The sequence below is a fragment of the Tachyglossus aculeatus genome, chromosome 2 (genome assembly GCF_015852505.1).
Source record: "Tachyglossus aculeatus isolate mTacAcu1 chromosome 2, mTacAcu1.pri, whole genome shotgun sequence".
Classification (NCBI taxonomy): Eukaryota; Metazoa; Chordata; class Mammalia; order Monotremata; family Tachyglossidae; genus Tachyglossus; species Tachyglossus aculeatus.
Window position 1 is genome coordinate 47435201 of NC_052067.1, and position 125442 is coordinate 47560642.

At 45.6% G+C, this 125442-nt stretch overlaps 1 protein-coding gene and 1 non-coding gene across 2 annotated transcripts; one reads left to right on the plus strand and one right to left on the minus strand.

Annotated features, from left to right (window-relative positions):
* Positions 1 to 3014: 3014 nt before the first annotated feature.
* Positions 3015 to 117661, minus strand: DPY19L1 (dpy-19 like C-mannosyltransferase 1). Its single transcript, XM_038761986.1, has 22 exons — positions 117316 to 117661; positions 84960 to 84984; positions 81103 to 81190; positions 80118 to 80255; positions 79039 to 79159; positions 78351 to 78444; positions 69662 to 69719; positions 56555 to 56646; positions 51968 to 52067; positions 45450 to 45527; positions 42527 to 42613; positions 33217 to 33276; positions 29344 to 29424; positions 26219 to 26320; positions 24188 to 24259; positions 24006 to 24055; positions 22743 to 22767; positions 18391 to 18510; positions 15453 to 15627; positions 14391 to 14490; positions 11619 to 11744; positions 3015 to 5586 (listed from the first exon to the last, which is right to left on the minus strand). The coding sequence occupies exons 1-22, from the start codon at positions 117659 to 117661 to the stop codon at positions 5430 to 5432; spliced, it is 2295 nt and encodes a 764-aa protein (XP_038617914.1). The 3' UTR covers positions 3015 to 5429.
* LOC119924673 lies at positions 111848 to 111978 on the plus strand. The gene has a single exon (XR_005449372.1). It is a non-coding gene; the product is annotated as a U6atac minor spliceosomal RNA (small nuclear RNA).
* Positions 117662 to 125442: the final 7781 nt, after the last annotated feature.

Sequence of the window (125442 nt, forward strand, 5' to 3'; positions counted from 1 at the left end):
ATTTGTAAAATAAAGATTCAATATATGTTCTCCGACTTAGACTGTGACTCTTATGAGGGATGGTGCCTGTGTCCAAACTGTTATATCTACCCCAGCGCTTAGTACAGTGCTTGACACATAATAGGCACTTAACAAATATTATTATTATTATCATCCTCCCCAATCATCTCTCAAGAGCTTGCCCTCACTGCTTTGAAAATCTACTTCCTCTATCTGGGCCTCTGGCCCCATTTCCTTCTAAAAGTACTCTCACCTAAAAATCCCCAACCTTTAACTATGCACGCTCTGAAGGCTCCTTCCCCCCTGCCTTCAAACATGATCCCGTTTTCCCCCATCCTAAAAAAGCCATCTCTGGATGCCACTGCATGTTCTTGGGCAAGTTGTCCTATCACTCTGCTCCCACTCTTGTCCACACTCCTGCTGTGCCTCTGTCTCTCGTTTTAACCCTCCACATCTGATTTCGGCCCGCTTGGCTCCATTGAAACCACTCTCCAACATAGTCCTCCTCCATCTCTTGGCTGCCTTGATGCCTTGGCCACTGCCTTCCCCTGGAAATGGCCATCTGGCCTTGACTTTAATGATCGACTTCTTCCTTGGTTTTCTTCTTACCTCTCTGACTGTTCCTTCTCTGTGTAGGGACTGACTAGTGATTTAAGTTAGGGGTAGAGGTGGATGACATGGGCTTCTGGAGAAGAGAAGGTGAGAACTGAAGTGAACGTGGCATTAGAGGGGAGTGGGAAGTCACCAATCACCGTGCTAAAACGATTTTTCTGACTTGGTAGGGAGGGGAGGGGAAGAAGGAGAAGGAGAAGGCGAGGTCTCCTCAAGAGAGCACTACAGGGGGCAAAGTATAGTCTAGAGAGAGCCTGGTTTTGTTGACAGTGAGGAAAAGCGGTAACTGGGGCAAAAATGAGTAGGGGTGAGTTTCTCCACGATGGAATGGGGGTTCTCAGGCTGTATTTAAGCAGGGTTGGAGGGTGGAGAGGCAGGAAAGGGGATGATGCAAGCTGTCAGGACAGGGTGGACGGAAGTAAGTTGATGGTAACATGACTCTCCCAACCAGTCAACACCCTGCCTCACTAGCTGGTTCCTGTTCTACCCCACGCCAGGCTAAACTCATACCTGCTCAACCTTTGCTCTTGTTCTCAAAATGCCCTCCACAGGATGCTGCCCCTGTGTCCTAATTCTGTTAGGATAAATAAAGTGGTGGGAACTTCAAGTTTGACAATGGCCCCATAACCCTCGAGGTTCGGCCCTCACCTCCAGCCTCCCTGGTGATTGTTTTAATGGTCCCAGGCTCTCATTAGCATATAGGGTCCAGTTTGGTCACTATTTTGAAACAGGAAATTAGTTCTCAGCCCACCTCCCTTGCAGAAGAGGGACAGAGTGTATTGGCCCGTCTCCCTTGAGGAAGCTGACTTGGTTTATCCCAGTGACTGACTGAAAACCACATACAATCTCAGGAGAAAAGTGCTTTCATGAGATGTCTGGTCTGATGGTCTGATGGGCTAGCCCCTGGAGTCCTGACCAGCCCCACCAATAATAACAACTGTGGCATTTGTTAAGCGCTTACTATGTGTCAGGCACTGTACTAAGCACTGGGGTGAATGCAAGCAAATCGGGTTGCACACAGTCCTTGTCCCACATGGGGCTCACAGTCTTAATCTCCATTTTACAGATGCCCAAGGTCAAGCGGCAGAGAAGTGGCGAATTTAGGATTGGATCCCATGTCCTGCTGAGTCCCAGGCTCTCTCCACTACGCCTTGCTGCCTCTCTTCCAAGCTACACACTAAGAAAACTGCTTCTTACGGTCAGCCAGGGATATCAGCCACAGGGCCCCATGTTTAAAGTGAAAACGCTTCTACAGGAGCCTGTTTAATAGTTGATTAAATCTGTTGTTCCTTAATGAAGCCAGGGTAGCGTATGGATGAATGAAACCAATAGTAACTTACCTGAAATTCTTGGCAAATATATCTGAGTAGCAACTGAACCCTTCAGACGACTGATAACAGCCAATCCCATTTAAGATCTTGATACTGGATTAGATCAACGTTCAGTGATCAAGCATTACAGAAAAATGTTCAATTCTTCTAAACTATGGTTCATGAGTGCTTACTATGGGCCAAGAACTGTACTAAGTGCTGAAGCGGATAAAAGATTAACAGATTGGACATAGTTCTTGCCCCACATGAGGCTGTCAGTCTAAATTAGAGGAGGAGGATTTAATCCCCATTTTACAGATAAGGAAATGAGGCACAGAGAAGTGAAATGACTTACCTAAGGTCACACAGCAGAGCCAGGATTAGAAGCCATGACCTTCTGTCTCTCGGCCCTTTGCTCTTTCTGCTAAGTCCCACTGCTTTGCAGAACCTTGTATCCATTAATACATTTTAAGAATCCATTTTTTCGATCTCATATCCAGGATATAGACCCAGTACACTGAAAGCCAACACTTCCCTGAGGCCATTTCTGAAGAAACATGACAGGTCCTTAAATGACAGGTTTGAATGGTAAACAGCATCTCCGTGGTCCCGAGCCACTGGCTGCAGAGTAACTAATAATCTTCTATGTGTTGACAGCAGCTGTAACAATGAAAGTGTTTCCATGTTTAAGTAACAGCACTGGCGTGTTATGTGCCAAGCACTGTAATAATAATAGTGGCATTTATTAAGCGCTTACTACATGCAAGGCACTGTTCTACTGAACTTGGATGGTATAGATATGGGATAATTCGATTGGAAATAGTCCCTGTTCCACACAGGACTCACAGTCTAAGTAGGAAGGAGGACAGGTATTTCATTCCCATTTTACAGATGAAAAACTGAGGCACAGAGAAGTTGTGATTGGCCCAAGGTCACACAGCAGGTCAAGTTGCAGAGCTGGATTTGGAACCCAGGTCCTCTGACTCCCAGCACCAGTCTCTATTCACTGGCCCACACTGCTTCCAGCCCACTCTGAGTCACCAGGTTCAGAAGCAAGGTGAGAGGGGGGAAAGAAAACTAGGAAAAATATACTAAAATTTCGGGCTCTTTTTATTTATTTAACCTACATAATACATGTAAACAACTGGCATAAAATCCATAAAAATACAGTACTTTTGTGCTGTGACACTTTATCCCTACTACATCTTCTCATAGTTGAATTTCATGACCATTTAAAAAAATACTCCTTCAAAGCTCAAGCCCTTTAATGGCCTAGTTTCCTTATTGTCCAAAATGTTGGTTTGTGGGGTGTTTTGGTAAATGTTAAGGTTCTATCTCCTCCCCACCCTGACAGTTAAGACAAAAAATATTCCGTAACACTGTCTGAGCATCATATGCTGGATAATACTGTACTGCTTCGATATGCTCTCCTAAAACGTATTTCTAGCTACCGCACCTGCTCCTGAAAGAAAGCCAAGGCTGAATGTGCAGTTTATACTTCTAGGGTGCGGTATCCAACCAGTTCAAAATGCAATTTAGAACTTGCTGGCTGAGTTAAATGCATCTGTTACAAACTTAATAATCTTCTCAATCACATTTCTAGACTACTTTTAAACATTTGCCAGTGCGTATAACAACGACATTGGCATTTTCATAGGTTTGCCCAGATGGGAAATTCTATTTAAGTGAATTAATTTCTGAAACGAAACCTTAGTATCAGCTATAAAGTGTTTAGAACCAACAACATTAGAAATCAGGAAATTAATACACCATCCATGTAAGGGCACAAATTTAAAAGCCTCTTCGGTGTGAATCAGGTGGTGGCTTGCTTTTAGATTTGAGCTGAATTTTCTAAGGTCATTTTTAAGGACTATCTGAAGTTGTGTTTTTTTGGTTACAGTTTATAAAAGTTAACCTCTCTAAAAAGAGGCCAAATAAAATAAGGCTTCAGAATAGGTTTTAAAAAATGGGGCTAAGGACAGGAGTGGAAAGAAGAGAAAAATTATTTCACATAAGACTACCTCCTCTTCTCTCTACCCAAACTATCGTCCTAGTCCTCAAATACGTAAGCATGGTTTAGCTCTCACCTCGTTAGAGAGCTACAGTTTAGTTTAAGAAGGGAAAGAAAATAATCGTGGGATAATTAGATAGAAAAAATATCATCTGGGGTCCAAGCTGTTGTGGTTGCATTCGGAAGTTAAAATGTAATTCAAACCAACTACATCCCTTTCCTCTTGTGTATTATGGATGAGACTGGTCAAAAATGCTTTTTACCATTCAAACTAATAAAGTTCCTGACTTGCCTGGAAGGCCTCCAGCATGTTGCCCCCACAAAAGCCTAACTTTCTTCAGTGACGAAAGATCCCCTTGGAAAACGTCCAGAAAGTAGACTTCCCAGAGAGCAGAGTCCGCCTCTTGAAGAATGGCCATGAAAACCGCCTCCCTAGTGCACTGGTTTCTCGGGTGCTTAGGAAAAGCCTACAGAACACCAAAAGGCCAGGGCATTTATGGACCACTTACACTAAGGCAGAGCCAGGCGTAGGGATTGAAGCGGGTGGAGATGTTTGGGGCTACACACCTTGCCCTGTAAGCAGCAAAGTCCCCCAAGGGGACTCTCCCTGCTGCATGGAGATGAGTTGACCTGGACAAGACGAGAGAGAGAGCGCTCCTGGCCGCTCCAGAAATGCTGTTCCCTAACCCCACCTTCGGACCAAGCCAACAATGGACCCAAAGCCTGTTGGGAAGAGATATCTGGGAAGTGGCACCACGGCAGAATGTGGGGAGGAACCCGGGGTACAGCACTGGTGGGGAGAGGGTGCTCTCTTCTCTAAGTGTTTTCGACACATACCACCCCATCCTACTTCCCCCGGCCCCAAAATGTTGGCTTACCTGAGTCGTAAACCTCTTGGGAACTTGGGTACCGCGTGGTACAGGAACAATATGGGGATGGGGAGGAATGTCAGGAATAATGCAGGGCAAAGATGTCTACATATCCCATCTTAGCCGGTGGCCCCCATCTCCTTCCCAACCCATATTTTAACCCAATTATAGAAGGCACCAACACATCTTGTGCCAGACAAGCACACTCTGGGACAGTGAGATGATCCCGAGGCTCAGAGGCAGGCCCAGAATGCCCCCCAAACAGGAAGCTGGCAGTTCCAGGAGGTGGTCCCAGGGGATTCCCAGAGTTGCCACTCCTTGGGTGAGGCCATTTTCCTCACCTGGCAATTTCATGTTTCCTCATCTTTTGGCCAAGGGTAGCTAACCAGCACCTGGTACACAGGTGACCACTTGAAGAGCACCTGGAATGAACACCTGATGGGAGACATAAGAGTAAGTACTTTGCACAAGTGAAAGACTTCCTTAAAAAGTGTTCCGTCTAGAAACGGTTTCCTCTAAAAAAAGTTTTAGGACTTGAAGGAAAACAATCAATTCATGAGTCCTTGGAATAAATGCTTCATCGCAGTTTTTACCAAAATTCTTCAGGCAGCAGAGATAAGCGGAGGATCAGCCTTTCGAGACTTCCAGGACTTTGTAAACGGTGTTCTGAAACACTGTAGTGAAGTGTGGCCGTGAATCTTTGACCAACAGGTTACAGAGTGGAGTTTTGCCGGCATTGGAAGGGTCTTCCACATCCCAGATTTCAGGCATACTGCATCCAGGCCTAAAGGAACGGGAGCAAATGTGAAACATCCCCCAAACCACACCCAGGCCCCACAAAAAGTGTCAAGTACAGAGCTTTGAACTCAGTCCCATTCCCAGGAGACCCAGTTCCTGCAGGCTAAGACTGTAAGGCAGAGTTTCCAAACATCAGGAAAATCCATATTTTCTTGGACAAAGGTGGAATGCTGCCCAGGTGATGCTTCCTAGACACACTTTGATACCTGCTCTTCTCAAAGAGCCCCACATGGGACAGGGACTGTGTCCAACCCAATTTGCTTGTAGCCAGCCCAGCACTTAGTACAGTGCCTGGCACATAGAAAGCGCTAAACAAATACCACGATTATTATTATCCTGGCCCCCTCCCACTCACCAAGGGTAAAATCTAGTAGCCATGCTGGTCCTAGGGCTAGAGCTTCACATAGCCCCCAGGCTGGAGAACATTAAAAGAATGTTCATATCCTTAGCCCTAGAAATACTATGTGGTAGTTCCTGAATGCAGATACACTAAGAAGAAGCAGTTCAGCGCTCAGTAACGTGGACGGCCAGCAGACTGGCTTCAGAAGCACGGTTGGTTGAAAACAGAGGCTGTGGACTTTGTCTAGTGACCATTCAGTACACAGAGAAACTGTAAATCCAAATTCAAGGCACAGCTTTGGACACTGTCCACTTCAATTACTCTCTGAGATTTTTATTGCCATGACTTCCCCAATCTGCCTGCAGACACGCTTAGTCTTTACGGATAGAGAATGAGTGGTTTTTAGAACAGCAAAATTTCTATATCAGTTCCTCCAAAATTGCTGAGCCAACTTCTTGGTCCACGACTGCAACATAAACCCCATTTTCTGGGCTGTCTCTGTAGGCAAAAACATGCAGTTTGAAAAGAATGAGAAACAGCATGTGCACTGAAGGTTGCTTCTATGCGGTTTCCAATCTTAGCAACATCCCCTTCCCTTCCTGGTACTTTAATTGCTGTTACCTCGCACTGAAAGTAATCGAAGCGGACAGTGCTCACAGCTGGGCTTTGAATTTGGTTTACGGTTTCTCTGTTGCGAATGAATAGTCTGCTTTCAGCCAACACCATTTCTGAAGCCAGTTTGCCGGACGTCCGTGTTACTGAGCACTAAACTGTCTCTCCTTTATGTGTCTGCATTCCGGGTAACCACAGGCAGCTTTCAAAATAGGTTGTATTGAGATCATCTACCTGCAGGGAGTCTAGCCGCACATCAGTCCTTTGGGGAAAAAAAGAGACTCCACCTCTTAGGGGTGGCTTGGAAAGGGGCTTTGCCCCATCAATCAATGGTATTTGAGTACTTAACTGTGTGCAGAGCACTGTACTAAGCATGTGGGAGAGTACAATACGGTTTGTAGGCAAGATCCCTGCCTCCAAGGAGCTTATATCCTACGGGGGCAGAGACGGAAATAGGGCAAGCTTGAGCTCACAGCCAGCCTGGGAAATGTTTTCATTGGCTGAGACTTCGCCCCCGGCCAGGGGCCTGAGCATCACAACGAGGCCAGGTCCTACCCATGGCACAGGGCATGGCTATCCGGCTGGGATTGGGAAAGGGTCATTCAGGTTGGCCCAGACAGGATGAAGGAGTGAGCCCACACCCACACAGAGTAATTTTAATGTCATACCTCAGATATCTGCTTGGAAACAGCGTGGCCCAATAATAATAATAATAATGATGGTATTTGTTAAGCACTTACTATGTGCAAAGCACTGTGCTAAGCGCAATGGAAGGGGCACAGGCCTGCGAGTCAAAGGACCTAGATTCTAATCCCAGCTTGTCTGTTGCGTGACCTTGGATAAGTTAACTTCTCTGTGTCTCCGTTAGTACAACTGTAAAATGGGGATTAAGACTGGGAGCCCTATGGGGGATGTGGACTATGTCGAATCTGATTACCTTGCATCTACCCAAATACTTAGCACAGTGCATGGCATATAGTAAGTGCTTAATACCACTAAAAAGAAAGCCACACAGTGGCTTCAGACGATGCTACTGACTGCAGCATATGGGAACACCTGCTCTTCTCGGCTGGCCTGAGCCCTGTAGGAATCCTCTTCCAGATGGGCTGCTGGAATTTCTGGGACAAAGGTACTGCCTCTCCTGCTGCTCTTTAGAGTGTCTGTGCCCCTGAAAGGCGGAGGCGGACGGGGGGCTAGGAGAAGATGAGCTCTCTCTGTGGGTCTCCCCTGCCCATCATTTACTCCCCCTAATCCAAGCCTGCTGTCCCTCATCCCCACAGACCATAACTCTATGAGAAACTGGTGGGTGGACCCATCTTGGTTCATTAGCTCTCTGAAAGGCGCGGCTGGCACACAACTGTAAAGATGCTCCCTCCAGGGACCAGCCCAGGGGGATGAGCATGCTTTGGTCATAGAGGCTCGGTCAGTTCAGGAGGTAGCTGTTAACCTTGGGGACATGCTCCATGTAGAAACCTTGCTTGGGTGAGTCGGCTACACCTAAGCCATTCGACTACTGACTGTCTTTACGAGCTCTGTATCTGGAATTTACTAGTTCATTCATTCAATCGTATTTATCGAGCACTTACTGTGTGCAAAGCATTCTACTAAGAGCTTGGGAGAATACAATAGAACAATAAACAGACATATTCCCTAACCACAACAAGCTTAATGTCTAGGGGAGAGGCAGACATCACTACAAATAAGTTACAGATATGGACATAAGTGCTGTGGGTCTTGGAGTGGGGAAGAACCATGGGAGCAAGTAAGGTCAACACGGAAGGGAGTGGGAGAAAAGGAAAGGAGGGGCTTAGTCTAGGAAGGCCTCATGGAGAAGTGCCTTCAAAAAGGTTTTGAAGTGGGGAAGAGTAATTATCTGTCAGATTTGAAAAGCGAGGGCATTCCTGGCCAGAGGCAGGACGTGAGCTAGGGGGTCAGCGGTGACATGGATGAGATCGAGGCACAGTGAGAAGGTTAGCTTTAGAGGAGCGAGGTGTGCAGGCTAGGTTGTAGAAGGAGAGTAGCAGAGTGAAGTATGGACTGGAGTGGGGCAAGACAGGAGGCTGGGAGGTCAGCAAGAAGGCTGATTCAGTAATCCACATGGGATAGGATGAGCAACTGCATTAACGTGACAGCAGTTTGGATGGAGAGAAAAGAGCGGATTTTAGCGATGTTGGGAAGGTGGGACCAACAGGATTTAGTGATGAATTGAATATATGGGTGGAATGAGAAAGAGGAGTCAAGGATAACACCAAAGTTATGGACTTGTGAGACAGAAAGGATGGATAGTGACGGGAAACAGCGGGAGGACAGGGTTTGGTTGGGAAGACAAGGAGTTCGGTTTTGGACATGTTAAGCTTGAGGTGATGGGAGGACACAGAGATAGAGATGTCTTGAAAGCAAGAGAAAATGCGAGACTGCAGAGAGGGAGTGAGATCAGGGCTGGAGATGGAGATTTGGGTATCATCCACATAGAGGTGACAGTGGAAGCCAAGGGAGCGAATGAGTTCTCCAAGGGAGTGGGTGTAGAAGGAGAGTAGAAGGGGACACAGACTGAACCTTGAGGGACATCCACAGTTAGACGGTTGGAGGTAGAGGAGGAGCCCACAGAGGAGACTGAAAATGAAAGGCCAGAGAGATAAGAGAAGAACCAGGAGAGGACAGAGTCAGTGAAGCCAAGGTTGGATAGCGTTTTCAGGAGAAGGGGGTGGTCCACCATGTCGAAGACAGCTGAGAGGTCGAGGAGGATTAGGATGGAGTAGAGGTCGTTGGATTTGGCAGAAGATGATCACTGGTGACCTTTGAGAGGGCAGCTCCTATGGAGTGAAGGGGACTGAAGCCAGATTGGAGGGAGTCAAGAAGAAAATTGGAGGAGAGAAATTTAAGACATCGAGTGTAGACAACTCACTCAAGGAGTTTGGAGAGGAAAGGTAGGAGGGAGATGGGGCCGTAACTGGAGGGAGCTATGGGGTCAAAGGAGGATTTTTTTTAGGATTGGGAAGCCACGGGCATGTTTGAAAGCAGTGGGGAAGAGGCCGTTGGGAAGCAAACAGTTGAAGATGGCTGCTAGTGACAGAAGGGGGGAGAAAGGGTGAGAGTTTTGATAAGGTGCGAAGGAATGGGGACAGATGCGCAGGTGGAAGGGGTGGCTTTTGAGAAGAGGCAGAAGATCTCCTCTGGAGATACTGATGGGAAGGATGGGAGAGTTCAAGTGACCTCATGGCTCAGGGCAGGAGGAGAAAGACTTTAATAAATTTAACTCCTGCTATTTGTTGGCAATAAAGAAGATAAGAGTAAAAACACTCTGCACACAGTGAGCACTCAAATACCATTGATCGATTGAAAAGATTAATGTGTATCTAAATCTGGAACATCAGATTTTTTTATCCTTGTTAATTTGAAACAGCAAGATGCAGGCTTATGATTTCCCCAGCAATTAACTTTCTTTTGGTGCTGGATGGCAGTTTGTTCCAAGAACCTAAAATAGAACCTTCTTTAGAAACACTTTATCATGACTGAATTGACAGAATGTCACAGTGCCTCTGCACTGAATATCCAGCTCAACATTTCTGTTTCCTGATATACTGGATGTAAAATCCTTTATGCACTGCAGAACCTTATGAAAAAAACCTCACATTTGAACTGTAAACTGAGGAAAAATAAAGCAGTATAAAAAATGAGCCCATCAACCTGGCGATTCCACCCTACCTCACAAGCCTGTTACCTTGGCATTATCCTCACCTCTCTTATTCAAGACACATATTCAATTCATCACCAAATCCTGTTGGTTCTACCTTCCCGACATCATTAAAATCCACCCTTTCCTTTCCAAGCTGCTACTGTGCTGATCCAAGCACTCGTCCCATCCTGCCTTCACTACTGCATCAGCTTCCTCGTTGACACCCCTGCCTCCTGTCTCTCCCGTCTTTATTTCACACAGCTACCCTGATCATTTTTCTAAAACATTCAGTCCATGTTTCTCCACTCTTCAAGAACCTTCAATAGTTGCCCATCCACCTGTCTCAAACTCCTTACCATCAGCTTTAAAGCATCAATCAGATCATCCCCTTCCGTCTTAACTCCCTGATCTCCTTCCCACAATGCTCACTTTGCTTCACTGATGCCAGCTTACTCACTGTACAACTATTTCATTCATCTCACTACCAATCCCTTGCTCACCATCACCCTCTGACCTGGTACTCCTTCCCCTGTCATATATGCCAGACCCCCACTCTCTCCACCTTCAAATCCTTATTCAACTCAAATCTCCTCCAAGAGGTTTTTCCCCTATTCCTCCTCCCTTCTATATCGCCTATGTGACTCAATCTCTACTCTTTAAGCCCTTGATATTCATCTGGCCCTCAACCCCACAGCATTTACATTCTTATCTAATCAATCAATCAATCAATCGTATTTATTGAGCGCTTACTGTGTGCAAAGCACTGTACTAAGTGCTTGGGAAGTACAAGTCGGCAACACATAGAGACAGTCCCTACCCAACAGTGGGCTCACAGTCTAGAAGGGGGAGACAGAGAACAAACCAAACATACTAACAAAATAAAATAAATAGAATAGATATGTACAAGATAAATAAATAAATAAAGTAATAAATATGTACAAACATATATACATATATACATATCTATTTATAATTTATTTATGTTAATGTTTGTCTCCCCCTCTAGACTGTAAGCTCCTTGTGGACAGGGAACGTGTCTACGAACTCTGTTATATGATGCTCTCCCAAGCCCTTATTACAGTGTTCTGCACAAAGTAAGCACTCAACAAATACCACTGTTTGATGGATGAGTTGATTTTTTCAGCAAAAATTGGATCTGTTTCTTGCTGCAGCTGGGAAACAAACCTCATTTGTTTCCCTGCAGTGCAGTGGAGTCGGCATAGGCAGCAGCAAGGAGCTGGCTTGGGAGGGGGCAGAGCCCTGGATTTCCTCTTGGACTTGAAGCATCCCCAGGGAAGGGGATTTCATCAGAATAGATCCCTGGCTGTCAGGATGGAACCCACTCAAGCCTGGCCAGGCCAATGCAAATACAGAATAACTGAGCACTCACTTGGTTCGCCTGACACACCAGGATTCTTCTAAAACGTAGTAATTCACGCCCAACGTTAACAACTTTTGCTTCACTTCTTGTGCAGGCTTTCTGCTGTACATGGAATAAACTATTTTCGTTCTAGCCCTTTCAAGAAAAAAAAAAAGAAAATCAAAAGATTTTCAAATGAATTCAGATTAAAGGCATGCAAAGTGGTGAAGAAAGGAGTGAATTAAGCCCAGCCTGGGGAGGTGAGGCAAGCAACTCAACTGAGTAACTTCTCTGTCCGGTGAAGGGCAGATATAAGTCCTGGAGTCCAGGTTTGGGGGATCATGGGCACTATAAGGGTGATGCCGTTGGCTAAACCTCCAGAGCAAAAAGCTATGCAGGAAGCTTTTTGCCAGCTTGTAGTTCCCAAGCGCTTAGTACAGTGCTCTGCACACGGTAAGCGCTCAATAAATACAATTGATTGATTGATTGAAGCAACCGGGCAGCCTCACCCTGTCCCTCTGAGTGGGAAAGGGGCAAGGGGAAACCAAGAAGGAGCTGCAACTCCTTACCCAATGACAGGGGAGCGCAAATTGCTCTCTGTCTTCTTCCTCTACACACGGGCCTGTGGCAGCCTGGAAGTGGGCCAGCCAAGCTGAGAAGGATAGGGAAGGAGACCGACACCCACCAACCCATTCAACCAAGTGAACTTCCATGGTCCCACCCCGACCTGGGCCATGTTCTCTCTCCTCTCTATCTCTCTCTCTCTAGAACAGACAAGAGATTTGGTAAACACATGCTGTACCACATGCCCCAGCCTTTCTACGTTCAGTTTCTCCTTCCAGCATTAACATGAGTGGAGTTTCCTCATATGGCCTGCAGAACCCCGCCTTCTCCTTCCCTTGCTAGTTCCGAAAAGCCGCTGGCTAGCGATAGTCTCATCCACACCACCCCCAATCTCCCTCCTTCCCACCTTCATCTCCCCACTGGAAGGAAGCCCGATAGCTAGGAAGTAGCTGTGCGGTGCTTTCACACATCACAAGGTCATCATGTGTTACTCGAGGAGGTATAAATTGCATTTCTGGCTCTCCATGCGCCGACTCCTATAAGGTTTCATCTTTTTAGGCTCTTCCGCACAAAAGGTTGCGGAGCCCAGCTTTGGATTCTATAAGAAAGTTGTCTCCATCCCTGCCATGTTAACCAGATGCCCAACAGCCCCTGCTCCGACTTGGGAAGACTTGGATACCAGCAGCAGGGTGAGCCCCTAATACCAGATCGTCGGAGACTATCATGCAGAAGAGAACCTGACAGTCACCCAACTCCACCATTGGCACCCCCATCACCTCTGCTCCGAACGATGGCAACCTGAGGCCTTCTTGACTTCAAAATGCTCTGAAGTGTTGGGGTACTTGCTATACAAATTTAAGGTAGGCAAAAGTCTTTGGGGAAAACAGCCGTCATGCAGCAAGGGAGTGAGAGAATCATCCTTGGGGTAAAATAAGACTGACAACCAGAAATGGACAAGATGACCTGATCATTTCAAAAAGATGGTCATAAAGGAACCGGGAGAACAGCAATTATGAAGAAGCCTTAGACTGTCTCTTGCAATGCTCACAACATTGTAGGTTGAAGAGGATTTCCCACAAAACTGGAAAAAAAGCCTAATTCCAGCTTCTCCATTCTTATATGTATCTTTCACCATGGCTATATGAAGCCTTTGGAATCAAACTGGACTTAGTACTCACTGTACTTCTCTTCCGGTAGAACTGTGCTTATACTTAAATCAGCTTGAAGAAAACTAAGAGAAGCAGCATGGCCTAGGGGAAAAAGCACAGCCTTGGGAGTCAGAGGACATGGATTCTAATCCCAGCTCTGTCACTTGACTGCTTTGTGACCTTGGGCAGGTCACTTCTCTGTGCCTCAGTTACCTCATCTGTAAAATGGAGATCAAGATTGTGAGCCCTACTTGGGCCAGAAACTGTGGCCCAATTACTTTGTACCTACCCCAGGCTTAGTATAGCGCCTGGCAAATACGAAGCAGAAAACAAGTACCACAACTAGTGTTTCATACCAAACTGTGACAATGGTGAAGCATTGTGGCTTAGCAGACAGGTCACAGGAGTGGAAGCCAGAGGACTTAACAAATGCCATTATTATTACTATTATTATTATTAAGATAAGGACTAAGAAACATAATTTAAGCCTAATTTTAGGGGTATGTATCACTTCTCAAACTGGCAAGTATCTTGTTCAAATATACCAGATGGTTCTGTGACGGATGAAATTGACCCTAAAACAAGAAAAGAATGCCAGCTCTTCAGCATCACATTTTACGTGATGGATTTATAATTGTGGTATTTAAGTAGTTACTATATGCTGGGGTAGGTACAACATAATCAGGTTGGTCACAGTCTCTGTGCCTCACAGGGCTCACAGTCTAAGTAGGAGTGAGAACAGGCCTCACTCCTGTTCTCCTGTACAAGCCTCACCATACAGATTAGGAAGGTTAGGTACAGAAAAGTTGTGACTTGCCCAAGGTCACACAGCTGACGAGCGGCGGAGCCGGGATTAGAACCCATGACCTCTGACTCCCAAGCCCGGGCTCTTTCCACTGAGCCACGCTGCTTCAATTGCTTCTTGCTTCTCAATTTAAAGTCTGGTTGAATCAACATCACCACAATGAGAAAGAGATGGACCAAAGGCATTCCGCTGCTTCCTGGACCACTTCCAGCTGAAATCCCCAAGCCAGAACTGGCAGTTTCAAAATAAGAACTAATTGTGTCCACCCAGAAATACCACACTGACCTCAGGCCTGCATCCTCGTAGTGCGGGTGGTTGACGATGGGTCGGTGAGCAGAGAGCTTCACGCTTGCCATGGTGGGCATGGCGCCTGCAAATACCGCATCTGGAAAACAGGGGCAATGCTTTACGAGAAAACGGAAGTGACCTCCTTTCTGTGTTTGAATCATTTCATTTAAAGCAAGGAATTCCATCTAGGACAGGAACTGTGTCCTGATTAACTCCTATCTGCCCCATTTCTTAGTAGGGCGCTTGGTACCGTTGTTAAGTGCTTAACAAATGACCACAACAATAATTCTTAGTAGTAGTAGTTTTCGATGAACTCTCTAGTATATTTAACCTTCTTGAGCAATAAGATAGGGAAAGAAACTCCACAGTCAGCATGGAGTAGTGGATAAGAGCATGGGACTGGGAGCCAGAAGGTCATGGGTTCTAATCCTGCCAATGCCCTCGCTGTGTGACCTTGGGCAAGTCACCTAAGTTCCCTAGGCCTCAGTTACCTCACCTGTAAAATGGGGATTGAGACTGTGAGCCCCATGTAGAACACGGACTTTGTCCCACCCAATTTGCTTATATTCATTCATTTTCATTCAATCGTATTTATTGAGCGCTTACTGTGTGCACAGCACTGTACTAAGCACTTGGGAAGTACCAATAGGCAACATATAGACATGGTCCCTACCCAACAATGGGCAGAGTACCTGGCTCATGTTATTATTATTATTATCATTATCAGGAAGGCCGGTCTTGGACTCTGGCAAAAGGTACGTTTGCAGAATTGTTTTGGAAAGTCTGGTTTTCTTGATGCTTTTAAATTGGGGGTAACCTGGATCCCAGATGATGGCTTAAGCTTAATAATTCAGCTCTTGCCGAACCCCACCTAACAATTGCTAGGGTAAGCAAAGTTCCTAAGAGGAAAGGGGTGGTGGGAATACTGTCCAGGAAGGGGCAAAAAGGGTCTCCATGGAAATAAGCACCTGCAGGTAGTGGCTGGAAGTAGGAAAGATCCTTTCAGCTCTAGGATTCAAAATGGGGTTTAGAAAACATAAAATGAGATACACATCTTACCTGGCTTGGTGTTAAATTTGATCCATTCTAAAAGCTCTTCTTGGGGCACGTTACTAAACTCCCCTATGATATTCCACTGGCTCTGGAGGTTTGTAGAACCTTGAATGGACATAACCGTCAGCATGGCCACCACAACTGTTGCAGGGGGCACCTTACACAAGAGCCATCCAAACAACTGGAATAAAGGAAATCATTCATTTATCACTCGGATGTGGAAAGCTGTGTGGACTAGTAGAAAAAGGAGTCTGGGAGTCAAAGGACCCAGGTTCTAATCCTCCCTGCTGTGTTAGGCAAGTCACTTCTCTATACCTCTGTTTCCTCATCTATAAAATGGGGATTCAACACCTATTCTCCCTCCTGACTGCAAGCCCCATGGGGGATCAGACTATCCTGTATTGACCCTAGCGCTTAGCTTAGTGCTGGGCATAAAGTAAGCCCTTAAATACCGCAGTTATTTTATAACTTGAAGTTGATAGGTTCAAAACCAATGGAAACACTTCCTCCCTCCACGAGTGGCCAACATCTGGATTCGGTTTCCAAGGGCATTGGGCCGGGAGAAAACCTCAACAGGTTCAAGATGGGTTTGGCTAAATTCATAGATGAGCGGTTAATCCGAGATTTTAGGAGGCTCCAAAAGGGGTTAGATAGATATCCTATGGCAGGCTGAGAATTGAGGGATTTTAGGTGGGAGATCCCTTGCCAATCAATCAAAAGTAGTTATTGAGCACTAACTGTAAATAGAGTGCTTGGGAGAGTATAATACAACAGAGTTGGAAGACGCTTTCCCTACCCACAACAGGCTCAGAGTCTAAAGGGGGACACAGACATCAATATAAATAAATTATGGTTATATACAAAAAGTGCTGAGGGCTGAGGGTGGGGTGAATATCAAGTTCCCAGAGGGTACAGATCACAAGGATGGACATCCAGAGGGGCTACTGTTCCTCCAAGAGCTCTTGGATATCGCTATTAATAATGATGGTAATTGGTATTTGTTGACCGCTTAACTATGTGCCAGGCACTGAACTAAGCGCTGTAAGACGGGGCCAGATATGGCACTGGTATGATCCAATATAGCATGATTTGGGTTTTTATGACTGGTGAACTGGGCAGAGGGAACCAGAAACAGAAGTGTAGCTTAAGTGAAGGGTCGAGGGAATGTTTCTGCCAGAGAACAGGGCTAAAATGACAGCGGGAGGGGTCTGAACCCAATGGGTGCAGCTTGGAGCAGAATCGGTGTATTATGGTAGTTAGAGCTGACCTAAACAAAAGGACACATGCGGCCTGTTGCTATGGAAGCGTTTTGAACCAAGAAAATCCCATTTGTCATGCTGACTAAATTTGGAGGTATGAGATCACTAACAGTTTTTCATTCTTTTCTTCCCACCTCCCTACCCTTAGAATAATAATTATGGTATTTACTAAGTCCTCACTATATGATAAGCATTAGGGTAGATACAAGGATATCAGACAGGACATGGTCCCTGCCCCACACAGGGCTCAAAATCTATCTTATGCTCATTTTCAGATGAGAAAACCGGGATCATGAGAAGTAAAGTAACTCGCCCAAGGTCACATGGCAGGCCTGGAACTAGAGAGCCCAACATTCCTGACTCCTAGCCCTTGTTTTATCAACTAGGCCTCTGGGCTTTGTTTCTGTGGCAGCTGCTGCCTTTCTCACTGGGAATGGGGAACTGGCTGAACCATAACTGGGCTCCATAAGAATTAGCATCACCCTAGGGGAGGAAACTCCTTGGCCAGGGAAAGCTCCTTAAAGGAGAGGTTTCTTCTACAAGAGAGTTCCTGGCCCGGTCACCGCCAAACAGCAGCTCACAGCTCCTGTCTCAGGTTGCAAGATTAACCTCACTGAGGAATCTCACTCCCTGCGCTCACTCCTGCCCCTATTCCAATCTGACATTCCAGCCAGCCTGGGTGCTGACAGTCCAAGGAACTTTTCTGCAAGAAAAGGTCCTTGGCACCATCAAGCTTCAAGAAGCAGTTTGTGGACGTTTTACAGCTGTGGGGGAAGGTGCCGTGGAATCAGTCAATCAGTGGTATTTACTGAGTGCTATTCGCAGAACACTATACTAAGCTCATGGGAGAGTACAATAAACAGAATTAACAGACAAGTTCCCTGCCCACAGGAGCTTACAGTCTAGGGGGGAAAATGCTTTCAAACCAGCATGCCCAAGTGAGGTTATCCCCCGCCCCCACCAACTATTTATACTAGGACTGGAACTAGAGTCCCTGACCAATTCAGTGTCCTTTCCTTCTAGAACATGACATGCTATTTCTGGATCAGACCAATGGTCCCATTCGTCCATATGTCTCTCCAACAGTGGTAACAAGATAATTAGAGGAATAGTGTGAGAGTTACTTTCTTCACCACTGGCTTTAAAGAGAGTCAGCTCTCTCCCTCCGACCTACTCTCGCTGCTCTCCTCCTCTACCACCAACCCATTCTCGCTACCTCACTCTTGTCTCTCTTGCCACCAATCCTCTGACCACATAATCCTTCGGGCCTGGAATTCCCTCCCCTTTCATGCCTGACGGTCTGCCACTCTCTCCGCCTTTAAAACCTTTCTAAAATCACAGCTCCTCCAAGAGACCAACCCATACCAAGACCTTTATTTCCCCTATCTGCCCTCCCCTCTGCGTCGAGTATGATCTTGGCTGTGTACCCACTAAGCACTTTGAGACCTCAGCCCCACAATACTTTTGAGCCCAACCAGGATAAAGAATGGTGTCCCTATGCCAGCATGCCCCTGCGGCTTCAGGCAGGATTATCCATAGGAATCCACACAGAAGCCCTTGACCAGCTGGGCCACCCCCCGGAGATGTCGGCTAACCCTTGCATCCCTCCTCTCCTACAAGGGACAGTAATGACCGGGCTGGCCCACCCCAGGCCGGGCTCTGCAGCCCCGGGAGTTTCGTCTTACCTGTCTCGAGCAGATCAAGGAAGCCATGAGACACATGTGTGGCGTCAGAAAGAGTTTCAGTCTCATTATTAAAATCCCAAGGGCAGTATATGCCAGCAGCTGCAACGCGTGATAAACCAGCTACAAGAACACAGAACGAAAACACGGCAAAACGGGAGTTTTCCCTTGGTTTTTTTTCAAACTGTCATCAGTATTTTCAAAACTGAGAGCTTTTAACATAGCAATATAGACCACTGATATCAAAAAGAATGTTATAAAATGAAGCATTTCTTTTTAGAGTACATAAAATCTACACTAGCATTTGAAGAGACAGAAGACACTAAAGGAGAAGCTTATGTTTTGTTATATGGAAGTGAGCTGAAACCAATAAATTTGTTTTCACAATGAAAAGATGAATAGTACAAACGATCTTAAGATAAGAAAAGAACCACATAAAATAACAATCTTTGGCATTAAAATTCAAGTGAAATTAAATATACTTGAAAGGCATAAAATATTCATGCTTAAAATAACCAATTAGGAAAACGGCCATTTTTTTGGATTATGGAAAGTATTTCCCGGGGGAAAAGCAAGAGCAATCTGCACTTTCACAAAGTAAAACGGTCCAAAATTGATTTTTCAAATATTTATGACAAATGCAGAGGTCTCAGAGATTTTAATGTATTTCAAAATCTTCAGCCACACTTTCATATTTATGGTATTAGATGTGATTAATCATAATTAGATAATTGGTGTTCTTAGAAGACTGATTTCTCTATTTAACTAATCACACTTTAGGTAAGACAAATCAGAAAGGGATGACGTTCGATTAAAAAGGTCACATCTAATAAACTTGTTCAAAACCCAGGAACTGCCACGGGGGAAAGCACAGGGAATATAAAGTCCTACCAGCACAGAGCCATACTGAGGTCAGTAAAAGGTAGAGAATTATTTTCCTAATCATTAAAATGGCATTTCCTAATTTTTGATGCCATTAGCCACTTTGCCCCCTCAGACCTTACCTGCATTCTCATGTACCTCCCTGCCAACTTCTTGCCACATTCTGTCTCTGGCCTGGAACGTCCTCCCTCTTTACATCCAACAGTGACTCTCCCCACCTTCTTGGTCTTACTGACGAAACATTTCCTCCAAAAGGCCTTCCCTGACTAAGCCCTCAATTCCTCTTCTCCCACTCCCTTCTGCATCACCCTTGCACTTGGACTTACACCCCTTATTCACCTCACCCTCAGCCCCAGAGCACTTGTGTACACACACGTAATTTATTTATTTATATTAATGTCTGTCTTCCCATCTAGAATGTAAGCTCACTGAGGGCAGGAAACATGCCTAGAAACTCTCCTATACTGTACTCTCCTTAGCGCTTAGTACAGTGCTCCGCACACAATCAGCGCCCAATAAATACAATCGGGGAACTCGTATCCTAGTTTATTTCTACTCTCAAATGTTAAGAAAAGCAATATTAGTATTCCAAACAGCCTGACACATTAGATTGACACGTGTTATTTTAGTGCATGATGTTATGAATAGAAAACAGCAAAATTGGATACAAGTTCTCTGATCAAAAAGAGCTTCACCAAAGTGGAATGAGATGTGAGAGTTTACCCTGAGCCTACTCTGCATAACTTTTAAACACAAACTTGCATTGCATAAAATTGGTCCTGGCATTTGAAAGATGTGAGACAGAGGAAATTATTTGGGGACGTTAGGCTCTAATGGTAAGGTAATGAGAGTCTTTAGAGGCTTTAGTTTTAGTTCAACAGAACAAACCAGCCTACTGGAATCTACCTGAGCCAAACGATAAAGGTATTCCAAAGGTGGGAGCAGTATGTTACGGCTGCTGTCTTTTGCATTCGCTAAACCCAAGCACTATGTTAGATTACGGGCCTGGGAATCGGAAGGACCTGGGTTCCAATTCCAACTCCACCACTTGTTTGCTGTGTGACCTTGGGCAAGGCACTTAACTTCACTAGGCTTCAGTTCTCTCATCTGCAAAATGGCAATTAAGATTGTGGGACATGGGACACGGACTGTGTCCAACCTGATTAGCTTGTATCTATCCCAGGGCTTAGAAAAGTACCTGGTGTAAAGTAAATGCTTAACAAATACTATAAAAAACAACAAAAAAACCCACCCCAAAAAACCACTGGGGCTGTCCCTTGTTTTTCCTTCTCCCTCTCGTTAGCCACACGCTATCCAGGCTCCCTAATGCCTGCCATGGTGGAGGATGAAGGCATTCTGGCAATGGGAAAATGCCGGGCTGGTTGATGAAAATTAGACTGGAAACAGCCGTGGGTCCCACAGCCCACATTCTCCCAGCCTGCGTGGCAAGGGATAGTCAGTGGGATGCTTGTATTCAAATTTAAGCATTTCTGCCTTTGAGCTTCTTGGAACTTCTTGGCACCAAGAGAATGGAGACCTTTCTTTAAACAAATTCTCCCTTTGAAAACAAGGGCTTCTCAAACAAGCTCTAAACACTGCAGACCATAATGCACAGTTTAAATGTAAAAATGACTGTTGGATCAAGTGCCCAGGCCCTAAAAGAAATCATGCCAGACTGGAAGGAAAAACAGACAGAGGACAGTGGGCCACTCTGTCCTCGTTTTGTCTTTTTATCTAGCTCCCACTACAGCGCAGCCTGCACACTTTGCTCCTCTCACACCAGATTGCTCACTGTGCCCCAATTTCGTCTTTCTCACCACTGACCCATTTCCCACGGCCTTGCTCTGGCCAGGAACTCCCGCTCCCTCCATATATGCCAGACCACCACTCTCCCCACCTTCAGAGCTGTATTTTTTTTTTTAATGGTATTTGTTAAGCTCTTACTACGTGCCAGGTAGTATACGAAGCACTGAGGTAGATATAAGATCAGGTTGGACACGATCCACGTCCCACATGGGGTTCAAAGTCTTAACCCCCTTTTTTCAGATGTGGTGACAGGAAAAGAGAAGTTAGGTGACTTGGCCAAGGTCAGAGCAGACAAGCAGCAGAGGCAGGATTAGAACCCAGGTCCTCTGACTCCCAGGACTGTGCTCTTTCCATTAGAACACACCGCTTATTAAGGTCACATTTCCTCCAAGAGGCCTTTCCCTATTAGGCCCAATTTTCTCGACTCCCTCTCCCTTCTGCATCGCCTATGCTGATCTCTGAGCACTTGATATTCACCCCGCCTTCAGCCCCACTGTTCTTATGTTAGTATCCATAATTCATTTTTAAGGTATTTATTAAGCACTTACTAAGTTCCTGGCCCTGGGGCAGATGTAAGTTAATCGGGTTGGACACAGTCCATGTCCCACATGGGGTTTAATTCTTATTTTTATAGATGAGGTAACAGGCACAGAGAAGGTAAGTGACTTGCCCAAGGTCACACAGCAGACAAGTCGCAGAGTCAAGACTAGAACCCAAGTTCTTTTAACTCCCAGGCCCGAGCTCTATCCGCTAGGCCACTGTGCTTCTCATTTATTTATATTAATATTAAGCAGTGTGGCTCAGTGGTAAGAGCCCGGGCTTTGGAGTCAGAGGTCATGGGTTCAAATCCCAGCTCTGCCAATTGGCAGCTGTGTGACTTTGGGCAAGTCACTTAACTTCTCTGTGCCTCAGTTCCCTCATCTGTAAAATGGGGATTAAGACTGTGAGCCCGCCGTGGGACAACCTGATCACTTTGCATTCCACATAGTAAGTGCTTAATAAATGTTATCATTATTATTATTATTGTTATCTCCCCATCTAGCCTGTAAGCTCTTTGAGGACAGTGAACGTGTCTACCACCTCTGTTGCACTGTACTCTCCCAAAAGCTTAATACAATGCTCTATGCATAGTTAAAGCTCAATAAATATCACTGATTGATTTCATTGGTGTATGCGAATTCTGCATAGTGCTTCAGGCAGGGGCTAGTTGTTTGGAAATAGGAAAAGGTGAGAGAATAATTAGAAATCATGGGGAAGGGAAAAGCTAATCAATCAATCAATCAATTGTATTTATTGAGCGCTTACTGTGTGCAGAGCACTGTACTAAGCGCTTGGGAAGTACCAGTTGGCAACATATAGAGACAGTCCCTACCCAACAGTGGGCTCACAGTCTAGAAGTCTGTTTCAAGTCTAACAGAACTTGTGAAGGCCCAAAGAGTTTTGAACCCCCTACTTTTTCTTTGTTTGTTTGACTGTTTTGGAGTAGATGCAGGGAAAACCTTGGGAAGCTTTCCCTCTCTGTTCCACTCCCTCAAATTGGTGGGGGAGGGGAAGGGAGGCAAGTCCATTCCCCTGCAACCAGGCTCTTACCCTCTGAGGCCCCAGCAAAATCCTCACACAGATTTTGGGTTAAATGGAAAATGTAAGTTAAAAAAAAAAAATCATACCTCTCCACGATCAAAATTTTGTTTTCTGTGAAAAAAAACAAAAACACAAAACATATTGCTAAAGCAGGATTGTAAAATGGCAGTTTCATTTCTATCTAACTGAATACATTTGGATATAAATATATCAAAAACAATTGAAATATATGAAAGAACATACAATTTATAACAGTTAGGTGTGTCAGCTGTCCCCCACGCTGGGCTGGTTAAACCTGCCCTTTTTTCAGTTCCCTTTGGGCTAATCTGATTAACATTTGGGAGTCTCCACAGAAGACTGTAAGCTCCTTGTGGGCAGGGAACCTATCTACCAACTCTGCTACACTGTAGTCTCCCAAGTGCTTAATACAATGCTCTCTGCACAGTAAATACCATTGATTGATGGCTCTGAGGCTCCCTGCCGCTGCTGGAGGCTTGGGACAGAACAAATACCTTCCTCTCCCCTTCTTCCTGCAGTAGCAGCAGCAGAAGCAGCAGCAGCAGAGAGATCTCATCTGCTCCTCATTTAGGGAGCTGCTACTGCTGGGGTCGGGGGACAGGGCTACAAGCCTGAGTTCTGAGTCGAGGTTCAGGACTGTGGGAGTTAGGTCAGAGAATCCAGTGGATCACAGGTGGCTCTGATACATCAGCCAAAGCTTCTGAAGGCAAGTATACCGGGCAGGGAAAGGGAGGTGGTGACTGTGTGTGAGACCCCGCAGATGTGAGCTTGTACCTAAAGGTGGGAAAGTCCGTGCATTTGGCCGGGGGTTACGAAAAAAAGAGAAAGGAGATGAGAAAGATTGTTTCCTTTAAAAAATACAAACAGCAAATTTCAGGGAATTCCAAAAGGTCATCCACATATCTACAGGCAGGTCAATAACTAGGTGGGGGGTCCCTGACCCCTTCAGTGACTCCAAGGCCAGGGGTCCAGGTTTGATTTCCTTAGCAGCCTCTGTAGGAGGCTACCTCACAGCTGCCCCCCGACACCACCACACCAGTTTCTGAAAACTCCTGGGGAAACCAGGTGAGGCAAAGGTGACCTGGAAAGTTCTGGTAAGGGGAGGATAAATGCCGACTCTCCGGGGTGGGGCGAGGGAGACCCTTCCCATCCCAAGATGATCTGCCAGTATGTCACAGGCCCCTGCCCCACCTTGGGAAAATTCCAGCAGGCTCTGCGGCCCCCAGGCTGGACTCCTGTGACCATACATGAGTGTAGATAAAAAAAAACCGTCCAAATGAGTGCAGAACATTTGAGTTGCCATTTGAAGAGACAGGAAAATGATATGTTACCTTCCACAGGGACTCTTCTTAGACAGCACACCCAAGAGATCGCTGGCTGTCTGTGAAGAGACACAAAGACCTTCAACTTCGCAAACCAAAAATCTTTTTAAAAACGTTTTCTGACTTTCAGTTTTCTAGAATCAGAAATTATACTTCCAAAACAGCAGCAAAAATCATGGGTTCCAACTAACCTTTCTTACAATTGCAGCAAAAACCAGAACAACGGTCGGGAGTAGCAATGTCTTTGTGTACCTCAGTGGAGTCTGAGAGAAAATAAAACACAATTCTTCAATTTGTTTCAAATCTTACTTCAAACTGAATGTGCAGTCTGAATATGGTGAAAGGAGGCTTCACTAGGTCACAGCCCAGCAATGTAAAAACCGTAAAGTGAAACTTCCAACGCCAAAACTTCCTATGCCGAAAACTTCCAAGCCATAACTTTCAAATGTTCTTTCTGCCACTATGTACCTTTCGCTGAAGTTCTTCAATTTTCCAGACCAAAAAAGTGCATCAGTTATGACAAACAATTTTTCTTATTTAAAACAATTTTAAACCCCTTGAACTTGAATAAATAATTACTTCTCTTGCTTTTACAGAGGACATAAAGAAAAAAATGAGATAATGTGCAAGCACTTAAAAAATGCTATACCCCAAAGCATAATTATTATTTGCATTACTTATCCCATCAGAACACAGCTCTCCTCTCTAATAGAAGTTTTTCTGACACAAGAAAAGATACTTGATTTTTCCGTGACCCGGTTTCTTAATTGAGAAGCTACCACCAATCCAACCTCAGCAAAGAAAAAGTTGTTAAGCACTTTTCAAAATTTGCTCTTTTAACACAAAAAAGATTTCCTGTAAATTACTCCTAAGTTTTATGTCAAACCAGAGAAAATAATAATATAGTTATCCTTCGTAGTCAGAAACAACGCTTATGACGGTGAGATTTTAAGTGTGATACGAGTGTGACTGAAAACACTGATGTGTGCCTGCCATTCCTTCGCACATGGTGTTCACATGTAGATAACTACTTTCCAGGCTATTACATTTGCTCTCTAACCACCTGGTTTTACAATCTTCCCCAAATCTCTACTCACGTATGGCAGCCCCTCTTTCCCTGGCTACATACCAAGCTGGCCTGTCAGTTTTAGCTCTGTCCCAGCAGAGGGGTATTACCACATCACTTAGAATTGGGCTTTACTGCATCTTTAAACATGCCTCCCAATCCCCCTGCTTGCCTGGGGCCCATTTTAATTGGCCACACAGCAGTCACTTAGGAATCCTGCTAATGTCTAGTCGACATTCCATCCAGCAAGCTCATGTAGCAATGAGCATCGCCTCGCTGCTGGAGGATTCACTGAATTCCTAGCTCTCACTGCCATGTAATGTTGTGAGGGGCTCATTGGGAACACTCAAGAAACCGGTCAAGAAACTGGATGTTCCTTCTGAGATCGGCTCAGATTTAGCAACAAGATATATGGCTGGACACTCATCACAGCTTTGAAGTCCTTCGATTCAGACGGACCTTTGTCGTCACACACTATCCCCTAATCCCCCGAAGGGCAAGTGAGCTATTTCTCTGTCCCTCTTTGAACGGTATACTCCCTAGACAACAGAATTCACAGAAAGCATTAGTTCTTTGTTGTTGATATAAATCTTGGATTATGTGTAGGGTTTCCCTGGTACAGGATGACACCTAAATTCAGGTTTTTCAGTCTTGTCAGTCCAGATCACCGCACTGACTCCTTGTCTTTGCATTCTGTGTTTATCCTTCCTAGAATTCCATCAGCTCACAGTGGCTCCTGAATGGCCTTTTTTATGGGTTTCTTGAAGACGCTCTGGGCCTGCTGAGGTGGAAGGGTTTTCTAGTGGTTTACTTTTGTGGCTTCAGTTGGGCATGGTAGCAAAGAATAGGGGTAAACCAATCAGTCCTGGTAATCCCTGGGGATGATGGTGGAAGGGCCAGAAAGAACACATCTGTGTGACTCAGCCACTGCAGAACAGTGCTTGGCACATAGTAAGTGCTTAACAAATACCATCATCATCACCATCATCATCATCACAGAGAAACTTTTGGGCAGCCACATTTGATTAGCAGCTACCAGAGTCCAAGTCTATTGATGTATTCAGGGAAGGATGTTGAAGAAAAAAAGTTCCCACTTGATAAAAGAGGAACAGATACAGAACATTACACGCCTCAAGGAAATTAGAAACAGTCTCACCTCCTTTTCCATAAAATCAAATTCTGCAGCGCAGGTGTACATTAAAGTATGAAAATCCTTGTAGCTGAAGAATTTTGACGTTAGAAGATTGCCAATGTGAGCCTGGGGGGAAATTAAGAAAGATGGAACTAAATTAGATGATAACTTATAAAAGTTCACTTTAATCATGCGACTTAGAGACCAAAGCAGGCTGCTAGATACAAGAGTTTATTCTTGACGCTACCAAAGAAGCTAAGCAAAACTGAACTCTTTCTTTTTTCTACCTCACAAAACAACGTTCTACTTGAATGTGGACTCAATGGGAAAACTGAATTACTTCGAAGAAAGAAAGCAAGCTAACAAAAAGTCACATGCAATATACCTTTAGGAACAGTTTCTCAGGCAGAGCAGCTCACTTTTTTAACTACTTTGGTCATTTCTCATTAGGACAGTTTTAAAAAGAAGTCATACATTGTTACTGTCTGTCTCCCCCTCTAGACTGCAAATTTGTTGTGGGCAGGGAATGTGTCTGTTTATTGTTATACTGTACTCTCCCAAGGGCTTAGTACAGTGCTCTGCACACAGTAAGTGCTCAATAAATATGACAATGAATGGATTGCTTAGTTCTCAGTAAAAATAATCTCTAGAATCAAAATAATTTCTATATAACAGGTAATTTACCAGTTAACCTGTACCAGTAAGCCTCTCCCTCCAGACTGGAAGCTCCTTGTGGGCAGGGATCGCATCTACCAAGTCTCTTAAGTGCTCTCTTCATCATCATCATGAATGGTATTGAACGCTTGCTATATGCAGAGCACTATAGTAAGCACTTGGGAGAGATGGCAACACAGAGATGGCAGACATGTTCCCTGCCCATGAGCTTACAGTCTCTACACACAGTAAGCTCTCAATAAATACCATTCCCTGATTGACTGAGTGTTGGTACACGTGATCCCTGCCCATGAGGAGTTTACAGGCACCCTGAGATTCTGGAAGTTATCTGCTACCTTTATAGGTGGAGATGATTCAGCCACATATATGCTATTATCTTTCCAGACATGGCCGGCAATGATGCACCAAGGCAGCCGTCACAGGGGTTGCATTTATATTTCCTCTCAGACTCTGGGATTATCTGTAAATCTTTCATATTCTTATGCATTTATGCACATAGCTGTAATTTATTTATATTAATATCTGTCTCTTCTTTAAGACTGTACGGTCCTTGTGGGCAGGGAATGCCTCCCAACTCTGTTCCACTGTACTCTCCCAAGCATTTAGTACAGAGCCCTACATACTGTAAGCACTCAATAACTACCACTGATTGACTGATATCCTACTGTGTAACGGTATTTCCCCAGAATTCAGTGAACACTAGGTGCAGTTGATGTGATATGGTGGGAAGTAGCAACTTAACTTTACTGATCTATACTTCTCAGTGCCTCGATTTCCTCATCCACAAGACAGAGATAATAGGCCTGTTCTTCCTCCTACTTATAATGTGCCACCCTTGGGAAAGGAATTCGGTCTCATCTGATTAGTTTGTATCTAGCCCAGCACTTAGTACAGTGCTTGGCACGTAGCAAACACTTAAGTACCACAATTATTGTCATTATTTTGTCGGGCTGTGGTTGCAGTTTAGTTCCCTGAAACAATACTGCAGTCACGTGTGTCTGTGCAGGAGTCTACCTCATCTGCAAGATGATCCTCCATTAGTTATTTCTCCTGGCTATCCTTTGGATACGAGCCTATTACCGCAGCTTGTTGAAAGCAAAATGACATGGTTTTGACAGATGATCGAACCATTTTCTGAAAACTGAAATTTTCTTGCCATACGGGTTATCTGTTTTTATCATCACTTTCATCAAACAAATCTCTGCTTTTGCGTGTGACATTAACTGACATTATCTTCTGTTGTCTGAGACAGAACAACACCGAATTTTCCCTAGCTGGCTCCAGAACAGTTCTAAATGACTGACTGGTGTGAAGCTGCTCTGTCAGTGTTTGAGATCAATACAACCTGATATTATTTATCCCTTAGTTTTGTAACTTTTTTTGGTAGACTTTGAGCTCCTTTACTAATGCAACATTTAGGAAGAAAAAAAAACACGGCTTGGACCACCCTATGATCCGACCAAAGCCAGAACAGCTGGAAAGACCTCCACTTAATAATGTTGGCTGCAAACCCTAATCAATCAGTGGCATTTACTGACCATTTACTGTGTGCAGAACACTGTTCTAAGCACTTGGGAGAGTACAATTCAGTACAACAGAGTTAGACACGATCCCTGCCCACAAGGAATTTCTAGTCTAGAGCAGGGAAGACAAACATTAAAATGAAGTACTGATATGTACATAAATGGTGAGGGGCTGAGGATGGGGTGAATAAAAGGCATATATCCAAGTGCAAGGGAAATAAAGAAGGGAAAGGGAGTAGGGGAAATGATGGCTTAGCTGGGGAAAGCCTTGAGGGTAAGATGTGATTTTAGCAAAGCTTTCAAGGCACAGAGAGTGGTGGTCTTTAAACTCTTGGCCGCATCCTGAGCCGCTGAGAGGACCTACATGAGAGAAGCAGCACTGCTCAGTGGAAAGAGCACGAGCTTCGGAGTCAGAGCTCATGGGTTCAAAACCCGGTTCCACCAACTGTCACCTGTGTGACTTTGGGCAAGTCACTTAACTTCTCTGTGCCTCAGTTACCTCATCTGTAAAATGGGGGTTAAAACTGTGAGCCCCCCGTGGGACAACCTCATCACCTTGTAACCTCCCCAGCGCTTAGAACAGTGCTTTGCATGGAGTAAGTGCTCAGTAAATGCCATCATCATTATTATTATTATTATGAGGCAGAATTACTTGCCTTCCAGTGTGCAGCAGGCTAGAAACAGTGCTTAGTGTTTGTTTTACCTCCGCTGCGTCCCATCAGTAAGCCACAGTTGACCGATCATTCTCCACACTTGTTGAAACAAGGCAGAGAGATAAACTCTCAACGGTGCACCTGGGAGTCTCAGAGCACGACTAGACTATAATGGAATATGGAATATTGTGGAATAAGCTGCATTTCCCAGCATCAGGAGAGAGTGTGATCTCTAAGGGAGAGATCAAACCATGGAAAACTGCATTCCCTTCTTGCGAAGGAGCTAAAATACACTTACATCATCTGTGACACCGAGGAGTTTAGATGTCAAGGACTTCAGAATTACTGTTCCAAACAAGCAACCGGTTCCTTGAAAGACCTACAAAATGACAACACGGTGGAGGGGATGGACATACAGATATTTTACCAACACAGTAATCTATGCTAATAATCGAATCCACAACTTAATAGACAAACTGAGAAGCCATGGCCTAGCGGATACAGTACAGGACTGAGACTCAGAAGAGTCTGGGTTCTAATCCCAGCTCTGCCACTCAGCTGCTGTGTGACCTTGGGCAAGTCACTTAACCTCTCTGTGCCTCAATTACCTCACCTGTAAAATGAGGATTTAGACGCTGAGCCCTATGTAGGATGTGGGCTGTGTCCAACCTGATTATCTTGTCTCTATCCCAGCACTTAGAATAGTGCTTGACATAGTAAGTGCTTAATAAATATCATATTAATATATATATATATATATATATATATATATATATATATATATATATATATATATATATATGTACAAATGTCCTGAGGGTGGTCATGAGTAAGAACACAAATGCTGGTGATTGTGAATAATAATAATAATAATGATTGTATTTGCTAAGGGCTTACTATGTGCCAAGCACTGTTCTAAGCACTGGGGGGGATACAAGGTAATGAGGTTGTCCCCGAGGGGCTCACAGTTTTAAACCCCATTTGACAGATGAGGGAAGTGAGGCACAGAGTAGTTATGTGACTTGCCCCGAAGTTACACAGCTGACAAGTGGCGGAGCCGGGATTGTCTCGGGAGGTTTTCACTATAGGAAGTGGCATGGCCTAGCTGTGGGATTTGGAGGGGGGAAGGAGGGAGAGTGAGAGTTCTTGGCCAGGAAATAGCATGAGTGAGGGGACAGAGGCAGGAGAAGCAAGAGTAGGGTACCCTTAGAAGCTGAGTTTGGGAGGAACAAAGAAAGCAAGTCCTGACGCTGACTGTGAGGAGAGCTTAGATGACAGAAGAGATGGGGGCTCGGTGAGGCATCAAGAAGATGAGCAAAATAGTAAAAATTGTGGTATTTGCTAAGCACTTTGCTGGGGTAGATACAAGTTAATCAAATCAGACAGAGCCCCTGACCCACGCAGGGCTCACCCTAAGGGGGAGGGAGAACAGGTAATGAATTCCCATTTTACAGTGTGCAGTGTAAATTGTAGGGGGGAGGGGTTGGCGGCAAAGACCCCAGTGAGGAAGCTAACACAATAATCTAGCGATGAAGAAACTGGAGCACGAAGCAGGGTAATAATAACAATACTGATAATAATAATAATGATGGCATTTGTTAGGCGCTTATTATGTGCAAAGCACTGTTCTAAGCGCTGGGGAGGTTACAAGGTGATCAGGCTGTCCCGCGGGGGGGCTCACAGTCTTAATTCCCATTTTACAGATTTAAGTGACTTGCCCAAAGTCACACAGCTGACAAGTAGGGGAGCCAGGATTTGAACCCATGACCTCTGACTCCAAAGCCCGGGCTCTTTCCACTGAGCCATGCTGCTTTATATCATTTATAAATGCTATAAATGATAGCACTTATTAAGTGATTAGTATGTGCAAAGCACTGTTCTAAGCGCTGAGGAAGTTACAAGGTGATCAGGTTGTCCCACAAGGGGCTCACAGTCTTAATCCCCATTTTACAGATGAGATAACTGAGGCACAGAGAAGTTAAGTGACGTGCCCAAAGTCACACGGCTGGCTGCTCGCGTGGAGAAAAGGGGCCGATCTGGGAGATGTTATGCAGAGAGGAGCTGGTGAAAGAATGGATGTGAGAATTGAAAAACAGTGTTTGTGTTTGAAAAACAGTTGGCAACTCTGCCAACTTGGAGGGTGGGGGTGGCATCACTGAGATGGTTAATAGAGAAGGAGGAATGGGTTGGTTGGGGGAGGAGGAAGATGATATTAAATATATAGATATATCTATGTTTTAGATATATTTAGTCTGTGGAACTGGTGAGACATTCAGGTGGAGATGTCCTGAAGTCAAAGGAGATGATGACGATAATATTAATAACAACAATAATTTCATACATTAAGTGCTTACTATATGCCAAGCACTATACTAAAGCCTTAGGTTGTTATGCAATAATCAATTAATTAGTGGTATTTATTGAGCACTCACTGTGTGGAGAGCACAGTACTAAGCACTTGGGAGAGTACAATACAACAGAGTAATACAGTCCAGCCCCCAAGGAGTTTGTGGAATAAAGAGGGAGGCAGATAGTAAAATAAATCTCAGATAGGAGAAACAGGAGAGTGTAAGGATAAGTATATGAGATCTGTGGGGCAAATATCAAGTTCTTAAGGGACATTGATCCAAGTGCACAGGTCAATCAAACATATTTATTGAGCACTTACTGTGTGCAGAGCACTGTTCTAAGCACTTGGGAGAACACAATATAATAGAGTTGGTAAACGTGTTCCCTGTCCACAGTGAGCTTACAGTCAAGAGGAGAAAGCAGAAGGGAGGGCAAAGATGGGAAATGAGCGCTTAGGTAGTCCTTATTTTTCCTTTAAAGAATCCAATGGGTCCCCAGTCAGGACTGGTTGCCCTGGGAGGTGGAAAACTGGCAGGAATGGAGCCAGACTGGAAGTCCTCAGGAAGGGTAGACTGAGTCTGCATAAAATGCAAACCAGAGACAATGCACCTTAAATGCTCAAGTCCAGCCCTTTCACTGACTTCCAAGGATTTCACACACCTGTGTGAAGGCCAGACACTTTGCTCTTGACCTAGAAAGGAGGCGACCCCAGTCTTCTAAGAAAGGAAGGGCAGATGGCCCCGATTCAACCCTCCTTGCAAACAGGTGTAAGACATTAATCAGACCCCAAACATTGTGAATCCAAACAACTTCCTACCCATCATGCAGCTGCTGAAATAATAATAATGATGGTATTAAGCGCTATGTGCAAAGCACCGTTCTAAGCGCTGGGGGGATACAAGGTGATCACGTTGTCCCACGTGGGGCTCACAGTCTTAATCCCCATTTTACAGATGAGGTAACTGAGGCTCAGAGAAGTTAAGTGACTGCAAGTCCACAGCCTTTTCTACACATCCAACAGAAACACCACCAATCGATGGTATTTATTGAATGCTTTCTCTGTGCAGAGCACTGTACTAAGCACTGAGCACTGTACTAATTCCAGCCTAATAATGACCTGTATTCCCAGCTGACTGAAGGATAGCTGCTGCTAAGCAGCAGGCGGGCTCAGACAATCAGTAGCCAGATGACAGTTTGGGTCAGGTATAGGTACGGTCAGCTGGCTCTAGGGAAGGAGGTGAGAGAGGGAAGGAAGGGAAAAAGGGGAGAGAGAGGAGGGATGAACAATGAACGAATGAGACAGAAGCTGACGACTCCAGGATGCCTGGGGAAGCATTGGCCAGGGCCGTGCTGCGGCTCATCCCAAGACAGGTTTGCCCCTCCCGTCCTGCTACCCACAGCCGCTTCCTTCCCCTCGCTTCTGCTGACCCATTCAATCCCTCCCTTCACCAATCTACCCCGAGGGGAGGAGGTGGAGAAGACAGGATGGCCACTTCTTCTGATACAGAGGCAGCCACCCTGCAGGAGAGACCACAAATACTCAAGAGCTTCCCCAGCCTGGCCCGTGGCCATCAGCAGCAAATGTGAGGGCAAGAAGCCTTTCTTTGTGTGTTCAGGGTGTGGGCGAGTTCTACAGATTAGACCCACGCCGGCACCTGATGCCTACTGCAAACGGGCAAATCGGCAAGTAGCTATTTCTGATATTAAAACAATTGTTCGGCAAAGAATCCTCCCCTTTGAGTTGCATTTAAATTGATTATTTTTTCTTCGGGAAGCCTTTAAAGAACAGACAAGAGAGAGGTTTTGTAAATTTGATTCTTACCCACATGCCAAGTTCAGATACATGCACCTTCAGGATATTTGATCTCACTGCAAGGATACCCTATAAAAGAATTGTAAGTTTAATATAAAAAAACTCCAAGTGACCCAACTTATCCCACCTTGATTACTGTTCCAGCCTCCTTGCTGAACCTCCCAGCCTCCTGTCTCTCTCACTACTCCAGTCCATACTTCACTCTGCTGCCCAGATCATTTTTCTACAAAAATGACCAGGAAAAGTTTCCCTGCTCCTCAAGAAACTCCGGTCATTGTCCATCCCCTTCTGCATCAGACAAAAACTCCTCACCAGGGGTTATAAAGCACTCGATCACCTTGCCCCCTCCTACCTCTCCTGCAACCCAGACTATACACTTTGCTTCGCTAATGCTAACCTACTCACTGTTCTTCAGTCTCATCTATCTCGCCGCCAACCCCATCGCCCACATCCTGCCTCTGGCCTAGAAAGCCCTCCCTCCTCAAATCCGACAAGCAATTACTTCCCCCACCCTCAAAACCTTATTGAAGATACACCTTCCCCAAGAGGCCTTCCCTGACTAAGCCCTTCTTTCCTCTTCTATTCCCTTCTTCATCAGCCTGACTTGCTCCCTTAATTCATCCCTGCCTCCCAGCCCCACAGCCCTTATGTAGATATCTGTAATTTATTTATTTCAATTAATGCCTGTCTCCCCCTCTAGACTTTAAGCTCGTTTTGGGCAGGGGCTGTATCTGATTACTGTTATATTGTACTCTCCCAAACACTTAGTACAGTGTTCTGCATACAGTGAGCGCTCAATAAATACATTTGAATGAATATCTACATGCATTAGACCTATGGGAGACAAAGCACAAAATACAAGTGGTATTTTAAAGCTGAGTGACCTAGGAAACTCAAATACACATATATAAAAGCCTCATCTAACATAGTCATGGAATAATAGTAGTCAAAGTAGTGACAGTATTTATTAAGCACATACTGTGTGCAGAGCACTGTACAAAGCTCTGGGAAAGAATACACATTTTACTATTAAACACAGTCCGTGTTCCTCCAGGGCTCACAATCTACAATAAAAGTAGGGAAGGTTCAGAAACAGAGTAGAAACACCACGTTACGCCGAACCAAGTTAAACGAGAAGCAGCGTGGCCTAGTCTTCAAGTCAACTGTATTTACTGAGCACTTACTGTGTGCAGAGCACTCAACTAAATGCTGGAAGAGTACACTACAACAGACACATTTCCTGCCCAGAATGAGTTCACAGTTTAGAGGAGGAGACAGCCATTAATAAAATGAATGAAATTACAGATATGTACATAAGTAGTGAAGAAGCAGCGTGGCTCAGTGGAAAGAGCCCGGGCTTTGGAGTCAGAGGTCATGGGTTCAAACCCCGGCTCCGCCAATTGTCAGCTGTGTGACTTTAGGCAAGTCACTTAACTTCTCTGTGCCTCAGTTACCTCATCTGTAAAATGGGGATTAAGACTGTGAGCCCCCGAGGGACAACCTGATCACCTTGTAACCTTCCCAGCACTTAGGACAGTGTTTTGCATATAGTAAGCACTTAAAAAATGCCATTATTATTATTATTCTTAGTCGAAAAAGCAGGGGCCTGGGAATCAGAGGACCTGAGATCCAATCCCGACGGCACCACTTATCTGCTGTGTGACCTTGGGCAAGTCATTTAACTTCTCTGCACCTCAGTTTCCTCATCTGTAAAATGAGGATTAAGACTATGAGTTTCACCTGGGTGTGGACCGTGTCCAACCTGCTTGGCATGTACCTATCCCAGCATTCAGTACAGCGCCTGCCACACAGTAAGTGCTTAACAAATAACATAAAAAAAACTGAGTCACTGCATAAATGGGAATTAAGGTTTGGACTCTCTTACTCTCAAATTCTCCTAACTGAAAAAGCATTTTTAAACGGCATTCCATTTTGATGAGTAGAATTTTTTTAAAATGGTATTCGTTAAGCACTTACTACATGCCAGGCACTGTTCTAAGCTCTGGGGTAGATACAAGCTAATCAGGCTGGATACAGTTCATGTCCCACATGGGGCTCACAGTCTTAATCCCCATTTTACAGATGAGGTAACTGAGGCACAGAGAGGTTAAGTGACTTGCCCAAGGTCACACAGCAGACAAGTGGTGGAGGCGAGATTAGAACCCAAGTCATTTCGACTCTCAGGCCCGTGTTCTATCCGCTAGGCCATGCTGCTTCTCATTAAGATGGATAGGTTTTTATCCAGCTAGTTAAGATGAATACGTTTTTAGTTAACTGGGTGTACCAGAATTTGTGCCCCTTTGACTTCCTTTCTGTTTCTGTGGATGTTTTTGTGTACTGCCTGGAATCCGTCTCTCTCTGACTCAAGTCCTAGCAGGGAACAGTCTCTTCCCATCACCCAGTGCTATTTCCTGCTGCTTTAGCTCAGCAAGAGAAATTTACGGCTGCCTGAGGTTTTTGTTAGCTATAGGCTAAAATGTTTCTGTTTAGATTCAAAACCTTCTCCAGGAGGGCTTTGAGAAACCAGGCAGTGATTTAACAGGCAGCCCCGTAATCCTCATGGAGGGGGAAGGAGGGAATTGTGCTAAAAAAAAAAATCAATTTTACATAAAGTCAATTTAAGAGATAGGAGCAAAAATATAGGATATAGCTTGCTATTGATTGCATTTTATGTCTGCCAAAGCAAATAAGCATTGCAATTTAAAGGTTGGTCAATTTATCTACACTATTATGCATATACAATAAAGCATTTAAGGGGAAAATAGGATACTGTTAATGTCTGCAGATATTCCTTCATTTATTCAATCGTATTTATTGAGCACTTACTGTGTGCAAAGCGCTGAATTAAGCGCTTGAGAATTTACACCTGTAGTAAGATAGATCGGGCTAATCTTTCGGAGCCCAAGTCAAACAGGTGCTTTTCAGAAACATAGAATTGGGTGCACAATCAAATGATCATTTTCCCCAGCACTTAATACAATGCTCTGCACACAGTAAGTACTTAATGAATACAAGCTACTGCGATTACTACTCCTATCGATCAGTGGTAGTTAGTGAGCGCTTGCAGTGTGCTCTGCTGTATGGTTGAGAGAGAATAATATAACAGAGTTGGTAGGCATGTTCCCTGCCCAAAACGAGCTTAATAAAGTTGATGGCATTCTTTCGTTCCAAACAACAGCCTCATCATGCTAGATTTGGAGTTCACTTGAGCAGGCAAGAATAGTACGCAGTATTTCAAGGTAGTGTTGACTTGGGGACAGTGAAAGCAAAAGGTTGCTACACACTAAGGATATGGAATTACAAGGAATAACTGGAACAATAAATCAATCAATATTGATTGATTACTGTGTGCAGAGCTCTGTATTAAGTTTTGGGGATGACACAACACAGTTGATACACCAGATCCCTGCTTTTAAGGAGTATGCAGACTAGTGAGTGAGACCAACATTGAAATACATTACAAATGGGGGGAATGACAGAGTAGAATATGTATATAAGTCCTGTGGGGCTGAAGGTGGGGTAGGCATCAAAGTGTTTAAAGGGTAACAATAATAATAATCATAGCATTTGTTAAGCGCTTACTATGTGCCAAGCACTGTTCTAAGCACTGGGTACAGATCCAAGAGCATAGGTGACACAGTGGCCTAATGGATAGAGCACGGGCCTCGGAATCAGAAGGATCTGGGTTCTAATACTGGATCTGCCACTAGTCTGCTGTGTGACCTTGGGCAAGTCACTTCACTCCTCTGTGCCTCAGGTATCTCATCTGTAAAATAATAATAATAATGATGGCATTTATTAAGCACTTACTATGTGCAAAGCACTGTTCTAAGCGCTGGGGAGGTTACAAGGTGACCAGGTTGTCCCACGAGGGGCTCACAGTCTTAATCCCCATTTTACAGATGAGGGAACTGAGGCACAGAGAAGTTAGGTGACTTGCCCAAAGTCACACAGCTGACAATTGGCGGGGCCGTAATTTGAACCCATGACCTCTGACTCCAAAGCCCGTGCTCTTTCCACTGAGCCACGCTGCTTCTTGTAAAATGGTGATTAAGACTGTGAGTCCCATGGGGAACAGGGACTGTAACCAACCCAATCTGCTTGTATCTTCCCCAGTGCTTAGAACAGTGCTTGACACAGAGTAAGTGCTTAATAAATACCACAATTATTAGTATTATTACGGGACAAATTAAACAAGGGAATGAGGGCTCAGTCAGGGAAGGCCTATTGGAGGAAATATGATTTCAGGAGGGCTTTGAATCTGGGGAGAGTAGCAGTTTGTCGGATATGAAGGGGGATGGAGTTTCATGACAGAGGGAGGACATGGGCAAGGGATCAATGGTGAGACAGATGAGACTGACATAAGGTAGGATAAGGAGAGTTAATTAAGTGCCTTAAAGCTGATGGAGAGGAGTTTGATGCAGGGGTGGATGGGCAATTATTGGAGACATTTGAGGAGTGAGGAGATGTGGCCTGAGTGTTCTTTTAGAGAAACGATCCAGAGATCAGAGTGTTGTATGGACTGAAGAAGGGAGACCGTGAGTACTTGGATCTGAGCAGTATCAGTTTGGATGGAAACTCTTCTAGAAATAAAAGTTTAAAGGCCCTGGGAAAGAATCCAAACTTTGATTCATTCATTCAATTGTATTTATTGAGCGCTTACTGTATGCAGAACACTGTACTAAGCGCTTGGAATTTTCTTTTCTTTTCAGATTAAACTAGCCGTGAAACAGAAACTTAAAGATGCCCCTAGTAGGAGAAACATGACTACCTAAATACAGCATTCTTATTACACTGAGATCCTCAGACTACGCTATTCTTCAAAAGAGCAATAACACAGGCAATATGAGCTCCTGATCTTACACATGTCTGATTAGACAGTCCGCCTCCCCACAAGTCCTCTAGAACAAAACCGCTCTACCCGCTAAATGATTCTGCAAAGTTCCGAACAAGAGAAAACAGAAGGCGGACAATGAAAATTAGGTTTCAAACTCTGGGTGCCAAGAGGAAATAAATATGAGCAATACGTATGTGTTTACAGTTAAACATATGTAAATAACATACTGCATCCCCAGCCATCTGTGCTTGGAATTCTATTCGCAATAAAATAAATTATTCGCGATGATCGCCATACCCATATGGACAAAATGATTCCTTCACAGCTGTAGTTTTTTAATGGTATTTGCTAAGCGCTTACTAAGCACTGTGGAATAGACGCAAATCAGGCAGGCTGGATAGAGCCCCTGTCCCACACTGTCTAAATGAGGGAGAACAGGTAGTGAATCCCAATTTTACAGCTGAGGAAACTAAGGCAGAGAGAAGTTATGTGACTAGCTCAAGGTCACGGCAGAGAAGTGATGGAGTCAGAATTAGAACCCAGGTTCTCCGACTCCCAGGCCAAAATTCTTTCCACTAGGCTTCCCTTTCACAAGATATTCCTCAGAACTGAAGAAAAATTCCTGACAGGAATTAACCCTCCAGACAGAACCCGAGTATTTCTTTGGAATGAAATTCAGCCCAATTCTACCTGTAAAAGAGCGTTTAAGGACCTCATAGCCACCTAATTCCAAGACTACGGCTGCCTGACATCCCAGGACCCAGGCCAGTTCCACATCAGGCGAGTGGAAATCGCTGCTGCTTCAATCTGATGATTTTGCTTGGGAAGTAACCCTGCTCCATCCTCCATAGCCTGGCCCTCCCCATTGCCCCAGGTTTCCACTCTCCTTCAGCTACTACCTCTACGCAGATGACTCCTAAATCGACTTCCCCAGCCCTGACCTCTCATCTGCTCTGCAATCTTAAAACTCAATCGATCAATCAGTGGTATTTATTGAGTACTTACTGTGTGTAGGGCATTATATCGAGCGCTCGGACACTGCAACATGATAGAGTTGGTAGACACAGCCACTGCCCACAAGGAGCTTACAGTCTAGATGGGGAGACTATACATCTTGCTTTCAGGTAATCTCCTCTCTAGACCGAATGCTCAGTATGGGAAGGGATTATGTCTGTTAATTCTGTTGTATTGTTCTCTCCCAAGTGCTTAGTACAGTGCTCTGAATAATAATAATAAGGATGGTATTTGTTAAGCGCTTACTATGTATAAAGCACTGTTCTAAGCACTGGGGGGGATACAAGGTGATCAGGTTGCCCCATGTGGGGCTCACAGTCTTAATCCCCATTTTACAGATGAGGGAACCGAGGCACAGAGAAGTGAAGTGACTTGCCCAAAGTCAGACAGCTGACAACTGGCGGAGCTGGGATTTGAACCCATGACCTCTGACTCCAAAGCCTGTTCTCTTTCCACTGAGCCAGGTTGCTTCTCTACATGTTCAGAGAAGCATGTTTACCGTGTTCTCTGAACACGGTAACCATTCAAATACCACTGACCGAGTGATTGTCTGGCTGGTGCCTTAAACTCAACAGGTTTAAAACTGAATTCCTTATCCTCCTCTAACTTCTCCATCACAGTGGAACCCTATCTGTCTCAGAAGCTCACCACCTTGGTGCTTTTAAAGACTCCTCACGATCATGTCATTCTTGCATCTAATCAGTCAGTAAACCTGCTGGGTTTTTTTAGATGGTGTTTGTCATGCTCTTACTATGTGCTAGACACTGTACTGGGTGCTGGGGGTAGATACACGCCAATCAGGCTGGAAACTGGCCATGTCCCACACGGACACAGTCTTACCATTTTACAGATGTAGTAACTGGACAGAGAAAAGCAAAGTGACTTGCCCAAGTTTCACAGAGCAGACAAGTGGCAGAGCTGAGATGAAAACCCAGGTCCTCTCTCAGGCTCACTCTCCTGCCAGGAGGCCATGCAGCTTCTCTAGTTTTTCATAATACTTCCCAGCTCCCATATGCCCCAAGTATGTGCGGGCTAGGTGCGTTTGTCCAGGAAAGGGGATAACATAACTCAGAAACACTTGGGGCACTGGTGGTAGTCCAGGCTAGGAGGTGAAAGTGGCGGCCATCAACACCCAGTTTCTTGTAGCAGTGAGGCTCCGTAGGGAAGAGTGCAACTGCCAAAACCAAAGGATCACTCTCACCTACATTCAGAGCCCTGGCCAAATTCTCAGTGCCATCGCTGGCCCGGAGCTACGTGCAATAAAAGCAGAAAAATCTCTAGGCAGCAGCAGGAAGAAGTGAGGCTTGGTGGAAAGAGCACATAACTGGGGAGGCGAAGGACCTGGGTTCTAATCTTGGCTCCAACAATCAATCAAACAATTGTATTTATTGAGGGCTTATTGTGTGCAAAGCAGTGTACAAAGGGCTTGGGAGAGTAGAACGCAACAAATAAACAGGCACAATCCCTGCCCACAATGAGCTTACAGTCTAGACGGGGAGACAGACATTAATATAAATAAATTACAGATACGTACATAAGTGCCGTAGGGCTGGAAGAGTGAAGGAAGGGAGCAAGTCGAGGACACGCAGAAGGGAGTGGGAAAAAAAGAAATGAGGGCTCTGTCAGGGAAGGCCTCTTGGAGGAGATACTGCTTCAATAAGGCTTTGAAGGCCAGGAGAATAATTATCCATAGGATATGAAAAGGGAGGGCATTCCTGGCCATAGGCAGGACATGTTTTGTTTTGTTGTCTGTCTCCCCCTTCCAGACTGTGAGCCCGTTATTGGGTAGGGACCGTCTCTATATGTTGCCGACTTGTACTTCCCAAGCGCTTAGTACAGTGCTCTGCATACAGTAAGCGCTCAATAAATACGATTGAATGAATGAATGAATGAATGAATGACATGGGCAAGAAGTCGGTGGCAAGATAGGCAAGACTGAATGGCATCAGAGGAGCAAGTTGTGTGGGCTGGGTTGTGGTAGCAGCAGCCATTTGTCTGCTGTCAGACCTTGGGCAAGTCACTTCATTTCTCTGTGCCTCAGTTTCCTCATTTAGAAAATGGGGATTCAATACCTGTTCTCCCTCCTACTTACACTATACATAATAACGTAGAGCCTGATTATCTTGTGTTTGCCCCAGCGCTTAGTACAGTGCTTGGCATATATTAAGCACTTAAATAACACACGTTATTATTATTACTATGACAGTGTGGCTCAATGGAAAGAGCAAGGGCTTTGGAATCAGAGGTCATGGGTTCAAATCTCGGCTCTGCCAATTGTCAGCTGTGTGACTTTGGGCAAGTCACTTCACTTCTCTGGGCCCCAGGTACCTCATCTGTAAAATGGGGATTAAGACTGTGAGCCCCCCGTGGGACAACCTGATCACCCTGTAACCTCCCCAGCGCTTAGAACAGTGCTTTGCACATAGAAAGCACTTAATAAATGCTATTATTATTATTATTATTATTATGTATCTCAGGAGAGACTAGGTTACCCACGAGCCAGCAGCTTGTCACTGAAAAATCAAGGTGGCATTTGGGGTCTAAAAACCAGAACAGCTTTCAGGGGACTTCAGGGAGATTTTTGCATCGCACTCAGCGTTAATTAAATCCTTACGGCTTCTGGTTTTAAAAGATGTGGGAACTGGGAAAAGCGACAGGGATAATTAAGAAATGGAAAAGTCGGATCTACAAAACAAGCCAAAAAAAATTAGGACTATTCAGTCCATGGAAGAGAAGGTTCGAATGACAACTTTTAAATATCCAAAGGGCTCTTGGGGTTTGGAGAGTAGTGATAGTATTTTTTAATAGTGTAGAGTACTGTTCTATGGGGTGGGAAAGAATACACAGGTAAAAAGGGACTCACAATTTATTGTGAATGACTACAGTAGCCAGTCAAGTGCCAAGAAGTTGATTTTTTTAAATGGCATTTGTTAGGAGCTTACTATGTGCCATGGACTGTACTAAGTGCTGGGGTAGATACAAGATCATCAGGTTGAGCCAACGTGGAGCTGATAGCCTTAATCCTCATTTTACAGATGAAGTAACTGAGGCACAGAGAAGTGAAGTGACCAAGGTCACCCAGCAGGCCAGGGCAGAGCCAGTATTAGAACCCAGGTCCTCTGATTCCCAGGCCCGTGCTCTTTGCTCTAAGCCACACTGTTTCTTCTACCCACATAACATTTTCTTCTACGCAGACTTGGGCACTGCCCTTGGCTTCAGGACAGAGAACACAGTTGACTCTATCTTCCCCACTGAGAAAAAGATGAGACCTTTCTGGGGCCAGAATTTAAAGGGTTCGAGGCAGGGATTCCTTGCTCTACCAAACTGGACCTCTGAGACCCACATGACCCGAAACATCCTCTCAAGAGGGACGGATACGATCGTGTCGAAACATCCTCTCAAGCGGGACGGATACAATCGTGTGTAGTGTTCAGTGGAGAGCAAATTATAGGCTTAGAGACTACTTACCCAAATTACTACCAAAGAAGAGGCATAGTAGGATGTTAACAACATTGAGTTCCCAAACATCAGAATGAAACACAATGCAAGAGAGACCTGGAAAAAGTGGAAGAAAATCTCATTAATGCACAGAAAAGAAAGAACTCCTTCCTAAGCTCCTTAGAGTAGCAGACTCCGTCTCACAAACTGGAGGTCGGGAGGCTCAGGGGGACAGAGAGTGTGACAGCATAACTGAACTGGAGACGGAGAGAACTGATCCTGGGAACTGAAAATGAGATCCTGGGTCTCTGAATGTGCCCCTAAGGGATGCTAAGCAGGTGAGGTACCAGTTAATATTATTCATGGCACATCTGTAGGCAGACCACTTGGGACACTAACAGATAAGACATAATCTAGACCTTGAAAAAGTGAATAATTAATCAAGGAATGCTTCTTGGAGGAGGTGGCATTTTCTGAAGCTTTTAAAAGCGGGGGAGAGAGTCGCACAAAGATGGGAGGGAGAACTATGCAAGGGGAAATGTTATGAGCAATAAGTCGGAGACAGGTGAGTCGCAAGCCAGGTAAAGTTAGAGAGTTAGTTTGGGTGGAGCAAAGAGTTTGAGCTGGGGTGTATCAGGAGCTCCTCACACGATACCCTTCTCTGTCTTTAAGTCCTTTGACACTAATCCCCCCACTCCCCCGCCGCTCAACCCAACTCCAACAACCCTGTAGCGTTTAGTACATATCCACCTGAAATTGAAGCCTTATTGAACGCACATCTCCTCCGAGAAGCCTTTCCAGACTAGGTCCCTCTTTTCCTCATCTCCCACTCCCTTCTGTATCACGCTGACTTGCTCCCTTTGCTCTCCCCCCCTCCCAGCCCCACAGCACTTATGTACATATCTGTAATTTTATTTATTTGTATCGATGTCTGTCTCCCCCCTTCTAGACTGTAAGCTCGTTGTGGGCAGGGAATTTCACTATTTACTGTTGTGCTGTATTTTCCCAAGTGCTTAGTACACTGCTCTGCACTTAATAAGTGCTTAATAAATACAACTGAATGAATGAATGAAAGAAATTTATTTCAATGTCTGTTTCCTCCTCCCCCACCCACACCACAGTCTGTAAGCTTCTTGTGGGCAAGGACCAGGCCTACCTGTTGTATTGTACTGCCCAAACGTCTAGTACAGGGCTCTGTATACATTAGGTGCTCATTAAATACCATTGATTGATTGATCAGTGAAGAACCTTGAAGCCATGTTGGATAAGCTCCTAATGGGCAGGGAATGTGACAACCAACGCTGTTGTATTGATTAGTGTAGTGCTGTGCACATGGTTAAGTTCTCAATAAATATTACTGATTGACTGATGTGTACGGAAGTAGAGAACCAATGGCAATCTCTGAGGAAGAAAGTGTTATTTTCCAAGCGGTGTTTTCACCAGATGACATGAGCAACTGATTGACTGATGTGTAGGGAAGTAGAGAACCAATGGCAATCTCTGAGGAAGAAAGTGTTATTTCCCCTGGCCCGCATTAAATTACGAAGGAACTGATCAGCAGCTGACTAGACACAGCCCGTTACTCGTACAAAGCAAATATGAAACAACCAAGTGGGAGAAAGCACCCTGGGACAAACGGATTGTGAATGGAGGACTGCCTATTCATTCGCATTCTGGAAATTGCCGTCTTCATTTTAATGAAAGATTTATGGCAATATGATTTTCCATTCTCTCCTCTCAAACATCCATCACACCACCTTATAAAAGTTCTAACAGTAAAATGAAGCTGTGTCCAGAGAGAACTGGCTTCGTAAATGTTGACGCCTGAAAGGATTTTAGAGTTAATACCACAAGGCTGCTTTTAAATGAAGGTTGTCGTCAAAACATTTCTCACTAAGAGTACCCAGTCAGAGCTGTGCTAGCTGGAACAGAGAAGTCTAGGAATGGGCATAATAATCTTCACTGATTGATACTGGGGTGGGGCTGGGGGTGACTGCCTTCATCCAGCAGTAAGAGTGTATGAATCAATTAATGGTGTTTGTTGAGCGCTTACTAGAAAAAGTGAACTGTACTGAATGCCTCCAGTCAACCTAGCCCTGTTTTCTTCTACACATTCACCTCATCAAAGACCTACGGACCCACATTCAGTTGAGCAATTAATCAACAGAAGCACTGGTGGCAGTCGTTATTGCTGCTGACAACCTCACCCATATCCCTTAAACTTCACTGGCCCGACCTTGTCCCTTCAATCCCCTCCCTCTAATCAGCCCATCCCTGTCCTGCCTTCCCAGCTACCCCTTCATCCCCCTCCATCCATCCCTCCCCACCCCTTAAAACACTCTCAACCTCCCCCGCCTCCTTCCTACCCCATATCCCTGCTATCCTGGCCTTGTGCTGCTCCTCATTTCCCTCTCCCAGTGCTGGCCTCCATCAACTCCCATCCAAAACCCCTCCACCCACATGCTCCCACTCTTTTTATTAATATACAAATATTAATATTAATAACGGTACCTATTACGTGCTTACTATGTGCCAAGCACTGTACTAAGTGCTGAGGTAGATATGAGTTAAGTCCTCTACGAGGCTCGCAGTCAAGTAGGAGGGAGAACAGGTGCTGAATTCCCATTTTACAGATGAGGAAACTGGGGCACAGAAGTGACCAAGGTCCCACAACAAATGGCAGAGCTGGGATTAGAACCCAGGTCCTTTGGCTCCCAGGCCTCTGTTCCATCCACTCGGTCACGCTGATGTCCGTTCTTCGGCTCTCCATCCCTCTTTACATTTCGGCCAAGCCCTTTCATGGGAGCAGCTCCCTGGTACAGTCCTCAATTGCTTATTGTTACTCTGGACTCTCTGGCACCTCCTATTCCTTCATCAGGCCATGGAACAAAGCCCGCATTGTCATTTAACTGGACTCTTTGACATTGGAAGAATTTCAAAAAGGAAAACTTACCATGTGTACATAGATAATCTTCTGTAGTTTGCATGAATCCACATAACCCACAACATAGACAGCAAATAAGGAGGCGATCTGAAATCAAAAGACATTTTTAGGAGAATGGAAACTGAGAATGCTGTACAAAACTGCAAGTCATCTTCACCTCAAATAATACCTAGCTGGTTTGAATGGTAGGAAACCATTTCTAAACCTGTTGGTGTTCATGGAATGGTCTATGTTTACTGCTAAACATTCCTGGAACGGGCAGAATATGCCTGCTGCTTCTTTTACCAACTCCCTATTTGACCCTATCTGACCCACAACTCCCTATTTCGCCCCCTCCGCTCCATCACGACTACGCTTTCTGAATCACCAATGTCCCTGAAGAGGGCTGCTCTGACCCCATTTCTGGGGCCTTTGAAGGAGGACACAAAAACTGTCCCAGTCCAGATCCCCTGGGGGAGCCTGCAATTTTGGAGGCCACCCCACATGCCTGACAAGTCTGAGGGAGGTCATTCGATGTGGTTCAATGAATCGATCGTATTTAATGAGTGCTTACTGTGTGCAGGGCACTGTACTTAACGCTTGAGTACAATATAATGGAAACATTCCCTACACACAAGCTTGCAGTCTAAGAGACAGACATTAATGTACATAAATAAATTATGGATATGTACATAAGTGCTGCGGGGCTGGGAAGGAGGATGAATAAAAAGAGCAAGTCAGGGTGATGCAGAAGGGAGTGGAAGAAAAGGAAAAGAGAGCTTAGTCTTGGAAGGCTTTTTGGAGGAAATGTGTCTTCAATAAGGCTTTGAAGCCGGGGGCGGGGGAGAGTAACTGTCTGTCGGATTTGAGGAGGGAGGGCGTTCCAGGCCAGAGGAAGGACGTGGATGAGGAGTCGACGGCGAGATAGTTGAAACTGAGGCACAGTGAGAAGGTTAGCACTAAAGGAGTAAAATTGTGTGGGCTGGGTTGTAGAAGGAAAGAAGGGAGGTGAGATGGGAGGGGGCAAGGTGACTGAGTGCTTTGAACCAATGGTGAGGAGTTTTTGTTTCATTAAGCTCTTATAATAATAATAGTAATAGTAATAATAATAATAATGGTATTTGTTAAGCGCTTACTATGGGCCAAGCACTGTTCTAAGCATTGGGGTAGATACAAGGTAATCAGGTTGTCCCATGTGGGGCTCACAGTCTTAATCCCCATTTTACAAATGAGGTAACTGAGGCACAGTTAAGTGACTTGCTCAAGGCCACAAGGCAGGCAAGTGGCAGAGCTGGGATTAGAATCCACTTCCTTTGACCTCCAAGCCCGTGCTCTTTCCTCTAAGCCACACTGCTTCTCTCCCTCTCCAACACAGGGATACTGCGCTGGCACTTGGAAATGTACTGAACAAGAGTAAGCAGGAACAGTTTCTCCTCTTGAACACCTCAATGTTCCTGCCTTTCGTCTAGCAAGCAGTCAGAGGTAGGGGTGGGCCTGTTGGGGCTCTACCATCAGCAGCGAAATTTTCAGACCAAAGAGCATCTAGACACTCAATATCACTGCAAAAAACCATCCTGAATGCTTCTGGTGGGTGTGGATTGAGGGCCCACAGTTGAGTCGGACTCGAGCCCCACCGAAACCCTGACTGAGACCCTGGTGACTCTTTCTGTTCCACACTCTGTCCTCTCTCAGCCTCTCCCAAATCCCTCTCACTGACTTGGTGATTGACACTCCCATTGCCAATCTCTCTCTCCCCATTCCTGAATCCCTGGCCTCTCAGATTCCCCTGTTTCAGGTGGGGCTCCCTTTGCTCCCAACCCCCTCCCAGCCTGGCCCTCTTTTTTCCTCCCTCCCTCCCTCCTGCTTTCCCTAGTAGAAGGGGTAAGTAAGGGGATGGAGGGTACGGGGACGTGAGAATGGGATGCCCAGCCCAGCCATGGAAGATCTCTCCGAGGAGGAGGCTTATGTGGTCTCTGGAGAGAACAGAAGGCATCGGTCAATGGCATAAGAACACCCTTTGGGAGGGGAGGGGCATTCAAGATGCTCCCTGCCTACCCAGCGTGGGGAGGAAAAGTCTCTCTGGAGGAAAGCTAGGAAGACCCAAGTCTTCTGATTCTTCTGTTGTCCCTCCCTGGTGCCAATGAGAGGAGAAGCAACCCTGAAGACGTGCAGGGCTGCTCAACAATCAGATCTGGTCTGGGCGGCAGCCAATCAAATGGCTGGGCAGAAATTCCTCCAGCCCGGTGGGGCCGAAGAGCTTTCTGTGTGCAGAGCCCTGTACAAAGCGATAGGTAAGGTACAATATAATGGAGTAGAGACACACAATCCCTCCCCACTTGGAGCTTACAGGCTACAGGGAAATGGGGACCAAAAGCTTTTCATTTGCAATGGAGTCAGCGGCCCTGGAAGCCTCCCGACTGTTGGCAGAAGCACTGCGGTCAGAGGGTGGGCACTTGTCTGACCATTTACTGTTCCCCTAAGGGTGGCACATCCTGGACGGAGTAACTGGAAGGCAGCAGCGTGGCCTAGAGGAAAGAGCCCGGGGCCGAAATTCAAAGGACCTGGGTTCTAGTCCCGGCTCTGCTACGTCTCCTGTGTGACCCTGGGTAAGTCACTCAACTTCTCGGGGCCTCAGTTCCCTCATCTACAAAATGGGGATTCAATACCTATTTTCCGTCCTACTTGGATTGGGAGCCCTATGTGGGACCTGATTGTCTTGGATCTACTCCAGTACTTAGTACAGTGCTCGGCACATAGTAGGCTCTTAATACCAAAATTATTATTATTATTAGGGATGAGGAAACATACCATCTACCCCACTTGAGTAGATGGACAGTCATGGTTGGAAAGATATATTGGATAGTTTATCTAGTTTCACTTGGAAAACTAAATCAAATGAAAAAGGGAGAATAACAATGGTGGTGGTATCTATTAAGTGCTTAGTATGTGCACTATTTAAAAGTCCCCGACCCACACTGGGCTCACAATCCAAGCATGGAGGGAGAACAGGCACTGAATCCCCATTTTACAGATGAGGAAACTGAGGCATGGAGAAGTTAAGTGACTTGACCACAGTCAAACAGTAGGTAAGTGGCGGAGCCAGGATTAGAACCCAGGTCCTTTGACTGCCAGGCCTGTGCTCTTTCCAGTAGACCGCATGGCTTCCTTTCCCTGACTTTGTGACCTTCCACCCATATACTGAAATCAATCAATCAATGGTATTTATTGAGTGCAGAGCAGCATTAATATAGAGAATAAGATGCTGGCTTACTAGATGAAGTGGGGACATTAGAGATAGTGACCTTTTCCTTACCCTAGATAAGGGAATGTTCTGATCCAATAACCGTCAAAAAACTGTCCCCCAAGAGCTATGATGGAGGAGAGGAAACCAGTCCAGACTAGGGAAAATTCAGATTCAAGATGGCTAAAATGACTGGCTCCATGTTATAAACATGGCCCCCTTGACGACGCAGGATCTAATTTCCCAGCATTTGGTCTATATCGCTTATTTGCACAGAAGACGGCAGTCAGCCAGCTTCATGTCCTCTATTTGTCCAACTGGTCCCAGTTACATCATCATCATCATCAATCGTATTTATTGAGCGCTTACTATGTGCAGAGCACTGTACTAAGCGCTTGGGAAGTACAAATTGGCAACATATAGAGACAGTCCCTACCCAACAGTGGGCTCACAGTCTAAAAGTCAGGTCTGGAGAATCAATCACAATGGTACTTTCTGAGCACTTACTTTGTGCAGAGCTCTGTACTAAGTGCTTGGGGGAGCACAATACAACAGGGTTGGCAGTTGTGTTCCCTGCTCACAAGGAGTTACGTTCTAGAGGGGGAGTCAGATATTATTATAAATAATAAAGTTATAGATCTGTGGAAGCCCAGTGGTCTGGGACTCGTACTGAGCCCCTTTTCATCCGACTGTTCCCTCTGAGCTGTTGTGTTTCTAGGCCTGTTTGACTGCTTCCTAACCACCTTAAGTGAGCAAGAGTAACTCCAGTGACTTGAGTCCCTAGGAGTGGCAGAATACCAAGAGATGAGAAGCAGCATTGGCCTGAGAGCAAGAGGACCTGGGGTCTAATCCCAGCTCTGCCACTTGTCTGCTGCGTGACCTTGGGTAAGTCACTTAACCTCTCCGTGCCAGTTACCTCATCTATGAGGTAAGACTGTGCGGACCTGGACTGTGTCCAAATTGATTAACTTAGAGAAGCAGCGTGGCTCAGTGGAAAGAGCCCGGGCTTGGGAGACAGAGGTCCTGGGTTCTAATCCCGGCTCTGCCACCTGTCAGCTGTGTGACTTTGGGCAAGTCACTTCACTTCTCTGTGCCTCAGTTACCTCATCTGTAAAAATGGGGATTAAGACTGTGAGCCACATGTGGGACAGCCTGATTATCTTGTATCCCCCCAGCGCTTAGAACAGTGCTTTGCACATAGTAAGTGCTTAACAAATGCCATTATTATTATTAACTTGTATCTACCCCAGTGGGAGGTACAGTGAGTGGAAAGAGCCTGGGCTTTGGAGTCAGAGGTCATGGGTTCAAAATCCCAGCTCCGCCAATTGTCAGCTGTGTGACTTTGGGCAAGTCACTTAACTTCTCTGTGCCTCAGTTACCTCATCTGTAAAATGGGGATTAAGACTGTGAGTCCCCTGTGGGACTACCTGATCACCTTGTTAGCTCCCCAGCACTTAGAACAGCGCTTTGCACATAGTAAGTGCTTAATAAATGCCATTATCATTATTATTATTATTATTACAGGGCCTGGCACATAGTAAGTGCTTAACAAATAACATTAAAAAAAAAAAAAGATGGAACGTGATGGGCCTTTAGGCCTGGACTCCATTCTGCCTGGCCAACCCACCATTTACTTGAAGCAGGCACATCAGAATCCTCCTCTCTCTGTTGAAAGAGTGACCTCGTGGATACAGCACGGACCTGGGACTCAGAAGGACCTGGGTTCTAATTCCAGCTCCACTACTTGTCTTCTGTGTGACCTTGGGCAAGTCACTTAACTTCTCGGTACCCTCAGTTACCTTATCTGTAAAATGAGGAGACTGTGTGCCCCACATGGGACAGGGATTGTGTCCAACCGAATTTGCTTGTATCCTACCCGGCGCTTAGTACAGCGCCTGGCACACAGTAAGTGTTAACAAATACCACAGATTATTGTTTCCTTCTATCTGGGTGTCTGTCTTATCAGGAAATTTGGTTTGTCACAGTTCTGAGACAGGATAAAACCAAGTCAGGATTCCTAACTTGCTTTATCAGTAGTGTTTGCCCACCAGATCCCTATAATGGAGAGAATCAGGTGGGGCCTAGTCATTACCCCAAGTAGAATTTACTGTTGTTTGCATTAAGGTCTATACAATATATTGTGCTCTTTCATAATAATAATAATAATAATAATAGCATTTATTAAATGCTTTGCTAAGCGCTGGGGAGGTTAACAAGGTGATCAGGTTGTCCCACTGGGGGCTCACAGTCTTCACCCCCATTTTACAGATGAGGTAACTGAGGCCCAGAGAAGTTAAGTGACTCGCCCAAAGTCACACAGCTGACAAGTGATGGAGCCGGGACCACAGTGTGAGGCTGTGATGCTATACCAACTGTATATAAAGAAACTCTGAATTGCTTGAAGTTGAACTGGCCTTGTTTAGTAGAGGAAACTCTTCCCGTCAACCACCACTCCCTACTAGTGCTGGGACAAAGCACTAGTAGTGATAAATTTGTCTCTGACGTTCCCTTTCGAACACAGCTCAGAATTTGTGCAGTTTCCTTCCACAGTATGTAAGTGCTGTGGAGCTGAGGATGAGGTGAATATTAAGTGCCCAAAGGGTCATAGATCCAAGTACGTAAAGGACAGGGAGTTGGGGAAAAGCGGCGTGGCTCAGTGGAAAGAGTCCGGGCTTTGGAGTCAGAGGTCATGGGTTCAAATCCCGGCTCCGCCAACTGTCAGCTGTGTGACTTTGGGCAAGTCACTTAACTTCTCTGTGCCTCAGTTACCTCATCTGTAAAATGGGGATTAAGACTGTGAGCCCCACGAGGGACAACCCAATGCTTAGAACAGTGCTTTGCACATAGTAAGCGCTTAATAAATGCCATTATAAAAACAAAAGAGGGCTTTATTGGGGAAGGGTAAGATAGAATTGTATCACTCCAGCGTACTGGCTACCATCCTTGTGGATTCTGTGGGGCCCACGCTGTCTCCACAGGGAGGGATGTACAGTTCCCCAGGAACAAGTCTCACAGGACAATGTGGCTAAAGTTGGGAATGAGATGGGATTGGCTTTAGGGCCTTACGACTGCTGGTCTGCCCGCTTTCCCCCAGAGATACCATAGAAAATCGAAAGATTTTTCCCTTTCTATGGGTACGGGCACAAATACGCAGGAAAAGGCATGCCAAATACAGTCGATTTTAAAGGCTGACTTTATGCGCTTTCTCAAACATTACTACAGAAATCCAGCATAGGACCTGATGTGCTCAAACATTCCAAGAATGCAGTGTTAAGCAGCTGTGTGTTAAAATGTACTTAGCAATTACCTGAGTGAGAAGAACAAACTGAGCGAACTGCCAGGGAAGCATGAAAAAGATATTGGAAATGCAAAGGGCAATCCAACTTCCTCTATGAACACTTGTAGCCCTTGAAGAGACAGAATACATACCAATGAGTTTAACCAGAAAAAAGTCCTCTCAGTGAACCACATCAAAAGTAAAACAAAACCCTGAATATAAACCAGGTGCCACAAACACTGACTGCCACCTACCTCAATCTGTATGGCTACTGCTCTAAACAGCTAAGCTCCCTCTAGACTGCAAGCTCCTTGTTGGCAGGGACAGTGTCTACCAACTCCCTTATACTGTACACTCCCAAGCACTCAGTATAGTGCTCTGCATACAGTAAGTGCTCAATACTATTATTTATCGAAGTGCTTTGATAGAATTCCACTTTGATAGAAGTCTATCAAAGTGCTCTGCATACAGTAAGCATTCGATAAATCCCACGGAATGACTGAGTCAAGTAAAAACATAATGAAACATTTATTACTGCTCCAAATGCATTCAGGCTGCCTTAAAACCATCCACATTAAGACAGTGGATTGCTTTTTCTGTACTGTGTGAGATGAATGGCAGGAAGGCCAGCTTCAGGGGGGTGACAGGTGACAGATATCCTTTGTCAAAGAGAAGGCAAAGACATTAGCTCTACACCCTATGCATTTTGGGCTACACGAGATTTGCTAGCTTGCTCTGTCCTCTGCAGCACTGAGGGTGCTCTGGAAATCAATTAATTAATGGTCTTTACTGAGCGATTTCTGTATGCAGAGCACTTTACTAAGCTCTTGGGAGAGATGGAGGACAGGGACGTTCTCCCAGGTGGTGACATTGGCAGGGGACACCCAGGACTTCCTAAAGTTCCTGTGGCCCTCTCTCTTTTGGTGGTTCGATGCCAAGCATCTATCAATGCTCCTCCTCCCCTGCTTCCTGCAGCAGACAATTTTTCCGGAGCAGCCAGCAGCTGCTATTTCAGTCACATTAGCCACACTAGCTCCTGTTCAGCCTTCCCGTCTTGGGTCACTCACTACTACTGGGGCCACTGTTACCTGGCTGATGACAGTGGCAATAGCCGGCAGCTCCGTCGCTATGCAGGGCTTAAAACCTACTTAGTCCCCAGAGGAGCTCCGAAACTGGGTGGGTGGACTGGCTCTAGAGCTGGAGTGCGAGGCAGGAGAACCTCTGTTAGGCCCCGGAGCCTCATGAGGACAAGAAAAACCTGCGGCAGTGTGGAGAAAGAGACTTCAAGGTAGGAAGGCTGACAAAGATCTGAAAGCCCTTTCCTTCCCCCATCTATCCCTTTCCTCCTGTCCCCTACCCACTCTAGCTCTTCTTCCCTCCCCACCCCCCACATGCTCTTTTCCTTCTTTTCTCCCTCAAAGCCAAACCACCCAAATGCCCCACCTCCTCAACGCTCCACTCCATGTTTGTCCCTTTGCTCATCTCTAGTGAACGATAAAAAATACAAGGATAATCACCAGACATATGTATCCATTCCACACACAGCTGCTCAGCTGGATGTCTCAGACTTGCTCATCTGAGAGTTTTTAACTGGTGCTGAAAAGGCCCCAGATGGTAGCTTTCTGCCCGTTGGCTCTTTGAAGCTTGTCCCCTCCCAGTAGCCTCACCCGTTTTCTTTTGCTCCTGTGTCACACTGAAAAGTTCCATCCCCAGGAATATCCCCAGTAAGGTTTGCTGAAGTTTGGGGCATTCCTCATGCAAAACAGGACTTATTTCGTGTCTAACCAGCCCACAATCTTTATTCTCCTCCCTTAGCTTGATTCCTTTCAGGGGATAGCAGGCATGAATTGTCAAAATAAGGCCAAAAATGGTGTTAATATGTTATTTCCTATAAATAGGAGGATCACCTCTAGGCAAATAAATTGCTACAAAAATAAAGTGTCCAACTAAACAATGAATGGTCAATATTGCAACTTGCCTTGGTTGATGGAAATCGATTTGTCGATAATTAATAGATCTTGCCAGATCGTTAACAGATCAAAACGCCAGGTCGGAACAGCCTCCATTCCACCTGAGAGGGCTCTAATTGGAGAATTCTCCTTGACTCAAGCAGAGGAAGCTGTCCTGATTTGAGCCCTGCCACTGCAGTATTTATTTTACTTGTACATATCTATTCATTTTATTTTATTAATATGTTTTGTTTTGTTCTCTGTCTCCCCCTTCTAGACTGTGAGCCCACTGTTGGGTAGGGACCGTCTCTATCTGTTGCTGACTTGGACTTCCCAAGCGCTTAGTACAGTGCTCTGCACACAGTAAGCGCTCAATAAATACGATTGATTGATTGATACCATAATCCTGGAAGCCTATCCGCTGAGCACAAGTGGCTAGATACCTGGAACTCCTTCAAAGCGTTATCTTTTTTAAACATCTGTTCAGAAAGAGTCACTCTCGTCCTTGACCGCTACACACGAGGCTCTTCGGTAAACTGCTGCTGTCTCTCTGCAGGAAACCTCATTACATGGTAATGATTCCTTGAATCGTTTAAACATTTCTTCGGCCTTACTTGCACCCCACCGCCCTGGCAGTTTTTGGGTACCCGATTCTCTTCACTTCCCACTCCACAAAGTCAGGCTGAAACGAGCATTGCGGTGATAATGACAGACGGACAGCATTCCAGGACCTCCCCCGCTACCAGATGATAAGCGTGCTATCTTGGTAATAATTGTGGCATTTGTTAAGTGCTTACTATGTGCCAAGCACTGTACTAAGCACTGGGGGAGATAGAAGATCATCAGGTCCCACACTGAGCTCAAAGTTTAACTAGGGAGGGAGAACAGGTACTGAATCGCCACCTAGACTGTGAGCCCGTTGTTGGGTAGGGACCGTCTCTATATGTTGCCGATCTGTACTTAGTACAGTGCTCTGCACACAGTAAGCGCTCGATAAATACGATTGAATGAATTCTGCAGATGAGGGAACTGAGGTGCAGAGAAGTGAAGTGACTTGCCCAAGGTGACCCAGCCGGCCAAGTGGCAGAGCCCGGGATTAGAGGTAAGCTTGTTGTGGGCAGGGAATGTGTCTGTTTATTGTTATACTGTTCTCTCCAAGCACTTAGTACAGTGCTCGGCGCACAGTAGGAGCTCAAATACGAATGAGTGAATGAATGACCCCGAGTCATCTGAACTCCCAGGCTTATGGGCTTTCCACTAGGACACACTGCGTCTTTCTGGTGTGCAGGTGACAACATTGGAACTGCTTAGGAAGTCCAGGGCCTTGCAGCCCCACGAGAGGGTTGGCACCTTTCTGCAGCTTTCCCACCGATCAATGACATATAGCAAGTCTTCCCAAAGATGGCTGTACTGAGTTTAAGCATTTGGTTTCCTACCACGGGGCTCTCCACGCCTTATTAGATGTTGTATTTTGGGCAGGAGCAAACAGAATTCACTGACAGTTTTCACATCTGGATTGTGTATTCTGGATTGCGTAGAGAAGCAGCATGGCTCAGTGGACAGAGCATGGGCTTTGGAGTCAGAGGTCACGGGTTCAAATCCTGACGCCACCAACTGTCAGCTGTGTGACTTTGGGCAAGTCACTTCACTTCTCTGGGCCGCAGTTACCTCATCTGTAAAATGGGGATTAAGACTGTGAGCCCCCCGTGGGACAACCTGATCACCTTGTAACCTCCCCAGCGCTTATAACAGTGCTTTGAACATAGTAAGCGCCTAATAAATGCCATTATTACTATTATTATTATTGGGATCCTAGGTGCTTGCTGTCTTCTTCACAATCAATCTCTTAAACCAGAGTGGCTCAGTGGAAAGAGCCTGGGCTTGGGAGTCAGAGGTCATGGGTTCAAATCCCAGCTCCGCCAACTGTCAGCTGTGTGACTTTGGGCAAGTCACTTAACTTCTCTGTGCCTCAGTTACCTCATCTGGAAAATGGGGATGAAGACTGTGAGTCCCCCGTGGGCCAACCTGGTCACCTTGTATCCTCCCCAGCACTCAGAACAGTGCTTTGTACATAGTAAGCACTTAATAAATGCCATTATTATTATTATTATTATTATGGGTTCTAATCCCGGCTCCGCCACTTAACAGCTGTCTGACTTTGGGCAAGTCACTTAACTTCTCTGGCCTGATCTGTAAAATAGGGATTAAGACTGTGAGCCCCATGTTGGACAACCTGATTACGTTGTATCTCCCCCAGCACTTAGAACAGTGCTTGGCACATAGTAAGCACTTAACAAAACCAAAATTATTATTATTATTATACTGGGACCTTGGGGCTTCTCTGGTAGCCCTTAAAACCTAAAAATCAAATTCCCTTGACGGTTGGTTGTTCCTTCAAAAGTCATTTAACTTTCTATGACACACCACCCTGTTTATGAAATCTGGATTGCAATCCTCCTTCAGAATGGAGTTTCACATCTAAAGTACATCTAACTCAAATGGACCTGCCATTTTTAGAAAGTGAACTTGAAATTATATCTGAGATGTTTTCTTCCTCTTGACAAAAGGATGGAGCTCACCTTGTAAAACAATTTTCTGAATTTCGTTTCAACATCAACATGAATTTCTACGCTAACGGACGCAAGTCCCTAAGTACGATGGAAATTACCTGAGAATGTGGGTCATCAGCAACATCTGAAGTACAAGGAATGGATATGAAAAACTTTCACGGAGGGGTGGGGTCCACATCACACGTGTACACTAAAAAGAGGTAGTCAAAGGGTTAGGGTGACAAACAATTCAGTGGCAGAATCTACAAATTAAACAGTACGGGCCTACCCCTAGGTTCTAACAGCCACAGCACATAAAATCCAGAAGCTCCTCAGGCACCAATTGCTGATATAGTGCTTTGCACATAGTAAATGCTTAAAAAATGCCATCATCATTATTATTATTATTATTATTATTATTAGCACTGCTTAAGGATGATGGAACAGTACTTTTTTATGGTATTTGTTAGCGCTTACTATTTGTAAGGCACTGTAGTAAGCTCTGGGGTAGATACAAGCTAATCCAGTTGGACACAGTCCATATCCCTTCCAGACTATGAGCCCACTGTTGAGTAGGGACCGTCTCTATATGTTGCCAACTTGTACTTCCCAAGCGCTTAGTACAGTGCTCTGCACATAGTAAGCGCTCAATAAATACGACTGAATGAATGAATGAATGAATGAATATAGCCCAAGAGACAAAAGGCAACCATCACTGACGTGCATCTAGCTTTTTTCTACTTATTCTGATGACTTGACACCTGTCCACATGTTTTGTTTTGTTGTCTGTCTCCCCCTTCTACACTGTGAGCCTGTTGTTGGGTAGGGACCGTCTCTATCTGTTGCTGACTTGTACTTCCCAAGCGCTTAGTTCAGTGCTCTGCACACAGTAAGCGCTCAATAAATACGATTGAATGAATGAATGAACTGACACTACGTTCAATCACTGCAGGGGATTCAATGCCCTCACTGCCCCTTCCTCCACTCACCCTCCTTCAAACACAGGCCTGAAACCCGGCTTCTCTACTTCGGTCAGGGTCTCAGGATGGAGACAGCACAGATGGAGCCAGATACGAGATACACACATCTTGGGCGGGAATAAACAACCCCGATTCTATACTGCTATCAGCTGAAATGGAGAAATCCTAGCTCAACCACTGTCATCCTAACCAACCTTCACCACCCGCAACCCGCCATTAAATGAAACTTTAACAGCTTGATCCACTTCATCCAAAGGTTTCTTCGCTTTATCTGGAAACATCACAGATTCTGAGTGAGATAGAAGAGTCTGACTAAATCTGCCTAAGGCCTCTGCCTTTTCTACCTGGCTCTAATTTCATGCTGCTTTGGATGAAGCATAGACCCACCCTCCAACCTCCAACAGTGAAGAGGGCTGTTATGGCTGTCACCAAGGCTACACTATTAGTTCCTTCAACAAGCTAAAATCTGGGGATGAAAAGATTTTGCATCAGCTCACAAGAAAGCGGATGAGTCTCTTTTTTGGACCTCTTTTCTCTTTTCAATTTACACTTCATCCCTCTGAGAATGATGTCCAAATCTGCCTAGCTACCTTCCTCTTATCTGCAATCTCACATTTCCTCCTGCTTCCGGACAGTTTTACCCAGCTGGCCCATCAGCACCTCAAGCACAGTATGTCTAAAACTGAACAACTCATCTTCCCTGTAGATCTTCAGAAGCAGCGTGGCTTAGTGAAAAGAGCAGTCAGAGGTCATGGGTTCTAATCCTGGCTCCGCCTCTTGTCAGCTATGTGACTTTGGGCAAGTTACTTCACTTCTCTGTGCCTCAGTTCCCTCATCTGTAAAATGAGGATTAAGGCTGTGAGCCCCTTGTGGGACAACCTGATAACCTGGTATCTACCCCAGTGTTTAGAACAGTGCTTGGCACATAGTAAGCGCTTAACAAATACCATCATTATTATTCCCTCCCAAATCCTCAACTCAACCTAACTTTCCCATCAGAGTTGACAGCATCACCATCGTTTCTATCTATCAAGCCTGTAACCACAGGATTATCCTTGAATCCTCCCTGTCTTAAAGCCCCCATATTGTCAGTTATTGAGTCCTCTTATTATATGTAAATGCATTTTATAGCATTTTCCAGGGGTTCTGGAAGACACAGCAGATACGCTGGCATTTTTGAAGAACATACTATGGCTGTATTTTATTTTATGGTATTTATTCCAGGCACTGTAATAAGCACTAGGGTAGAAAGAGACTAATCAGGTTGCACAGTCCCTGTCCCACATTGGGCTCACACTCTTAAGCGGCATGGTGGAAAAGTAGTGCTTGGCACATAGTGAACACTTAACAAGGACCATATTAACCATAATTATTATTATTGTTAATCTCAATTTTACAGATGAGGTAACAGAGGAATAGATAAGTGAAATAATAATAATAATAATAACGGCATTTATTAGGCGCTTACTATGTGCAAAGCACTGTTCTAAGCGCTGGGGAGGTTACAAGGTGATCAGGGTGTCCCTCGTGGGGCTCACAGATTTAATCCCCATTTTCCAGATGAGGTAACTGAGGCCCAGAGAAGTTAAGTGACTTGCCCAAAGTCACAAAGCTGACAATTGGTGGAGCCAGGATTTGAACCCAGAACCTCTGACTCCTAAACCCATGCTCCTCCCACTAGCCCATACTGTTTCTCAGCATGGGGAATCATGAGGAGTGCCAGCACTTAGGAATCATTTAAATAATGCACCATAAAATAAGCCAGTAATGCACTCATAATTCCCAAATAAGATTTCTGAGAAAAGGTACGATTGAGAAAATTAGACACGGCAAACAAAATGAGTTGTGTAGGCCCCAAGTACAATACAATCAAACCCAAGCTTCGACTTAAGTTCTTTAACAAAGTGAAGCATCAAACTATTTGATCGAAATTGTAAAGGATTTTTAATCAAGCACTTTGGACGTGTATTTTTTTAATTTTAAGAAAATCATTTACAAAGCTAACAGCATATTCAGCTTCACTTTAATTAACATGGTTACTAAAAGAGAAAGGAATCTTTCAGCAAGCTTGCGTGATGCCTGGGCTTACAACTCCATGATTGAAACTCTTTGGTCTGAGTGAGGAAAAGTCACACTTGTGATAAACTTTGTCCCTTTATTCCTACACTTTTATGCTTCTTCATGCTGAGCACCAGTAGAATTGGGTTTAATTCCTTAGGAGTGTACAGCTTGATATAACAAGCTGAGTTCTTTTGCATTCCGCACTACCCCTTAGTGCTGACTTCATCCTTCATTACTCCCGTGGAAAACTGTAACAAACTGCTTATATGTAGCCAATATGACCCCTCCTAATTTTTAGAGTTTTAGATCTTTCATGAAGAACCAAATAGTCAATTAATATTTTACTGAAAAAGTCATTCTTGAACTGCAATTTTTCTACATTTTTTTAAGTACTAGAAAATTTCTAAAAAAGACCATTCAAAACAATTTCTGTATTCCCTATTCTTTCCCTGTCACTACATTACCTTCATCTTTACGCTTGGCTCTTGCAGAGCCTTAGCATGGGGTAAATATGGTTGTGTTGCATTCTGTTCTCCCATGAGCTTAGTACAGTCTTCTGCACATAATAAGCACTCAATAAATACCATTGATTAGTTCCCTAGTTCCTCTGACACCATTTGTATTGTTCTCTGAAATCTTCTTAAATGATTCCCTGCTGAAGGCCTATGAAATGCGGGCGTTCCTGGAAAACTTGTGGCTGTTCTAGTCTTCCCATTAGAATGTAATCTCCTTGAGAGTAAGGATCATCAAGTCTACTTCTCTTGTACTCTTCCAAATGCCTGGTCTGTTGTTCATTCATTCATTCATTCATTCATTCATTCAGTCGTATTTATTGAGCGCTTACTCTGTGCAGAGCACTGTCCTAAGCGCTTGGAAAGTTCAATTCGGCAACAGAGACAATCCCTACCCAACAACGGGCTCACAGTCTAGAAGTGGGGAGCCAAACAACACAACAAAACAAGTAGACAGGCATCAACGGCATCAATATATAAATAGAATTATAGATATATACACATCATTAATAAAATAAATAGAATGATAAACATGTACATATACACAAGTGCCGTGGGGCGGGAAGGGAGGTAGAGCAGAGGGAGAGAATTGGGGTGATGGGGAGGGGAGGAGCAGAGGAAAAGGGGGGGGGCTCAGTCTGGGAAGGCCTCGTGGAGGAGGTGGGCTTTCAGTAGGGCTTTGAAGTGGGGGAAGTGTGCTTGTTTGGCAGATGTGAGGAGGGAGGGCATTCCAGGCCAGAGGTAGGACCTGGGTCAGGGGTTGACGGCGGGACAGGCGAGAACGAGGCACAGTGAGGAGATTTGCGGCAGAGGAGCGGAGTGTGCAGACTGGGCTGTAGAAGGTGAGAAGGGAGGTGAGGTAAGAAAGGGCAAGGTGATGGTGGGCTTTAAAGCTAACAGTGAGGAGTTTTTGCTTCATACAAAGGTTGATAGGCAACCACTGGAGATTTTTGAGTATGGGGGTGATAAGCCCAGAGCGTTTCTGTAGAAAGATAATCCGGGCAGCAGGGTGACATATAGACTGAAGTGGGGAGAGACAGGAGATTGGGAGGTCAGAATGGATGCTGATGCAGTAATCCAGTAGGGATACGATGAGTGACTGTACTAACAAGGCAGCGGTTGGGATGGAGAGGAAAGGGCGGATCTTGGTGATGTTGTGAAGGTGAGGCCGGCAGGTTTTGAAGACAGACTGGGTGAATGATAAGAGTTCCACACAGCGTAGGTGCTCAAAAAATACTCTTGATTGACTTTCATAAAATTTCTTGTCATCTTTGAATTCAGGACATTCTGACTGCTCCAAATTTGCCTGTTTCTATCGGGGGAATTTACATCAATCAATCAATCAATCGTATTTATTGAGCGCTTACTGTGTGCAGAGCACTGTACTAAGCGCTTGGGATGTACAAGTTGGCAACATATAGAGACAGTCCCTACCCAATATTGGGCTCACAGTCTAGAAGGGGGAGACAGAGAACAAAACCAAACATATTAACAAAATAAAATAAATAGAATAGACATGTACAAGTAAAATAAATAAATAGAGTAATAAATATGTACAAACATATATACATATATACAGGTGCTGTGGGGAAGGGAAGGAGGTAAGACGGGGGGGATGGAGAGGGGGACGAGGGGGACCAGATTTCCCTGGAGGAAGGATACAGGTCCTCTTTGGTGAGACAGAACCTGGTTAACAAGCTTAGACTTTCAGGGATTGCCTGTGCTTTTATGCATTTGGGTTCCTTTGGTTGGCAGATGGAGTTTACAGCAATTATTTCTTCAGGCTCCTTTCCTGTGGCAGCCTACCTGGCCACAGAAACACCATTCTAGGAATTAGAAGACCTGAGTTCGAGTCCAGGTTCCAACTGCTAGGGCTGTGTCATCAGGAGTGAAAATTTCTGAATAAATAACCAGTGTTACACGAGGAAGGAGGAGAGGACCAACAAGATTCCTGAGAAATAGCTGGCTAACATCGGTGGTGAAGACCACAAACTACCAAGACAACCATCTGCCGAGCTATGGCACTAAGGTACCACAAACTGGTAATTTTGGCCACAACTATGTCCTGCCCATCAATCAATCAATGGTATTTATTGAGCACTTACTGTGTTCAGATCTAAGCCCTAGGGAAAGTTGCAATATGGAGTTGGTACACACAATCCCTGGAGCTACCGTCTTCAGGGTGGGGATAGACAAACTAGATTAGGGATAGGGAAATAGTAGAAAAAAGGAATATTTACATAAGCGCTGTGGGGCTGGGGTGAGTTTCAAAGTTCTTAAGGGGCTGATGCAGAGGGGAGGGTGGATAGGGGAAATAAGGGTGATACCAAAAACCTTTGGATATCCCTTCCATCGTACTGCACCCCTTTCCATTCACTCGCTTGTTACATTCCATGCCCCATGGGGAATATGCCTGGCAGGGAAAACAGACTGCAAGTGACCCCTTGCAAACCACCACCACCCAAATCAATTCCTCCATTCCTGTTTCCACGCCTGAAGTCTCAGGACTGAATTATCGCTATTAATTATGGTATTTGTTAAGTGCTCATTATATTCTGGGCACTGTACTAAGCGCTAAGGTGGATACAAGCAAATTAGGTTGGACAGTCCTCATCCCCTGTGGGGCTAACAGCCTCAATCCCCATTTGACAGATAAGGTAACAGGCACAGAGAAGTGAAGTGACTTGCCCAAGGCCACATTCACTCATTAATTCACAAGGTGGTACGTAAGTGCTGAGAGATTGTGAGCTTACTAGTGCAAAGAGAAGAACAGATGTGCTCAAGTGAATATGATAATAATCATAATGATGGCATTTGTTAAGCGCTTACTATGTGCCATCAACCTCCCAACTGCCAAAAAAACTTCCACAAGGATTAGGCCTTAATCTGCTGCATGATTTTCAGTTGCAATAGTAAGTGGAGCCTGAACGTAGGTTGATAAATGTATCATCCTATCAGATGAATGGCCAATCCAATGACTGAAGCTCATCCATCATTTCCAGTGGGAGACTCCATCACTCCATTTCCTGTGGAGTGCAGAACTGACAACATTGAAAAAGATTTCTGACTTCCACCATTAAAATGTCCTTATATTCACTAAAGCCAATCACGCCCAAACCTGCATCCTGCATTCCTTTGGTTTGCTTGGAATGGACAGACAAAGAGAGGGGGGCAAGTCCAAGGTGGTGATGAGGGTCCCTGAAACAACATATTAATCCCAGTAGCTCTGGAGCCTGGACTCACTGCCTTGCTCACCAAACTTCTCTGACGGCTTCTGAGCAGGACTTGAAAATTGCTCATTTCCCAGTGTGGGTGAAAAGGTGACGAGCACCGCCTTGATGCTATTCTGCATTTCAGGGCCTTAGTCGCTGTTTTCCTGTCTCTCCCCCGGGTGTTAGGTACTCCTTGAAGTTGATTGACAAACTCTTTTAATCGAACATGGTTCTCTCATAAGTCCAGATCTGACAATTATGAACAGGAGCAGATGCTACAATCACTCTATTACACCTCCAGTACGGGCTGAACCTTGATGCCATTTTGGCACCGTCTCTGAGTCTTCATACAGGAGCCAGAGCACTGTATTAAACGCTTGGCAGAGTTCAATATAAAGGAGTTGGTAGACACATTCCCTACCCACCAGGAGTTTACAGCCCAGATGGGGAGAGAGACATTAAAATAATTACAGATAGGTACGTAAGAGTCATGGGGCTGAGGATGAGGTGAATAAAGGGTACAAATCCAAGTGCAAGACTGATGCAGAAGGGAGAGGGGGCAGGGGGAATGAGGGTTTCATCGGGGAAGGCCTCTAGGAAGAGATGTGCTTTTAATAAGGCGCTGAACGTAGGGAGAGTGGTGAGCTGTCAAATATGGAGGGAGAGGGAATTCCAAACCAGAAGCAGGTCATGAGTGAGGAGCCCATGATAAGACAAGATGAGCTTGAGGAACGGTGAGTTGGTTGCCGTTAAAGAAGTGATGTGTGCGGACTGGGTTGTAATAGGAAATCAGCAAGGTAAGATAGGAGGGGGCAAGGTGGCTGAGTGCTTTAAAGCTGACAGTAAGGGGCTTCTGGTTGATGCACAGGTGAATGGGCAACCCCTGGAGATTCTTGAGGAGTGGGGAAACACGGGCTGGAGTTGTTTTTTTTTTAGAATAATAATAATTATGGTACTTGTGAAGTGCTTACTGTGTGCCAAGCACTCTATTAAGCACTGGGGTAGCTACAAGTTAATCAGGTTGGACACAGATCCCATCACATGTGGGGCTCACAGTCTCAAACCCCATTTTACAGATGAGGCAGAGAAGTGAATGAGCTGGAGCAGAGAGAGACAGGAGGCAGGGAGGTCAGCAAAGAGGCTGATGCAGTAGTCAAGGCAGGACAGGATAAGTCCTTGGATTCATCATCATCATAATAATAATGGTACTTGTTAAGCACTTACTATGTGCAAAGCACTGTTCTAAGTGCTAGGGAGGTTACAAGGTGATCAGGTTGTCCCATGGGGAGCTCACAGCTTTAATCCCCATTTTACGGATGAGGTAACTGAGGTACAGAGAAGTTAAGTGACTTGCCAAAAGTCACACAGCAGAAAGTTGGCGGAGCTGGGATTTGAACTCATGACCTCTGACTCCAAAGCCTAATGTGGTAGTAGTTTACATGGAGAGGAAAGGGTGGATTTTAGCAATGTTGTGAAGGTTGAACTGACAGATTTTGGTGACAGTGATTATATAGGTTGAATGAGAGGGATGGGTTGAGGATCACGCCGAAGTTATGGGCTTGTGAGATTCTAGACCGTGAGCCCACTGTTGGGTAGGGACCGTCTCTATATGCTGCCGATTTGTACTTCCCGAGCGCTTAGTACAGTGCTGTACACACAGTAAACGCTCAATAAATACAATTGAATGACTGAATTAACAGGAAAGATGGCAGGACATCTGTAGTGATGGGAAAGTCAGGAGGAGGACAAAGTTTGGGTGCAAGATGAGATCTGTTTTGGGTATGTTTCCTTCGAGGTGTTGGTGAGGTTGGCTAACTCACGGAGAACCTAGTGTTGGCTAAATATAGAGCTGGTCTTTAGACTTCTTCAAATGGATTGGGTATTAATGACTCTGAGAAGCAGTGTACATTGTGTGTGTGTGTGTGTTTTGTGTTTCCAGACCATAATCAGTATACAGGAGTTTCTCTCTGAGTGGTTAGAATTGGAATCACACTCTGTCACTGGTTTCCAGGTTCCTTGTTACTTCCTCAAGTACTGCTATGCAAAATCAGTTGGACAAGCCTGGACCTCATCTACAACCTCATTTTACTGAAGCTGGACTAAACGCCCCAATCCTCAAAGAGTAAATTGAGGATCTTGATAAACCTTTCTGGCAGCCAAATTTTTTCAGCAGATGCCAGAGCTTGCGTCAATTCATGGTTCCAAATGGGTTTTTTGGTAAGTCTTCCAACAGAGTATGGAGGTCTTGATTTTGTACCCTGAATTTATGGGTAGCAAAGATCACGTCCGTCGTGATCCACTGTGGTCTAAAGCACTGCGATGCTTGGGAGTGCATGGCAGGGAACATGTAATAGTAATAATTATGGTACTTGTTAATGATAATGATAATGATAATGGCATTTGTTAAGCACTTACTATATGCCAAGCCCCGTTCTAAGGGCTGGGAAGCACTTACTATGTGCCAAACACTGTTCTGAGCACTGGGGTAGATACAAGCTAATCAAGATGGACACAGTCCCTGCCCTACATGGGGCTCACAGTTTCAATCTCTGTTTAGTAGTAGTAGTAAGAGTACTTATTATGTGCTGCGTGCCCAGGAATGTACAGAACACGGGAAAAGAATATACAGTTGAGAACTAGACATGATTCCTGTCCCTCAGTGGGTTCGCAATCTAAGAACATGTCTACCAACTCTGTTGGACTGAACCCTCCCAAGTGCTTAGTACACTGCTCTGCAGACAGTAAGAAGTCAATAAATACCATTCCCTTTCATTTATTGATTGATCAACAACATCTTTCAGTAGTTGGTCCAGGGAGACTCTGGCTGGCATTTTATCAGTAATGGAGGATGATGAGATCCCACAATCATTTTTCATCAGCTCTCTCTAATGATGGCATTCCTGAAATTCTATGTCAGGCTATCTGTAGTTGCACTTCTTTGGTCAGTAGTCCATTTATTGAGGAAGAATTTGAGACGATGATTAAGCAACCCATCCCTCCTTCCTTTGTATAGCTCAGTGAAGCAGCGTCGCTTATTGGGAAGAGCCCGGGCTTGGGACTCAGAGGTCGTGGGTTCTAATCCCGGCTCCGCCACTTGTCAGCTGTGTGACTTTAGGCAGGTGCCTCAGTTACCTCATCTGTTAAATGGGGATTAAAACCATGAGCCTCACATGGGACAACCTGATGATGCTGTATCTACCCCAAAGCTTAGAACAGTGATTTGCACATAGTCAGCGCTTAAACTAATACTGTCATTACTATTATTATTATTAATAATAAATGGCATTTATGGAGCACTTCCTGTGAACAGAGCAGTCAGTCAACTGTATTTATTGAGCACTTACTGTGTGCAGAGCACTATACTAAGCATTTGGGAGAGTACAAAGTTACAATACAACAGACACATTCCCTGCACACAGTGGGCTTACTGTACTAAATGCTTGGGAGAGTATGTCCCCAAGGAGGGGACAGCCTAGAGGGGGAAACAGAGAAATGGCAAGGTCTCTTTCAGAAAGGCTTTGAGGATGGGAGGAGGCTGCAGTCAATCGATCAATGCTATTTATTGAGCGTTTACTGTGTGCAGTGGACGAACAACAGATCCAGGAGCTCTGCCATTCTTCATGTACGGCTCTGTGACAGTGGAAACTTCATTAAATGTCGGAGAGGAAGCTACATCTCTCATGTTCAAATCTGGGTAATTATCACGGCATCTCATCGCCCCCCGCCACTGTCGGCAAGATCTCAACTAGAGGAGAGCAGTCCCTTGATATTCGCAGAGTTTTCGGTTGGGGGGGGCTCGTTCTTATGGCTCCAACAGCAGGCTCTGGCCACCCTTTCATTCATTCATTCGATCGTATTTATTGAGCGCTTACTGTGTGCAGAGCACTGTACTAAGTGCTTGGGAAGTACAAGTTGGCAACCTATAGAGACGGTCCCTACCCAATAGCAGGCTCACAGTCTAGATGGGGGAGACAGACAACAAAACAAAACATATTAACAAAATAAAACAGAATAAATATGTACAAGTAAAATAGAGTAATGAATACGTACAAACATATATACATATATACAGGCGCTGTGGGGAGGGGAAGGAGGTAAAGCTGGGGGATGGGGACGGGGAGAAGTGTACAATCTGTCCAAACCTCCAACTCCCTCTGTTGGGCTCTCTTCCACTTCTGGGATTCACCCCTTCTTACCCACGTTGGTCCATTCATTCGGCACATCCTGGCTCAACTACCGCATTGGCCTCCTCTCATCAGTCTTGCCCCACTTTGCAGATGAGGAAACTGAGGCACAGAGAAGTGGCTCGCCCAAGGTGACACAGCAGGCGAGTGGAACCCAGGAATCCTAGAACCCAGGTCTGCTGACTACCAAGACCATGCTCTTGCTGGCTGGTTAGGAGACTTACGGGCTTACTGTTTTTCTTTGCTCTGCTTTTTGTTTCTTCCTTTTCCAAGACTGAGGGGGAAAAAAGAATCCTTTGCCACTTACTAAGCCACTCTGAATATCGTACCCAAAGGTAACTTTCTAAATAGGTGAAGGAAGACTTGTGTCCACTTCTGTGGAGGGCTCCGTGGTATTCTGATATGTGACCACATTCTGTCCCTATTCCATTTACCAGTCATCTAATAATACCCCTGGGTCTAAGGGGACAGAGCGAGAGAATGCAGATGACTCAGTACAAACCATCATGACTAACTTAAGGACATATCCTCCTGGGGGTAGGACACATCTCAGTGCTTAGAACAGTGCTTTGCACATAGTAAGCGCTTAACAAATGCCATCATTATTATTATCTCTTACCCCGAGCTCTAATCCCGGCTCTACCACTTGTATGCTGGGGGACCTTGGGCAAGTTATTTAACTTCCCTGTGCCTCAGTTACTACATCTGTAAAATGGGGATTAAAGCTGTGAGCTCCATGTGGAGCATGGACTGTATCCAACCTGATTACCTTTAATCTACCCTAGACTCAGTCATTCATTCAATAGTATTTACTGAGCGCTTACTGTGTGCAGAGCACTGTACTAAGTGCTTAGGAAGTACAAGTTGGCAACATATAGAGACGGTCCCCACCCAACAACGGGCTCACAATCTAGAAAGGGGAGACAGACGGCAAAACAAAACATATTAACAAATAAAATAGACTAGTGTGTACAAGTAAAATAGAGTAATAAATCTGTACAAACATATATACAGGTGCTGTGGGGAGGGGAAGCAGGTAGGGCGGGAGGGATGGTGAGGGGGAAAGGAAGGAGGGGGCTCAGTCTGGGAAGGCCTCCTGGAGGAGTTGAGCTCTCAGTAGGGCTTTGAATGGAGGGAGAGAGGTTGTGTATCTGATATGAGAGGATAGAGACAGAGAGACAGAGACAGAGAGAGACAGACAGCACACTCTGAGATCCTATCTATATATGTGGTTGAGACCGAAAAAGTTTAGGTGCCATTAATGAGTCATTCCACAATGGGGCTCTGGAGATCCTCTTCTTTTCTGATAATTAGAGAGTCAAGCAATGTTTAGGACATCTTCTCTAGACCCTAGCCAATCTGTTTCTCATTAGGCTTCTCAGGAACCCAAGATGTCAGTAGCATCTTTTCAGCAATAGACCCATCAATATGCTGTGATGCCTATTTGCAGAGACTTTGTTTAGGAAAGCCTAGTGAGTATCCCGCCACTGGTAGAGCATGAGTTTGAATTGGTTTCCTGGTGATGGCTTAGGTTGGGCTGAGTTATCTGCACTCTCAATGCCCAGGTTCTCAGTGGCCCAAGCCTTTTTGAAAAATATCCATCTGGGCTGAAGTATGCTACCTGTGCCCATGGGAAAGGACAAATCTGTTTGACCGCCACATCAGCACTCTGTGCTGTCAGGAACAATTAAGGTCTTTGCAGACTTCAGCTTTTCCCCCAATTGAAGCCCTCCTAAAATCTCCACTTCCTCCAAAAAGCTCTCACAGATTTCCTAATCAGTCAGCCAGTTGTATTTATTTAGATCTTAGTAGAGTTCCTGGCACGTAGAAAGAGCTTAACCAGTCTCATGAAAAAATATGCTCATTTCCAATGGCAAAGGAAAGATTCCTCTTTTCCTGTGCTCTGTGTTTGACAATCTCAAATTTCAGCAATGTCACCTTTGAACTGAAGGCCAGCTCTCTAGTTCTGCAAATCTGATTAGTTTAAAGGAGTGATTTAACCTCTATCTTGAAAGCTGGAATCTGCACTGACAAAACCAATAATTAAATCAGAGTAGTTTTTATGTTTTCGATACACAGTGGTAGATTAAAGTGTTCGGCTAAATGTTCAAAGGTGCATTCACGCACGACTTAAGACTGAGATAAAAATTACGCCTTTGAAAAGTAAACTTAAAATGTTCGGATCCACATGAAATTCAATTGAGTTGAAATAGATATAGGTTTACTCATTCCAGAAAATTTTTCACCAAAATCCAGTCGCAATCCTGGAAGACTTACCTCTCCATGATTGAAAAAGTAGCACAGCACGGTAACTAGGCCTCCCAGTCGACTCCCACTGTGAAGAGATATTTAAAACATAAAGCTTAATTCTGCATTTTCTCATGCATGAATTTCAGTTTCCTCTTGTTTCTCGAGAGGGCATATCTTTGAAGGTACAGAACTGACAACTTTCATCATCTGAGTCTAACCTAATCAACTTGTATTTACCCCAGCAATTACAACAGTGTAGGCACTTAACAAATAAGATAATAATAACAATAATCTTTCCCCCTCCACCTGTGAGGGGAATACGTATGCTTATTAAGTCACTGTGAACACAGAATTCACCCAAACGCTCAAATAAAATCAGCAATAAACCAATATATATTTCAGTCCCTATTCTATTTCTGACGCTTTGATTAACTGAAAAAGGCCTTTGAAATCCAAACCATTAGATGCCAACTCTTTCTCTTCTTAGAGGACTCAGAAAGTAGAGTTACAATAAACTCTGGGGAACAAGGGTTTGGGCAGAGGGGGAGGCATAGGTACACCACAAGTTAAGAGAGATCTCCAAGTGCAAAGCAGTGCTTTGCCACTAAATCAGATTGGACCCTATTTTCTCTGGCCAAGACCTCCCCACAGCCTGATCTGAGGTAGGGAAAACAGCTTCCCTCTCCCTCCCTCCCTCCGCCTACTTTCCACAAGACTCTGTGCACCAAGAGGAAGGCTCAGACGCTGCCAAACGCAACCCCCGGCCTCCACACTCAAAAAGCTCAGAAAAAGAAAACCCAAAAGCTGAGCACCTGTACCTGCTTCATTTGGGAGGGGGCCCCTATGAACTTGGAACGGTTTGGGTGACATCATTAGCTTTCTGAGGAGGAATGGTAGCCACAGTAAGGTCAACCTATCCCTTGGGAGCCAGAAAGGACCAGAGGAGGACCCAAGATGGTGGCTTTATGCTGGAAGGGTAGAACACCCCATCTGGCCAGGGGACCTGTGACGTTTCCCACTGTCTTCACTGGGCTGTATCGTGAGCTGGAGAAGTGGTAGTGGTATTTATTGACAACTTACTTGGTATGGAGCACTGTACTAGATGCTTGGAAAGCAAAGAATGAAGACCAATAAGAATAGTGGTATTTATTAAGTGTGTAATATGTGGGAAGCACGATACTATACGTGCTGGGAGAGATACAAGACAATCAGGCTGGATACAGACCCTGTCTTGCATGGGGCTCACAGTCTTCAAGGGAGGGAGAACAAGTATCGAACCCCCATTTTACAGATGAGGAAACTGAGGCACAGCTGCTCAAGAGCACACAGGAGGCAAGTGGCGGAGTCCGAACTAGAATCCGAGACCTCTGACTCCAGCCTTGTGGTCTTTCCAATTGGCTATGCTGTGTGATACGTTCCCTAACCAGAAGGAGCTCGCTCTCTAATGGGGGAAGACAAATAAAAAAACTTACAGCTCCACTACGCAAGACATATAATTTAATTCTAATATATACATAGGTCACTACAATCCTTCCCGTCTCACAAGCCCGCAACCTTGGTGTCATCCTCAACTCCTCTCTCTCGTTCACCCCACACATTCAATCCGTCACTGAAACCTGCTGGTCTCAACTCCACTACATCGCCAAGATCTGCCCTTTCCTCTCCATCCAAACCACAACCTTGCTGGTTCAATCTCTCATCCTATCCCGACTGGATTACTGCATGAGCCTCCTCTCTGATCTCCCATCCTCCTGTCTCTTCCCACTTCAGTCTATACATCACTCTACTGCCCAGATTATCTTTGTACAGAAATGCTCTGGGCATGTCACTCCCCTCCTCAAAAATCTCCAGTGGTTGCCTGTCAACCTACGAATCAAGCAAAAACTCCTCACTCTCGGCTTCAAGGCTCTCCATCCCCTCACCCCCTCCTACCTCACCTGCCTTCTCCAGCCCAGCCCGCACCCTCCGCTCCTCTGCCGCTAACCTCCCCACTGGGCCTCGTTCTCACCTGTCCAGCCGTCGACACCCAGCCCACGTCCTTCCCCTGGCCTGGAATACCCTCCATCCACACATCTGCCAAGTTAGCTCTCTTCCTCCCTTCAAAGCCCTACTGACAGCTCACCTCCTCCAGAAGGCCTACCCAGACTGAGCCCCCTTTTTCCTCTCCTCCTTCCCCTCGCCACAGCACTTGTATGTATATTTGTTCAGATTTATTACTCTTTTTTACTTGTTCATATCTACTATTCTATTTATTTTGTTAATGATGTGCATAAAGCTTTAATTCTATTTGTTTTGAGGATTTTGACACCTGTCTACATGTTTTGTTTTGATGTCTCTCTCTCCCTTCTAGACAGTGAGTCCATTGTTGGGTAGGGACCGTTTCTGTATGTTGCTGACATACTTTCCAAGCGCTTAGTACAGTGCTCTGCAAACAGTAAGCGCTCAATAAATACAACTGAATGAATGAATGAGAAGCAACATGGCCGAGTGGAAAGAGCATGGGCTTGGGAGTCAAAGGACCAGAATTCTAATCCCAGTTAGTTCCACTAACTGCACACTGGGTGACCTTGGGAAAGTCACTTAACTTCACTGTGCCTCCGTTACCTCATCTGTAAAAGGGGGATTAAGACCGTGAACCCTACATGGGACAGGGATTTTGTTCAACTAGATTGTCTTCAATCTACCCCAATACTTCTGAAAGTACCTGGCACACACTGCTTAAATATCATAGCAAGGGGAAAAAAAAGTGCTAAGGAAGTTGTCAACAAGTTTACCAACAGTCCTGGTGTATTGTGTGTGCGTTTGCAGGGCTAGGGATAAAAGCGTCCCCCGCACTCTCTCAGCCTCCCCCACTGTTGCCGAGAAAAGCATCTGTGCTGCCATCTTCCCTCCCGCTACCGAAGGTCCCTGCTCCCAGCATGTTCCATGCCTGCTGAAGTGGGGATAAAAGCTGCTCCCATATTCCTTCACAGCATGAAGCATCCACCAAACCCCAGGAAAACTGGTGGCTGCAGTCTTGAATTCTGAGCCTTCCAGACTGTGTGCCCATTGTTGGGTAGGGACCGTCTCTATATGTTGCCGACTTGTACTTCCCAAGCGCTTAGTACAGTGCTCTGCACACAGTAAGTGCTCAGTAAATACGATTGAATGAATGAATTCCACTCCTCTAGCTCCCTACTGATTTTGTTTTTGATTTATGTATTAGTCTGTGATGTGTTTTAATGTTCCATCATTCCTGAAATGTCTATCTCCAGTCCCTTCTCCACACTTACACTCCTAGACTGCAAGCCCCTCAAAGGAGAGGGACCGTATCCAATTCCCACCTGTAAATCAGCACTTAGTAAAGTGCTCTCCACACAGTAAGCGCTTAATAAATGCTATTACTACTACTAAGTGCTAGAGCTGGCTGAAACTCTGAATCCTATGTGGGAATACAACCCAATTAAGACAATGCCTGGCAGACAGTAAGCGTTTAACCAATTCCATTAAAAAAAGTCTAGCCGTGGCAAGGAATAAGCCTGTAGCTGGATGGTAGGGAATAAGCCTGTAGCTGGATGGTAGTAGTTGAGATGGAATGAAGGGGAAGATCAGGAAGATTTTGTACTGGAAGAAGCAGCCAACAGGATTTGGCAATAGTAGTCTGAATGTGAGAGTTGAATGATAACAGAGTCGAGGATGACGTGGAGGTTGTGGGACAGGAAAGATGATGATGCTGTTGACGGAGATGGGAAAGTTCATTCATTCACTCATTGAATTCATTCATTGAATTCAATATATTCAAATATATTTATAGAGTGCTTACTGTATGCACAGTACTGTACTAAACGCTTGGGAGAGATAATACAACAACAGATACACTCCCTGCCCACAACGAGCTTACAGTCTGGAGTGGGGGAGACAGACATCAATACAAATAAATGACAGGTATGTACATAAGTGCTGTAGGGCTGGGAGCTGGGGAAGAACAAAGGGAGCAAGTCAGGGCAACGCAGAAGGGAGTGGGAGAAGAGGAAAGTGGGGGCTTAGTCTGCAAAAGCCTTTTGCGGGAGATGGGCCTTCAATAAGGCTTTGAAGGTGGGGAGAGTGATTGTCAGATTTAGGATTTAGGGGGAAGACTGGGTTTAGGAGAAAAAATGAGGAGGTCTGCTTTAGACATGTTAAGTTGGAGGCGCCTCTCATTCAGTAGACAAGAACAAATGTGGAACTGCATGTCAGATGAAAGGTCATTGCTAGACAGTTACTTTCGGGAGGTGGTTGTTGAAACTATGTGAGTCAATGAGCTCCCCAAGAGAGTGGGTGTAAAGCAAGAAGAATGGGGGACCCAGAGTAGAGCTTTAGGGGATGCCAATGGTAAGAGGACAATCAGCAGAGGGAAAGCCAGCCCCCCAAACTGAGAACAGGCCAGAGAGGGAGGAGAAGCTGGGTGCCTAGTAGAAAGAGCACAGACTTGGCAGTCAGAGGATCTGCCACTTGCTTGCTGAGTGACCTTGGGCAAGTCACTTAACTCCTCTGTGCTTCGGTTTCCTCACCTTTAAAATGGGGATTCCATCCCTGTTCTCCCTCCTACTTAGACTACGAGCCCGACTGGACCTGACCCGATTATCCTGAATCTAATCCGGTATTTGGGATAGTGGCTGATATAGAGTAAAACACGTAAATGGGAAGGTAAAAAGTAAGAGTGGCAATCTGGGCCCACAAGAGACAGCCTGCCAGCCCCAGATCCCCTGGAGTCAGTCAGGGGACTGAGTTTCCAGCCTCCTGAGGGTCAGCATCCACCCGTCCCTCGTAGTGAAGGGCCGGAAAGAAGCTGACATCCTACCTCGCCTGCTATGGTATCCACTTAGAAGCAGCTGTGCTGCTGTGTGTGATAGTGGTGTCATGTATTCATTCATTCATTCACTTGTATTTACTGAGCGCTTACTGTGTGCACAGCACTAGACTAAGCGCTTGGAAAGTACAATTCAGCAACAAATAGAGACAATCCCTACCCAACAACGGGCTCGCACTCTAGAAGCGGGGAGAGAGACAAGAAAACAAAACAGGTACAAGTAAACTGGCATCAATAGCATCAATATAAATAAATAGAAGTATAGACATATACAGATCATTAATAAAATAAATAGAATAATAAATATGTGCACATATACACAAGTGCTGTGGGATGGGGAGGGGGGTAGAGCAGAGGGAGGGAGTCAGGGCCATGGCGAAGGGAGGAGGAACAGAGGAAAAGGGGGGCTTAGTCTGGGAAGGCCTCCTGGAGAAGGTGAGCTTTCAGTAGGGCTTTGAAGCAGGGAAGTGAGGTAGTTTGGCGGATATGAGAAGGGAGGGTATTCCAGGCCAGAGGTAGGACGTGGGCCAGGGGTCGACGGCGGGACAGGCGAGAACGAGGCACAGTGAGGCAGTTAGCGGCAGAGGAGCGGAGGGTGCGGGCTGGACTGGAGAAGGAGAGAAGGGAGGTGAGGTAGGAGGGGCCGAGGTGATGGAGAGCTTTGAAGCCAATAGTGAGGAGTTTATACTTCATGCAAAGGTTGACAGGCAACCACTGGAGATTTCTGAGGAGGTGGGGGGTGGGGGTGACATGCCCAGAGCGCTTCTGTAGAAAGATAGTAAGGGCAGCAGAGAGAAGTATCGACTGAAGTGGCAAGAGAGAGGAGGTTGTATTTATTATGGGGTGTCCAGTGGGAACCCCATAACCTTAGCCCGAGGCTCTGCTCAAGGGCCACATTTAGCTCTAACAAAAGCCAGACGTGGCCCAGCAGCTGTGGGTGACTGGCCCCTGAGCTAAGAGATTCAAAGCACGTCACGTGGCCCACAGCACAGACGCTAACTACATTCTAACTGGCAAGAAAAAGCACTCTTGGGTGGAAAATGTGGATGGAATGCAAAGGACTGGGCAGAAGAGGATAGAACACACAGTCGGCGCTCAACAAAATATCACTAATTGATTTCCTCTCTGCTGCCTTCAACTCTAGCTTGGGGTATGGATATCAGCATCAAAAACCTGATTTTCCAATGGTTTAACGACCACCAGACACCTGCAATTTTTCTTGAAAAGTGAAAATTCTCTGCTTACAGATTTGACAGCTTTCAAGCATTTACTTCTCAATATTGAGCAGGTACAATTTCCAAGGATCTTGATGGTTTCTGCTCTTCATTCTAACCTACTTCCCACAACCACCCACAGCTTGAAGATTAACCAGGTGATCAATCAATCATATTTACTGAGCGCTTACTGTTTGTACAGCATTGCAGCGAGCGCTTGGGAGAGGACGATATATCACTATGACACATTCACAATGAGCTTACAACCTAGAGGGAGAGGCAGACATTATTATAAATAAATTACTGATATGCTCATAAGTGTTGAAGGGCTGGGAGGCGGGATGAATTAAAGGAAGGGTGACGCAGAAGGGAGTGGAAGAAAAGGAAAAGAGTGTTTAGTCAGGAAAGGCCTCTTGGAGACTTCCCTTCGGTAAGGCTTTGAAGGTGAGAGGCAGGATGAGGGCTAGAGGTCGGCGGCAAGATAGGTGAGACGGAGGAACAGTGAGTAGGCTGGTGTTAGAGGAGTGAAGTGTTCAGGCTGGGTTGTAGTAGGAGATTAATGAGGTAAGAAAGAAGACAAGATGATTGAGTGCTTTAAAGACGACGGTAAGGAGCGTCTATTTGATGAGGAGGTGGATGGGCAACGACTGGAGTTCCTTCAGGAGTGGGGAAACATGGCCTGAATGCTTTTGTAGAAAAATGATCCGAGGAACAAAATAAAGTATGGACAGGAGTGGGGATAGACAGGAGGCTGGAAGGTCAGCAAAGGAGGCTGATAGAGTAATCAAGGCAGGATGGGAAGACTGCTTGGATTAACATGGTAGCAATTTGGATGGGGAGGAAAGGGTGGATTTTAGTGATGTTGTGAAGGTTGCACCAACAGGATTTAGTGAAAGAATATGTGGGATGAATGAGAAAGAAGTCAAGGATAATGCCAAGGTTATGCGCTGGTGAGACAGGGAGGATGGGTGTGCTGTCTACAGTAATGGGAAAGTTAGGGGAAGGGCAGGATTTGGGTGGGAAGATAAGGAGTTATGTTTTGGGCATGTTAAATTTGAGGTGACAGTACAGCATCCATGTAGAAATGTCTTGAAGGCAGAAGGAAATGCGAGACTGCAGAGAGGAAGAACCATCAGGGCTGGAGATGTAGATTTCAGAATCATCCACACAGGTGATAGCTGAAGCCACATGAGCGAATGAGCTCGCCAAGGGAGTGGGTGTAGACGGAGATTAGAAGGGGACCCAGAACTGAACCTCGAAGGACCCCCACAGTTAGTGGGTGGGAGGCAGAGGACGAACCCACAAAGAAGATTGAGAATGCGAGGCCAGAGAGATAGGAGAACCAAGAGAGGACAGTGTCAGTGAACACAAGGTCAGATAATGTTACCAGGGGAAAGGGGTGGTCGACAGTGTCAAAGGCAACTGAGAGGTTGAGGAGGATTGGGATGGAGTAAAGGCTGTTGGATTTGACAAGAAGGAGATTATTTGTCACCTTTGAGATAGCAATTTCTGTGGACTGATGGGGACGGAAGCCATATTACTATTGTATTTATTTTATTAACGATGTGCATATAGCTATAATTCTATTTGTTCTGACAATTTTGACACCTGACTATATGCTTTGTTTTGTGGTCTGTCTCCCCCTTCTAGACCGTGAGCCCATTGTTGGGTAGGGACCGTCTCTATATGTTGCGGACTTGTACTTCCCAAATGCTTAGTACAGTGCTCTGCACACAGTAAGCGCTCAATAAATACGATTGAATGAATGAACGAATATTCGAGAGGGTCAAGGAGGGAATTGAAAGAGAGGAACTTGATACAGCAGGTGTCTACTTGCTCAAGGAGTATAGACGGAAATGGTAGGTGAGAGATGGAGTGATAATTGGAGGGAGCTTTTGGATCAAGAAAAGGAAGCTTAGGTTCATCTGCTAGAGAAATGCATGCTGTAAAACACCACTGATCGACTATAAACTCCTTGAGGGCAGGGAACGTGTCTTTCAACTCTATCGTATTACATTCTCCCAAGCGCTTAGTACACTGATCTGCACACAACAGTCCCCAATAAATACCACTGATAGACTGATTCTACATTTCTGTCATTCTTCACAACTCAGGTGTGGCTTTCGAGGAAATCCTTGTTATTTTTGCAAGCATTCAATCCGAGGAAGGGAAAATGAAGGGCAGACCCGGGAATTGATGAATACTATTTTGGAAAATCTAGGTGAGTCGGATAGGAAACTGCAGTTGGAGACTGCAAACACTGCAAACACTGCGGGGGCCACAGGGCGAGGGCCTTTACTTATAGGGTACCGAAAAAGCTACAAATTAGTAAGATATCTGGGCTTTTAGGGCCAGAGCAGTCGACTTCCTATGATATCAGCCACCTTTTCCCCTACACCCTCTCACTTCTGCATTGTCTGTGCACTTGAATCTGTACCCTTTGGTCCTATTGTATTTTATTCTTCCAAGCGCTTAATATAGTGTTCTACAAACAGTAAGCACTCATATATCACTGATTGACTGATAGTTTTGCAAATGAAACTAAGAAGGTAGAACTGATAAATCACTGACCATATTTTCATCCAATGAACATATCCAAACAAATTTACTTTTTCATGTAATCTACAAATCTATTACAAGGCTACTGGAAGCTCTTTGGGATCAACAGTCTTACCTTAGGTATGTGCCATAGATGAAGAAGAATGCCATCATTAGTCCATTTAAAACAAAAATCATAGCAACATAAAAGCAAGCGGGATCTCCCAATCCTTTTAAATAAAAAAAAATATATATTACTGGGAGTAATTAAAACAGCCACAAAATCTTTAAGTATTTTTTGACACTCTGCAATCATGGAGTGGTGTGGCTTAGTGGATGGAGCACGGGCCAGGGGTCAGAAGGACCTGGGTTCTAATCCTGGATCCACCAAACGTCTGCTGTGCGACCTTGGGCAAGTCACTTATCTGGGCCTCAGTTCCCTCAACTGTAAAATGAGGATTATGAGTCTGAGCCCCATGTAGGACAGGGACTGTGTCCAACCTGATTAAACTGAATCTACCCCAGTGCTTAGAACAGTGCTTGGCACACAGTAAACACCTAACAAGTAATATAATTATTATTAATATTATTTGCTAAACTATTTGATTATTTAGATTGCTAGCTCCTTGTCTACCAACTGGCGTATTGTACTGGCCCAGGCAATCAGTACTGTGCTCTGCAAACAGTGAACATTCAATAAATATGACTGGTTGATTGATTTAGGAGAATGCATGAGGTCTTTCCCTTAATACACGACATCATTTACTTAGACATTCCTGCGGAACATTAAGGCCAGAACAGCAATAACTTAGAAAGAAAATTACCTTCGCAGCTTTCAACAGGACTAAGCCCATCTCCCCTGGTAACAGTCCAGCATATCTTAGTCTGGATGCCCAAAAAATCCATCGCTCCTGTATATATGCGATACCAGCTGGCTAGGACTACCTAGGATGAAAACAAGATTAGATGCACCTGAAGAGAAAGGACTTTTTGATAGCCACGTGAGTCAATGAGCATTTGACAAGAACCTAAAAACCCCGACTCCCATCAGGGAAGCTAATCATTGAAAAAAAATCACATCAAGTCTAGGTTACAGTACTGTAGAGGTCCTAGTCTGAATCAGTTAATGTGTGAAATAGGGTAATTAGAGTGTATGCAAATAGAAAAAAACAACTACTGGGGGGAAAAACTCTCAGCGTGTTCAATAATAAAAATAAAATTCAAGGATCTTGGGAACTAACATCCTAAAACCATATATGGAGTCTTGATTAAATTATTTCCACAGCCTAACTGCTCTAGTCAAATGAATTACCTTCAGCTGTACAAATGAAGCAAAATCACGCCAAAAACTACACACAAAGAAATATGGATTACCCCCTCTAAGTGGTAAGCTCATCTGTGGACAAGGAATGTGATCTGTCAACTCTGTTGTATTGTGCTCTCCCAAGCATTCAATGCGCTCAACTGCCCCCTAAGCGCTCTGCACATGGTAAACGCTCAATAAATTCCACTGACGGTGCTAATAATGATGATATATTAAGGGAGAGGACAACTCACACACTGATCATTCTTTCATTCTTAGAACAGACCCTCACAGTACTACACGTTGGAAACACAATAAACACTTAAAATGTGCTTCTTGCATGAAGACTTTCTAAAACTATTTCCTACTTTCATAAAGATGTTGAGGTTAAAGTTATAAACAATAAACAAGTGCTTTGCACACAGTGCTCAATAAATATAACTGAATGAATGAACAATGAATTGTGAAATGAAAGTCTACCCTGAAATCAAACTCTAAAAGCATGATTCTAGACTAATGGTTTAACAACAGTCAGTATTTAAAGTGAAACTACAGTTCAAGTCGATGGAAGTAGTAATTCTTCTCAAAAAAACAACTCACCTCTGGGTAGAGATTGAACCGCTGCAATGTATTTATCACAAGAGGGTATTCCGTGAGTTTGTCATTCATAATCATCCAAACTCCATTCCAAAATGAAGGTGCTTCTACTATTGTCTTAAAGTAAGAGTAATAAAGTCCCTGAAATAAGCACATAATCCAGTTAGGTTAAAACTTGGTTAGTTTCTATTGCCTCCTATGTGTGCTTTTACAAAAAACTCCTTTGAAGTGTATTTTATTTTTCCACCCTTAAAAACAAAACAGCTTAGAAAGTCGGGGCCACAACTGACTTATTTGGCCTCCTCATTGATACCTTCTTAGGACTCACTCATGTAAACTTTGAAGAGCTGTTTTAATCTCACCTCCAGGAGCACTAAGGACTGAAAATGTCTAAAGCTTCTGAAGTACAATATCTTAGAGTAGAATATGTTAGCTCAGGTTAACTTAATCCTCCCATGAAACAAGCAGTGAGTAGAAAACTATAAAAATTGGGCAAAGGTTTAGTTCCCTCATCTGTAAAATGGGGATTAAGACTCTGAGATCCATGTGGGACAGGGACTGTGTCCAACCTGATTACCTTGTATCTACCCCAGTGCTTAGAATAGTGCACCCTGTATCTACCCCAGCGCTTAGAATAGTGCTTAGCACATAGTAAGTGCTTAATTAATACCATAATCATCATCGGAGTCTACTTAGACCGTAAGGCCCTTGTGGGATAAGGGCTGTGTCCAACTTTGTATCTACCCCAGAGTCCAGCAAAATGCTTGGCACATAGTAAGCGCTTAACAAAGACCACTATTTATGTTATTAAAATTTAAGTGATATCCAGAGCCCTTGGGAAGTCTACATTCCAGGGAAAGACAACCCAGCCTGGGACTCTGCCCAAAATGAAGTTACTTCCCTCCCCTCCCCCAGGAGCTCCCACACAAATTAATTCCAGTCTTTTCATTTGAGCATTGCAAGATGAAAATGTTAACAAGAAACCAACCATTTCAGTGCGAAAAGCCATCTCCCTCTCCAGTGTTGAGAGGTGAGAAAAATGGCGGTCATTTTCAAAAAGCCTTGTTATATGACTCCTGCAAAAAAAAAGCACAGAAAAGTACGGTACGTAAACTGTTTTTAAATTGCACAGAAATAATCTGTACATAAAATGAAGCTTGTCCCAACTTGGGTGATAGCCATGTAATTTTCCAATTCACTATTTTACTCTTTTGATTTGCTTCTCTACGGAAAGAAAATCCATTCAAATTGGAATACCTAATTAATTTCCTCAAATTGCAGCCCATTCGTTGGTAAATCAGCAGGGGTTGTGTCTGGAGTTCTGAAAGGATGTGTGGGCCCGCCCGAGGTTCAGGAGGGTAGTCGCTCCTAGTTCCACTTGCCTCCTCCTCAAGAGCTTGAGGACCGGACACCTTCACTAGCATGTACCATCATCAAATAAGTCGTATTTATTGAGCGTTTATTGTGTACTGAGGTAGGACCCCTTCCCTGACCAGTTTCCCAACAGAGCCAGACCCCTGCTGAAGGGAGCATGACAACAGAGAGGAAAACTCACTGCCCTTTAGTGAGGGGAGAGGGGGAAGTGAGGTCATCTGACATGTTCATACAACTTTGTCAAAAACCAAATGCCTCATTTTCTTGACAAATCCACTTAGCACCTACGTCTATATCCCCTAGGCATAAAATATTTTAATGTGCCACCCAGTTGTAGATTGTAAGCTCCTTGTGGGCAGGGACTGCAGTTACCAACTCTGTAACCACCAAATGCTGAGTTCAGTGCTCTGCACACAGCAAGCGCTCAATAAATACATCCTTGTACTCTTCATATTCTTGGTTAAAGTACATTTATTTATCTATCCACTCTTGCTACCAATGGCCAACGCATCCGTAAATGCCCCATATCTGACTCTTCCTCCAGCTTGGACTGTAAGCTTCTTGAGAGCAGGGTGTCTTGGACAGAATCGTACTCTACCAACTGCTTAACATTCTGCTGTGCACATAGCAGGCACTCGGATACTACTGGCTGATTAGGGAGCATTTTCGGGGGCCAGCAGGACATCCTTGTGGAGATTTTCAGGAGGCAAGAGGTAAACGTGATGATTTGATAGTATGAGGTTTGGGCTCTAGACGTTAAACTCATTATGGGAAGGGACAGTGTCTGCTGACTCTGTTAAACTGTACTCTCTCAAGTACTTAGTACAGTGTTCTGCATATTGTAAGCACTCAAATACCCCTGGGGTATTCACATAGAGGAGAGCAGATGTGTTCCCCCAGAGAGTAAGTGCAGAATGAAAGGAATATGGGACAACGTTAGAGGGAAAAAGAAAATAAATAGTGAAAAGCGTAAGGGAACTGTGAGACACCCACAATTAGGGGGTGAGAGGTGATGAGAGCCAGCATACAAGACTGAGAAAGAGGGGCCGTAGAGCAATTTTCAGGCCAAACCTTGGTCTAACAAGGACAGAGTGAGAGATGGGGGAGAAGGTGGTTGGGAAGTCAAGGAAGATTAAGGACACAGTAGAGTTTGAAGGACCTTGCTCGGAGGAGGTCACTGGTAACCTTGGAGAGTGCTGCCTCAGTGGAGTGAAAAGGTGGAAACTAGATTGTCAAGAAGGGGGATGGTGGAGAGAAGGTGAAAACAGAGGGACTGAACAACTCATTCATGGAGTTTGGTCAGGAACGGGAGGAGACATATGGCCCAATAGCTGGAGAATGCAGTGGGGTAAGCTTCTTTCATTCATTCATTCAACCGTATTTCTTGAGCGCTGTGTGCAGAGCACTGGACTAAGCGCTTGGGAAGTACAAGTCAGCAACATATAGAGATGGCCCCTACCCAACAACGGGCTCACAGTCTAGAAGGGGGAGACAGACCACAAAACAAAACATGTAGACAGGTGTCAAAATCATCAGAACAAATAGAATTAAAGCTATGTGCACATCTTTAACAAAATAAATAGAATAGTAAATATGTACAAGTAAAATAAATAGAGTGATAAATCTGTACAAATATATACAAGTTCTGTGGGGAGGGAAAGGAGGCAGGGCAGGGGGGATGGGGAGGAGGAGAGGAAAAAGGGAGCTCAGCCTGGGAAGGCCTCCTGGAGGAGGTGAGCTCTCAGTAGGGCTTTGAAGGGAGGAAGAGAGCTAGCTTGGTGGATGTGTGTAGGGAGGGCATTCCAGGCCAGGGGAAGGACGTGGGCCCGGGGTCAACGGCGGGACGGGCGAGAATGAGGCCCAGTGAGGAGGTTAGCGGCAGAGGAGCAGAGGGTGCGGGCTGGGCTGGAGAAGGAGAGAAGGGAGGTGAGGTAAGAGGGGGCGAGGTGATGGAGGGCCTTGAAGCCGAGAGTGAGGAGTTTTTGCTTGACTCATAGGCTGACAGACAACCACTGGAGATTTTTGAGGAGGGGAACGACATGCCCAGGGCGTTTCTGTACAAAGATAATATGGGCAGCAGAATGACGTATAGACTGAAGTGGAGAGAGACAGGAGGACAGGAAATCAGAGGAGGCTGATGCAGTAATCTAGTCGGGATAGGTTGAGACACTGAACCAGCAAGGTAGCGGTTTGGATGGAGAGGAAAGGGCAGATCTTGGCAATGTTGTGGAGGTGAGACCAGCAGGTTTTGGGGACAGACTGGATGTGTGCGGTAAATGAGAGAGTGGAGTCGAGGATGACACCGAGGTTGTGGGCTTGTGGGACAGGAAGGATGGTCGTGCCGTCTACAGTGACGGGAAAGTCAGGGAGAGGGCAGGGTTTGGGAGGGAAGATAAGGAGTTCAGTCTTGGACATATTGAGTTTTAGATGGCAGGCAGACAGCCAGATACGAGCCTGGAGGGAGGGAGAGAGAGCAGGGGCAGAGATGTAGATTTGGGTGTCAATCAATCAATCGTATTTATTGAGCGCTTACTATGTGCAGAGCACTGTACTAAGCGCTTAGCACTGTACTAAGCTGATGACACTGTACTGTGTCATCAGCGTAGAGATGCCAGTTGAAGCCATGGGAGCAAATGAGTTCACCGAGGGAGTGAGTGTAGATAGGGAACAGAAGGGGACGAAGAACTGACCCCTGAGGAGCCCCTACAGTAAGGGGATGGGAAGGGGAGGAGGAGCCCGCAAAGGAGACTGAGAATGAACAGCCAGAGAGATAAGAGGAGAACTAGGGAGAGGACGGAGTCTGTGAAGCCAAGGTTGGATAGCGTGTTGAGGGGAAGGAGGTGATCCAGTGTCGAAGGCAGCTGAGAGGTCGAGGAGGATTAGGACAGAGTAGGAGCCATTGGATTTGGCAAGAAAGAGGTCACTGGTGACCTCTGAGAGGGCAGTTTCGGTGGAGTGTAGGGGACGGAAGCCAAACTGGAGGGGATCAAGGAGTGAGTTGGCGTTGAGGAATTCTTGTGGGCAGAGAACTTGTCTACCAACTCTGTTGTACTATACTCTCCTAAATGCTCAATACACTGCTCTGCACAGTAACCGCTCAATAAATACCACTCACTGATTTTTTTTTAATATCGGGGAGCTGTAAACATGTTTGAAGGCAGGGGGGAACTATCAGAGAGGGAGCAGTGTAAGATAAGGGATCAGGGAAGGAAGAAGAGTGGGACTAAGTGCTTTTAAAAAGGTGAAGGGGACGGAGTCAAAGGTAGAGGAGGTTTAATTTTGACAGCAAGTGGGAGATCTCCTGAGAGACAGCTGGGAAAGAAAAAGAAAAGTTGGTGGTAGGAAAGCATTTTGTTTAGCAGACACACACACACACACACACACACACACACACACAGTGTTAATGCAGAAACCATAATTCACGGGAACTTTAAACATTCTGAAAAGACTGCCTTTGCAAATAAAGCTTACCAGTGCAAAACTCCAGCAAAAGCGGCTGAAATGGAAAACAAGTAACGATTAATGCTTTAAATAAAACATTTTCACTTGACAAACACTTCAGCCCTAACATTCTACTTGGGAGGGGAAAATGCTGAGCTTCTGAGTTTGGAGACAAATGAAATGGATCTCATCTCCTGTTACTTTCTAAAGACTTCCCAGTGAGGGAGAGGTGGAAGTTTGCCAAAACCCTTGGGCGACTGGAAACCTCTGACTGTGCAACAACACTGCTACGTGCTGGAAGTCCCATGACAGGGTGTTCGAGGCCTTGGATAAGTTCCTGAGTGATGCTGAACAAATCCCAATTCCAGGCCACTTGCGGGCGAGGCCTGGGTCAAGTGTGGGCTGAGCTGGACCCCAGGGAGGAAGAAGAAGACGGAGAAGAGTTTTGGTATTAGTTACTAGGTGCCAAGCGCTGGACTAAGTGGTGTAGTACATATAATTTACAGATTGGCCACAGGCCCTGTCCCACATGGGGCTCACAGTCTAAGAAAGGAGAACAGGCGTGGTATCACGATTTTACAGATGAGGAAACTGAGGCCCAGAGGAGGTAGTTGATTTGCCCCAGATCTCACACAGCAGCCAAATGGTAGAATCAGGAACGGAGCCCAGGTCCTTTGGCTCCCAGGCCGGAGCTCTTTCCATTAGGTTATGCTGCCCTGGGGGAGACTGCTCGATCCAGAAAAACTCCAGGGGTGCAGACTGGTTCTGGGGTCAGGACCGTAGGATGGATCGAGCACTCCTCCCTTGGAATTCCTCAATCAGTGGAATTATTCCAAAGAGATGGCAAATCTACAGGATTAGCAAGTCCCATATGAGTAATTTATAGACCCCCTAATTTCAAAAGCTATGGATATTTTGGACTCGGAACATTATGTCCCATGCATGCTCCACTCGCAAACGGGCTGCACAGCCTAGGGTGCTGGAGTGAAGTGTGGATAACATTAAAAGAGAAATTGCACAAAGGAAAAAGATAAAGATATGCAAAATACTCACTTCACCATTACTGACCAACACATTCAGCTCAGGATGGGGCAAATGTAAACAGACCCCCTTCCCCTTAAATCCTCCTTCCCCACTCCCCTCACCAGATTCCTTCATCATCATCATCATCAATGGTATTTATGGAGCACCTACTATGTGCGGAGCACTGTACTAAGTTCTTGGGAGAGTACAATACAACAGAGTTCGCAGGCACATTCCCTGCCCAAGTGAGCCCTTGGGTGGCATTCTGTCTTGAACTCCAAAATAAATGACAAAACAGCTACAGCAAGAAATAAGAAATCTCCTGCACTGAGGAAACTTTTTAACTGCCTTATTTCCAATAAAAATGTACCGAGCAATAGAGGAATTGTTGCAACATCTCTTTAGAGGAGGTATACATTCAGAGATGACAGTAACAATAGCACTCCAGAGATACAGAAACTCTTCAAGATTCTGTAAATATCAAAGGAAAGTGTAGGGCATAGCCCTCAACGTGGAAGTGAAATTATGAGGTAAATATATCATATCAAATGACAGAAGAGACCCTCTGAAGTCTTTAGCCAATCTGTTAGAAATCATCGTGTGACGTGCTCACTAATGATAATGATGGCATTTATTAAGCGCTTACTATGTGCAAAACACTGTTCTAAGCACTTGGGAGGTTACAAGGTGATCACGTTGTCCCACGGGGGGGGGGGGGGGGGGGGCTCAGTCTTAATCCCCATTTTACAGATGAGGGAACTGAGGCTCAGAGAAGTGAAGTGACTTGCCCAACGTCACACAGTTGACAAGTGGCGGAGTCTGGATTTGAACCCATGACCTCTGACTCCAAAGCCTGGGCTCTTTCCACTGAGCCACGCTGCTTCTCGTGCTTCTCGCTGCTACTATTATTAGTCTTTAATCAATATTATTAATCGTATTGTTACGTGCTTACTATGTGCCAAGCAGTGTTCTGATCGATGTATTTCCAACAATGGAGGAAGGTCAATGCCACGATTCTAGGAACACAGTGGCCCAAAGAGCCATCACTCTGCTCCTCCTTGCCCACTTACTTGCTGCTCCCACTGATGGCAGGGAAGAGGGGGTACATGTGCACCAACCACAAGCACTAAAATCAATTTCTTCATGCAAATTCTCGATCCCTAAATTTCTGTATGAGGACCAGGTTCATTCATCATTACAACAGGAGATTAACACCAACCACTGGCTTTAAAACACTCAACCGGCCTCTCCCTTTTCCTTATCCTTTCTCTTCTCTCACTCCAGCTCACAATCTTCATCAAGCCAACCTATCCGCTATGCCCTCACTGTTAACCTCTTTCTTATACTCACACCCTCCCGCCTGGTACTCCTCCCTTCCACCTTTTTTAATGGTATTTGTTAAGTGGCTACTACGTGCCAGGCACTGTTCAAATAGCTGGGGGAAACGCAAGTTTATCAGGTTGGACACAGTCCCTGTCCCACACAAGGCTCAGTCTAAACTGGAGGAAGGAGGATTTAATCCCTACTTTACAGATGAGGCAACTGAGGCACAGAGAAGTTAAGTGACTTGCTCATGGTTGCACTGCCATTTGCAGAGTCAGGATTAGAACCCAGGTCCTCCGATTCCCAGGTCCGTGCTCTTTCCACTAGGCCTCACCGCTTTTCGCGGCTGTCAGACGGCGACTCTCTCCAGCTATAAGGCCTGAGATCACATCTCCGACAGGAGGCTGTACCCTAGTAATCTTTAATCTCCCCACTTTACATCCCCCAAATGCCACTTCTGTCTTTCATAACCAATGGTATTTCCCCACCACTTGAGCACCTGGATGCTTAGGACCAAGATCTGTTGAGGTCGTTATAGGTGACAAAGCAGAATTAGGTTTTGGTGCTTAAAAGTTCATTTAATCTTTAATCTCCCCACGTTACATCCCCCAAATGCCACTTCTGTCTTTTATAACCAATGGTATTTCCCCACCACTTGAGCACTGGATGCTTAGGTCCGAGATCTGTTGAGGTCGTTAGAGGTGACAAAGCAGAACTGGATTTTGGTGCTTAAAAGTTCGTTTTAAGTCAGCCAGACTCATTTTGACTTTGTAAAGCCCCTTCAAATTTCCAGTGAATGTAATCCCTCTGTCGATGGGGTAACTATGCCAGATACCTGTCTACATGTTTTATTTTGCTGTCTGTCTCCCCCTTTTAGACTGTGAGCCCGTTGCTGGGTAGGGACCGTCTCTATACGTTTCCGACCTGTACTTCCCAAACGCTTAGTACAGTGCTCAGCACACAGTAAGCGCTCAATAAATATGATTGAATGTTGCAGCACTTATGTACATATATACATCAATCAACGGTAGTTATTTAATGATTACTGTGTGCAGAGCACTGTACTAAGTGCTTGAGAGACAACAATACAAAAGAGTTGGCTGACACCTTCCTCGCCCACAATGAGCATTCAGTCTAGAGGGGGAGACACACATTAATATAAATCGATACCTTATGATACATAATTTATAGATATGCACCCAAGTGCTGTGGGGCTGAGGGTGGGGTGAGTGCTAAATGCCCAGAGATCATAGATCCAAGGGCACAGATGATGCAGGAGGGAGGGGGAGCCAAGGAAAGGAGAGTTTAACTAGGGAAGGCCTCTTGGAGGAGATGTGACTTAACAAGGCCACATATTCTATCACTCTCCCCATCTGTAACTTACTAAAGGGTCTGTCTCCTCTAGACTGTAAACTCTTGAATCTCCTACTGCAACTCAATCCTCTAATGCCAAGGTACCCTCACTACCCCTCTCTCCTCTATCTCACCGCCAACCCCTTGCCCATGTCCTCCCTCTGATCTGAAACCCCCTCCCGCTTCTTTTCTGACCAACCTCCACTCTCCCCACCTTCAAAACCCTCCTAAAAATCACATCTCCTCCAAAAAGCCTTGCCAAGCCCTCATTTCTCCTACTCGCCCTCCCTAAACACCTATGTGTGTACCCCTTAAGCACTTTGATAGTCACCTCAGCCCTTCAGCACTGATGAACATATCCTCACACTCCACTATTTCCCCTATCTGTAATATATTTTAGTGTCTGTCTCTCCTTTTAGACTGTAAGCCCTTTGTCAGAAGAAACATATGGACTGAATGGTTTGGAAGGAAAATGATCTGGGCAGCAGAGGGAAATTTGGACTTGAGTGGAGAGAGATAAGAAGCAGGGAGGTCAGAAAGGAGGCAGATGAAGTAATCAAGGCGGCATAGGATAAGTGCTGGGATTAACGTGGTAGCAAGTTGGAGAGGAAAGGATGGATATTAGCCATGTTGCGAAGACTGAACCATCAGGATCTGGTAACAGAATGCCTCTGTGGGTTGAATGGGAGAGATGAGTTAAGGATAATGTCAAAGTTCCACACCTATGAGACAGGGAGGATGGTGATGCTGTCTACAGTAATGGGAAAGTTAGGGGGAGAGAGGGTTTGAATGGGAAGAGGAGAAGTTCCATTTTGGACAGGTTATGTTTGAGGTGTCAGTGAGATATCCAAGTAGAAACTTCCTGAAGGCAGGAGGAAATGTGAGACTGCAGAGGAGGAGTGAGCTCTGGGCTGGAGAAGTTGATTTGGGAAGGGATGGAAGCGAATGAGTTCTCCAAGGGAGTGGGTGGAGATGGAGAAGGGGACCCAGAACTGAGTCGTGTGGGTCTCCCACAGTTAAGGGAGTGGGAGGCAGAGGAAGAGGCTGGGAAAGAGATTGAGAAGGAGAGGCCAGGAAGGTTGGAGGAGAATCAGGAGAGGACAGTGTTGGTAAAGCCAAAGTCAGATAACTGTTCCAGGAGAAGGGGGTGGTCCTTGAAGGCAGCTGAGAGGTCAAGGAGGATTAGGATGCCATTGGATTTGGCAAGAAGATTATTTGAGACCTCTGAAAAGGCAGTTTTGGTGAAGTGAAGGAACTTAGATTGGTGAGGATCAAGGAGAGAACAGGAGGATAGGAACTGGAGGCAGGAAGTGTAGACAACTTGCTTGAGGAGTTACGAGAGGAACGGTGGGGGGAGATGACTGGAGGGCGTCGTGAGGTCAAGAGGGGATTTTTTTTTAGGAGAGGGCAGACAGGCATGTTTGAAAGCAGTGGGGACAGCCACTGGAGCGTGAACAGTTGAAGATGGCAAGCAGGAAGGGAAGAAGGGAGGAGGCAAGCACTTTGATAAGGTGTAAAAGGATGGAGTCGGAAGCGCAGGAGGAGGAAGTGGATTTGGAGAGGAGGCAGGAGTTGCCTCGAGATACTGATGGGAAAGATGGGAGAGTCGAAGAGAAGGGAGGAGGAAGCAAGACGGAGGGACTGAAGAGGAGCACGGGAGGTTTTAGGAAGATCACATCTGACGGCTTCAATTTTCTCAATAAAATATGTGGCCAGGTCAGAAGGAGCAAGAGATGCGGAGAGTAGGGGTAATGGGGATTTGAGGAAGGAGTTAAATGTCTGAAACAACTGGAAGGGGAAGTGGGAACGGGAGTCAATAAGGAAGGAGAAATTATGTTGCCAGATGGAGGAGAGGGCAGAGCTAAAGCCGGCAAGGATGAATTTATGAAGGACGAGGCCGGCCTGACATCTGGATTTCTGCCAGCAGCACTCCGGGGCTCATGCACAGGAGTAACATAAGTGGACTGTGGAAGTGATCCAGGAGGCCTTCCCAGACTGAGCCCCCTCCTTCCTCTCCCCCTCCTCCCCCTCCTCCCCCTCTCCATCTCCCCATCTTACCTCCTTCCCTTCCCCACAGCACCTGTATATATGTATATATGTTTGTACATATTTATTACTCTATTTATTTATTTTACTTGTACTTATCTTTTGTATTTATTTTATTTTGTTAATATGTTTGGTTTTGTTCTCTGTCCCCCCCCTTTTAGACTGTAGGCCCACTGTTGGGTAGGGACTGTCTCTATATGTTGCCAACTTGTACTTCCTAAGCACTTAGTACAGTGCTCTGCACACAGTAAGTGCTCAATAAATATGATTGATTGATTGATTGATTGATTGATCCAGGGATGTGGGTTAGTGGTATGAGGTCAGAGAAGGGACAGGGGAGCGAGGGAGTTGAGTTCAGGAGAGAGAGTGGTGTTCAGGGTGTCACTTTGGTTGTCAAGGGAAGGTAGTTTGGGTGTGGAGACTAAATGGGGTATGACGACTTGAGAAAATTGGATGGGGTCAAAAGACTGGAGGTCTCCGTGGGGAACATGACACAGCTGGGGGGAAGGGGTGTATGGGACAGAAGCAAAGCAACAGACAATCACTCTCCCCAACTTTAAAGCCTTACTGAAGGCACATCTCCTCCAAGAGGCCTTCCCGGACTGAGCCCTCCTTTCCTCTTCTCCCACTCCCTCCTGCATCACCCTGACTTGCTCCCTTTATTCATCTTCCATCCCAGCCCCACAGCACTTATGTCCAAATCTGTAATTTATTTATATTAATGTCTGTCCTTCCAATATAAACTGTACGCTCAATGTGGGTAGGGAATGTGTCGGTTTATTGTTATACTGTACTCTCCCAAGTATTTAGTACAGCGCTGTGCACACAGTAAGCGCTCAATAAATGTGACTGAATGAATGAATGAATGAATGAAAGTGAAGAGTTTGTGGTCCAATAGAGGGATTTCAAAGTCTTATTTAAATCACATCTCCTCCAAGAGGCTTTCCCTGACTAATTCCTCATTTCCCCACCTCTCTGCCCTCCCCCTTCAAGTTTTCTATGTACTTGGATCTGTACCCTTAAGGACTTGACATTCACCCCACCCTCAGCCCCACAGCCCTTAGATACATATAATGATGGCATTTATTAAGCGCTTACTATGTGCAAAGCGCTGTTCTAAGCGCTGGGGAGGTTACAAGGTGATCAGGTTGTCCCACGGGGGGCTCACAGTCTTCATCCCCATTTGACAGATGAGGTCACTGAGGCCCAGAGAAGTTAAGTGACTTGCCCAAAGTCACACAGCTGACAATTGGCGGAGCCGGCATTTGAACCCATGACCTCCGACTACAAAGCCCGGGCTCTTTCCACTGAGCCACGCTGCTTCTTCTATACATATCCTTATATGTTCCTCTCCCCTATCTATAATTAATTTTATTGTCTTTCTTCCCCTCTAGGCTCTTTTCTTCACTGCTCTTCACACTGTATGCCCCCAATACCACTGATTTGATTGTTTCATAATAATAATGATAATAATAATAATAATAATGACGGCATTTGTTAAGCGCTGACTATGTGCAAAGCACTGTTCTAAGCGCTGGGGAGGATACAAGGTGATCAGGTTGTCCCACGTGGGGCTCACAGTCTTAATCCCCATTTTACAGATGAGGTAACTGAGGCACAGAGAAGTTAAGTGACTTATGCAAGGTCACACAGCTGACAATTGGTGGAGCCGGGATTTGAACCTACGCCCTCTGACTCCCAAGCCCGTGCTCTTTCCATTGAGCCAGGCTGCCTCTTCATACATTTACTATGGTCGATGGAAAAGTACCACATACACAATCTTAAATGCCCCTTAAGTATAAAAGCTATATATGACAATGGAACTTGGGACAAATGGACTCTTTACATTAAAACCTTGGATTGAAACCAGACTCAGGCCTGCTCCTAAACGAATTCTGGGGTCCTGAATACAAAATTCTGCTGGATCACGTAATAATAATAATGGTGATGACATTTATTAAGTGCTTACTATGTGCAAAGCACTGTTCTATACACTGGGGAGGTTACAAGGAGATCAGGTTGTCCCACGGGGGGCTCACAGTCTTAATCCCTATTTAGCCCTCTTCCCTTGCCCAATCCCTTCCCTTCAATTGGCTAAGCTCAGGTTGATATAAATGCTTTATTTATATTCATATCTGACTTCCCCTCTAAACTGTAATTTTGTTGTGGGCAGAGAGTATGTCTAGCAATTCTGTTGTTACCGTACTCTCCCAAGCACTTAGTACAGAGCTCTAAACACAATACGTGCTCAATATATACCATTATCAATGATGATGTCATCAGGGAGCCAATTACTCCCTGAATAATGACCGGGGTCATATTTATTGAGCGCTTACTGTGTGCAGGGCACTGTACTAAGCGCTTGGGAAGTACAAGTTGGCAACATACAGAGACGGTCCCTACCCAACAGTGGGCTCACAGTCTAGAAGGGGAAGAATCAGTACAAGGACCTGGCTTAGCCATCCTGCCACATCCTTCCAAAAAGCAAGACGCTCAGAAGAATATACTACAGCACGCCCAAGGAGCAAATGATCTAAAACCACACAACTCGAGTCTAAGGGCAATCTACCAATGTTTTCTAGGATTAGTACTGGTGTCCTATAGAATGGTTCTATCAGTGTCCGCTATTTATGGTTTTCTTTTCCTTAAGACTTTTATAAAGCACTCATATACAAGCTTTATTCTGGAGATCTCACATCCCCAGCCCCAAGATGCTGGAAGTCAAGAGAAGTCAAATGAAAAGAGAAAATAGATGAACCTTGCCACTAGAAAGGGATTGGGATGGAGAGAGAGAGGGAGATATGCACTTCTCCAGATGTAAGTCTGGGGACATCTGTCCATGTTTAGTGGCATCATCATCACCATCATCAATCGTATTTATTGAGCGCTTACTATGTGCAGAGCTCCCTCCAAAAAGGACACCTCAAAGAAACACAAGAGTTAAGTGTTCTGGATAGGGGAAATTCCTGAGATTCTAAACTAGATATTACATTTAGTTTGACACCAACAAAGCCTATTAGCTAGTCTGTGGTCAGCTAGCTTGTTGAGCAAACCCTTCAGTATTATATGCATTATATTTTAGAACAGATTTCTTTACCTTTCAATAACATCCAAAGGTATGTAATGGGCCCTTACTGTGTTCAGAGCACTGTACTAAGCGCTTGGGACAGTACACTACAACAGAGTTGGTAGACATGTTCTCTGCCCACAATGAGCTTACAGGCTAGAGGAGGTCTTGAATCCCCATTTTGCAGATGAGGGAACTGAAGTACATGGAAATTAGGTGACTGGCCCAAGGTCACACTGCAGGGAAGTGGCAGAGCAGGATTAGAACCCAGGTCCTCTGACTGCTCTTTTCATCAGGCCATTAGTGCTAGAGATGGGCAAACACTTTTCAGTCATATATATGAGGCCAAAATCTACAATAAAACGACTGTTAAAATTTACCAGCCAAAAAATATATTCAAATAACATAATTCTACTAAGAATAGGATCATGAAATGCTGCAAAGTAAAACACCACTTGTGAGAACCTCACATTCACAGCCACCTTCTAACAGCGTGGCTCAGTGGAAAGAGCACAGGCTGGGGAGCCAGAGGTCGTGGGTTCTAATCCCGGCTCTGCCACTTGTCAGCTTTGTGATCTTGGACAAGTCACAACTTCTCTGGGCCTCAGTTCCCTCTTCTGTAAAATGGGGATGAAGACTGTGAGCCCCACGTGGGACAACCTGATTATCTTGTATCTATCCCAGCGCTTAGAACAGTGCTTGGCACATAGTAAGCGCTTAACAAATACCAACATTATTATTATTATTATTATTATCATGCCACTGCAGACTATGCTTTTCGTAGGCTGGGACAGTATCTACCAAATCTATTGTATTGCACTCTCCCAAGCACTTAGTACAGTGCTCAACACACATTATATGCACAATACATACTATTCATTGACGCTACAGGCCATGGGTACATCCTTGGAAGTGCATATTTTCTTAGAAGATATCTTTTTAAGAGGGTACTAGAGGGGCCACTGGAGTGGAAATTAAAGGTTCTAAATTCTCTTCCATGATTTATTCTCCTGCACACCAAACTCTTGAGGGAGCAGAGAGGGGAAGGCTGGAAGTCCACCTAATGAATATTTGCTGTAATGCAGAAGAGGAGGGTAATGAGAGGCAGTGTGCCAAGTGGAAAGAGCACAGGCTGGGAGTCCAAGGACCTGGGTTCTAATCCCAGTTCCGCCACATGTCTTGGGCAAGTGACTTTGAGCAAATCACTTCACTTCTCTGAGCCTTAGTTCCCTCATCTATAAAATGGGGACTAAGACTGTGAGCCCTTGTGAGACAGGGACTGGGTCCAACCCGATTAGCTTGCATCTGCCCCAGTGTTTAAAACAGTGCTATTATTATTATTATTATTATCTGTGCCTCTGTCTTCTCAGCCACAAAATGGGGGTTAAAAACCTGTTCCCTCTCCTTCCTGGACTGTGAGACACGAACTGTGTCTGACCTAATTAACTTACATCTACACTGGCACTTAATGCAGTGTCTGACATTTAGTAAGCGCTTAACCATAAAAAACCCCCAAATACCACAATTACTACTATTATTAGTTAGACTAGGAGCCTCATGTGGAAGAGGGAATGTAGTCCGTCTGAATATCCTGCATCTATCCCAAGGCTTAGTGTAGTGATTGGCACATAGTATGCACTTAAATACCACAATTATCATTATGAAAAATGAGACTAACCTAAAAAGTCACCCCAATGGGAACATCATCTAGTGCATTATCACAGCAATGATGTCAGATTGCTATAATAATAATAATAGTAATAATGATGGCATTTATTAAGTGCTTACTATGTGCAAAGCACTGTTCTAAGCACTGGGGAGGTTACAAGGTGATCAGGTTGTCCCACATGGGGCTCACAATCTCAATCCCCATTTTACAGATGAGGTAACTGAAGCACAGAGAAATAAAGTGACATGCCCAAGGTCACACAGCAGACAAATGGCAGAGGTGGGATTAGAACCCTCTCCTCACTTCAGTCTATACTTCACTCTGCTGCCCAGATTATCTTTCTACAGAAAGCTCTGGACAGCATATCAAAACTCTCCAGGGGTTGCCTATCAACCTTCGTATCACGCAAAAACTCCTCAATATTGGCTACAAAGCTCTCCATCACCTTACCCCCTCCCACCTCACCTCCCTTCTCTCCTTCCACACTCCAGTCCACACACTCCACTCCTCTGGTGCCGCTAACCTCCTCACTGGGCCTCGTTTTCACCTGTCCCGCCGTCGACCTCTGGCCTGGAATGCCCTCCCTCCTCACATAGTAATAACCATCAATCAATCAATCGTATTTATTGAGCGCTTACTGTGTGCAGAGCACTGTACTAAGCACTTGGGAAGTACAAATTGGCAACATATAGAGACAGTCCTTACCCAACAGTGGGCTCACAGTCTAAAAGGGGGAGACAGAGAACAAAACCAAACATACTAACAAAATAAAATAAATAGAATAGATATGTACAAGCAAAATAAATAAATAAATAAATAGAATAATAAATATGTACAAACATATATACATATATACAGGTGCTGTGGGGAAGGGAAGGAGGTAAGATGGGGGATGGAGAGGGGGACGAGGGGGAGAGGAAGGAAGGGGCTCCGTCTGGGAAGGCCTCCTGGAGGAGGTGAGCTCTCAGCAAGGCCTTGAAGGGAGGAAGAGAGCTAGCTTGGCGGATGGGCAGAGGGAGGGCATTCCAGGCCCGGGGGATGACGTGGGCCGGAGGTCGATGGTGGGACAGGCGAGAACGAGGTACAGTGAGGAGATTAGCGGCGGAGGACTGGAGGATGCAGGCTGGGCTGTAGAAGGAGAGAAGGGAGGTGAGGTAGGAGGGGGCGAGGTGATGGAAAGCCTGGAAGCCCAGGGTGAGGAGTTTCTGCCTGATGCGCAGATTGATTGGTAGCCACTGGAGATTTTTGAGGAGGGCAGTAATATGCCCACAGCGTTTCTGGACAAAGATAATCCGGGCAGCAGCATGAAGTATGGATTGAAGTGGAGAGAGACACGAGGATGGGAGATCAGAGAGAAGGCTGATGCAGTAGTCCAGACGGGATAGTATGAGAGCTTGAATGAGCAGGGTAGTGGTATGGATGGAGAGGAAAGGGCGGATCTTGGCAATGTTGCGGAGCTGAGACCGGCAGGTTTTGGTGACAGCTTGGATGTGAGGGGTGAACGAGAGAGCGGAGTCGAGGATGACACCAAGGTTGCGGGCTTGTGAGACGGGAGGGATGGTAGTGCCGTCAACAGAGATGGGAAAGTCAGGGAGAGGGCAGGGTTTGGGAGGGAAGACGAGGAGTTCAGTCTTGGACACGTTGAGTTTTAGGTGGCGGGCAGACATCCGGATGGAGATGTCCTGAAGGCAGGAGGAGATGCGAGCCTGGAGAGAGGGGGAGAGAGCAGGGGCAGAGATGTAGATCTGGGTGTCATCAGCGTAGAGATGATAGTTGAAGCCATGGGAGCAAATGAGGTCACGAAGGGAGTGAGTGTAGATTGAGAACAGAAGGGGACCAAGCACTGAACCTTGGGGAACCCCCACAGTAAGAGGATGGGAGGGGGAGGAGGAGCCTGCAAAAAAGACTGAGAATGAATGACCGGAGAGGTAAGAGGAGAACCAGGAGAGGACGGAGTCTGTGAAGCCAAGGTCAGATAGCGTGTTGAGGACTCACATCCGCCAAACAAGCTCTCCTCCCTCCTTCAAAGCCCTACAGAAAGCTCACCTCTTCCAGGAGGCTTTCCCAGGCTGAGCCCCCCTTTTCCTCTGCTCCTCCTCCCTTCCCCTTCACTCCAATTCCCTCCCCCTGCTCTACCCCCTCCAGGCCCCACAGCTCTTGTGTATATGTGTACATATTTATTATTCTATTTATTTTGTTAATGATGTGTATACATCTATAATTCTATTTATTCATATTGATGCTATTGATGCCTGTCTACTTGTTTTGTTTTGTTGTCTGTCTCCACCCTTCTAGACTGTGAGCCCGTTGTTGGGTAGGGATTGTCTCTATCTGTTCCCAAACTGTACTTTCCAAGTGCTCAGTACAGTGCTCTGCACACAGTAAAAGCTCAGTAAATACGACAATGAATGAATGAACCCATGACACCTGACTTCCACGCCCGAGCTCTTTCCACTAAGCCACACTGCTATATTTACAATATAATGACAAGAGAAGCAGCATGGCATAGCAGATAGAGCACAGACCCAGCAGTCTGAAGGTCACGGGTTCTAATCCTCGCTGTGCCACTTGTCTGTTGTGTGACCTTGGGCATGTCACCTTACTTTCTGCGCTTCAGTTACCTCACCTGTAAAATGCAGATTGAGACTGGTAGCCCCATGTGGGTCATGGATTGTGTCCAATCCGATCTGCTTGTATCCACCCCAGCGCTTCGTACAGTGCCTGGCATATAGTAAGCACTTAACAAAAACCACAATGATTATTTTTACATGTATTGTGTTTTTTGTTCAGCACGTACTGTGGGTCAAGCACAAGCCTGGTGTGCAACCTTGGGCAAGTCACTTAACTTCTCAGCCTCAGTTCCATCATCTGTAAAATGGGGATTAAGACTGTGAGCCCCCCATGGGACCTTGTGTCCCCCCCAGCGCATAGAGTGCTTCGCACATTGTAAGCGCTTAACAAATGCCACTATTATTATTATTATTATTCCAAGTCCTGGGGTAGTTCCGAGACAACGAGGTCGGACACAGTCCCTGTCTCACACGGGGCTCACAAGATGTAGCAGGAATTTCTACCCAGGATGATCCCCATGATCAGAAGGCCAAGAGAGGAAGAGTGTGCTGGTCAGGGCTAACTTACAGGAGCAGGAGGGAAGCAGGAAAGACTTGCTTCTGGCCATCCGGTCTCCTTCCAGGGCTTTCCAACTTCCCACTCCCACTGTGGCCCTTTCTGCCGCCACCATAGCTTCCACCTCTCCCCGCCGCCACCCCCAGTTATGATTAGACTGTCTAGTTTGAAATGCAAGATGTTCCCTACAGAACCGTAATACTCTCCATGGCGGAGCTTCAGAGGGGAGGGAAACAGGTGAGAATTTGATCCTAAATGCAGCCCATTCCCCTGAGACCAGCCAGCTTCCTTCCTTCTTCAGACCCCTTTGTTCTTTCTGTCTTTCTGAAAAGTAATGAGAATCAGGAAGTTGGCACTACAAACTACTTCAACCCTGCACAGCCCGGGGTTCCTGTCTTTGTTGAACTCCATTAACAGATTAAAGGAGTCTACACTGACATGTGCCACTGGCATGTGACATTCAAAATTAGAAGTCTGAAATGGATTTCTTCACAAAACCCCCTGCAGAGAGCAGTTCCTTACAGGGGCACCTTCTTGGTTTTAATAGCCCAAGAAGGGAAGTAGAAGATAGAAGGGAAACAGAAGCAGCAGCGGGGCTTAGTGGATAGAACATGGGCTGGGAGTCAGAAGGACTCTGGGTTCGAAACTTGGTTCTGCCAGATGTCTGTTAAGTGAGCTTGGGCGAGTCACTTAACTTTTCTGTGCCTCAGTTACCTCATCTGTAAAACGGGGATAAGAGTGTGAGCCCCACGTAGGACAGGGACGATGTCCAACCCGGTTAACTTGTATCTACCCCCTGCTTAGAACAGTGCTTGGCACATAGTAAACACTTAACAACTACTATAACTATTAATTATTATTATTAAGAATGCATTTTACCCAGGGAAAGACCTAAAGTCCACTTTAATTCTCATAAATGATAACAGTCTAGGCCCTTTGGTTCATATGCAGCTGCAAACCATTGGTATAGTCCCCTACAGTACATGACAAATTAGGAAAAGGGCTGAGAAGCAGCAGCATGGCTTAGTGGAAAGAGCCTAGGCCTGGAAACCAGGGGACCTGGGTTCTACTTAAGGCTCTGCCACTTCCCTATTGTGTGACCTTAGGCAAATCACTTCACTTCTCTGGATTTGCTTCCTCATCTGTAAAACGGAGATTAAAAACTTCTTCTCCCTTCCTCTTAGACCAAGACACCCATGCGGGGCAGGGACTGTGTCCGATCTACCTTGTATCTTACCCCAACTCTCAGTACAGTGCTTGGCACACTGTAAACACTTAAATGCTTAAATATAATTATTATCGTTACTTTTTAAATCACCGGACAAAAACATCATGGCTCTTTTTATACAACACACTTATACAACAATTTGACTTCCACAAAACACAGAACTTACATTTCTATTCTACAAGAATCAGCTAGCTAGAGCCATCTTAGGAAGGACACTCCCAAGAAGGTGATAAAAATAAAAACAAAATAGATACTGGCAGAGCCCAATCAAATCCTAAGTAACCACAAGCTACCACAGTTGTTGGAAACACTCATCTAGGAAAGACCAACAGTTCCAATGTTGATAGAAAAATGTGAAAAGCCACTTTTCAATTTAGGAAAAAACGCATGCATAAATGCAATACTAAAACTTAATTTCTTCACCAAGATGTTCTTCTTGTTCCGTTTAGAGCAAGCAACCATTTCAACCATAATGTAAATGGACTGAAGCCAAACTGCCAAAATGTCTTATGCTCTTTCTTAAAGTTTACATAATCAATAGAGTATGTTTTCGTGAAACACTAGTTCAGATTTGATCCCAGGATCCGACAATAATGACGACAAACAAAATAAGACGATCTGGAATTTGGAAGACCAGTACACTTAAATAAAAAAGCCAACTCAAAAGCACAAGATAAACGGCTAGCAGCTCCAGAGTTCAGCATCATCAGTGGTGTTTGAATGCTTCCTTTATGCAGAGCTCTGTACTAAGCGCTGGGGAGAATACAATACAGCAGAGTCGGTACACCCATTCCTTGCCCACAACTAGCTTACAGTTTAGAAAAAAGGCTTGAGTTGTAGGGGCCCCCAAGATTGAATAAGCAATACTTTTCTCCTCTAACACCAACCTTCTCACTGTAGCTCGACTTAGTCTGTCTCACCACTTTCCCTTTGCCCACATCCTCCTTCTGGCCCAGGACTCCATCAGTCCCATCTGAGAGACAAACACCCTCCCGTTTTCAAAGCCCAACTAAAATCGCAACTCTTCCCTTCCCTAAGACTTCCCTTCTGGATCGCCTATGCACTTTTAAACACTTTGATACCCCAGCCCTTCAGCGCTTCCATACATTTCCTTCTACTCTGCCATTTCCCCTATCTGTAATATACTTTAATGCCTGTCTCCTCTCTCTAGACTGTAAGCTCCTTATGGGCAATGTTCATGTCTACCTACTTTATTGTATTAAATTCACGATGGCATTTATTAAGCGCTTACTATGTGCAAAGCACTGTTCTAAGCACTGGGGAGGTTACGAGGTGATCAGGTTACCCCACGGGGGGCTCAGAGTCTTCACCCCCATTTTACAGATGAGGGAACTGAGGCCCAGAGAAGTGAAGTGACTTGCCCAAAAATCACACAGCTGACAGTTGGCGGAGCTGGGATTTGAACCCATGACCTCTGACTCCAAAGCCCGTGCTCTCTCCATTGAGCCACGGTGCTATACTCTCCCAAGTGCTCTGCACACGGTACGCATTCGATGAATAGCATTCACTGATTACCTGACGGTTGAAGTGGACGCTAGGCGCACGTAGGACTATTATAGTCTGGCCTCCCCTGGGCCCACAATGGTAACAGACCTCATTCCAGAGCCCAGGAGACCCCCAAACTACTACTATCCCATCTGTCCAGGAATCCCCCGAATGCCCAGCACTACCTTGGTTTTCCTCCAACCTCTCTGAATGCTCTTTCTCAGTGTCCTCCTGACACTCCTCCTCAGCCTCCCATCTTCTTACTATGGGGTCCCCCAGGGCTCTATTCTGGGTCCCTGAACACTTCTCTTGAGTTCATCTAGACTGTAAGCTCATTGTGGGCAGGGAATGTGTCTGTTTATTGTTGTATTCTCCCAAGCACTTCATTCATTCATATTTATTGGACGCTTACTGTGTGCAGAGCACTTGGAAAGTACAATTCGGCAAAAGAGACAATCCCTGCCCACAACGGGCTTACAGTCTAGAAGGGGGGAGATACACATCAAAACAAGTAAACAGGCATCAATATAAATAAAAAGAATTATAGATATATGCAGATATACCTAAGTACTGTGGGGCAGGGAGGGGGGATAGATGGTTTAGAGCAAAGGGAGCGAGTCAAGGTGATGCGGAGGGGATGGGGAGTTGATTAGGGGGGCCTAGTCTGGGAGGGCCTCCTGGAGGAGGTGAGCTTTCAGTAGGGCTTTGAAGTGGGGCGGGGAAGAGTGATTGTTTGGTGCATTTGAGGAGGGAGGGCATTCCAGGCCAGAGGTGGGACGTGGGCCTGGGTGGTCAACAGTGGGACAGACAAGAATGAAGCACAGTGAGAAGGTTAGCACCAGAGGAGCAGAGTGTGTGGGCTGGGATGTAAAAGGAGAGAAGGGAGGTGAGGTAAGTAGAGGCAAGGTGATGGAGAGCTTTGAAGCCAATAGTGAGGAGTTTTTGTCTGATATGGAGGTTGACTGGTAACCACTGGAGATTTTTGAGGAGGAGAGTGACATGCCCAGAACGTTTCTGTAGAAAGTTAATCAGGGCAGCAGAGTGAAGTATGGACTGAAGTGGGGAGAGACAGGAGGTTGGGAGGTCAGAAAGGAAAAGAATACAGTAATCCAGTCGGGATAGGATGAGTGATTGTACTAATGTGGTAGCGGTTTGGATGGAGAGGAAAGGGTGGATCTTACAGTGTTCTGCACACAGTAAGCACTCAATAAATAGGACTGAATGAATGAAGCTGCTCACATCACCTTTCTGTGGATCATCAATCATCAATCGTATTTATTGAGCGCTGTGTGCAGAGCACTGTACTAAGCGCTTGGGAAGTACAAGTTGGCAACATTTGGGATGCCTCCCAAATCTACCTGCTAGGCCTAACCTCATCTGATCTGCAGTCCTGCATCTCCTCTTGCCTCCAGGCGTCACACTGAGGTCACATCTCCTCCAAGAGGCCTTCCCCAATTAAGCCCTCTTTTCCCCGGCTTGATCTTCCTTATGCGTGGTCTATGCACTTGGATCTGGGACCTCTGAGTAACGTGATATTCACCCCACCCCCAAGCCCACAGCACTTATGTACATGACCAAATCATTTATAATGTATAAGTTAAAGATATGAACTGTGGTGCTTACTAAGCGCTTTAAAATATATATTATAGATTACCTAGGTGTTTATATTAACGTCTGTCTCCCCCTCCAAAATGTATGGGCAGGGAACATATCTGCTAATTCTGTTGCATTGTACTCTTCCAAGAATACATAGTAAGCATTCAAATACCTGGCCTGGAATCCCTCCCCTTCGATATACACCAGACCACCACTCTCCCACCCTTCAAAACCTTATTAAACTGACGTCTCCTCCAAGGGGCCTTCCCCGATTACGCCCTCCAACCCAGCTCTCTCTCTCTCTCTACCCTCTGTGCCGTCTATGCACTTGGATCTATATCCTTTTGGGAATACTCTTGGGATTCACCCTGCCCTCAGTCCTACAGCATTTATGTACCCATCCATAAATCATTTATATTAACGCCTGTCTCTCCATCTAGACTGTAAGGTCAGTGTGGGCAGGGAACATTTTTACCAACTCTGTTGTACTGTCCTCTCCCAAATCTTTGGTACAGTCCTCTGCACACAGTAAGCACTCACTAAATACCATGATTGATTGATTCAGACTCCTACACCCATGCTCTTTCCGCTAAGCCACATTTCTTCCTCCTGCACGACTCCCTTATCTGCCCTTTCCTTCTCTACCCAAAGGAATGCCAACCTGGTACAAGTGCTGTTTTCACAGTAAGGCTCTTCCACTGGCCTTCTTGCCGGTATCCCAGACCGCAGCCTCTCTTATCTCCAATCGACGCTGTGCAGGGATCACATTCCTAAGTGCCACGCGGTCCAAATTTCTCCTCAAAACCCTACCCTGTCGCTCCACAAACACAAACTCCTCACAGTCGACTTCAAGGCTCTCCAGTCAATAAGTAGAATTTATTAAATGCTTCCTCTGTGTGGAGTACTGTACTGAATGCTTGGGGGCATACAGTGGAGTTAGGACACATGATCTCTGTCTTCCAGTAGCTTCCAATCTAGCTGGGAAGACAGAGCCTAAAAGCAGTGTGGACTAGTGATAAGAGCATCAGCCTGGAAGTCAGAGGCCTTTTTTTTTTTTTAAAAAAAAAGGCATTTAAGCGCTTACTAGGTACTAAGCGTTGGGGTAGATAAGAGCATCAGCCTGGAAGTCAGAGACTTTTTAAAAAAAAAAAAATGGCATTTAAGCGCTTACTAGGTACTAAGCGTTGGGGTAGATAAAAGATAGGTTAGACACTGTCCCTGTCCCAAATGGGGCTCTGAGTCAATCCTCATTTTACAGATGAGGTCACTGAGACAGAGAAGTTAATAATAATAATAATAATGATGATGGTATTTGTTAAGCACTGACTGTGCCAGACTGGGGTGGCTGAGCTTAGGTACTAAGCGCTGGGGTGGCTACAAGCAAACCGAGTTAAGCGCTTAGTACAGTGCTCTGCACACAGTAAGCGCTCAATAAATATGACTGAATGAATGAATGAGTGGGACACAGTCCCTGTCTCATGCAGGGCTCACAGTCTCAATCCCCGTTTTACAGACGAGGTAACTGAGGCCCAGAGAAGTGAAATGACTTGCCCAGGGTCACCCACCAGACAAATGGCGGAGCCGGGATTAGAACCCATGACCTTCTGTCTCCCAGGCCCAGGCTCTACCCACTGTGCCAGGCTGCTCCTCTTAAGTGACTTGCCCAAGGTCACTCAGCAGATGAGTGGCAGAACCGGAATTAAAACACCGGTCCTTCTGACTCCGAGGCCTGCGCTCCATCCACTAGGCCACAATGCTTCTCACTTTGTCCCCTTCTACCTTGCCTCTCTGCTCTTTATTTTGTTAATATGTTTGGTTTTGTTCTCTGTCTCCCCCTTCTAGACTGTGAGCCCACTGTTGGGTAGAGGCCGTCTCTATATGCTGCCAACTTGGACTTCCCAAGCGCTTAGTACAGTGCTCTGCACACAGTAAGCGCTCAATAAATATGATTGATTGATTGATTCCTCCACCACCCAGCCCATATATTTCACTCCTCTAATGCCACCCTTCTCACTGTACCTCCATCTCGAGAAGCAGCGTGGCTCAGTGGAAAGAGCACGGGCTTTGGAGTCAGAGGTCATGGGTTCGAATCCCGGCTCCACCACATGTCTGCTGTGTGCCCTTGGGCAAGTCACTTAACTTCTCTGTGCCTCAGTTACCTCATCTGTAAAATGGGGTTGAAGACTGTGAGCCCCACGTGGGACAACCTGATCACCTTATATCCCCCCAGAGCTTAGAACAGTGCTTTGCACATAGTAAGCGCTTAACAAATGCCATCATCATCATCATCTCGCCACTGACCTCTTTCCTGCCTCCTCTCTCTGGCCAGCAACTCCCTCCTCCTCCATATATTAACCAGACCATCACCTTCCCCACCTTCAAGGCATTACTGAGGTCACACCTCCAACAAGAGGCCTTTGCTAAGTCCTCTTTTCCCCTATTGTTCTCCCTTCTACATCCTCCATGCACTTGGATCTGTGACCTTCGGGCAAGTGGTATTCATCCCACCCTCAGCCCCACAGCATTTATGGTCACATCTATAATTTGCTGGTTTATATTAATGCCCAACTAAACTGTAAGCTCATCTTGGGTAGCCAAATCGGTGAATAAATACAATTGATTGATTCACTAAGATGCATTCCAGGACATCACGTCACAAGTAGAAATGCTGTCACCAGAGGTAAAAATTATACCGGGAGACAGGGCATCTGGTTCCCCACTCTGAAGATTGTATTAATTTTATGACCAACTTTGTCTTTTTTTGTTATTTTTTTTTAAAAAGGCACTTTGTTCCCAGAATTATCACTGTATTACTACTACTGAATTATTACTGTAATAATTATTATTACTTAGGCTGTGAGCTCCATGTGAGATAGGGACTGTGCCTGACCTCATTATCCTGGATCTACCCCAGTGCTTAGTACACTGCCTGGCACTTAATAAAGAGCTTAATACCACAATTACTATTATTGTTATTAGAGTGGAACGTAGGTTTATCCAGTGGAATGTAGAGAACTAGACTCCTTTAGTTAATTCAGATTTATAAAATGGATCCTTTCTATTAGCTGGGCCAGAGAGGGACTATTCTCAGAAAAACAGTAATAGGATAAACGGTCTTTCACTGTACAGTGGAATCCATCCCTTAAAATCAGCACTAGGAAGCTGGGTAGTTTTCTGTCCAGTTCTCAACTCACCCGAAGGGTGGGTGAAAAACCATGAGCTTGTTCTATGAAGATTATTGTGCTTTGTTTTCCATTAAGCACCAAACCAGACACAGCATGTTTTATGAAGCAACAAACAATCAACCCCTGCATGTGACCGAGCAATATCCAAGTGAACCTTTCATAAGTCTGCTCTGGGTCTCAGAGGCCTATTATCCACTACAGTAATAAAAGAGAAATGTAGGATGGAAAACAGGAACTGACAAGTCACCCTCCTCCTCAAAAATCTCCAGTGGTTGCCTATCAACCTTCGTGTCAAGTAAAAACTCCTCACCATTGTCTTCAGAGCTCTCCATCACCTTGCCCTCTCCTACTTCACCTCCCTTCTCTCCTTCTCCAGCCCAGCCCGCGCACCCTCCGCCCCTCTGCCGCTAACCTCTTTACTGTGCCTCGTTCTCGCCTGTCCCGCCATCGACCCCTGGCCCACGTCCTACCAGTGGCCTGGAATGCCCTCCCTCCTCACATCCGCCAAACTAGCACACTTCCCTTTCGAAGCCCTAATGAAAGCTCACCTCCTCCAGGAGGCCTTCCCAGACTAAGCCCCCTTTTCCTCTGCTCCTCCTCCCCTCCCCATCACCCTGATTCCCTCCCTCTGCTCTATCCCCCTCCCTGCCCCACAGCACTTGTGTATATATGTACATATTCATTATTCTATTTATTTTATTAATGATCTGCATATATCTATAATTCTATTCATTTATATTGATGCTACTGATGCCTGTCTACTTGTTTTGTTGTCTGTCTCCCCCTTTCTAGACTGTGGGCAGAGATTGTCTCTGTTGGCGAATTGTCCTTTCCAAGCACTTAGTACAGCGCTCTGCACACATATTACTATTCTATTTATTTTATTTTGTTAGTATGTTTTGTTTTGTTGTCTGCCTCCCCCTTCTAGTCTGTGAGCCCGCTGCTGGGTAGGAACCGTCTCTATTTGTTGCCACCTTGTACTTCCCCAGCGCTTAGTACAGTGCTCTGCACACAGTAAGTGCTCAATAAATAGGATTGAATGTATGAATACGATTGAATGAATGAATGAATAATGCTGGTATTTGTTAAGTGCTTACTCTATGCGAGACATTGTTCTAAGCGCTGGGGTAGACACAAGGCAATCAGGTTGGACACAGTTCATGTCCCACATGGAGCTCGCGGTCTTAATCCCCGTTTTTCAGATGAGATAACTGAGGCACAGAGAAGTTAAGTGACTTGCCCAGATTCACACAGCAGACAAGTGGTGGGGCCGGGATTAGAACCCACGTACCACTGAGTCCCAGGCCTGTGCTCTACCATTAGGCCATGCTACTATCCAGCCCGAACATTTCTCTCCTCTAAGGCCAACCTACTCACCGTATCTCATCTATCTCACGGCCCCTGGCCTGGAAAGCCCTCTCTTTGTCTCCATTATCTCCAACAGACAATGACTCTCTTCACCTTCAAAGCATCTCCTCCAGGGAAGGAAAGCCTCCTTAATCGCTCATTTCCTCTTCTCCCACTCCTTTCCGCATTGGCCTGACTGGGTCCCTTAATTCACCTCTCCCTCAGCCCCACAGCCCTTAGGTACATATCCATAATTTACTTCTTTCTATTAATGTCTCTTTCCCCCTCTAGACTGTAAGCTCTTTGAGGGCAGGGAATGTGTCTGTTATATTGACTTTCCCAAGCACTTAGTACAGTGCCCTGTACACAGGAATCGCTCAATAAATACCATTGATTGATCTTGAATCTACCCCAGCGCTCAGAGCAGTGCTTAACACGGAAGCACTTAGCAAATACCGTTCAAAATAAATAAACAAAAGGAGGCAGAGAGGGCAACTAGGGGCAGAACCTAATAATATGAATAAGTGCAGTAGTTCTTAAGCACTCAAGAGCTTAGTACAGTGCTCTGCACACAGTAAACGCTCAATAAATACAATTGAATGAATGGAGTACTGTGCTAAATACTGGGGAATTAACAATCAGATTAGAGACAGTCGCTGCCCCAATCAGGGTTAGCAGGCTAAGATGTAGAGAGAAAAGATGAGGCAACTGAGGCACAGAGGTTATATGGCTCGACAAGGTCACCCAGAAAGCCACATAACCAAGTAGGCTCAGGGTCTCCTACTCCCACATATTTGTTCATTCTAGCAGGCCACGCTGCCGTCGGGTTCCTTCTAGCCTCCGTCACCTTCGGAACCTGCTGGTTTCTAAGACGTGCTTCGGAAAAGTTTCCAAGCTAGAGACATGTAAACAGATGAGGTGGTTTCTTATTTTTATTCCACTTCTCCATTCTACAGATTTCTGTTTCCGTGATTCCAGAAATAATTATTGAGCCACTATGGGGTTCATAACCATTCACTGGGCACTCTCAGAAAAAAACCATGGACCTCTATTTTCCGCAGGAATGGTTTCAGGTGGTAATTCATTTAACTGTATTTACTGAGAGCTTACTTCGTGCAAAGCACTGTACTAAGCGATTGAGTACGGTACTAAGCAGATAAGGAGGGTACTGCCGTTGTCTCAGGGGGCAATGGGAGGGTCAGGTGTACTGGACGCTCCCGAGACGGGAGACGAGTAGGAGCTTCCCAAGGAGGCTTCCCCATCTTCCTTCTCTCCCTGGGACCCTGAGCTGTTGGCCTGAGACCCCCATCCCAGTCCTGACTGATGCCAAAGTCCAGGGCCCCCGGGAGCCGGCCTTCCACTCTGGCTCAGCCCCCTTTTAGACTGTGAGCCCACTGTTGGGTAGGAACTGTCTCTATATGTTGCCAACTTGTACTTCCCAAGCGCTTAGTACAGTGCCCTGCACACAGTATGCGCTCAATAAATACAATTGATGATGATGATGATGATGATGTGAGACTGGGGGCTTCATGCACAGCAGTCAAGCTCGCTCCCTGGGGCTTTCCCTCCCTCTGGGCTCCCCCTCACCCTGCCCCAGGTGGTGGGCGTCCTATCGGAGGGGGCTGGCTGAGCCCCCTGCCCTCCTCGTGGGCACTGTGCCTAAGCTAGGCCCATCCCTGCTCTACAGACAGCCGGTGGGGAAGAAGAAGAGGGAAAGATAATAATAATAATAATGGTATTTGTTAAGTGCTTACTATGTGCAAAGCACTGTTCTAACCGCTGGGGAGGTTACAAGGTGATTAGGTTGTCCCGGGGGAGGGGGGCTCACAGTTTTAATCCCCATTTTATAACTGAGGCCCAGAGAAGTTAAGTGACTTGCCCAAAGTCACACAGTTGGTGGAGCTGGGATTTGAACCCATGATCTCTGACTCCAATGCCCAGGCTCTTTCCAGTGAGCCACACTGCCTGGGATGGGGAGGGGGCTTGGTTTCTGAATGGGGGGCAGTGGGGGAGAATGCCCGCTATGGAGGAAGAACGCGCCAGCCAGGAATTTGCTGGAACTTACTTCATTCATTCAATCGTATTTATTGAGCGCTTACTGTGTGCAGAGCACTGTACTAAGCGCTTGGGAAGTACAAGTCGGCAACATACAGAGACAGTCCCTACCCAACAGCAGGCTCACCGTCTAGAAGGGGGAGACAGACAACAAAGCAACACATATAAACCATGGCATACTTATGCCTTTTGCGTAGACTTAGACATATTTAGACTGTTAGCCCCATGTGGGACATGGACTGTGTCCAGCCTGATTATCTTCTATCTACCCCAGCGTTTAGTACAGTGCTTGGAACACAGTGCTTGACCAGTACCACTATTACTCTTATTTAACTAGTTCCTACCATCAGAGAAGCAGTGAGGCTCAGTGGAAAGAGCCCAGGCTTTGGAGTCAGAGGTCACGGGTTCAAATCGCAGCTCTGCCAATTGTCAACTGTGTGACTTTGGGCAAGTCACTTAACTTCTCTGTGCCTCAGTTACCTCATCTGTAAAATGGGGATTAAGACTGTGAGCCCCACATATCCCCCCAAGGCTTAGAACAGTGCTTTGCACATAATAAGCGCTTAACAAATACCATCATTATTATTATTAGGCCACCGACAGCTTGCTCAGTCCTTCCTCCTACCTCAGGTCCCTCACTCTTCAGCTCTACCAAATACGGCTCTCCCCATCGTCAAAGCCCTTCTGAAATCCCTCTTCCTTCAGGAGGCTTTTTCTGATTCTTTTCTGTCCTAACAACACCTGAAACACTTCGGTATGGACTTACATATGCTACTACATAGGCTCTTTCGTATCCATACATCCATCTTTCCATTTCCTTCTTCCTAGTATCTACAATTTAATTTGTGTCTGTCTCCCCTGCTAGACTGCAAGCTACCTGAAGGTATGGATCAGGTCTTCTAACTGTTATCTCCCAAGTGCTTCCACATGTTTTATTGATTGACTGATTGGAAATCAGACAACATCATTTCTATCTCCCTGGAGTGTTGGCCATCCAGCTATCATTTTTAATATTTGGCAGTTCTTCAATTTTAGGAAACAAAATAAATATTGGCGTGCTATTCAAAAGGATACTACCATATTCTATCAGTATAACAGCAGTTTTATCTGACAGTTCAGCAGCAGGATAAGGATTCTGATTTCCAAAAAAAGTCACAAAACGTTGAGCATTTTTGTTCTCAAGCCTCGATCTGCCCAAAGAGTTTTCGGGTACAAGATGGGCTGGGGGGTGGGGGGAGTCATTTTTGACTATTAGACTTGCACAGGTACTATTATAGGACTGTAGATGATTGTGCTGTGGTAATCCTTAGGTCACTGGTTCGAATCCAGCTCGAAGGGGAGGAGTAATTTTTATTTGTACTTCCCAAGCGCTTAGTACAGTGCTCTGCCCACAGTAAGCGCTCAATAAATACGACTGAATGAATGAACTATTACAAACACCTAACGGCTTGCGTACCATGACATACTACCCACGCAATGGGCATTTAGATTAAGAATTTGTGGGTGGGGGGAGAGGAGAGACATGACGCCCAAGTAGGGAGACTTCTCTCACTCCTTACTTATACTGAAAATGATAGGGTCCAAATATTTACAACTCCTTTAAAAGTGAAATTACTTTAAATCTTCTGACGGCTTGTATTACAACAGTGGAGTCAAATTTTCTGGCTTCAGTTCCCGGCCCCTGCCAGGGGAGACCTTGAGCAGGGGCAGATAACAACCTTCCTAACTTTTATAACGGTGAGAAAGAAGGACACTAGTAAGATGGGCCCCAACAGTGACTTCTGGTCGGAAACATTTAGGGCCTGGAGTCCTGCCACTCCTTTCATTTTTGTGGTCATCCTTTCTCTTTTGCATTTCTGTCGGACACGCCTGTCTCCAACCTCCGGCCTCTTTTCATTCTCGGAGTGTGAGCCTGAGGCCAGCACTTAGTACAGTGTTTTACACTTAGTAAAGTGCAAAATAAATATTCCTTTAATTCTAAAGCTAACTCAGTGAGCAGAACGAGACCTTTCATAACTGCCATGTTTTAATTTCCTCGCCAGATTAGCTTAAGCAATTAAAACTATCATCTAAATGTCTCTCCATTCTTATTCATTCGTTCAATCGAATTTATGGATCACTTACTGGGTGCAGAGCACTGTATTAAGAGCTTGGAAAGTGCAATTCAGTAAGAAATAGATCATCAGATCGTAGTCGCAAATACTACACCCTTCAGAGTGTTTTATTTTTCCCATTACTCATTCTTAAATCCTACTTTTTAGATGCACCATCTTGATTGCTAGAATAATAATAATAATAATAATAATAATGGTATTTGTTAAACGCTTTCTTTGTGACAAGCACTGGTTTAGACAGCTTGTCGCAGGGGCTGGAATCGTATAGCACGAATGGATCGCATTGCACGAAAGAAGAAAAGCTTAGCCCGCCAAGGGAGAAGGCTGGAAGTGGTCCTGGGGGTCTTTAACGACCCCTACAAGGTTAAGGCACTTCCCCCTACTTCGTGGCATCAGCGCTTAGAACAGTGTTTGGCACGTAGGAAGCGTTTAATAAATCAATCAATCATATTTATTGAGCGCTTACTGTGTGCAGAGCACTGTACTAAGCGCTTGGGAAGTACAAGTTGGCAACATAAACAAATGCCATCATCCTTATTATCTAAGCAAGCTTCAGTGCTGAGAATAATAATAATAATGATGGCATTTGTTAAGCGCTTACTATGTGCCAAGCACTGTTTTAAGTGCTGGGACGGATAAATCCAGATAATTACAGAGAAGCAGCGCGGCTCAGTGGAAAGAACCCGGGCTTGGGAGTCAGAGGTCGTGGGTTCAAATCCCAGCTCTGCCAATTGTCAGCTGGGTGACTTTGGGCAAGTCACTTCACTTCTCTGGGCCTCAGTTACCTCATCTGTAAAATGGGGATGAAGACTGTAAGCCCCACGTGGGACAACCCGCTCACTCTGTATCCTCCCTAGCACTTAGAACAGTGTTTTGCACATAGTAAGTGCTTAACAAATGCCATCATTACTAATATTCCAGCACTCAGAACAGTGCTTTGCACACAGTAAGTGCTTAATAAATGCCATTATTATTATTATTATTCAGACGGAACAGGGCTTGGCACGTAGGAAGCGCTCAACAAATGCCATTATTATTATCTAACCAAGCTTCGGCACTTAGAACACTAATAATGACGGGGTTTGTTAAGCACTCACTTTGTAAAAGCCCTGTTCTAAGCGCTGGGACCGATAAACCCAGATGGAACAGGGCTTGGCACGTAGGAAGCACTCAACAAATGCCATTATTATTACTTCCCAAGCGCTTAGTACAGTGCTCTGCACACAGTCAGCGCTTGATAAATACGATTGATTGATTGATTGATCTAACCAAGCTTCGGTGCTTAGAATACTAATAATGATGGGGTTTGTTAAGCGCTCACTTCGTGCCAAGTCCTGTTCTAAGCACTGGGACCGATAAACCCAGATAGAGCAGGGCTTGGCACGTAGGAAGCGCTCAACAAATGCCATTATTATTACTTCCCAAGCGCTTAGTACAGTGCTCTGCACACAGTAAGCGCTCAATAAATACGATTGACACTGATCTAACCAAGCTTCGGCGCTTAGAATACTAATAATGACGGGGTTTGTTAAGCGCTCACTTCGTGCCAAGCCCTGTTCTAAGCGCTGGGACCGATAAATCCAGATAGAGCAGGGCTTGGCAAGTAGGAAGCGCTCAACAAATGCCATTATTATTACTTCCCTAGCACTTAGTACAGTGCTCTGCACACAGTAAGCACTCAATAAATACGATTGATTGATTGATCTAACCAAGCTTCGGCGCTTAGAACACTAATAATGATGGGGTTTGTTAAGCGCTCACTTCGTGCCAAGCCCTGTTCTAAGCGCTGGGACCGATAAACCCAGATAGAACAGGGCTTGGCCCGTAGGAAGCACTCAACAAATGCCATTATTATTATCTAACCAAGCTTCGGCACTTAGAATAATAATAATGACGGGGTTTGTTAAGTGCTCACTTCGTGCCAAGTCCTGTTCTAAGCGCTGGGACCGATAAACCCAGATAGAGCAGGGCTTGGCACGTAGGAAGCGCTCAACAAATGCCATTATTTACTTCCCAAGCACTTAGTACAGTGCTCTGCACACAGTAAGCGCTCAATAAATACGATTGACATTGATTGATCTAACCAAGCTTCGGCGCTTAGAATAATAATAATAATAACGATGGGGTTTGTTAAGCGCTCGCTTCGTGCCAAGCCCTGCTCTAAGCGCTGGGACCGATAAACCCACATAGAACAGGGCTTGGCACATAGGAAGCGCTCAACAAATGCCATTATTATTATTATCTAACCAAGCTTCGGCGCTTAGAATACTAATAATGACGGGGTTTGTTAAGCGCTCACTTCGTGCCAAGCCCTGTTCTAAGCGCTGGGACCGATAAACCCAGATAGAGCAGGGCTTGGCACGTAGGAAGCGCTCAACAAATGCCATTATTATTACTTCCCAAGCGCTTAGTACAGTGCTCTGCACACAGTAAGCGCTCAATAAATACGATTGATTGATTGATTGATTGATCTAACCAAGCTTCGGTGCTTAGAATACTAATAATGATGGGGTTTGTTAAGCGCTCAGTTCATGCCAAGCCCTGTTCTAAGCACTGGGACTGATAAACCCAGATAGAACAGGGCTTGGCATGTAGGAAGCGCTCAACAAATGCCATTATTATTACTTCCCAAGCGCTTAGTACAGTGCTCTGCACACAGTAAGCGCTCAATAAATACGATTGATTGATTGATCTAACCAAGCTTCGGCGCTTAGAATACTAATAATGATGGGGTTTGTTAAGCGCTCACTTCGTGCCAAGCCCTGTTCTAAGCGCTGGGACCGATAAACCCAGATAGAACAGGGCTTGGCACGTAGGAAGCGCTCAACAAATGCCATTATTATTACTTCCCTAGTGCTTAGCACAGTGCTCTGCACACAGTAAGTGCTCAATAAATACGATTGACATTGATTGATTGATCTAACCAAGCTTCGGCGCTTAGAATAATAATACTAACGATGGGGTTTGTTAAGCGCTCACTTCGTGCCAAGCCCTGTTCTAAGCGCTGGGACCGATAAACCCAGATAGAACAGGGCTTGGCACGTAGGAAGCGCTCAACAAATGCCATTATTATTACTTCCCAAGCGCTTAGTACAGTGCTCTGCACACAGTAAGCGCTCAATAAATACGATTGATTGATTGATTGATCTAACCAAGCTTCGGTGCTTAGAATACTAATAATGATGGGGTTTGTTAAGCGCTCAGTTCATGCCAAGCCCTGTTCTAAGCACTGGAACTGATAAACCCAGATAGAACAGGGCTTGGCATGTAGGAAGCGCTCAACAAATGCCATTATTATTACTTCCCAAGCGCTTAGTACAGTGCTCTGCACACAGTAAGCGCTCAATAAATACGATTGATTGATTGATCTAACCAAGCTTCGGCGCTTAGAATACTAATAATGATGGGGTTTGTTAAGCGCTCACTTCGTGCCAAGCCCTGTTCTAAGCGCTGGGACCGATAAACCCAGATAGAACAGGGCTTGGCACGTAGGAAGCGCTCAACAAATGCCATTATTATTACTTCCCTAGCGCTTAGCACAGTGCTCTGCACACAGTAAGTGCTCAATAAATACGATTGACATTGATTGATTGATCTAACCAAGCTTCGGCGCTTAGAATAATAATACTAACGATGGGGTTTGTTAAGCGCTCACTTCGTGCCAAGCCCTGTTCTAAGCGCTGGGACCGATAAACCCAGATAGAACAGGGCTTGGCACGTAGGAAGCGCTCAACAAATGCCATTATTATTATCTAACCAAACTTCGGCGCTTAGAATAATAATAATGACGGGTTTTGTTAAGCGCTCACTTCGTGCCAAGCCCTGTTCTAAGCGCTGGGACCGATAAACCCAGATAGAGCAGGGCTTGGCACGTAGGAAGCGCTCAACAAATGCCATTATTATTACTTCCCAAGCGCTTAGTACAGTGCTCTGCACACAGTAAGCGCTCAATAAATACGATTGATTGATTGATTGATTGATCTAACCAAGCTTCGGTGCTTAGAATACTAATAATGACGGGGTTTGTTAAGCGCTCACTTCGTGCCAAGCCCTGTTCTAAGCGCTGGGACTGATAAACCCAGATAGAACAGGGCTTGGCATGTAGGAAGCGCTCAACAAATGCCATTATTATTACTTCCCAAGCGCTTAGTACAGTGCTCTGCACACAGTAAGCGCTCGATAAACACGATTGATTGATTGATCTAACCAAGCTTCGGCGCTTAGAATACTAATAATGATGGGGTTTGTTAAGAGCTCACTTCGTGCCAAGCCCTGTTCTAAGCGCTGGGACACATAAACCCAGATAGAACAGGGCTTGGCACGTAGGAAGCGCTCAACAAATGCCATTATTATTACTTCCCAAGCGCTTAGTACAGTGCTCTGCACACAGTAAGCGCTCAATAAATACGATTGACATTGACTGATCTAACCAAGCTTCGGCGCTTAGAATACTAATAATGACGGGGTTTGTTAAGCGCTCACTTCGTGCCAAGCCCTGTTCTAAGCGCTGGGACACATAAACCCAGATAGAACAGGGCTTGGCACGTAGCAAGCGCTCAACAAATGCCATTATTATGATCTAACCAAGCTTCGGCGCTTAGAATACTAATAATGATGGGGTTTGTTAAGCGCTCACTTCGTGCCAAGCCCTGTTCTAAGCGCTGGGACCGATAAACCCAGATAGAACAGGCCTTGGCACGTAGGAAGCGCTCAACAAATGCCATTATTATTACTTCCCAAGCGCTTAGTACAGTGCTCTGCACACAGTCAGCGCTCGAGAAATACGATTGATTGATTGATTGATCTAACCAAGCTCCGGCGCTTAGAATACTAATAATGATGGGGTTTGTTAAGCGCTCACTTTGTGCCAAGCCCTGTTCTAAGCGCTGGGACACATTACAATAATAATAATAATAATAATAATAGCATTTATTAAGCGCTATGTGCAAAGCACTGTTCTAAGCGTTCGGAGGATACAAGGTAATCACGTTGTTCCACGTGGGGCTCACAGTCCTCCTCCCCATTTTCCAGATGAGGTCACTGAGGCCCAGAGAAGCGAAGTGACTTGCCCAAAGCCACACAGCTGACAATCGGCAGACAACTGGTATTTATTTATTTATTTTACTTGTACATATCTGTTCATTTTATTTTGTTAGTATGTTTGGTTTTGTTCTCTGCCTCCCCCTTTTAGACTGTGAGCCCACTGCTGGGTAGGGCCTGTCTCTGTTACCAACTTGGACTTCCCAAGCGCTTAGTCCAGCGCTCTGCACACAGTGAGCGCTCAATAAATATGATGATGATGATGATGATGACCCCTGGCTCCAAACCCCGATAGAACAGGGCTGGGCACGTGGGACCAGAGCCGGGATTCGCACCCATGACCTCCGGCTCCAAAGCCGGGGCTCTTTCCGCCGAGCCCCGCTGCTTCTCCAGCAGAGAAACCCCGATAGAAGAGGGCTCGGGAGGCGCTCCCAAACACCACCGCTCTTCTTATTTTCGGGGGAAAACGAGTCCGTTATTGCACAATTAACCCAGATCTCACTTCGGTGGGACTCGGCGGCGGAAAACTCGGGAAAGTGGCCCGACTGAGTTGGAGGGGCCCGGAGCATCATTCATTCATTCACTCATTCATTCATTCGTCCAACCGCGCCGACTGCGCGCCCCGCACGGGACTAAGCGCTCGGAAAGTAGAAAGGGGCGACGGCGAGAGCCGGTCCCCGCCCTCCCGCTCCGCCCCGCCCCGCTTACCGAGCAGCCCGGTGGTCCAGAGGGCGCGGCGGGGGCGCGGCGTGGGGCGCAGCGTTGGGCGCAGCGTGCCGCGCAGCGCGGCGGCCAGGCGGGCCAGCGGCGTGGGCGGCGCTGTCGGCGTTGGCGCTGGCGTTGTTGGCGTGGGGGGCTGAGCCCTCCTGCGCTCGGCCTGCGCCGCCCCGCCGGACCGCCGACCCCGCGGGCCCCACCGACTCCCCGCCGCCGCCGCCGCCGCCGCCTCCCCCCCGCGTGGCTTGCTCTTCGCCTGCATGGCGGGCGGGCTCCCGCCGGCCGGAGGGGGCGGTGCCTCCCGTTGCCTCGGCGACCGCGGCGCGCCACGGAGCATGCGCCGGAGCGCCGGGGGCGCGCACCGCCCCCCCTCCCCCGGGCTCAGTCGCGGGGGCGGGGCTCTGCGCAGGCGCGCTGCTGCCGGAACGCTGCCAATAATAACGGTATTTGTTAATCAATCAATCAGATTTATTGAGCGCTTACTGAGTGCGGAGCACTGGGCGAAGCGCTTGGGAAGTCCAAGTTGGCAACATAGAGAGACGGTCCCTACCCACCAGTGGGCTCACGGTCTAAAAGGGGGAGACGGAGAACAAAACCAAACATACTAACATACTCCCTCTGCCCCTCCGCCAAGCTAGCTCTCTTCCTCCCTTCAAGGCCCTGCTGAGAGCTCACCTCCTCCAGGAGGCCTTCCCAGACTGAACCCCCTCCTTCCTCTCCCCCCCGCCTTACCTCCTTCCCTTCCCCACAGCACCTGTATATATGTATATATGGTTGTACATATTTATTCCTCTATTTATTTATTTTACTTGTACATTTCTATCCTACTTATTTTATTTTGTTGGTATGTCTGGTTCTGTTCTCTGTCTCCCCCTTTTAGACTGTGAGCCCGCTGTTGGGTAGGGACTGTCTCTATGTGATGCCAATTTGTACTTCCCAAGCGCTTAGTACAGTGCTCTGCGCATAGTAAGCGCTCAATAAATACGATTGACTGATTGATTGGTTAACGCAATAGAATAAATAGAATAGATATGGACAAGGAAAATAGAGTAATGACTATGTGCAAACATATATACATATATACAGGTGCTGTGGGGGAGGGAAGGAGGTGAGATGGGGGGGATGGAGAGGGGGACGGCGGGGAGAGGAAGGAAGGGGCTCAGTCTGGGAAGGCCTCCTGGAGGAGGTGAGCTCTCAGCAGGGCCTTGAAGGGAGGAAGAGAGCGAGCTTGGCGGATGGGCAGAGGGAGGGCATTCCAGGCCAGGGGAATCAATCAATCAATCAATCGTATTTATTGAGCGCTTACTATGTGCAGAGCACTGTACTAAGCGCTTGGGAAGTACAAATTGGCATCACATAGAGACAGTCCCTACCCAACAGTGGGCTCACAGTCTTAAAGGGGGAGACAGAGAACAGAACCAAACATACCAACAAAATAAAATAAGTAGGATAGAAATGTACAAGTAAAATAAATAAATAAATAAATAAATAAATAAATAAATAGAGTAATAAATATGTAATAAATAAATAGGGGAAGGACGTGGGCCGGGGGTCGATGGCGGGACAGGCGAGGACGAGGTTAAGCGCTTACCATGTGCACTGTTCAAAGTGCGGGGGGGATACAAGGGGATCAGGTTGTCCCACGGGGGGCTCACAGCCAGCTCTCTTCCTCCCTTCAAGGCCCTACTGAGAGCTCACCTCCTCCAGGAGGCCTTCCCACACTGAGCCCCTTCCTTCCTCTCCCCCTCGTCCCCTCACCTTACCTCCTTCCCTCCCCCACAGCACCTGTATATATGTATATATGTTTGTGCGTATTTATTTATTTATTTTACTTGTACATATCTATTCTATTTTATTTTGTTAGTATGTTTGGTTTTGTTCTCCGTCTCCCCCTTTTAGACTGTGAGCCCACTGTTGGGTAGGGACCGTCTCTATATGTTGCCGACTTGGACTTCCCAAGCGCTTAGTACAGTGCTCTGCACACAGTAAGCGCTCAATAAATACGATTGATTGACTCTATTTATTTTACTTGTACCTATCTATTCTATTTATTTTATTTTGTTAGTATGTTTGGTTTTGTTCTCTGTCTCCCCCTCTTAGACTGTGAGCCCGCTGTTGGGTAGGGACTGTCTCTATCTGTTGCCGACTTGTACTTCCCAAGCGCTTCGTACAGTGCTCTGCACACAGTAAGTGCTCAATAAATACGATTGATTGATTGATTGATTCATCCCCATTTGACAGATGAGGGAACTGAGGCCCACAGAAGTGAAGTGACCTGCCCAAAGTCACCCAGCTGACAAGTGGCAGGGTCGGGATTTGAACCCACGACCCAACCCAAGCCCGGGCTCTTTCCACTAAGCCACGTTGCTTCTCTAATAATAATAATAATAATCAGGGTATTTGTTATGCGCTTACTATGTGCAAAGTACTGTTCTAAGCACAGGGGGGATACAAGGTGATCAGGTTGTCCCACGGGGGGCTCACAGTCTTCATCCCCATTTTAGAGATCAGGGAACTGAGGCACAGAGGAGTTAAGTGACCTGCCCAAAGTCACACAGCTGACAAGTGGCGGGGTCGGAATTTGAACCCATGACCTCTGACTCCCAAGCCCGGGCTCTTTCCACTGAGCCACGCTGCTTCTCTAATAATAATAATAATGATGGTATTTGTTAAGCGCTTACTATGTGCAAAGCACTGTTCTAAGCACTGGGGGGATACAAGGTGATCAGGTTGTCCCACGGGGGGCTCACAGTCTTCATCCCCATTTTAGAGATCAGGGAACTGAGGCACAGAGGAGTTAAGTGACCTGCCCAAAGTCACACAGCTGACAAGTGGCGGGGTCGGGATTTGAACCCACGACCTCTGACTCCCAAGCCCGGGCTCTTTCCACTGAGCCATGCTGCTTCTCTAATAATAATGATGGTATTTGTTAAGCGCTTACTATGTGCAAAGCACTGTTCTAAGCGCTGGGGAGGATACAAGGTGATCAGGTTGTCCCACGGGGGGCTCACAGTCTTCATCCCCATTTTAGAGATGAGGGAACTGAGGCAAAGAGGAGTTAAGTGACTTGCCCAAAGTCACACAGTTGACAATTGGCAGAGCCAGAATTTGAACCCATGACCTCGGACTCCAAAGCCCAGGATCTTTCCACTGAGCCACGCTGCTTCTTTTATGAATGAAATTACAGTAGAAGAAATAAAAAAAAAAGTTACAGGGAGGTACCTACAGTAGGAAAGGAGTCCAGAGTAGCCTGCCGCATGACATCAGTATTTAGTATTCAGTATTTATTATTATTATATGTGTTAAGCGCTTACTATGTGTATTATTCAGTATTTATTATTATTATATTTGTTAAGCACTTACTATGTGCATTCAGTATTTGTTAAGCGCTTACTACGTGCATTATTCAGTATTTATTATTATGATTATTATTGTATTTGTTAAGCGCTTACTATGTGCCAAGCACTGTTCTAAACGCTGGGGGAGATAGGTAATCAGGTTGTCCCAGGTGGGGCTCACAGTCTTGGGTGGGGACCGCCTCTATATGTTGACGATCTGTCCTCTCCCAAGCGCTTAATACAGTGCTCTGCACACAGTAAGCGCTCAATAAATACGACTGAATGAATGAATCCCCATTTGACAGATGAGGGAACTGAGGCCCAGGGTAATGAAGTGACTTGACCAAGGTCACACAGCAGACCAGTGGCGGAGGAGGATTTGAACCCACGCCTGCGCTCTATCCACTAGGCCATGCTGCTTCCTGAGAGCTTTATTGAGAGCTTACTGTGTGCAGGGCACTGTACTAAGCGCTTGGGAGAGTACGATGCAACAAGCAGACACATTCCCTGCCCACAGTAAAAATAGAATGTATTAAGGACCTACTGAATGCAAAACGAGATGGGAAAGAATGCACTGGTGGGAATTGGATTGTTCATTCCATCTGTATGCAAGAGAGTACAATACAACAGAATTAGTAGATACCTTCCCTGTCCATAAAGAGCATACAGTCTAGAGGGGAGAAGACATCAATATAAATCATTTATAATATATAATTTAAAGATACACCTTCCCTGTCCATAACGCGCATACAGTTTAGAGGGGAGCGGACATTAATATAAATCATTTATAATATATAATTTAAAGATACATACGTAAGTGCTGTGGGGTGGGGTGAATATTAAATGCCCAAAGGTCACGTGACGCAGAAGGGAGAAGAAGCCAGGTGAGCCCGTTGTTGGGTAGGGACTGTCTCTATATGTTGCCAACTTGTACTTCCCAAGCGCTTAGTACAGTGCTCTGCGCACAGTTAGCGCTCAGTAAATACGATTGAATGAATGAAAAGAGGGTTAATCAAGGAAAGCCTCTTAATAAAAATCGTAATAATAATGGTGTTTGGTAAGCGCTTACTACATGCCAGGCACTGTACTAAGCATTGGATACAAGCAAATCTGGTTGTCACAGTCCCTGTCCTACTTAGGGCACTTAGAAGCAGCGTGGCTCAGTGGAAAGAACCCGGGCTTTGGAGTCAGGGGTCATGGGTTCGAATCCCGCTCCCCCAATTGCCAGCTCTGTGACTTTGGGCAAGTCACTTAACTTCTCTGTGCCTCAGTTCCCTCCTCTGTAAAATGGGGATGAAGACTGTGAGCCCCCCGTGGGACAACCTGAGCACCTTGTCACCTCCCCAGGGCATTAGAACAGGGCATTGCACATAGTGAGCGCTTAATCAATGCTATCATTATTATTATTATTAGGGCTCACAGTCTCAATCCCCACTTTACAGATGAGGTAACTGAGGCCCAGGCAAGTGAAGTGATTTACCCAAGGTCACCCAGCAGACGAGTGGCAGAGCCATGACTAGAAGCCACGACTCGTGGCTCTCAGGCCTGTGTTCTAACCACTGACCAGTACACTATGCCGCTTTTGTTGTGGTGTTGTGACCTTAACAGTGCTTTGAAGGTGGGGAGAGTTGTGGTCTTATGTATACAGAAGTTGGGAGGGAGAGTTCCAGGCTGGAGGAGGACGTTGGAAAGGGGTCAGTGACAAGATAGATAACCTGGCGCCAGAGAAAAAGAACGTGCGGGAGGCGTTTTAGCAAGAGATCGATGAGATGAGGTAGAATAGGGCGAGCTGATTGAGAGCTTAAAGCCCTCAGTAGTAAGGAGTTTCCATCTGAGGCGAAGGTGGATGGGCAGCCATCGAAGATTCTTGAGGAGTGGGGACGTGTGGACTGAACTTTGTGTAGAAAAGTGATCTGGGCAGCAACCTGAAGTAAGGACTGGAGTGGGGCGGGCCGGGAGGCCGGGAGATCAGCGAGGAGGCAGATAAAGTAAATTAAGTGCTAGGACCGGCATGGTAGCAGTTTGGATGGAGAGGAGGGGGAAGATTTGAGTGAGGGTTGTTGTAAAGGGAGACCCAGCAAGATTTGGTGACAGATGTGTGATCTGGGGAGAGCCAGGTTTCAGTGATGGTGAATCAGGAACAGGTCAGTGATGGCTGAGACTCGTCCCCCTCTTCATCCACCTCATCTTACCTCCTTCCCTTCCCCACAGCACCTGTATATATGTATATATGTTTGTACATATTTATTACTCTATTTATTTATTTTACTTGTACATATCTTTTCTATTTATTTTATTTTGTTAGTATGTTTGGTTTTGTTCTCTGTGAGCCCACTGTTGGGTAGGGACTGTCTCTATATGTTGCCAATTTGTACTTCCCAAGCGCTTAGTACAGTGCTCTGCACACAGTAAGCGCTCAATAAATATGATTGATTGATTGATTGGGGAAAGTTCTAGGGGTAGAAAGCCCACACACTTCGCTCCTCTGGTGCTAACCTTCTCACTGTGCCTCAGGCTCGCCTGTCTCGCCACTGATCCCTGACCCACGCCCTCCCTCCTCAAATCTGACAGACAATTACTCTCTCCCCACTTCAAAGCCTTACTGAAGGCACATCTCCCCCGAGAGGCCTTCCCAGACTAAGTCCCACTTTTCCTTACCCCCCACTCCCCTCTGCGTCGCCCTGACTTGCTCCTTCTGCTCTTCCCCCCTCTCCCCGCCCCACAGCACTTATGTATAGATCTGTATTTTTATTTATTTATATTGATGGCAGTTTATCTGTACTGATGTCAGCCTCTCTCTCCCTGCCCGCCCCATCCCCAGACTGTGAGCTCGTTGTGGGCAGGGATTGTCACTCTTTATTGTTATACTTTCCCAAGCACTCAGTACAGTGCTCTGCACGCAGTAAGCGCTTAATAAATACAATTGAATGAATGAATGGGGGTGAGCTGGGAGAGAGGGGGAAGAGGAGCAGCGCAGAGACAGGCTGACGGGGATGGGGAGGGGGCAGAACAAGGGGTGGGAGGGATTGGATGAGAGTGAGGGGATGGGAGTGAGGTGAGGGGGATGAGGTGGTATTGGGCGTGGGGAGTGAGGGCACATAATAATAATTATGGTATTTGTTAAGCGCTTACTATGTGCCAAGCTCTGTTCTAAGCACTGGGAGAGTCTTTTAGACTGTGAGCCCACTGTTGGGTAGGGACTGTCTCTATATGTTGCCAACTTGCACTTCCCAAGCGCTTAGTACAGTGCTCTGCACACAGTAAGCGCTCAATAAATACAATTGATTGATTGATTGATTGATTGAGAGATACAAGGTAATCAGGTTGGACACAGTCCCTGTCCCACATGAGGCTCACACTCTTAATCCCCATTTTAAAGATGAGGGAACTGAAGCCCAGAAAAGTGAAGTTGACTTGCCCAAGGTCACACAGCAGACCAACGGCGGAGCCAGAATTAGAACCCACAACCTCTGACCCATGATCTTGCGAGTAGGCCACGCTGCTTTCCATACGGCGCGGTGGGAGAGGTGTTAGCGCCTGAGAGAAAGAAAGTCCGGAGCTACAATAGCTGATGGTTAAAGCCAGTGGCCAATGCAGGGGCCTCTAGTGAGTTGTGACTTAGCCACTACCGGCTGCGGGGAACCCACAGATTCTGAGCTGCTATCATTATTATTATTACTATTGTCAAGTGCCATCGAGTCATTTCCAATTCATAGCAGCTCTGTGGATATATTTTCTCTGGGACATCCTGTCTTCTGCCTCCTTTGCTAAAGTTTCTTCCATTATCGTTGTCAGGGTCTCTATCCATCTAGCTGCTGGTCTGCCTCTTCCATGTTTTCCCTGGACTTTTCTGTCTTCTCCAGAGAATTAGTCCTCCTGATTAGGTGTCCTAAATATGCCAATCTAAGTCGAGTCAGTTGCCCTTCCAAAGACCGCTTTGGCTTAATTTGCTCCTAAATCCATTTGTTTATTTTTCAGGCAGTCCGTGGTATTCACGAAAGCCTTCTCCAACACCACATTTCAAAAGAATCGATGTTCTTTCCATCCTGTTTTTTCACTGTCCAGCTTTCAGATAATAATAATAATGATAATGATCATCATTGTCATCAATCGTATTTATTGAGCGCTTACTGTGTGCAGAGCACTGTACTAAGCGCTTGGGAAGTACAAGTTGGCAACATATAGAGACAGTCCCTACCCAACAGTGGGCTCACAGTCTAAAGGTATTTGTTAAGCGCTTACCAGACACTGCTCTAAGCGCTGGGGTAAATACAAGGTAATCAGATTGTCCTACGTGGGGCTCACAGGCTTCATCCCCATTTTACAGATGAGGGAACTGAGGCACAGAGAAGTTAAGTGGCTTGTCCAAGGTCACACAGCTGACAAGTGGCGGAGGCGGGTTGAGAACCCACTTCCTTTGACTCCCAAGCCCGTGCTCTTTCCACTAAGCCGTGCTGCTTCTCCTGCATGAATGTTTTCTTTGCAAATATGAAACCGCATTTAACTGACTGGAAATTCAACATTTGTCAAATGGGTCGAGTTTTTTTTCTTTAACTCCAGCAGTGTAGTCATAGTCTAAAAAGGAGTGAAACACTTAGATTTAACAAACAAATTTCTCAGAAAATCATTAATGAATCATTCCTGAATTTAATTCATAGAATAGAAAAAAACAACGCAGTACTTCACAGTACTCTGGGCTTTCAGTAGTTGCCTCATCACTGAAAATAAAAAGTCCGTACATTGTCACTGGAAACACCATAGAATTGGTAATTTGTATTTT

Excerpts from the sequence above, each read along its gene's own strand:
- DPY19L1 (XM_038761986.1), bottom strand. The coding sequence starts at position 117,661 with ATGCTCCGTGGCGCGCCGCGGTCGCCGAGGCAACGGGAGGCACCGCCC. Across the intron at positions 56,647-69,661 it reads ACTTTTTCAATCATGGAGAG|TGTACACGTGTGATGTGGAC; the intron begins GTAAGTCTTCCA and ends ACCTCTTTTTAG. Across the intron at positions 26,321-29,343 it reads TCCTCGGTGTCACAGATGAT|GCTCACATTGGCAATCTTCT; the intron begins GTAAGTGTATTT and ends ATTTCCCCCCAG.